This window comes from Vulpes lagopus, chromosome 2 (genome assembly GCF_018345385.1).
Source record: "Vulpes lagopus strain Blue_001 chromosome 2, ASM1834538v1, whole genome shotgun sequence".
Lineage (NCBI taxonomy): Eukaryota > Metazoa > Chordata > Mammalia > Carnivora > Canidae > Vulpes > Vulpes lagopus.
The window spans coordinates 48,369,599-48,500,234 of NC_054825.1; the positions used below are offsets into that span (position 1 = coordinate 48,369,599).

The following is a 130,636-nucleotide window of genomic DNA, read 5'->3' on the forward strand; positions in this document are numbered from 1 at the left end:
GATTTGACATATTTTATTTGAATTTGTAGCAATATTCCAAGTTGTTTTGTTGCATAAATATTTTGAATTCTTTCACTTTAATTAGAGTGTTTCTCTTTTCCAAAAGGTGGTTTTAGAATTTCATGTGTAGTTCTCTCATTTTTAGAAGAAAAAAAAAGTGTAACAGTTGACAGGAGCTTTGGATTTTTTTTTTTTTTATCCCATTGTGCAACATTTGGTGACAAAATGGATTGTTTTAAAAATCATTGTTCTTAGATGGTTTGTAGTGAGCAAGTCTGTTCCTAAAATTCTCCCCTACACCTAATCCTGGCTCCTTGCTGATGCAAGATTATAAAAAGGGATGGGTGAGCCAGCCATGGACCTGGGTATGCCCTCAGTGGCCAAAGGAGAGTTGAACCTTTGGAATCTTAGGAACAATGGAACTTTTTAAACAAAATAGCAAGTATGGGGCAGCCCCGTGGCTCAGCAGTTTAACGCTGCCTTCAGCCCAGGGCATGATCCTGGAGACCCAGGATCAAGTCTCACATGGAGCTCCCTACATGGAGCCTGCTTCTCCCTCTGCCTGTGTGTCTCTTGCCTCTCTGTAAATAAAATCTTTAAAAAAAAAAAAAAAAAAAAAAAAAGCAAGTATGTTTGGTGAACAATCAGTAGTGTGAAACCAGTCATGAGAAACCAAAGCTGCTGCCTGATTGCAAATGACTGGCAGGGAGGAGGTTTGAAGGGCACAGGCTTAGGCTTGCTGGACCATGGGATTCTGAGAACCAGGGATACCAGCTGTGTTTTTTGTACCTTACACAGAAGGGAAATAACATCTGCATACCAGCAAACATTGATGGGCAAATTCATCCCCCAGTTTAAACTAGGTATTATCCCCATTTTGCAAAGAGGAAATTAAGAGTCAGGGAAACTAAAAGGGGAGTATAACTGGGCGGACTTTCTATATATATAGATAGATAGAGAGAGAGGCAGAGACATAGGCAGAGGGAGAAGCAGGCTCCCTATGGGGAACCCGATGCAGGACTCGATCCCAGGACTCCAGGATCACAACCTCAGCCAAAGGCAGATGCTCAACGACTAGGCCACCCAGGGTCTCCTGGGCAGACTTTATAATTCAAAATCAAGTGAATATGTTAGCATCTCTACACATGTAAGTGGATCTCCTTGTTTGAATATCATTCTTTATAAAGGTATTTAGCTGTATTTAGATTTTTACATTAAAAGATTTCTTTTCAAAAGCTAGACCCACCCATGAGGCCATGTTACTACTTGAGTATTACAGAAAACATGTTCACTGTATAGTTTGGATAACTGAACTTGATACTTATATCCCAATTTACCACTTAATTTTCAGCCGTTCTAGATCCAGTTTTCCTTTATCTTAAGTGTTCTTTAATCCATTCAAAATATTTCCTTGGCTAAGTGTCCATATTCCCTTCTGACACTTCAGTGCTCACCAAGCGCAATTCCTGTCATCTCAGATCTCTAGAACCCAGTGAGGCAGGTGTTGTCCTTAGACTGACACAGGACAGGAGAAAGAAGCAGAGGCACGGGGAGAGTAGCAGTCGGAGCCTGTCTGAATCCTTCCACTCATTTACTAGCCTTTCCCTCAAGTTAACCTCTGACCCATGACATGGTCTTACCATGGGATTGTCGTGCAGAGGACAGGACATGCTTGAGATCAGCACAGCACTGTTAGCTGATGGAGGAAAATTAAGTACTTAAGCTCTTCACCCAACGTGGGGCTTAAAACTCTAACTCCAAGATCAGAGCTGCATGCTCTACCTAACCATCTGGGAACCCCCACAATCACTTTATGACCCATTCCTCACATGCTCAAAGGATCGTAATACATGAAAACTCCAAAACTTGAATACCAGTAACATCTAAACCTTAAGAATTCTTCTATATCCATAGCTCACTTTCACTGCTGATAATTTGAGATCACTTGTTTTCTGGTTGATGGATATTTGAGGTTTTTGCTATCTTTCAAGCACTGCTTTTAACATTCCCAGAGATGCACCCAGATGTCCATACTTCCTCTTGGGTAACTATAGGAACAGAACAGCTGGATTAGGTGTTCAATTTTATAAGGTACACCAGCTACTTACCCATGTGGTGGTGTAACTTAACGCTAATGGTCTTCTACATCTTTCACTGGAGGACAGTTGGGCCTACTAAGTCTTTTCATCAACTCCTGGTCTCTCTTAAAACTGGGAGACAGAGGAAAGGGTTAGATGTTCAGATGCCTGGCACTGAATAGGTGCTCTGAGGACTATTTTATAAATCCAAATAGGTGTCCTCTGACATTTCAAAGTGAACCAGTCTCCACACCAGTGCTCAGCCACCCCCTTCCCTAAACCCTACTTAAGTCAAAATACAGGTTTGAACTAGGGTTTTAGTCTCTATAAATGGGGACTCAAACCTGAATTTCCACTACTCCTTCACAGTATTGCTGAATTATAAACCCAGGGATATATCAGTATTCCACTTCAGATGGTTCAGCATAGCTCAAAAATTTGTAGCCAGAATTATACTTGGGATTTTTAAGATTTTATCTATTTATTCTGGAGACACACAGAGACAGACACAGGCAGAGGGAGAAGCAGGCTCCATGCAGGGAGCCCGATGTGGGACTCGATCCCAGGACTCCAGGATCACACCCTGGGCCGAAGGCAGATGCTCAACCGCTGAGCCACCCAGGGATCCCCTATACTTGGGAGTTTTTTAAGAGGCCTTGATTGTACCACCACTATCACTGACTCTTATTCCTGTCAAAAGGGACAGACCTGGTTATCATGAACTCAAGGTGACCCTGACAAGGCATCTGCCCTTCTCCTACCTCTCCATGCAGTTCTAGAGGCAGTATTAGGTACATTCTTGGTGCAGCACCTGGCTGGTGTACTGTTCCTCACCATGAGGTGGTGGCAGGGGGGAAAACCCAGTTGGTGTCATACCAATAAAGGCTAAAAACTAGTGTTGCAGAAATGAGATCATCCTTACGCAGAACATCCTCAAACAACTGAAAAACCGACAGCAACCAGGAGTTCAGCTTTTTATTGAGCAGCTTATAAAAATTTAGTCAAAGAGACCAAAGCCCATGTCATCATCAGACTCCTCAGATTCTTCTTTCTTGGCTTCCACTTTTTTCTCCTCAGCTAAAAAATAAAAACAGTAACACACCTTGTCAGTATTATAAACTCCAACGAGCTCCAGGCCTTCAATTTACATGGTCAAAAATACCCGAGGACTTCCAACTATGTCCCTAGTTTTAGGATTTCTATCGTCTACTCTTTTAGCAAACTAAGTATTATAGGCAGGATTGCTCTTAATCTCCACGCTCCTCCCTCCAATACCAAAAAAGTTTTCTACCTGGGGCAGCAGCGGTGGAAGGAGCAGGACCTCCCGCTGGCGCAGCGCCAGCTGCTGGGGCAGGTCCACCAGCTCCTACATTGCAGATGAGGCTCCCAATGTTCACGTTGGCCAGGGCCTGCAACACACGTGCAAACAGATCACACTCAGTTCTGGCCCTTTGTTGTTACAAACCTCCCACCTCCAAAGGAACCTCCCTTTTGAACTGACAGCAATCAATCCCCAACACTATATTGCCCATCCTTCTCCTTTGCTGCATCTGCCAGTGACATTTTGTCTGCTACTGAGATTTCCTAGGACTTAGGGACACAGAGCTATATTAAAAACTAATCACAAGAAAACCTACTCAAGCTTTAAATCTTACAGAATAACTGAATTCCTTCCTTTTATAGAGGAGAAAAACTGGCCGCAAAATGCTGGCTTCAGTTGTTGGCAAAAAACTCAAGCTTCCTTAAATACTCAAACCAAGATTCTTTCAGTTCCACATCTTAAGAGTGAATTCAATTTTTCAGACTGCGAAGTCCAGGGACTTTATTAAAGAGGAGTACCTTTATTGAAACTACAATGTTTTCAATCATTCAAAGCTCTTTGGAGGACACAACCTTAAGAGACAAAGCTAATTGCCTCCTGCCAGAGACTAAGTAACATATATAATAGAAAATAATACCAAGTTCCTTGTGTAGGAATCTTGTCTTCATTGATCTTTTTATATCCCAACAGTCAATGGTCAAAATAAGGGCCACTACATCCAATTTCCATGAAACCCGGTTCTGAGATCTAAATGTTCATGAGGTTAAAGAGTTTGACAATTTTATAAGGGACGGCTCTGCCCCTGGTTCACACCAATTCATGACCACGTCTCTGTAGGGCGGTTGGACACTCATCTCTGGGGCCTGTCACTGCTATTTTTACCATTTCATTGTTGCACAAATTAACCATGAACTAATGGAGTCATAGCTCTCACACAATATTCCTCTTCTTACATATGATACAGGACGCCGATCTCAATGGTTATCCTAATGCGAATGAAAAATGATGATTTAAAATCTTATCAGAGAAGGACAGTGTATGTTCTCATTCATTTGGGGAATATGAATAATAGTGAAGGGGAATATAAAGGAAGGGAGAAGAAATGTTGGGAAATGTCAGGAAGGGAGACAGAACATAAAGACTCCTAACTCTGGGAAACGAACTAGGGGTGGTGGAAGGGGAGGAGGGCAGGTGTTGGAGGGGAATGGGTGACGGGCACTGAGGCGGACACTTGACGGGATGAGCACTGGGTGTGTTTCTGTATGTTGGTAAATTGAACACCAATAAAAATTAATTTAAAAAAATAAAAAATAAAAAAAATAAAATAAAATCTTATTTCCAGGAGAAATCCTTGATTAAAAATTAACTTTGGACATTGAGAAGAACCAGCACTTAAGAATCATAATCTGTGCTTAAGGGCTAATTTAGCCCGAGTGGGGACGCAAGTTGGCACTGTAGCTTTTATTTTTTTCTGATGGATCAATAAAATTGTTATGTATTTAAAAAGAAAAATGGAAGGGCACGGGCAGTATTACCTCCTGGGTGACTCTTAAGGAGTCATCCGGTGGGTGTATAACATTTATGTATGCATGTACATACATGTGTGTGTGTCATGATTTCAGAACAGAAAGAAAAAGAAACCAGACTGCAAACAAGAAGGAAAAGAGGGGGACGTGTGGGGTAGCTCAGCGGTTTAGGCCCTGCCTTCGGCCCAGGGCGTGACCCTGGAGACTGGGGCCGAGTCCCACATTGGGCTCCCTGCATGGAGCCTGCTTCTCCCTCTGCCTGTTTCTGCCTCTCTCTCTCTCTCTGCATCTCTCATAAATAAATCTTAAAAAAAAAAAAAAAAGGAAGTTAAAGACAAATTTTAGACTCTAGATATGGAACTATGAGCCGCTCTCGTGTTACAAGGACACCTGACTTTGTAAATCCCTGATCTCCCCAAATCTGCTTCTCCAAATCACTCTGCTGCCATTTCCTTACCTTTGCAAACAAACCCGGCCAGAAAGGCTCAACATTCACACCCGCTGCTTTAATGAGGGCATTGATCTTATCCTCCTAAAAAAATAATTTAAAAAAATTAAAAAACAAAAACAAAAACAGAAAAACCCGCATTCCATGAGCAAGCAAAGCGCAGTTTTCGGAAACGTCTCCAAACCACTGCAACTGAAAGTAAATCACTCAAAACGTGTGTCCAGAAACCACGTTTAACCGCACCAAATACTGTGTCTGTATTTCGCGTATGTTTATTTAAAACGAAAAATTTCTCAGGACCCTTACGATCACCGGAGACGCGTGCCGGTCACCTCGCGGGGCGGCAGGTGCAGCAAGCTGACGTGCGCTCCATCCGCATCCCGCATCCCGGCCCTGGGATGCCGTCCGGACAAACCGGTCTGCCCGCCCGCACGTGGGCCCGCCCGCACGGCCCGCCCGCACGCACGTGGGCCCGCACGCACGTAAGCACGCACACACGCACGTGGGCACGCACGCACGTGGGCCCGCCCGCACCGCCGCCGGGACGCCGATGGCCGCGGCTTCGGCCGGAAGGGCCTAGCAGGGCGCCCCGACAGCGCACGGAAAGCGGCCGGCCACAGGCCGACGCCCGCCCGGGCCCGCACTCACCGTGACCGTCACCTCGTCGTCGTGCAGGATGAGGGCCGAGTAGATGCAGGCGAGCTCCGAGACGGAGGCCATGGCGAGGGCGCGTGCCGAGCGCGGTGCTAGTCGCCGGCTGAAGTGAGGGCCTCACCCCAACGCGGCCTTAGCTTCCTCGGAAGAACCGAGCACCTTAGCGGCAGCTGAGGAAAGGAGATCCCGCGCCTGCGCGCAGCGTCTTATACGAATCCCACGGACCAATCGACGCCCGCTACTGGCGGAAGAGGCGGGGCGAGAACGCGCCTGCGCACATAGCGTGACTCGTTGGTGAGTGGGGTCAAGAGGTTATCAGGCACCTGCGGCTGCGAATTCTCTTGGTTGGGGTAAAACTCGGGGCTCCTGAGACAGTAAAAATACTTTTAGGAAAAAGTGACCTGAGTAAATAGAGTTCACCCCAGGTAGTGTATCCGGGGTCACGCTATTTGGACGTTTGATGACGTCACCAGGCTTCCCCCGCGGGCTGTGAGCACCTGGAGCTCAGCAGCTGTCTGCCGGGAGGTCTCAGGTGCTTAGGACAACGTCTCAGAGAAAAAGCTGCAGGAGGAAAAGAGAAGCTTGCAGCAGCAGCAGCAGCAGCAGCAGCAGCCGAGCGCCTTCCGTGCCCAGGGCGCTGAGCCGCGGCCTGCCGGGATTCCCCGCATCCTTGCACAGCGCCGCGGGTGAGTACTGTTAGGGACCTACATATTAGGGATCTACTGGGAAGGAAGGGGAGCTTTCCGTGACAGTTGGTATAACGAAGGCACTCCGTGTTTGGGTGGAAATGCCTCGAAAGTGCCCTTAAGATACCAAAGATGAGTTGAAGCAACCTCTCTTGTCTAGGTGCTGCATTGCCACTTTGTATCTTTTGAAACTTAATAAAATCGGTGTTGGATTCGTATTGAGAGTTGCTGGGCTTTTTCTTTCTTTCTTTCTTTTTTTTTTTTCTTTGAGGTATGATTGACATGACATTTTTTATTTCCGGCGTATAGCATTATGATTGGATATTTGTGTGTATTGCAAAAATGGTAAGTCTTGGTTAACATACATCACTATACATAATCATTTTTAAGGTCTGCTTTCTTGGCAGCCTTTAAATATGACGCACAGTCCTATTAACTATAGTCACCGTGTCGTACGTTACACCCACAGTGACTTTTAACTGCAGGTTTGTAATTTTTGACCCCCTTCGCCCATCCCATCCCTCCCTCTGGCAACCACCAATCTGTTCCCTCTTTTTTTTTTTTTTTTTAATTTATTTATGATAGTCACAGAGAGAGAGAGAGAGAGAGGCAGAGACACAGGCAGAGGGAGAAGCAGGCTCCATGCACCGGGAGCCCGATGTGGGATTCGATCCCGGGTCTCCAGGATCGCGCCCTGGGCCAAAGGCAGGCGCCAAACCGCTGTGCCACCCAGGGATCCCTGTTCCCTCTTTTTTTTAAAGATTTTATTTAGTTATTCATGAGGGACACACAGAGAGAGGCAGACACACAGGCAGAGGGAGAAGCAGGCTCCCGGACGTGCAGGGAGCCGGACGTGGGACTCAGTCCTGGGCCTCTAGGATCACACCCTGGGCCGAAGGCAGCACTAAACTGCTGAGCCACCCGGGCTGCCCTCTTACAGGTTTTTGAGTTGTGATTACCACTGGATTCATGTATAACATCTTATATATATTGCAGTCTATATTAAGTTTGAACACATTCTAAAAGCTCTAAATTTTTACTCTCCCTTCACATTTTATGTATATAATATCATATTTTACATCTTTTTATTTTGCGTATGCTTTGGCTGATTTTGTAGATATAATTGATTTTACTACTTTTGTGTTTTAACTTCCATATGGGTTTTAAAAGGGATAAACCTACTACCTTTATTGTATGTTTGTTTTTAGTTGTGACATTTTTTCCTTTCATAATTGTCTTCTAGTTATGGCCTTTTTCCAATTAAAGAATCCCCCTTAACGTTTCTTATCAGGCCAGTTTAACTTTTGTTTGTCTGGGAAGCTTAATCTCTCCTTCATTTCTGAGCAATAACCTTGCTAAGTGAAGTATTCTTGTTTTTTTTCCTTTTAGCCCTTTGAATAATATATCATGCCACTTTCTTCTGGCCTGCATAGTTTCTTTTTTTTTTTTTTAAGATTTTATTTATTTATTTATTCATGAGAGACATAGGAAAAGAGAAAGGCAGAGACACAGGCAGAGGGAGAAGCAGGACCCATGCAGGGAGCCTGACATGGGACTTGATCCCAGGTCTCCAGGATCCCACCCTGGGCTGAAGGCGGTGCTAAACCGCTGAGCCACCCGGGCTGCCCAGGCCTGCATAGTTTCTGCTGAAAAATCAGCTCATAGCTTTATGGGATTTTCCGTGTAACTTGCTTTGTTTCTCTGCTTTTAAAATTGTATCTTTATCGGGATCCCTGGGTGGCTCAGCAGTTGAGCATCTGCCTTCAGCCCAGGGCATGATCTTGGAGTCCTGGGATCAAGTCCAACATCAGGCTCCCTGCATGGAGCCTGCTTCTCTCTCTGCCTGCCTCTCTCTCTCTCTCTCTCTCTTTCTGGCTCTCATGAATAAATAAATAAAATTTAAAAATAAAATAAAATAAAATTGTGTCTTTATCATCACTTTTTGCCATTTTAATTATCATGTGTTTCAGTGTGGACCTCCTTGTGTTCACCTTGTTGGGGGCTCTCTTTGCTTTCTGAACCTGGGTGTTTGTTTCCTTCCCCTAAGTGGTGAAGTCTTCAGCTGTTTTTTTCTTCAAATGAGTTTTCTGTCTTTTCTCTCTCTCTCTCTCTGGCACTCCATGATGTGAATACTATTATACTTGATGATGTCACAGCCGTGTTTTCTCAGGTCCAGTGAGAATCTTTATGACCATTACTTTGAATTGTTTATCAAGCGTATTATCTGTTTTATTTAGCTCTATTACTGTGATTTTGTCTTATTCTTTGATTTGGGACATATCCTTGTCTCCTCGTTGTCTGTGTTTTGTGTATTAGGTAAATCCACTATATCTCCTGGTCTTGAAAATAGTGGCCTTGTGTAGAAAAGGTCTTGTGGCCTGTAGTGCAGTCCCCCCACCCCCCACCATGGTAACCAGAACCAGGTGCTCAACAGGTGTCCCCTTTGTGGGCTGTGTTGTGGCTGAGCTGCCATTGCCTTCAGCTCCGCTAGCTTCCCTTAGCTGCACTGCCTGCTGTGGCATCCTCAGAGTTTACTGCCCGCTGTTGAGAGGCCTCTGCAGCAGTAGTGGGTTTCATTAGTGGACAGGACTGACAATCCAGCTGTCTACACTTAGCCTGTCTGCCTCACAAAGGTTATTTGTGATTTTTCTGACACCAACAGCCAAGGCTTGCTCCATGCAGTCAGCTGAGAGGCTCAGCTGCAGGAACTGTAGGCATGTTGGTGCATGAACTTATTTCCACCGTGCCTTAGGACAGGAGTCACTTTGAAGGGACACCTGGGAGGCTGGCAGTTGGATTGGACAGGTCTGCAGGAGAACACCGGGGTGTCAGATGGAGAAGCAGACTTCCCCCACGTGGGGCACGATCCCAGGACTCTGGGATCATGTCCTGAGCCACCCAGGTACCCCTATCTTTCATTGTATTAATGTGATATATTTGTTGATTGGCATATATTGAACCATCCTTGCATCCCAGAGATGAATCCCACCTGATGGTGTATAATATAATTCTTTTTGTGTTCTTGAATTCAGTTTGCTAATATTTTGTAGAGAATTTTTCCATTTATATTCATTAGGGATACTTCTGGTTTTCTTGCTGCCTCCTGGTCTCACTTTGGTATCTGACCTTATATAATGAGTTTGGAAGTATCCCAGCCTCATCATTTCTTTGCAGGAGTTTGAGAAGGACTGCTGTTAATTCTTCTTTGAAGGTCTGGTGAAGCCATCTGGTGCTGGGGTTTTCTGTGTTGGGAGGGTTTTGATTACTGATTCAATCTCTCTAGTCATTATTCATCCTTTCAGATATTTCATTTCTTCTTAGGCTTGGTGGATTGATGTTGTGTTTCTAGAAACATACCCATTTCTTCTAGGTGTCTAATTTGTTGATATGCAATTTTTTCATAGTAGTATGTCTATATGTCTGTAGTATCAGTTGTAATGTGTCCTTTTTCATTTCTTGAGTCTTTTTATCTTAATCTGGTTAAAGATCTGTTGATTTTGCTTACCTTTTTAAAGAACTTTTAGTTTTGTTGATCCTTTCTATTTCTCTGGTCTCTATTCCATTTATTTTTGCTCTGATTTTTTTAAAAAGATTTTATTAATTTATTCATGAGAGACAGAGAGAGAGAGAGAGAGAGGCAGAGACATAGAGGGAGAAGCAGGCTGCCCTCAAGGAGCCCAATGTGGGACTCGATCCCAGATCCCAGGATCACGCCCTGAGCCGAAGGCAGATGCTTAACTGCTGAGCCACCAGGCGTCCCTCTCTCTGGTATTTATAATTTCCTTCCTTCCACTAACTTTGAGCTGGTTTCTCCTAGTTCTTTGAGGGGAAAGGTTATTTGTGATTTTTCTGATTCCTTAACATATGCATTTATTCCTATAAGCTTTTCTTTCAGAACTTTCACTGCACTCAATGATTTGATATGCTGTATTTCCATTTTCATTTGTTTCAAGGTAATGTTTCCCTTTGATTTCTTGACACATTGGTTATTCAAAAGTATGTTGTGTCGTTTCCACATATTTTTAAATTTTCAATCTCCCTTCTGTTGTTGATTCCTAGTTTCATACCATTATGGTCAGAAAAGATAGTTGATACGTTTTGTTTTCTTAAATTTGCTGAGATTTGTTTTGTGCTCTATCATGTTCTGGAAAATACTTCATGTGCACTGAAAAAGAATGTGTGTTATGCCCCTGTTGGTTAGAATGCTCTAATATTAAGTTCTTCTGTTCTATAGTTCAGTTTCTTTGTTGATTTTCTACCTGGATGATTTATTCATTGCTGACAGAGGGGCACCTAGGTCCCCAACTGTTATTGTACTGTCTGTTTCTCCTTTGGGATGTTAGTATTTGCTTAATAAATTTTGGTGATGCAATGTTGGGTGCATATATCTTTATTACTGTTTTATCTTCCTGATGTATTTTCCCCTTTATCATTATACGATGACCTTATCTCTTTTTATTGTTTTTAGGCTTGACCTCTGTTTTGTCTGATAAAAAGCATAGCTACCCCTGCTTTCATTTGCTTTCCACTTGCCTGGAATATCCTCTGCCATTCCTTCACTTTGAGCCGGTGTTGGTCTTAAAAGTTGAAATGAGCTTCCTGTAGGCAGCATATGGTTGGGTCTTGTTTTGCTCTTATCACCAAGCTACTCTGTATCTTTTGATGGATGAATTCAGTCCATTTATATTGAATGATTATTGATCTTAAGGACTTACTACTGCCATCTCATATTTAGCCTTCTGGTAGTTTCTTTTTCCCCATGTTTCTGGTTGTCTTTCTTAGTGTGATGGTTTTCCACGATGATTTGCTCAGTCTCCCTTTTTTAATGTTTTGGTACTTTTCTCTAGATTTTTGCTTTGTGATTGCCATGTGGCTTATATAAAACATCTAGGTCCTTTTTGTGCTGATAACACTATCTTCATATACAGTTTCCATCCTTTTAATTCTCCCCTTTTATACTTTTGGTGTCAGTTTACCTTTTTTTGCTGTGAATTCATTGAATTATAGTGGTTATAGTTTGTTATTGTTGTTCCCCCTTTTTAAGCTTTTATAAGTAGTTAGCACATCATTCTAAGACAAGTTTTCTAATTCTGTTTTTTCACCTTTGTCTAGAGTATGGGTCATTTCATATGCTTTTATGTCACTAATTAGCATCTTTCCATTTCAGCTTGGAGAACTCCTTTCAGTATTTCTTGCAAAGCAGGTCTAATGGCGAACTACATATAGGGAAACCCCTTATTTCTCCTTCATATCTGAAGTATATCTTTGCCAGATAAAGTGTTCTGGACTAGCAGTTTTTATTTTTCAACATTTTGAATGAGTCATTCTACTCTCTACTGGTCTATAGAATTTGAGAAACCCACCAATAAGCTAATGGAGGTTCCTTTGTAGGTTACTTTCTTTGTTGCCTGGGTGCCCCTGCCTTTTAACAGATTCATTATAATGTGTCTTGGAGATGATATTTTCACATTGAGATAATAGCACCCAGGACTTACTTCTCTAGTTCCTTCCCCAGGTTTGAGAAGTTCTGTTACTGTTTCTCTAAATACTCTCTGCTCCCCTTTCCCTTTCTTCTCCTTCTGGTAGACTGTTATATTTGTTTTTCTCATCCTATATGATAGCTTTTGTAGGGTTTTTTTTTGTTTTGCTTTGTTTTGTTTTAAATCTTAGCTCTCCTCTCCTGAGTCATTTCTAAATTCCTGTCCTCTAAGTCACTAATTCCTTCTTCAATCTGATCTGCCCTACTTGCTAAGCTCTCTAATGCATTTCTTCATCTCATTCACTTGTCAGCTCCAGAATTTGTATGGTTCTTTTAAAAAGTTTAAAACTCCTTGGTAAAAAAACACCTCCTGTTCAATAATTTTGTTCCAAAACTGTATCACGTTTTCTTATAAGTTCACTTAATCTCTTTGATAGCTGTGAATTATTTGTCAGTTAAATCAGAATATTTTGCACCTTTGGGTTCAGTTGCTAGAGAATTTATTTTGTGATACCACACTACTGTGATTGTTTCCAAAGTATTTGATTATGTGTACCTCTGCCATTGCATTTGAAATAGCACTCTTCCTTAGTTGTTTCATTTGTTACAGTTCAACAGCTTGGCAATTACAGACTTTTGTTTCCCAGAAGGAGGTGCAATAGCTCAAGCTTTTGGCTTCTCACCTGAGTTGGTTCTGGGGCTGCACTCAGGACTGCATAAAAATTTTTTTAAAAAGCCAATTCAGAAGCTGGCAACAGAGGTAGTGGGTGATGGGAAGTTAAGTGTGGCACTGGGTTTTGTGGTTACCTGCAGGCTGGTAGGGGGATCCTAGAATGGGAGTACTTGTTTGAAATCCCAAAGCAGACAGCAGGGAACATCCCTTTAGTGTCCTTTGATGTTTTGTCTCTGTGTCTTTCCTCTCCCTCTCCCCAGTCAAGGTCCTCCTCCCTGCTCAAAGCTGTACTGCTGGGGGGATCCCTGGGTGGCTCAGTGGTTTAGCACCTGCCTTCAGCCCAGGGCATGATCCTGGAGTCCCAATATCGAGTACCACATTGGGCTTCCTGCATGGAGCCTGCTTCTCCCTCTGCCTGTCTCTCTCGTGGATAAATGAATAAAATCTTAAAAAAAAAAAAAAAAAAAACCTGTGCTTCTGGGGAGAAATGGGTCCCTGGGCAGAAGAAATACCCCATTTTGAAGCTGTTCCTTTCTATGCTTTAAAACAGGTAGCAGGCAGCCCCGTGGCCCAGCAGTTTAGTGCTGCCTTCAGCCCAGGGTGTGATCCTGGGGTCCCTGGATCGAGTTCCACATGGGGCTCCATGGAGCCTGCTTCTCCCTCTGCCTGTGTCTCTGCCTCTCTCTCCCTCTGTGTGTCTCATGAATAAGTAAATAAAAATCTTTTAAAAAATAATAAAATAAAACAGGTAGCTCCAACATGAGAGAAACCTCTAGTTCTTTCTTCTAAATCATTCCATAAATGAGTATCAGTTCAATGTGAGGTATGTGTTAATGACTGTCACACAACATATTTCTTAGTGTTTATTTTAATTCTTTTGGTATATCTAAAAGGTCAGAAAGTGTATATATACATACAGAATTCAAAACAACTTCCTAACATGGTTTTAGTATTGACGAGTCACTGACATTCTTATTTTGAAAGTTTGAATTGTCAAATATGTCTAAAGTGCATTCTTGCAAGCTAATCTATAGCAGCATTTGTTTTGTTTATAAAACCCTAAGTATTCAGACAAGAGCTGGAAAAGTCACAATAAAAAAGTGTGGTCTATATATATATTTCTTTAATCACCCAAGACAAAACAAAAACACTTGTGCGAATTAGTTATTAAGTACACAAGAAATATACAAAACAATAGCATTATAAAAGTTCATATAGCAAGGCATAGAATATAAAAAGTGTGCTGAATCCTAGGTATCTTTGGAACCATTGATCTGCACCAGTGTATAATGTATCTGAGGTCTGTGATATTCAACAAAGCTGCAGTTCTGCAAGATGATTCAGAAGACTCCTGGGATGGCTTTGGAGAAATCACCAACACAAATGAAAAGATGGTCGGGTCATGGTTTCTTGCGCCTAAAGTGTGAAAACCGGCATTTAGTATTGACACATTAATGTACTTGGATCTCCTAGGAATGCTGTCTTTACAAGGTTTTATCGTGGGAAAGTTCAAATCTTCAGAAAGCAATTAATGGTTGCTGCATATCCAGTATTAAATTTAAAAAGCAGGATTCTTGCCTTCATCCTATTGCAGTGATTTTCCAACTTGCCTAAGGAATATGTGTTAAAAATGGACTCACAGACTGAAAAGGTAGATATCTGAAAAGGGGTTTTACTAATGTGGAAAAAGAATGGACCAGACTCTTGGGTGTGCACTTAATAGAAGAAAAGGTATGATTCCTTCCCCTACCATAAATTCCACCACTCAGTTTTATTTTAGCAAACATTTACCACTATAACGAGACAAGGAGGTATGTTCAGAGACTGAATTACACGAAGCTGACTAAAGCCTCCAGCTTCCCTTCTTACAGGGTGATCTCAGTCTAGCCTTGGAGAGCTTTATGAGCATTAGCAAAGTATGAATAAGCATGGGTATCTTCTTCACCTGTCACCACTCTTACCAAGCCTTCTGAAGTTCTCAGCCCTGCTGCTGCAGTCTGCTAGAGGGCCCAGATAGTCTAGGGGGTAAACGGAAACCACATATGTCCTCTTACAGTGGGTGGTAGGGAGAAAGGGTGGTAGTAGAAATACCGTAGGAGGGAGAACACACACAGAAAGGCCTAATTAGTCAGAACTCACTTGGGTTGTGCATGATGCTGGTAGCCAGGTCCCAGCTGAGATCCTGCTCTCATCTCCACAGCCACCGAACACTGAGAGGAAAATCACAGGAGAGGAAAAGATCAGCTCCTCTCTGCAGTCTTTAAAACCCAGTTCTGCTCAGATGGGTTCAACCAAGGTGGAATCCCACATTGCTTTCTAGTGCAGCGCAGCCACCAATGTTAAACTACCAGATACCTGCAGTTTATTTGACACGGGCCACAAAGATGGTGAGCTGCAAGGGTCTCTAGAGATCATGAAGGTAATTTCCTTGAGGATGTTAGTGGCCAGGGCTTGGCCTCCTACCACCACCCACCGTTCCCATGCTCTTTCCAGAGGAGCCTCTCATCAAGATTAACAGTTCCACAAGGAAGCTGTGCTTCTGTGAAGGTTCCCACCATCATGCTAGAGTGATACGCTCTGAGTTGACTCTCGGGCTCTAACCCCACTATACAGAAGACAGGGACCTTGAAGCAGAGAGCTCCAGGAGGAGCAGATCTGAACACAAATGAGTCTCTTGGTAGGTTTGCTGGGAACATGTGAGATCAGACCTCGGCTGCCTCTGAGAGCAGGAAAAGCTGGAGCCAGGGGGTTAAGATAGGTTGCCTCTAATTTTTATTAAGCAGATGAATATTTCACTTTTACCCCTACCCTTGTTTCTACATCAGTCCATTCAGACTCTGTACCATCTGGTGGGGCAGGTGCTGCTGTGGGAGATCTTCGTTTTCGGCTGTGGAGAAAAGGGAAACATGATGCAACAATTAGTTTTGTATCAAAGAACAGGAAAAATATTAGGAATAGGGTAATATCACTACACTCCTTCAGATAATTAATGATACATCTTACAGGATATTATGTTCTACAAGAATGAGCAGCTAAGTAAACCACAGCCCTCTAAAGAGATACATCTGATGATCACTCACCCAGTTGGCGATTCTTGTTTTAAAGTCTCAATATCCGTAAACTGAACAGATTGTCCACCACCTCTTGTCTTGAAAACATCACCCTGAAACCAAGAGAAAAGGTCACCATTACACTTTGATATACCCAAATGATAAACATATATTTCATACTTGATCTTAGCCAAAGAGAAGTGATTGATAAACATATATTTCAAACTGAACTTAAGATTCTACATGAAACAGTAAAGCCCTAATCACAAACACAGATGGTGCTTCAGACTGCTGGGTATTTACTATTAAAATACTTTAGAAATTATCTCTCACTAAACAAAAGTCCAATGCAATATAATCCGGAACATTCTTAAATCGCAAAAACCAATATTCCTTTTTGTTCAATCTATAATTTAAAAACTATACCGAGGAACAAGAAATCTACCAGAAATTTCTAAACGTTCTAAGGCATATTTTCTACTGGGTATAACCGCTCCCCTCATATTACAGTCTTATTTGTAACTCTCATTATAATTAAGAACCATCCTCTAAATTAAATCTGAAATGAAAAGCGCTTTTTTTCCCAGTTACCTTTTACTTCCCTGATTATTCATTGACTCTTTGATCAGAGGAAAATTTTTCTACAGGCAGGGAAGGGAAAGGGCTCTGGGTAGCTCAGTAATAAGAAATTTTGAGAGGTCACATTTGAATGCGGCCTTTTTAATCTGGAGCTGACAAATGGTAGTTCTTTGGGTTTACTCTTAAAGTAGTGGTTAAAACTAACTCTACAAGTACATAGATCTGGAGTTCCTCCAACATAGAATCCTGAGAATCTGAGCCTCGTTTGGTAGAGAGCAGGTGATTTAGTCCTAGTTTAGCAGATTTACAGCCTGACCAGTTCCTTTAGTTTTCTAACGAAGAAACAAAAAGGTTGTATCAACACCCATTTATCTTCGTTAACACTGCCTGTGTGTCATCAAAGGAACAGAGGAGTAAGTAGTTTTTTTTGCAATGTTGACTTTCTGTATGTTTTTTGTCCTGTGTCAATTTTTTACCTTGATTAGTTTAGTTTCAATCTCCCCATCGGAGGCTAGTTCTTGGTGGGTCAGCATGTACTTCTCACACTTAGCTAGTGCCTTTTCATTTGCAACAGATACTGTGATGGCATGAGGGACATGTGGCTGCATGACTGTTTCAGTTTGCACGTTAGAGGCAGGCTTATGATCTACCCATCTGTCTCCTGCAGAGCGAGATCGTCTGTGGCGGAGACGAATTGGTGGTGCGTTCTGATCAGGTTGAAAGAGGAATCAAGAAACAAGCATAACCCAGAATTAATTGAAGGGTATTAGAAGTGCAGCAGGTTTGGCTATGTTAGTTGATGACATTATCAAAACAAGTGCAGAGACCTTTTCAAAAGCTAAATATATTATTCACATAATTTAAATGTTCTCTTTGTATTTAACCACAGAACCAACAAACATCTTTTAATACCAGCTTGTATATTATACATTCTCCCAAGGAGCTTCCCCTTTCAAAATAATGGAAAAGTTCTGGTTATGCCACCAGGCTTTCCTAAGTAGGTGGTATTCAAGAGACTTCTACATTATATCCTCTATCAAAGCCATTATTTGTGCCTGCTATTGTAAAATCATCTCTTAAGTCAACAACTATGTTAAAAGCTTCAAATAAGGACAGTAAGAGAGTGAAACATGTCACAGGCCTCTAAACTAAAGAGAAAACACTCCATATTCAAAGACAGTCAATTGATCAATGCTAATGGACTGTATGGTACAATATGCTAAAGAACATTAGGTATAATAAGATGTATAAAGAGAATATAAATGAAGTATTTCAAACTACTTGAGATCTTAAAATCTCAAATAGAATTTCAAACACAATAATGGCTAAATTTTTCCCCCAAACATTTCATAAAGATTCCAAGAATGAAACTAAAAATGTAGTATCAAATCAGCCTCTGTCAATCATACAATAAAAAACTAGTTGCTTCCAGTCAACTGTCATACGAATCTGGGAAAGTTAAATTTAGCACAGTCAGTCTAAGGCAAAGTATTTCACATACAGGACATAGTTCCAAAGATAACTCATTGCTTCAAACATCTCCTGTTTGTATAACTGAAAGCAAATGAAACAGTCTGTCACAGGCCAAGATCCTCCAAACTGGTCACGTATGAAGATCCCAACTTTAACGTGCCTGTCTGGAGAACTGAAGCATTTCCCCTATAGAATCAGAAGCAACAGTAGAAACGCTAATGTAAGTCATGCTACTACAGAACCTGGAAAATAGAGTTTGCCACAAAAGATGCCCAAGTCTCCAGCAACCAGGAAACTTCCTGTTTTTAAAGTGGCCTAACTGGGGAGCCTTGGTGGCTCTGTCACCTAAGTATCTGCCTTGGGCTCAGGTCACGATCTCAGAGTCCTGGGATGGAGCCCTACACCAGACTCCCTGCTCAACGGGGAATCTGCTGCTTCCTATCCCTCTGCCTCTCCCCACCCACTCATGTTCTCTTTCACTCTGCTCTTTCATATAAACAAATAATCTTAAAATAACTAAAATGGCCTGATGTTGAACAAGAAAGTCATGCTCTTGTGACCTACCAGTTAGCAAAGTTGATAGTTTTCCTGAATACCTTTAGCAATACATACATTATGAAGCAAGCTTCAGAAAGAGGATAGTTATTACAATCTACTGTCATTTATGGAATCAAAGATACAGTTTCTTCCTCACTGAAGTATAAATTCAGTATACTGGACATAATTTTTGGCCAACAAACCTTGATGTGTAGATACTAGCCTAAACTTTGCTGCACTTCTAAAGAGATTTGATTTCAAGTGAGAAGTTAAAGGATCTCTAGTAAATCCTCTTAAATATTTGAGAGCCGAATTAGGTACACCACATTAATGTTAGTCAGGCATAAACAGGCCTTGAATAGTGTTTGGCCTGTAAACTTTCATGAAAAGTCAAGGGGATTTATTAGAGTTGATCAGAAAGACCAGTCACCATAATTTGCTCCCTAAAAAGGTTTCAAGCAAAATCTGCAAAGAACTTAGAACTCAGGATCATCTGTTGTCTTCATAAATACCCTGCAGTTCATCGCTATCTCTTAATAATCAGGAGTGCAGGCCACTGAAATGAAGCTTATCTCTACCCTAAATTATAAGAAAACCTAAAGCAATATAGTATTAATTTGTTAAAAGACAAATTCTAAAAGAGCTATAGTAAGATTTTACTAAATATAGATTCATATTATTAACTTGGTCCATGCGTTCAAAGGAAAAACTTTATCTTAATCCTTAAGAAGAAAATTTAAACATGAATTTCTTTAAACACCCTTGACTGAGGCTGAGCCCTTTTGAGATAAAGGTCTTAACATTAAAAGCAATTTACTAGACATGCAAACCTTCAGTAGTTATAAAACAACAGGCTTGGACTATTCAGAAACAGTCAATGTTAGGAACATCAAAAAAAGTGTGTGGCGGGAATGAGGGACTATTTTATATTAAAAGAGATGGAAGACACATAACCACCTGTAAGGCATTCACTTTGTTGGGATTCTGGATTTAAAGTAGAGGATATTTATTCAATTAGTGTTAACTTTCTTAGGTTTGATAAAGACTGTGTTTATATAGGACAGTGTCCTTGTTAGGGAGGAAGTGTCACAAAATGTAGGATTCCTTCAAAAGTTCAAGGAAAAAAATCATATCTATATAATTGACAATTGGTACATCTAGTTAAGGGGAAAGGGGGATACTGTACCATTCTTTCAACTTTTTGAGTTTGAAATTTTTCAAAATAAGTTTGAAAAAGCAATTTTAAAAATAAAAGTCCAAAAGCAGCAAAAAATTTGAGGAAGGAAAACCAAAAAAAAAAAAAAAAAAAGTGCTCTGAGATACTCATTCACAGATCTTGTGGCTGCTCATTAGTTTATGCAAATGAAAAGCACGGATTACTGTGGGACTCGCCCTATTGACCTGTGTTCTCTGGTGGTCCTGCTGTGGCCAGATGTGTTATAGCTTTTTCAGATGGAAAGCTAGGCCTCAATTTCAGGCTGATTTTTCAAAGTAAATAAAAGAAAAATTAGACTTTCTTTATACTGGAGTCACCCATCTTTCCATTGAACTCTCTGAATCAAGTCACACACAAAACCCCCCCAAAACAAAACAACCAAACCCCAAGATTAGAATCTATGACTACAGTGCTTTAAGAGAATGCTGGCACTAACCCTGCAGCAATGGTCCTCTTCTAGCTCTACCTCATTTCTGAATGTGGGGACCACCTCCCTGCCTTCCGTCCAGTACATTCCTCGCCTTCTGTCTGACACGACACAAGTTTTACTTTGTCCTGGCTCCTGCTGCCTACGCCTTGCAATAGAGGTGACATTGACAGGTGTGTTGTACGGAGGAATTTTCTGCTCCCATTCCGAAATACAGGAAGCTACAGAAATGCTGCTGCAAGAGTTAGAGCGCCTATGGAGCTGCGGCTGGCTCAGGAGCTGCTGGCCGGTGGGAATCTGAGCAATATAGTTACTAGAAAGCTAAAAAAATGGAAGAGAAATTAGTGAGCAAGAACGAAACACTGAGAGAAACAATTCACTGTTTTTCCTATCATTTTAGTACGTTAGAATTATTTTTACTGAGTTAGTATGTATTTTATTCTGAATTTGCATTAAATCTGTGTTTATGCTAAACTTAGGAAAAGTTACATAGATAAGTTGGAGAAATGCACTAAGTAACATAAAACAACAAAGGAGGCATCCTAGAAAGTTACCTAATCTAAATAAATTTCCTCTACTGCAAGTGACTGCCCAGCCACAAAGTACTTACAGGTACTGGTGACGGAGAGACGGCTCTTTGAGTGACTTTTTCCCGGTCCCGCTCCCGAGAGGGTCTCTCCGGCTTTTCGGCTTTGGGTTCAGTAACAATGGCCTTCAGTTGTTTCAGTTTCTCATCTTTGACCCAGAGTTTATTTTGCATCTCCAGCTGCTTGGCTGCCACCCGGCGCTCCTAGGTTAGCCACAGGGACACACGTCTAATTCAGTCACACCAAACAAGCGAGGGCACCAGACCACCCAGTGGCTTTATTTCCTAAGTACATCCGTCCTCCTGGAGTCAGGCAAGCCTCACTGTACCCGCTCACTTGTCATGCGTTTTAAGGGCAGAGAAAGGAAAAGGAATGGACCAAACGGTTCCTGCCACTGCTGCCACCAAAACCCCAGCCCAGGAGCACAGATTCAGAACACAGAGTAGGAATAAAGCATTGTCCCGAAGGTCAATGCCACAGCAGCCCCACTCACACATTCTTTCTCCCACTTCATGGTTGTTTCCGTCACCATGCCCTGCAGCCTGGCTTCCAGTCTGCGTTTGTCAGAAAACTGCCGCTGAAGTTTCTGGTTCTGAGTCTCGAGTTCCTGTTGCAGAGTGCGCTTATCTTCTTCATAGATCGTAGTTGTCTTTTCTAAAATCTCAATCTGGGAAGGCAGACCATTCTGTTGAGGATCTGGCTCGTAAACACCACATGTAGCTGTGAAATAATCTCTTTCCAGTTTGCTTATGCAGCAGGCATAGTTGTGGAAAGAAAAATCATGGATAAAGCAATTCCCTTTTATAATTTCATCTGAATTCCTACCTCCATCCCTAGAAGTGAGAACTTCTAAACAAGTTCCTCAAGAAAAGATGGAACTTTGACTTCATGTGAAAATGATTTTCCCCCTAAAATTAGACCTGAATTTTGTATTTTAGGCTGTTTTCAGAATAGATAACACTGTAGTAGTTGAGATGAGCTTCTGTCTAGAATAAATGGGTAACCCCTAAATGATACTCCATAAATAAGAGAATAAAACTATTGTCATAAGTTGAAAAGCAAGCTATAACCAGAACTAAATTCCAGAAAGCCCTCTAGAAACTCACTTGTTTGGTCCAAGAACATTCTCTCCAATTGCTAAAGTCTAACTCATGAAACTAAGAGTATATTACTCCTCTAATGCTTTTCAATCACATTTCTTCTCTTCTGGGATGAGGTGGAGATTAGTAAAGAGATTAGTAAAGAGGTAGAGATTAGATTACTGGTGAGAGGCTGAGAAGGTGAACAGCTAAATCAGAGAACAGTGCTAACAGCCACCAGCCAGTGCTACACATCCACTAAACAATGCCAAAACAAACCTTATACTCTAAAGTTTTGTTTTTCTTCTCCAGTCGTTCTATTTCCAATTTCTGTCCTGTGATCACCTTTTCTTTCTCATTTAGTTTTCCTTGAATGTAGTTTTCTTTATTTAAAACAGCACTGTCGAATTCTTGTAACAACGCTTTAAACGTAATAGCTGAAACAAAACATGCAAGCCAAGTTTTTACTCCAATTCCAAAATAACAAGTGAAATCAACTTTTATTAACCGGTACTTTGTAAAATGTAGCTATTCGGCAAATAATGAGCCTTAGTCTGTAGCAGAAAACAAGAAGGAAATCCAGCATTTATCAGATCTACTTGAGATCTTCCTAGAAGCTGTTTTTTACTGAAAAACACAATCTTTAATTTTGCATTGTGGCATTGCCTTGTCACCCCTTACAGGTAAGTAGTCTGCTTCAAAACAAATGCAAAAACAATAGTAGATTTAGGATCATTTGGATCCGAATTGAAATCCCTGATACACCAGTTACTTGTTATGTGACTTGGGCAAGTTACTTAATTTTTCTGAACACATTTCCTCCTTTCAAAATGGGTATGTAGATATCACTTACCTCACATCTTTCCTATGAAAATGCAAATGGAACGATGATAAAAATTATAGATCTACTCACATGCACAAGCCTATTCACACTGCTCTACATGATTCTCACACATTATCTCATCCCCACCACACCCTCTGAGGTAGGAAGAGTTAAAATGCCCATTTGGCAGATAGGGAGACCAAGAAATGAAAGATGAAGTCATTTATTTGCCCAAAGGCAGTTACTGAAAGTAATTAGTATTTATGAAGTGCCTTGCAAAAAGGTAACTAATAAGAACTAAAAGCGAAGTATCTACTAATCCTTGGTAGATTTTAAAAAATCTACCCATCACTGTAGATTTAAAAAAAGGAGAGAGAAAAAAAAAAGGGGGAGAGAATACACACCTTACCTGTATCTTACATTTTACAAGATATGGGAAGGTTCCTTGTCAGTGTAATTGAACAAAGCCTTGAGCACTATCAAGTGCAGAAACAACCCTTTAAAGATCTGCCCCACCCAAGAACTCATTGCAAATTTCTGGAGTTGAAATGATCAAAGACCACTTTGGGCTCTTACATTGTTTGTGAAACTCCTCAATCATCATCTGCCGTAAATAGTGTCGTTTCTCTAATGCTTCGATCAGCCTGGGAAGAGTCTGCTCATCATTGATGTCCAGAAGTTCACAGGAAGGCAGAGGTGGAAAACTCTGTAAAACCACCTCTGTAACCAGTGGTTCTGTGTTGAATTATAAAGATTACAAGAAGTTACACAGGAGAGAAAGCTTATTTAAACAAGTTTAATACTTGTGATCAGAACCCCAGTTCAGTCAGCCATGTACTTTGAGTTGTCACAATCATACTTCCTTAAAAATAAGTTATTTTTATTTTTTATTATTATTATTTTTATTTTTATTTATTATAGTCATACAGAGAGAGAGAGAGAGGCAGAGACATAGGCAGAGGGAGAAGCAGGCTCCATGCACCGGGAGCCTGACGTGGGATTCAATCCCGGGTCTCCAGGATCGCGCCCTGGGCCAAAGGCAGGCACCAAACCGGTGCGCCACCCAGGGATCCCAAAAATAAGTTATAAAAAAGGAAAAGAGGGGGAAAATAATTCATTTGGACTTTGGTTCAATATTTTTTTGTTTTGGGCAGCCTAGGTGGCTCAGCACTGCCTTCAGCCCAGGGCGTGATTCTGGAGTCCTGGGATCGAGTCCCACGTCAGGCTCCCTGCATGGAGCCTGCTTCTCCCTCGGCCTGTGTCTCTGTCTCTCTGTTGCTCATGAATGAATAAATATTTTAAAATATATATATTCTTGTTTTGTTTTGCACTTGTTTCTTGAGTGCAAAGGAAGTAAATAGTTCCCTTATGTGAAATCGACCTTAAGGAGAGAGAGGCTGACAAATGTCAGGTGCACATGATGTAACACCGTATCATACCATCTCCAACTGGACCTCCTCGAGCCTGGTTTCTGTATCTTCTTCCAGGCGTTAAACCACATATTGCCTTGTCTACTGGTCTCGCTACTTCAACTTCTTGGGTCACTTCTGCGAATCTCATGACTTGCTAAGATACAAAACACATGGTAGGGTTTGTTTGTTTTTACAAATCAGCATATTTAAGTCTCCTTCAGAAATTCCTAATGAAACAATAATAGGTTGGTCATTAGTTCCCTTCTGTAACTAATGGTTCTGTGTCAGTTTTAAAAATATTTAAAATGTCATTCTTCACATCCAAATAGTTGTTTTCTCCTTAGAAACTCTGAGAATTTAAAGGATAAATATATCAAAATTACCAAGCTTTCTTCATAATCTTCAGCCTTTGGGTTCACACACACGATCATACGTACTTTACCTTCCCCGTCGAAGTAGTTCTTGAACAGATGGGTTAACTTTGAATCTCGGTACGGAACCATCTGTAAATACATTCAAACCCAAATATGTAAGACAAAACAATGCACACAAACAAGGCTATACAAATAACGAAAGGCTGTTGCTTACTTTGTTAGTTCCGTACATTTGGTTCTCTCTCAGGACCTCCATACATGTTCTTAGCGTCATTAATGACTGATTGATGTTTCCTGACAGAAAAATATAGACAGAAGATACTTGAAAACAGTAAGAGTAGCTAAAATGTAGTCCCCATCTGCCTATAAAATCCCTACTTCATAGAAATAGTATATGGAAATTACAAATGACAGGTTTTAATGGCTCAATATGAGAAGCTGTCCTCGCATGACCTGGCAGTATTCAGAAGTATTTTATTTATTTAATGTTTTTTTTTTTTAAGATTTTATTTATTTATTTGAGAGAGTGACAGAGCAAGCATGAACAAGGTGATGGGGGGATGGGCAGAGGGAGAGGGAGAAGCGGACTCCCCTCTGAGCAGGCAGCCTGATGCGGGGCTTTATCCCAGGACCCTGGGATTATGACCTGAGCTGAAGGCAGATGCTTAACCACCTGAGCCACCCAGGTAGACCCTCAGAATACACCCTCAGAAGTATTTTAATAGCTGTGTTTCAGGAGGAGTTGAACACCATCCTTCACAGATTCTATCAAAAGGACTGCCCATGGCATGCAACATTATATACTTCATGGCCCATAAAGTTTCTTCCAAATCTTAAATTCTATGAAGAGTATATTAGATGCAGATGTTCATTATCTTCATTATTAAAATATTATCTCTAAAGCATAACCATTTCAGGCTACAGTTGGCTTCATCAGCACTGAAGTCCCCCCAGCACCTGGAGGGGCTCCTGTTTCTAAGTCATGTGTCTCCGGATCCAGCTAACTCTGTCCCTTCTAACATTCAAACAAGAATTCCTTTTTTTTTTTTTTTTTTTTTTAAGATTTTATTATTTCTAAGTAATCTCTACACCCAGTGTAGGGCTCGAACTCACAACCCCCAGGTCAAGAGTCACACACTTCAAGTATCTGCCTTCAGCTTGGGTCATGGTCTCGGGGTTCTGGATTCAAACTCCACATCCCTGCTAAGTAAGGAATCTGCTTCTCCCTCTCCCTCTGCTCATTACTCAAGTAAATAAAATTTTAAGAGTATATACTTTTAAAAACACATTTCAACCTAATTGGTTTCCTTTATGGTTGTATGTTATTCTTTCAGAAATACTCTGTGAAGTGTCTATGGGCTTTACCCTGCAGCCATGGTACAAAGCCCTGCAAGGTTACCCTTTAGCTACCAGAAGGACAGTGGTCCCCCCTGCAGCCTAAGTGAAAGTTACTTGTTTTCTAAATTTTTTAAGGATGGTGAGCAGAGGAGGCCAGCAGCATTTTCCTAGTCCCCAGCCTGCTATCCTTCCATGTTCCCCTGCAGGCCTGCTCCTGCATCATTTTGGTATCTATGAGGACTACTCTAACAGGTCACCAGAGGGCCCCAACTCCCATAACTCCGGTCAGTCTCTCACTTTACCATGGGAGCCACACAGCTATGCCCACACCCTTACCACTCAGAACCGCACCACCTCTAGAAACCTGCACCCCAGCCACACTCTCCTCTCCTCCTCCTCATGCTTACACCTTAGTTTTTGTTCCACCTGTTCCACATCCATATTACCACTGCCTTTCTGGTTTTACTCCAAAGCATCAGAACCCTCAAGTTTCTACTTTCTTCCACTGAGATAAACCTCTTCCCATCAAGGTGAATCCTTCCTCTTGTGACCTGGGTTCCAGATGCTCTGTCTTATATACAGATACATAATGTCGAGGATTTTTTGTCATCTCACCCGGCTATCACCTTCTCTTCTCCTTGCCAGGTTCTTTAAATCCATCACCTCAAGCATCTGTTCCTCAAGGCTCTGCCCTCAGCCTGTTCCCATCTATCCCTCCATGAATAATTTCATCTCCTCTGTTGCTTCCATCATAGTGGCAAAACCTCAAGTCAAATCTCTCTCTTTCCACATGCATGTACATCCAGTGACTAGGCACTTGCACTGCAATATGCTGAACATATCTTACACAAACTCTCTAACTTCCTACACCTGTACCTCATACTGCTTTCTCCTCAACCAAGATCTTGGATCTGCCCCCTCCCCTCCTGCTTCCTCTCCACATCCAAGTGGACTTACTTCCTCACTATCTCTCCCTTTTCTCCCACCCTTGCCTCCAGAGGACATGACTGCTTATCTGAATTACTGCAAAAGGTTCCCAATTCTTACCATACCTCTAGACCTGCCTTGGTACATTAATTCTCTACACGGGAAAACAATCTTTCTAAAAGACTCATTCTTTATTGGCTTTAAGGGGAGGCTGTATAACAGTAGAAAGACACAAGCTTTGAGAATCCAACCAAACTGGGTTTAAACCCAGGCTCCAGTCTTGGGAAAATTAGGTTACCTCTTCCAACCCATTTCCGCATCTGAAAAATGGGTGTATGAAATAGTTCTAAAAGGTCAGAATCCAGAAATTAAGCCCATGCGTAGTAAATACTATGATACACACTAGTTCCTTAATAATTGGCAACCACCATTATTCCTTCAGGGCAAAGTTCAGGCTTTTTAATATGACAGAGAAGGCCTTGCCTTGCTCTGGCTCCTCAGTTGTCATGGGTCACCAGCCCACACCCTCCCACTTCAGTGACCTTGACTCTGCCATAGTCTAGTTTACAAGTGGCTGCCTCCTCTGTCAAGAATGACTTTAACCCTGTCCTTTGTATCCCACTCAATTTAAATGGGATTAGAATTAAGCTTCACAGATTTCCTCCGTAAACGTCTCCTCACACACATCCCCAGACTGGATGAGTGTTCAAATACTGGCACACAGTAAGTACTCCATAAATGCTATTACATAAAACATAACATGAATGGTTACACTAATGAAAGATTAAAAAAAAAAAAAATCCACATTTCCTTCCAAGTTGCTTTGTGTTCAAAGATTTTTTCCTACCTCCAGAAGCCAGTTTTCACGAGTATGAATGTTGGAATAACTGTTAAATCACTTAACTTTAAGGATCCAGTACTTTACTGGTAACACATACAATATAACTTGCTTTGTATTTATTTTAATCACTTATCCTCATTCCTCAAGAAGTCAGTATCAGTAATATACTGATACCAAACCAGCATAACTCAAGAAACAGCACTGACCACTACACCTAGCCTCTAAATTATCAAAATTGAAGACAGTTTTGCTTAACCACCTATCAATAAGCAGATGACTGGCATTACAAGTCTTTGAAAGTAGCAATAGATAAGTACTGTGCTTTGCTCACCAGCTTCACGTAATCTGTTCCCTTCTGCTTTTGTTCGGTTAGTTCTTTCACTTCCAGCAAGATCTACCAGGGACAACTGGCTTATAGTGATTTGTTCCTTTTCCTGAAGGGAAGATCGTAATGCAAATGTGAGGTATACCTGGTTCACAAAGTTCTTTAAACAAATTATTGAGTCTTAAGTATCACATTTGCACAATACAAAACAGTAGGACCAAAGGATACAAGTTTTGGGGGGAGAGTTTGCTAAAAGCATATGTTCAACATACACATGGTAGTGACGGTGACTAGCCCATTGTCTGGTCTTCCACAATGTACTCTAAGCTCCATGAAAGCAGAGACTGCCTCTCAACCAGTGTTCTTATCTCTAGTACAGTACCTCGCACTCAGGATCTGAATCTGTGCATGCTAAGTAGTGTGTCTAGAACAGGCCTATCCTAAATTTTTCCATAACCAGATAGGTAACAATTTTATAATCGAGCAATTTCAAAATACTCTGTTTAATAACAAATGAAAAGCAAGAGGTACTGATTTGTTATATTAAATGTGTTTAAAGGACAGCAAGTGTATGTGGAGGTGTGACTTAGTGTTTTCTAGCTAACATTTGTGAGTGCTGACTATATAAGCCAGACACTGGCCTCATAAGAACTGTACTTGCATTGCCTGCTTTAATCCTCACATTATAAAGAGTTTATCACAGGTCAGACAGCTAGCAAATTAATAGGACTGAGAATTCAAGTCCTGCTGGTCTTCAGTACCCTGCCATACCATGTCCTCAGGCCATGTGGAAACCTTCATGATAAGGTCAAATAGGATTATACTTTAATAGCTTAAAGCTTTTAAATGATTCCTATTCAGGATCAAATGCTTTTACTAATTGATGTAAGCCTTAGAGTGTGACAGGCCCAGCAGTAAAGGATGATCAGCAAATGGGAGGCCTACTGGCCTATCAGCCAAGGGAAGAACAATTTAGAATTGTTATCTCCTAAACTGTACCTACCCTGGAAAGTTAACCGCTGACATTTTAAAACCATTAACTGAATTCCCACATACAAAAGGAGTCTTCAGAGATAAAATAATGACTCATACATACTTATTTTATCTCCTCTATTCAAGAGATTTATAAAGATTTGTAAACCTTTTTCACAGGTTCTCAGGTTCAATAGCCAGTTTCCCAAAACCACACTCTATAACGCAATAGTTTTTAAATGTGATGAAGTCATCACCCACATACAATAATTCTAGAACAGTCTTCATTGCAAACTTCCCTGATTTAACTCTAGTTCCAAATACTAAAGTTCAGTTAAAACAAGAAAAACACTGCCCACTACTAATTTACCTGTAAGACATTGTCTCCATCTGCATCCAGGGGAGCCTGAACTAATTTAATGTTGAACACGCTATGGGAACGGCTGGACTCACGATTCAAATGTGTGTTAGCAATACGTCTCTTTTTCTGGCCTGTGATGACAGAGAATCATTGATCACACCTGAACTCAGTCATTACAGTATACATGCTTTCTACTAAAAAGTACTGCCATCAGATTATAGTAGCAACTCTCAGGATTATATTTCAGATTTTCCTAATTTTAGCTCAGTTTCTAACCTCTCCAGAAAACTTCAAAAGCCTCCTCAGTGGATTTCACTTCTACTTCTGTACATCCTGCAACGTACATGTTATGGTTCTTGTCTTCACGAAGCAATTTAGATTGTGGTGGTCTGTGAGAAAGAAAAAGACAGGAGTCTAAATAATGAGATCCTAATTATCTCCGTTTAAGACTACGACTAAAATGCCAGGCCACATGACATCAATTCGTACAGTGGGAATAAGCCTAGCCAAAAGCTCCAAAAAACAGTAAACATGGGTAAGTAAGTAGAAGAGTACATAGTCAGGATTAGTTACACAACAGGGTCACAGGAACCTATGTTGTTTTAGAAGCTTTGCTCTAATTTGTTCTAATAAAGCACACAACACTTACTAAACACAGAGATCAAAACATCATAGCGACATCACATGCACAGGTTAAACATCATTTCTAGCATTTCCCTAATTTCAAGGGATCAACAGAGAGAGCTGGTTCTGACATCAGTCAGCTGGTTCTGACATCAGAGTCAGCAAAAGACAAATTCAGGAAGAGTTTGGTATATACCAGGAATGGCAATCTTTTTAAAGTGGCTGGTCAAGTTCTGATCTGCACAGTAGGGTAAGGATGGAAAGGGTGCCGCCTGTTGGGCCTCCACATCATGAACGGTGGGAGAAGAAATGTGTACCAGCCACCATCCCTCAGTATATGCCCAGGTGGCAGGGAGGGAGGGGCCTAGAGGAAGCAGCCAGCCCAGGGCCAATGAAAAAGCACATACATGCAAACATGCCACAGATGCCAACCACTAGTATAACTGCACCCTTCTCCTGAAGAAAAAAGTCAACAGCCTCACATACACAAAATCTGTGTTCCTCATGGGCGTGCTGCAACTGTTCCACCTACCAAAGGAATAAGGGGTAAGTTACTGTTTCTACAGCAGCCAGGCTCAGTCTAGAGTAGTGAGAGTCACAGTGAGTCCGCTCTTTAAAAACCCTCTACTTGTAATATTTCTTCATCATATTTAAAAATATTTTGAAGTTAACCCAGCTCAAAAAAGCAGGTTAAACACCACCCTAACCAATTAAATCTGAATTCAGTGCCAAACATGCACCCAGTGAGTTCATTCAAGGAGTTATCAGAAAGGTTACAAAGGCATGCAGGGCACGTTTGTCAGTCTTCTTTTTGTAAACGAAAACCAAGATAGGCTTCTATGAAAATAATCTCATTTAGAACAAACCAAACAGAAACGTAGCATATGAACAAAAAATGAAACAGATTGGCAACAATGAATGACATCACAAAAAAAAAGCTGGTTATACAGAACTGATACTCTGAAACAGATGGGAAAGTAAGGAATCTATCAAATGCTTAATGTAATTTATTAAACCTGTTCTCAGTCTAATGGTTTTCTAAATATCCAGCTGTTTCACCAATAATGTTGAGTTAGTTTTCATATTATTTATGTTCTGAGGGGCCCTAACAAAGCACTGAAGATAACCATTTCACTTAGCAACAAAACCATCAACTCAAGAACAAGATAGTAATGTGAAATGAGACTCCAGAGTCTGCTCTGGCACAAATGCGGATTGTGATGCCAAGCTGTAATTGCTTGCTCTTCAGTCTGAACCGGCCAAGACCCAAGGAGATCTAAGGAGTTGTCTTTTAACTCTGGCAGAATGAGGATACAGATGTCACTTCATATTAATCAGTGATGAAAAGGTCTGTATTAGTTGTACAGACAACAGTTCTGGGCTCTGTTCTGTAGAGATCTCCAACTGCAGATGGTTAATGTGGCTACCAGCTCCCAACACTAAGCGTAAGGTTCTTGAAAGGTAACCCACACGCATAGCCCCAAGGCCAAGAGTTCTCAAGAGTAATGTCGAAAATGAATATTCAGGTCTCTCTGCTCCTTAGATGCCTCAACCCACTAGTTCCCGAATATAGGTGCATACCTGGTTAAGAATAAAATTATGCGTTGAACACCAAATGCATGATATACAAGTTATATTTCACTATGCAAACAAAAGTAAGCATTATCACCATTTATTACTGAGAAAGCTAAGGCTCCCTGAGGTAACGTGGCTTCCCCCAGGGTTAAAAGGCTAAGATGGGACTCTCTTCACTACTTACTTAGGCTTTATGGGATCAAACGGCACCTCTTCCAATAGATCATATATGTAATTATTATATATTTCAATATAAGAGACAAATACACCATAGACACTGTCTTCATCAACCTCTTCTGCTTTGCAAAATTCTTGAACATTTATCATATCTGCAAACTCTGGGTCTATTTGTCGTCTGAAAAAAGAAAAAAGCCAAGCATGCTCTTATATGTTGAGTCAGTATCAAAAGTTAACTGATCCCAAAGGGAAACTAAAAGATCGAAGTTAAATGACCTGTCAGTGCACAAAGCCATCTGTTTGTACTCATGGTCAGCCAACAGTACCCTCCCATGTCCTCCAGATACACAGCACTGGCTTTTATATCCTCTCCACCCAGACTGACACCTTCTCTGAATAGTAATTCAAGGACTGTGTGCTCAAAACCAAAGAGAACATCTGAGCAAACAAACTTAATTAAGAACATTTTGGGACACCTGGGTGGCTCAGCAGTTGAGCGTCTCATGGTGTGATCCCTGAGTACCAGATCGAATCCTACATCGGGATCCTTGCAGGGAGCCTGCTTCTCCCTCTGCCTGTGTTTCTGTCTCTCTCATGAATAAATAAATAAAATCTTAAAAAAAAAAAAAAATTCTTCAACTTTGATCTCACTAAAGTCAACTGTCAGACCAACTCTCCTTCATGTTCATCATTCCCTATGCCTAAAGACACCACCAGTCAGGGCTCCCTTTGGGCCAGTGTCACATACAGATATGAATACTCACTTGCTAGAGGGGGTCTTTGGATTGGGCATGGCTTCTCTTTTCTGCCGCTCTAACAAGGCATCAACTTCACACTGTATATCCATGCTATTCCTGTCATTAGACTTAAAAACCTGAAGTGGGGGTAAAAATCATACCAAGATTTTTTTAGAATTTGACTTAAATAGCAAGAAACACATTTAAGAAATGAGAAACATTTAATACTTCAGGTTTCAAAATGTATCCAGTGTATTGTTTTCCTTTAACACTACTGTATTTACAGGTATCTTGGTCCCTTTGTCCTCGAGTTAAAGAGTCACAACACAAAAAAATTATACTTACATATCGCTTAGCTTGAAATGACCCTATACTGTTAAAGATCATGTCCAAACAGCGAGGAAGCAAACCTCCTTCCCCTGGAGAACCAGTCATGGTGTGAGTTTTTCCACTTCCTGTCACACCATAGGTAAAAAGGAGACCTACAATGGAGCAAGTCACATTGAATATATATTAAAAGTCACGCTTGGTTATACCTTAAAAGTCCTCCACTTTTAATATTTACTCATTGAATTAAAAAAACTCTTAAAATTAACCACCTCAAAAAAACAGGCTTTAGGGGCACCTGGGTGGGTCAGTTGGTTAAGCATCTCTGACTCTTTATCTCAGGGTGGTGAGTTCAAGCCCCGAATTAGGCTCCACACCCAAGGTGAAGCGTACTTAAAAATTTAAAATTTTAAAAAGCAGGTTTTATACCACCCTAACAAATTAAACCTGAATTCAAGACCAAACATAACCAAATATATAAGTATCAAAAAAGCTTTATCAGAGGGGGATAAACAAGAAAATGTAACAAAAACTCCAATAAATCATACCATTTTTGCCATGAATGAGGTCATCTACCAAGGGATTAGCCACAACATCAAAAAGCTCCTTCTGGGTGGTATGAATCCCAAATACTTGTTTAAATGAATACTGAGTCTGTGAAGAAGGAAAAAATAAAAAGCATATGAATGGACTTTCACTCTATCCAAGCTAGAAATATATCTGTTTAAATGTATTCAGATGTTTCTTCATGAACATTTAAAATCTAGACACACAGAAAACATAAAGTCTTTGAACTTGAAACCCTTAAAAAAGTCATGACATGACTCAGTTATATCCCTTATAAAGAGAATGTGGGGGCAGCCCAGGTGGCTCAGTGGTTTAGCGTCACGGTCAGCCCAGGGCGTGATCCTGGAGACCCGGGATCGAGTCCCACGTCGGGCTCCCTGCATGGAGCCTGCTTCTCCCTCTGCCTCGCTCTCTCATTCTCTCTCTCTCTCTCTCTCTCTGTCTCTCTCATGAATAAATAAATAAAATCTAAAAAAATAAAAAATAAAAAAATAAAAGGGCATAGCAAAAAAAAAAAAGAAATAGCAAAAAATAAATAAATAAATAAATAAATAAATAAATAGGCATAGCAGCATAAAACCACGTGTTTTGGTGTACTGTCTTAAAGCCAGAAATGGGGTGGCTCAGTGGTTTAGTGTTGCCTTCAGCCCAGGGTGTGATCCTGGAGACCTGGGATCAAGTCCCACATCGGGCTCCCTGCATGGAGCCTGCTTCTCCCTCTCTCTCCCCCTCATGAATAAATAAATAAAATCTTAAATTAAAAAAAAAAAGAAATGAACTATAATCTCATTTGAATTCTTCTATGAAAGAAATGTTAATTGTGACCTTTAAAAAAAAACCAATACTTCAATTATCAAATTTCTATCAAAATATGATTATTATAAAGTTATAACCCTATTACCTAAAATATTACAAAACTCCTACTTGGAAAATTAGTTTGGGGGCTGGGGTATATAAATATATTTTCATGTAAATTGAATTGTCCTAATTGTACAGGGGCTGGAGTTCTGTTATTTCTGTTTTTGTTCTTTTTCTGTTTTCTTGTATTGTAGACACTGCAAGTGTTTCTGTGATCTTCCCAAATTTCACAGTTTTTACTTCACAAATGTCAGTGCTGAGCATTCACTAGAATCTATTATGGACTATAGCCTTTGTCAAGCAACACCCCTCTTTCCTACGTTAAATACACTTGTCCTTAAATTCAGCCTGTACAGATACGACTATCATGACCCTTATGTTTTTAAAATTAGCAGTCTCCAAAAGGAAACAAGTATAGATCAGTACTCAAATACACAATACAACAGGTGACTCTCAGCATGTGCCAAGCACATGGAGCATGTGCCAAGCACTGCCTTAGCCTAGCAGTGAGTCATTTAATTCTGACCTGTGATTAGATACTGCTAATTACCATGCTCATTTTAAAACTTGTTAAAGATCACACACCTACTTCAGCTAGGCTCTCATTTCTTGGAAGGTTTTATTGCAATCCTGTAAAAATAGCAGTAGAGTTCACAAGAAGAATAAGGAATCTTAGGATGGAAAGGATACACATAAAATAGTGCTGACAGCTCAGCCAGATGACCTCCAAGTCCTTGTGAACAAAGCCCTCCTTTCCAGTAAAGAAAACTGAGCCCAAGGGGAGGCACTTGCCCAAGCCTGCAGTGCTGACTGGTGTCACAGCCACTTCCAGTGCAGCTCTGCCTCCTGTCACAAGGCAGTGAGAAAGAACTGTTAATCCCCACCAAGCTTGCTGTCTACTTTACATACTTGAAATTAATCTAACAGAGAAGTGAAGTTCTTCACAGCAAGTCAGTTCTCAGTTATTTGACATCTTTGAAGGCCCACTCCTCATGAAGCTGTCCCAGAATGTTCATCCTTCGTCCACTGAATATTCATTGAACGGGGAACAGGACAGAGAAGGCACACATCCCCCTGAAGCTTACACTATAGCAGAGGAGAGAGAAAATAAAACTCTTGATGTGCTAAGTGCTATCAAGGAAGCACATAAAGGGCAGACTGGGACAGAAGCAGGGAAGGAGGGGATCCCTGGGTGGTGCAGCAGTTTGGCGCCTGCCTTTGGCCCAGGGCGTGATCCTGGAGACCCGGGATCGAATCCCACATCGGGCTCCCAGTGCATGGAGCCTGCTTCTCCCTCTGCCTGTGTCTCTGCCTCTCTCTCTCTCTCTCTGTGTGACTATCATAAATAAATTTTTAAAAAATTAAAAAAAAAAAAAAAAAAAGAAGCAGGGAAGGATGCCACTTCTGATAAGGTGGTCTGGACATTCTCTCTGAGGAGGTGATGTTTAAGCTGAAATCCACAGATGAGGAGCCATTCATGCTAAGAGCCAAAAGAAAGAAAAAGTCCATGGCAAGAGGACCGCACTGAAACAGGATTCGGGCTTATCCAAGGAACTCAGGACTGGATGATTAGGACGAGTTGACAGTGGAGAAATAGAGCAAATTAAGCAGGATTTTGCTCATTTAACAACTATGCCTCGAAAAATTTTAAACAGGAAAAGGGTCAGATCAGATTTATACTTTATTTATTTATTAAGATTTATTTATTTATTTATTCAGAGACAGAGAGAGAGGCAGAGACACAGGCAGAGGGAGAAGCAGGCTCCATGCAGGGCGCCCGACGTGGGACTCGATCCCAGGTCTCCAGGATCACAGCCCGGGCTGCAGGCAGCGCTAAACCGCTATGCCACCGGGGCTGCCCAGATTTATACTTTAAAAGCTCCCTCTGGTGGCTTTGTGGAAAATGGATTGGAGAATAGATTCAGAGTGGAAGCAGGCAGTCCAGTTATATTTCAAAGTATGGTCAGCAAATCAGTGCCCCTCTGAGAACTGGTTTGTTTCCTGTCTAGGAGGAGAGAATTAAAGAAATTGAAGTTTAGAAACTTTTCTAGCCATTTGACATGGCTGCAACATCCTAGCATGTGATCAACAGGTTCATCTCATTGAACAGATCTCCATGGTCTAATTCAGATGGCAAAGCTGCACAAAAGTATCCAATCACAATGCACTGAAAAATTTAAAAAGCTGTTCCTTCACCACAGATCCTTTGAGAAGCACCAGTCTAGGTGATTAACAGCAGGGCTAAGACAGGGACAAGGGCAGTGAAGATAGAAACAGAAGGACAGTTTCACATTGGAGAACTTATAGAATGTACTGGTCAATGGATACAAGCAGGAAACGCACGGTACTACCATTTATTGAGAGGAAATGAGGAAATGATTTAGAGGGGAAAAAAAATCAAGAGTTCTTGTGGACACATAAAATTTGAGATGCTTACATGACATGCAAACAGTGGATGTTCCAGCTTAGAGCGGACATGAGGTTTAGGTTGGAGATTAAAATTAAAAAAAAAAAAAAAAAAAACCTCCAGAACTATAAGCAACATTTAAAGCCATGGGAAAGTGTAGAGAAGAGAGCCCTAGGTGTAGCCAACCCCAGCACTGAGAGGTTAGAAAAGGAAGAAGAACCTGAAGAGGGTGGCCAGTTACAGCTGAGAACATGGAGACCTGGATGGGGAGACGGAAGAGGGCTTCAGGAAGGATGGTCCTGCTGACAAATGGATTATGACAAGAGGTGTCCATCCAATGTGAGCAATCCAGAGGCCACTGTGGGCTTCTGACAGTCTCACAGGAGCAGGGTGCATGAGGGTGAAAGGCAGCTCAACAGAGAGACAACAGCCTGAATCCATGCTTCCTTCTGCACTCCCATAGTCCATCTCTTTCAGCACACTGATTTATCTATATAAAGGTTACCCTTTTCTATCTGGTTCCCCCAGCTCAGCTGAAAGCCCCATAAAGGCAAGGATTGTGTCCTACTCGTTTTTGAAAATCTCCTTCTGCCCTGCAGCTTTAGTGCAATGTTTGAACTGAACTAAACTCACTTTGCTCAAGATTTTATTAAACAACACTTCAAAGGAGGTCAAAACAAATACAAAACACCTATTGCTATTTTAATCTGCACATGAAATTGTGTGTCTGTATGTATAGCGACCTAGCACAATCATTCAAGATCCCAAACCTATGCTCTAAAAAACAATAAATATCCAGTACAAGAAACTGCCTCATATAAGCAATCCCCTAACTCAAAGAATACCAAACATAAGCCTATCCACACTTTATATATAGAGGTTAGAGGGAAGTAAACAAATTTTTCAAAAAAAAGTAGAAATGTGAATTGTGTTAAATGTTAAAAAAAAAAAATGGAAAAGCCATTTCAGGAGAGAACATCTCAAGTAAAAACAGCTTGGTTCCAATGGGAATTACCTCCTTATAATCTCCATTTCGGTTGAGCCTGTAACCCTCAGGAGTATGAAGTTGAACGGTTGTATTATTGATCACTTCTATGCAGCACTCTTGATCAGGAAGGCTCAGTGGGCGCACCCTACAGTACACCTGAAATTACAGGAATGTGCTCCAGAATGAAGGTTGACTACTTTTCATTTAAGCTTCTCATTCATTCATCCAACATTTGGTCTCTCAGCATAAGAGATTTATATGAACTTAGAGCTATGAAAACCAAAACTTGCTACCAGACATTGTCAGCTATAAACAGATCTATCAGGTACGAGGAGTTTTAAATACACATACAATGAAAATAAATTTGGATGACAAAAGCATCGAATCACTATTATACTGGCACAAATTGAGTAAATTTATATTACCACTAATATAAAAATCTCTAAAATCGATAACATATCACACAATGGGGATCCCTGGGTGGCGCAGCGGTTTAGCGCCTGCCTTTGGCCCAGGGCGCGATCCTGGAGACCCAGGATCGAATCCCACGTCGGGCCCCTGGCGCATGGAGCCTGCTTCTCCCTCTGCCTGTGTCTCTGCCTCTCTCTCTCTCTCTCTGTGACTATCATAAATAAATAAAAATTAAAAAAAAAACATATCACACAATGAGAATTATCTGAAAAGCTGTTAGAATTTGTTGATATTGGATATCAAATAAAACTTGACAGCTTAACACTATATACCAACAAATGTAACATATATACAAATAAGTATAATATACAAATGAGTAAGCACATCATCTGAAATACATCTTCTTAATCAGTGATAGGGTCGAGGAAGAACTATTCAGCTGAAAATTCAAAGCATCTGTTTCCCCCCACCTAGAACAAGAGACACATTCCGGTGCCAGTGAAGGAGAGAGAACCAACCTTCTTTTATTTGCCATTTGTCTTTAAAAGAAAGTCCCAAATCCTGAAACTCATGAAGTACATGCAGTTATGATGAGTTACTAGACTGAATTAAGCTGTTCTACACCAGTGTCTTTACGGAGCATACTATCAGTTACTATTTAAAAGCCCCGAAGATGGGAGAGGATGCTCATCCAAGCAGAAATTTCCCTGCCTTCCAAAAGAGAGTAGAAGAATTCTCCGGGACAGCTGACGAATATCTTTCATTATCTAACTTTTCAAGTTATAGTTAGAGGAGTTATGCAACTGACATACCCAAACACTTCATTTTACTAATGAATCCTACATAGAAACAAAACTTTGAAGCTGGGACCAGACTTACCCATTTAACTAATGTTCTCTGACTCTGCTTCCATAGCTCCATCCCTTCCAAGCATACACAGAAGACAGAAGAGGACGGAAGAAAACACACACACACACACACACACACACAAAGTCACAGGGAGACCTTACCCCCACTGGGTCTTTAAGACTTGTTTGGGATCCTTTCTTCACTAGAAGTTTCCTGGGCGTCTTAGTCCTCCTGGTCACAAGTTAAAAAAAAAAAAAAAAAAAAAAAAAAAATCAGTTCAAAATAACATACAAAAACCTCACCTATAATTCACAGAGACAGTCTTCCTCGGGTTTATAAAGTTATCCCTGAGCAGTTCTAAAACATGACACCCCAAATAATGTTAAGAATAAGCTGCATTAGAAGAAGAATGTTTGTGGGGGGAAAAAAAAAAAAAAGAATGTTTGTGGCTCACCTAATGCAAAAGTACGGCAAATTGGGTTCAGGAGACGTCTTCAGTACTAGATAATTTTCTATATTTAAACTAGCTTGCATATTTTCTTGGACGACAATTTTACAGAAGCACTACAGATTCGAAAAATCCATAGATAACTGAGACCTGGTTTATCCTCAAGACCTACATGCACACCAGCGCACACACTGCCCCAACCTCCATCGCCAAGGCAGGCTGACAGGTGATCAACTTCACGAAATGATAAAAAAAAAAAAAAAAAAGCAGATGGGGAAATCCATTCTTTCAGCAAGATGTACGTCTACACATTCAAGGAACAAATTATCGGAGTTCTCTAAGCCGTCATCCTTTGTCCTCGAACACAACTGGGTCTTCCCACTGCCATTTTTTGCCCTCTTACAATCAGAAGCTATTTTGGGGCTTCATCAATCAAGCTGTGGGCTTTCCTCCACACTGCCAGCCCCCACAGTTATCAAATCAATAGCACAGCTGAACATTTAACAGTAAAATTAAGCGCGGCAGAGACTGCATAGAAAAATCAAATATTTTCATGACACGTTTCGAGAGGAAACAAGGAAGCCAATTAGCGTTTCCAATACAAAATATTATAGTGGGTCTCCTAAACTCAATATATATATATATATGCACATACACATATATACATATCCCATATATATATACATATATAGGATATATACATATACATACATATTTACATATATATGCATATACATATCCCATATATACATATATGTATTATACATAAGCTCGATATATATAAACTCAATATATATACGCATACACATATATATGTATATCCACATATATATGCATATATATCCCATATATGCATATATATGTATATATACATATATAATACATATATATACTCTATATAAACTCAATATATACACACATACATACATATATGTACATATATATTATACATATGTAAACTCAATATATAAGTACACACACATATATGTATACATACATTATCCCATATATATACATACATATGCATGTACATATCCCATATATACATATATATTTACTCTATATAAACTCAATATTATACACATACACATACATATATAAATTCTATATACACACACATATATGTATACATACCTATCCCATATATATACATATATACATGTATACATATACGTGTGTGTATATATACATATGTGTGTGTCGTTGTTGTTTTAGGATAGGTCTTTACTCCGGCCCCTAGGATAACCAGCTGCTCTGCCGCTGCGGGCGCTGCTTCCCGGGCGCTGGGGCCGCGGCCTGCGGGCCTGCGGGGCGGGGCTGTCACGCGGCCCGGCGCCCGGCGCGCTCCCGGGGCTCGGCCTGCCTCGACCTCGAGGGCCCCCCGCGCCCCCGCCCCCGCCCCCGCGCCCGCACCCCCGCGGCGCCCCCGTCGCGGGACCCCACCCGGCACAGAGCCCCCGGGGAGGGGCCGCCGCGGCCCGGGCGCCGCGCCCACGCGGGGGGCTCCCCCTCCGGGGCCGGCGGCCGGTGCAGACCGAGGGGACGCGGCCGGTACTCACGCTGGCTTCATGGCGGCGGGCGCCGGGCTCTGCGGGGCGGGCCGGGGAGGGCGGCGAGGGCGGCGGGGGCGGCGGACCGCGGGAAGCGGGACCCGGCAGCCCAGGCGCGGCGCTCCGGGAGCCCAGGTGAGCTCGCGCGCGGCGCATTTCAAACGGGCCAATCAGCGCCCGCCCGCGGGGAAAGGGGCGGGGCCTCGGAGGAAAGGGGCGGGGCCTCGGCGGACGTGCCGGCTCTGCCGGAAGCGGGGCTGGTCTCCTAGGCGACCGCCGGGCGCGGGCGGGAGCTGCTGCTGCGGGGCGGGGCTGCGGGGCGGGGCTGCAGGGCGGGGCTGCAGGGCGGACCTCGGAGGCGCTGAGACCCCGCCCCCCTCCCACGTTCCCCGCCGAGCGGCTGCGGGGTTTTTCCCTGCGGTACAGGAAGCCGGCTGGAAGGGCAGGGCCTCAGGGGACCCCCCCAGCCCGCAGCGTTCCCGCCCGGGAGCTGTGCCTGCACCTCGGGCCCCCTCCCTGGCCTCCACCCCACCCCGCAGCACGCGGGCTCCCCCTGTGCCCTCCACCCTCCCCGGACCTCCCTCGCCGCTGCCCCCGCCCTTCCGCAGACACGCGCTGTTCCATCCAATGCCTGATCCCCGGCGCTGTGATATATATATATATATATATATATATATATGTTTTTTTTTTTTTTTATGATAGTCACAGAGAGAGAGAGAGAGAGGCAGAGACACAGGAGGAGGGAGAAGCAGGCTCCATGCACCGGGAGCCCGACGTGGGATTCGATCCCGGGTCTCCAGGATCGCGCCCTGGGCCAAAGGCAGGCGCCAAACCGCTGCGCCACCCAGGGATCCCCCAGAAGCGTGGTCAGAACGGGTCAGCCAGGGCACCCATGAGGGCACCTGTCACGACAACCCCTCATCTCCCTGCCCGCACAAAGGAAGAGGAAGAGGAGATGATGCCCAGAGTAGGACCCCCCCACACACCGCCTTCCACCCCAGGTCCTTTCTCTTGTGTCACTGACCCCTCCCTGGCCCCACCCTCCCTCCTATGAAGACCCTTCCACTTAGGGTCCTGGGAGCACCTCTCTGCTTGCTGGATGGGATGCTCCCTGATTCGCTAGTCAAGCCAAGTTGATCTTTTCAATGACCCCGCTGAATTTTTGTGTGGCCACATACAGAGATGAACGGATGGAGTTTGGGCCTTGCCCTTGAAGAGCAATGGCCAGAGCAGCTCTTTCCTAAAATGGACAGGTTCTACCCCACTTTGGCCCATCACTCTCAAATCTGTGTCTACATCTGTGTTCTCACGGGGCTCTAGGCCCATCTCCTCACTGGACACCGGTGAAATGGACATAATTTAATATCCCTGGCCCATATTGTTCCACACAAGGATGGTCTTTCCTGATGCTTTTATGGTTTTTTTGCGTGTGTTTGTTTGTTCGTTTGTTTTTTGTTGTTGTTGTTTTTTATGTATAGGCCTTTGAACCATCAGAAGTTTGTTGTTAAATGGCAGGTTGGGATTTGTGTTATTTAGGAAATGGGTGTGGCTGCTGGCTACTTACCTCTTTTACCCTGCAGGCGGCCTTGGTCTCTCCTTTGGAACTCTTCTCACCAAGACCATCACCCCCCATCCCTACCTTACTTGACCTCTCAACAGCACTAAAAATATTGATTCCTCTTTTCCTATGCCTTCATCTTTTTTTCCTCCTAGGCTCCCTAAGCCCCTCTTTCTCAGAACTCATTTGTGAGGTGTTTTGTTTGGGTTTTTTTTTTGTGGGGGGGGTGTTGTTTTGTATTATGTCCCTTAAATGTTGTAGCTTAGGGTTTTGACCTGGTCACTAGCTAAGGCCTCTCCTCAGGCACCCCCAGTCACTCTCGTGGCGTTACATACCATTCAAATTTGTCCTTGTCCACTTCAGACCTATATGTCCAATTGCCTTCTGGATTCTCCGTGTGGGTGTCCCATAGGCACCTCATACCTACCGCACCCTAATTGCTTCCCCTGAACCTGCTACCCCACAGTGGATGGTATCACCATCTACCCAAACCACCCAAGCCAAGGGTCCCAGGTACCATCTTGGACTTTTGCCTCTCTTTCTTTTCCAACCATCCACTCACCACATCTTGAAAGTTCTACCTATTAAATAGCCTTCAAACCTCTCAATCCATCTCTCTCCATCCCCTTGGCTACTCACCATCTTGCAGTGTGGATGACTGCAACAGGAATCCAACAGGCTTCCCTGCTGCTACCCTCTGAACCTACTCATAAACCACAGATCCGGTCATGTCACTCCCCTGCTTCTAACACTGCAGTAGCTCCCCATGGCTAGACACCCCCCACAGGGCTCTGAGGCTTTTCCTCTCCAAGCCCATCACTTGTCATGGCCCCCCACACCCCCCCAACCACATTACCTCTCCATGCCCCAGGCTCATGGAGCAGTCCCTCTGCTGGCAAGCTCTCCTCCCTGCCTTCCTCTGACAATGCCTCCTTACTCTCAGTTCTCAGCAGATCTGTCAATGACCTGGCACTGGATGCTGGGCCCCTACTCTATACCACCCTCCTCGTCCCCCCATCCACCCCGGTCCCCTGCACCTTCCCAGCACCTGTTGCTTTTGTTCAGATTGGTCACCACTGTTCTTTTCTGTGCCCGCTACCAGCTTATCACCACAGCCTCACTAGGTGGTGCTGTTGCACCCTGGCACCCAGCAACGGAGGCTCTTGTCAATGTTTGGAAGGAATCGATGCATCCAACCCAGTTGAGGATCCAGTTACATGGAGCCCCCAGCTCTTCTGGCCAGTTTTTTCTTCCTTGCTTCTAATCATACTAAAGCTCTCTGGCTTATTCTCTTTATTTTATTTTTATTTATTTGAGAGCGAGAGAGCACGTGCAAGCAGGGGGAGCGGCAGGCAGAGGGAGAGGGAGAAGCAGGCTCCCCGGCAAGCAAGGACCCTGATGTGGGGCTCCATCTCAAGACCCCAGGATCATGACCTGAGGCAAAGACTGACTGAGCCAGCTAGGTGCCCCGCTGGCATATTCTCTTAAAAAATAAAATTAAATTAAAAAAATAATAATAATAAATAAAAAAGGGAAAAGAAAAGAAACAGGCATTTCATACCTAACACATTATCTCTTCCTCCAAAGGGTTCCCCAAAGCCAGTAAAAGATTTGCACTTTCGGGGATCCCTGGGTGGTTCAGCAGTTTGGTGCCTGTCTTTGGCCCAGGGCCTGATCCTGGAGTCCGGGGATCGAGTCCCACATCAGGCTCCCTGCATGGAGCCTGCTTCTCCCTCTGCCTGTGTCTCTGCCTCTCTCTCTCTCTGTGTGTGTGTGTGTGTGTGTGTGTGTGTGTGTGTCTCTCATGAATAAATAAAATCTTAAACAAAGAAAAAAAGATTTGCACTTTCCTCTAGAATTAGATATCCAGACCACGGATAATGGTAGGAGACAGAAAGGTAGTATAACTGAGAGGCTTCTATTAAAGTCAGGCTATGGAGGTATAATTTATGTCCAGTAAAATCCACCCTTTTCGGTTGTACCGTGTTAGTATTTGACAAACACAGCAGCCTGTAACCACTGCCACTATCAGATATATAATCCTCCTACCACTCCAAAGCTTTCTCTGTGCTGCCCCTTTGGGGTCAATCACTTTCCTCTATCCCCAGCCTGTGGCAACCACTTTTCTGACTTCCTTAGAGTTTTAACTTTTCCAGAAGGTCTCTTCTTTCGCTGAGCAAGATACTTTTGAGATTTAAGTGTGTGTTGCACATATCAGTAACATGGTCCCTTCTTACTGCTGAGTGGTAATCCTTTGTATAATGCATGACAGTTTATCCACACTAGCTGATGGACATTTAAGTTGTTTCCACCTTTTGGCAATTATGGTATACTTTTTTTAAAAGATTTTATTTATTTATTCATGAGAGAGACAGAGAGAGGCAGAGACATAGGCAGAGGGAGATGCAGGACTGGATCCCAGGACCCTGGGATCACGACCTGAGCCAAAGGCAGAGCTCAACAACTGAACCACCCAGGTACCCCAATTATAATTCTTTGCATAAAGGTCTTTAAGTAGATAGGGATTTTCATTTCTCTTGGGTGGGATTGCCGGTCTTTATTGTAAGTATGAATTTGACTTTATAAGAAACTGCCAAACTGGACTGGGAGGGTCCTATGCAAATCACAGGGGAGAGGCTGACACATCAGGGGATGCAAACCATAATTAACTCAGAACACTCAGCTATGCAAGTCCAGCTGTGGGACTCATAACCACGAGTGACCAGAAAGCTGCCAAAGCCCAGAGCATTTGAGGGAAGGTGGTAAAATGAAGACAGGATGCCTGTGGCACTTCAAACACACTTAACACTCACCACTCTGGGAGCTCTGTCCCTGGCCCTGCTGTTCACTCGCTGGCAGTGGCAGCACTGTCTCACATCTACAGGCCATGTGACTCTCCCCAGGCCATTTGAAAATGAATGACTGGATGTTAATGTTTTACATACTCAAAAAACAATAAAATCAGCAAGCTTGGGGGGGGGGGAGAGGCTGTAAAATTGATACAAAAAGAAACAAATGATCTGAACCATATTTCAAATGAATAACCCACATAAAAGGGCCATAACTAACCCAAGTAATTTAGACTATTGAGACCATATGCCCTCAAGGCTCAAGACAAAAAGAACTTGAAACATTTATTGAATTCTGATTAGTAAGCCTTTTTGCAGACATGGGTTGGGAATTCTGAAATGACATTCTGTACGTTCTAAGATTGAGAGAATAGTACATTGTGGATAATGGGAGCCACCTTTCTGGTGGCTCACTGTTGGAGAAGAGAGTTATGGAAACATCAAAAGGGGGAAGGATGAAAAGTGCTCCAGCCAGACACCCCAGTACCTGGGAATACTTCATACTATTTGGCAACGTTTTCCCAAATATGAAAAAAAAAATAGGTTGGACTAGACTCATGTTTCTTAAACTCCATTAAAAGTCACTTGGGACTTTTGATGAAAATTTAAAACTCCAGGACCTTTTCCTCCCAAGGTATGCCGCATCTGTCCATTTGGGTCTGACAATGTACATTTTGCATCATCAAACACATTTTTGAAAGGCTGGATTAAATTCCTTGTTCCATGCTCTAAAGGAGGCAAGAATTAAGCCAATTTTAGAAATCTGTTGCCCCGAGTGAAGATAAGGGCTGTGGCAATTCTCTCTTTGCCTGAAATACATATATTACATGTACCCATACAAGTACCACGAGGTCAGAGGAAAGACAGCTCTTGCACAATCTCCCAGAAAGCACTCTCGGGAGAAATTCCAGAATTCTCAAAAGTCAAGTGATCCATACATTTTCTAGAGTTATATACATTCCAGGAATTAGTGGCTTGATTTCCATCCTTCCAACAGGACAACTGCCTACTGGTCAAGGGGCCTTTGCACATATGCCATCTCAACCTGAAACACCCGCCCAGCAACATGCTCGCCAAGCGGGCCCTTTTTTGCCTATCAAGGCTCTCCTCAAATGTCAGCTTCTCAGAGTGGCTGTCCAATCTCACCTGCCGTGTCCTTCCCATTTCCATTTCTCCACTAGGCCTATTTGCTTTATAGGACTCACCACTATCTGAATTGATCTGTCTTTTCCTACTGACAATCAGCACATTGGTTCCACGCAGGAGGACAGGGTGGGTTTTCCTCACTTCTCTTATCCCCAGTTCCTAAAACGGTGTTCATTCTATACATATCGGGTACAAAATAAATATTCACAGAATGATTTAGCAACACACTCGTGTACAGGAATCTATTTCTTATGATAATGAACATGTCTGCAGTGTGATGGGGGGAACATGACCAAATCAAGTGGGAAACAGGCCTTTATTATAATACATTTTATTTTTTTTTCTCCCACACAGTTCAAGAAAACCAGACATTAGTTAGATTGGAAGAACATCTGAGTTTGGAAATGGGTCTTTGCTTTTTCGTCCATGATGGATTGTTGGCTAGAAAATCAGAGACTGGCATTATCAACTAATATGTTATAAAGTGCTGTCATACTGGGTTAACAGGTGTTTCATATAGTGCCATGGCCAAAACACATCTGGGACACAATAGAGCCAAATGAAGCGTCTCGCCAACACTTGTGACCACACCGGTCTCCTCCACCTCACCTTACCTCTCAGGTAAGCTGGGTTCCACATCAAGCACTCTGAGAAAGACTGCTGCAGACCAGCTATTTAGATCACTTTGTACTCAGGTGGTTTCTAAAGCCTCCCACCTCTCATTCTAATCCACAGGGACAAATTCGTTTCTCTCTAAAAACTGACCAGTGGAAAGTGAAATTCTAAGATGAGCAGAGGACGAGGAAGTGGACACACAGCCTCATCCAAACATTCAAGTGTCACCACAACTGTGGCGTCTGGGAAATCTTGGAGCAGTGCTTCTCAAGCAAGGAGAGGAAGAAGAGGGACATCCCATGGGGAGTTTGTGGTCTCCCCACCCCCGACAATCCTTTCTGAGGCAGTGCCATGGTGAGCAGTTGCTACTAATGGGAATATGACACATCTCCAGGTTGTATTGAGACACGCAAAAAACGCTGAGAGCTGCTACATGAAAAGACTTCCTGGTGAGGTCTTCAGTTCACCCACTGCCAGCTTTTTTGACTTTCTGGGATGGCTTAACCAAAACTATACCCATATTACACTTAATACCTAATGGTGATTAATATATTTGAACCCATTCTCAGTCAAACATCTAGAAGCTTCCAATCTGTACACTGGAAACTGTTATCAAATTTTAACTTGTAACACTGCCCAAAAAGTATACAATGGGACTAAATTTGCCAAACATATAAAAACAGTATGAAACTCCGGTCCTACTTTGTTACCATTTCTTTTCCATCATTAAGTATGATGAAAAAGCCACATAACCAAAAATTAAATAATCTAAAGGTCCTTCAAGTTAATCACCTATTATCTTTCAACTATTTCTGAGCCAAAGAACATTAATGCACTCTCTCTAAATAAGAGATATTTAAAAGCTTCGTGTCTTTGGCATTACTGGAAGAGGGTATTTAAACTTTGTACTTTTCAGCATAAAACTGCCGTTACAGCAAGATGAAATGGAAGCCCACAGACCCTGCTGGGGTAAAATTCCACTAACAATGTCAGATTGTTGCCAAAAACTAAATTTTGTCATGCAGCTGGCAATTAATGTACCAAAAATTTACCAGGCCATATAATTTTATCAGTCTACCTTCCCCAGAGGAAATAAACAGATAATAAAACTAATGAAATCATATTTCTTGACCACTCTCATCCAATATAAATTTTTACTTATCCTCAGAGGATTGGACGATGAGCTGTTCACAAGGCCATTCAAGTTTCTGGGCCAGTTAACTATAGAGGCGGCATTCTAAGATATGGGGGTGTTCCTGAGTCAGCAAAGAAGATCCTGCTTTGTGATGGACAACCCCTTAAGTCATTAGCAAATGCAGATCAGGGGTTAATGGGCCTCTGTTAAAAACTGTTTTGCATCAGCATTTCTGGACTCTCCGAAGAAAACACCACGAAACACTAAACTTTAACTCCCAATGCAACAGATGAGAAAACGTTCAGTTTTGTGCAGAGTAGAAAGCAGGGGATACATCCTTAGGTTGGTAAGGTGTGGAAAATTAGTAGGTCAATCACAGCAAAGCCCATAGGCCCAGTGCCTCATGGAATTCATCACAAAGCATCTCTTCAAGTTTGGTCTGGGGCCCTTCTGCATTAGAATAACCTGGGGACTTGCTCAGATATAGGGCAAATCTCTAAAGACCTACATTTTAAACTACGAATGCAGAATCTCCAGATTTGGCCTGGAAATCTGCTTTTGTCACAAACCCACCAAGTTCTTCTGATTCACAGTAAAGCTTGAGAATCACTACAGTTGACCAACCCGTTAGGAAGGCTTTTAGCACACTCTGCACATGAACACTAAATTTTGCAGCATATTTGAAATGCTGAAGCAACATCAAATGTATAACAGCCCCAAATATGGTAATGTCATTGATTTAGAAGGTGACAGATAAACATGGCTGACTGGGATTAACTCAGCCAGTTCCCACACATAACATATTTGACCTGCACTACACAATACTGTGCAGCATCAAACTAGCAACAAGAAAACAGAACAAAACAGAACATGGACACCCAGCCATGTGGACTTTTAAGAAGATCCAAATCCATATGACAGGGGAATTGGCACTTTGAGGCAGAATGGATTTGTGGGAAAGAGGACTTTCACTTTCACTTCACTTTCATTCCCTTCACTAGGTGGAGAAAGGAAGAAGACTCCTCCCCAAATCAGGTATCTTCATTCTGGGTGCCTCCCCAGTCTCTAGGGTTCCCATAGACCCAACTTCCTCCTATTCATGTTCTCTATGCTGATCTTTCTGGCTTATTCCCCTCCCACTGTGGACCTCTTGGGCAGAGATTGTGCTGTGTGGAATTCATCAAATGAAGAAAGTTCCATCTTCAAAGGGTAATACTACAAGGTAGTAAAGCTTCATTCAACTGTTTAATAGCAAAGCCACAAGGGTGGTAGGCTTAATCCAACTGATTAAAGAAAACTGCAAAACCCATTTTAAATAAATTTAAAACTTAATGAAATGTGAAGGATTTGCCCAAAAAGGACTTAATTGAACCCATCTTCCCCTTTTAAAATCATAATACAGAATTAATGCACATCCAGAGAAATTTCCCCAGTTAAATACCTTATTGACATGAACCTACTCAAAAATTCCAAGACACCCACCATTGTGAATATTTTAGACTTTGGCAAACTGGTACCATGCCACTGCCTTATAGTGGTTGGGATGTTGTAGCTTAATGTTGACATCTGGCATGAAAAGCTTATGGTCTAAATCATGTTTCTTTTTTATGTAATTCTGGCTCGGGAATCCGATACACAGCAGCTGAGAAATAAATTATGTTGCTGAGGCTGAAGATGAGGCACAGAAGTATGGCTCCAGCTATCTGAGGGAAAGACAGGGGCCGGGAGTTGACCAGGAGCCAATCCTTCCTCAAAGTCTTGTCCAGAAGTATGGCTTCCATCTGCATGTAAGTGGCCAGGATCACACACACATGGAATAGCTGGTGACTGTGACCTAGGCAAACACAGAAAAGGCCACCAAGGTCAGCAATACAGAAATGGACTGTTGATACTCTACTATGGCATGTAGGCTACACACATCATGCTGGATGCAAGAAGCCAAGCACAAGAGACCACTTGTCTGATGTCAGATTCCATCTATATCAAGTAGTGGAGAGAGAGAGAGGTCAGCGTCATACCCCCAGGACTTATCCCAGAGTAAGTGTTCAAAAGTGTCCCGGGAAGGGACCAGCCTGACCACCTGCACTCCTGAGCAGAAACAGAGTCGGGAATGGGAGTGTGAGAGAGAGAGTCCTGTTGGGTGGGTGGCCAGTGAGTTCCCTACAGCAGGGAGCTGCCTGCAACCCAGGCTGCATCCCCAGGGAAGAAGGTGTGCCTGGACATGCTGCCCCTGCCTCACTCAGGCCAGACTCGGGGCCTATGTAGGATTGCCACATCTACTTGTGATGCAGCCAAGTGGCTTCTTGTCCAGCAGAGAGCCCTGCTGGCTCTCTGAGCCCCGAGGCTCAAACCTGTCTCCATTAGGGCAGGAGATAAAGACAGAAAGCGCCAGGAGCATGAGATGTATCTGCAGTGTGGCTACAGCAAGAAGAGTGATTTCAGCACTATGGCCCGATAGGAATGTGGAGGAGCTTCCTGTGGGCCAACGCTCACCAGTCAGCATGTGGGCTGGAGGCGTGGGGAGGGGTAGGCCCATGTCTGGCAGACTCCATTGCTGTAGGGCGGAGAAGTTTCCTAACCCCTTGTTGATGATCTGTCATTAACAAAGTCTGGCGAACATTCCCCCATACAGGTGTCTTTCTACTCTGGGACCCCCAGGCCCAAGAGGATGGGACTAAAGGTCAATGAATGAGACACTATTAAGAAACCAGGGGGGAGCACCCAGGTGGCTCAGTCTCGTAAGCCTCTGCCTTCGGCTCAGGTCATGATCCCCAGGTCCTGGGATCGAGCCTGGCATTGGCATCGGACACCCTGCTCAGCAGGGTGCCCGCTTCTCCCTCTGCTCCTAACCCCTCTTGTACTCTCTCTCACTCTCTCAAATAAATAAATAAAACCTTTAAAAAAAAGAAAGAGGGATGCCTGGGTGGCTCACCCAGTTGAGCGCCTGCCTTCCGCTTAGGGCAGGATCCTGGAATTTCAGGATCGAGTCCCACCTCAGGCTCCCTGTATGGAGCCTGCTTCTCCCTCTGACTGTGTCTCTGCCTCTCTCTCTCTCTCTCTCTCTCTCTCTCTTCTCTCTCTCTCTCTCTGTCTATCATGAATAAATAAATAAAATCTTTTTTAAAAGATTAGGAAGGAAGGGAGGGAGGGAGAGAGAAAGGCCAGGAAGTTGGCAAAACAAGGCCCAAGCTACCTTTCCCGCAGCCCCAGCCTTTGTCTACAATCACCTCTAGCTCATCCGGGCGGGGCCAGGGAGGTGGGTGCGGTTCCTGCAGGCAGCTTCCAGTTCCTCCGCCCTGTCTCCCTCCCTGTTTTGGAAACTGCCCTATAAGCATGTTGGTCTTTGTAATCTCTTCCGGTAAGAGAGAGTAAGTGAAGGAGATACAGCTCTTATTAGAGCCAAGAAAGCAAGTCTGGCCACCTCTTAGGTGGGAGGAGATGGAAAATCACTGGGCCAAATGGGATTGGGGAGAACCAAGGTCCCTGCCCACCACACAGGCACAAGGACTGACCCCTGGATGCCCAGGATAGCTTGCTTATCTAGGGCCCACTTGTCCCCAGGACCCATCAGGCTCACCCAAAGTGGCCCAGGGCTACCTCCTCCAGCCAATGCCCACCCCACTTCCCTAGTGGGGGTGGGGGTGGATCTCTCCCAGCAGGTAGAAGTCCCTGGGTTCTGATGGCCCCTCCCCGCCACATCACTTCTCTACCTGCAGTGGGGCTCAGCTTCCCCTGGAGCCTCACACAGCCTGGGTAAGGCTGGGCCCCATGCCCCAAGCTTCTGCTTTGGGATGTCTGGGGCGGGGCCTGAGAATCTGCATGTTCCCAGATGATGCTGAAACTGGCAGTCTCGGGGCCACACCTGAGAACCATCACTCTCCTAAGACTCTGGTCCCATTGCACCTACCTGAACAAGGCAAGACACTCTCCCCCCTCCTTAGCATGGCCCTGCCATCTGGTGGCCTCAGAGCCAATTGTACTTTGTCTATCCCGTTCCCTCCAGGGCTGCCTTCAATGTCCATTTAATAATGGGATTTCATGTTCTGGCTAACAATGGGGTCCCCAGTCCCTGTAACCCACAGGAATTGCTTAGAATCCTAGATGCACCTGCTCTCCATCCTCACCGCCCCCCCCCATCCTCCGCTGCCATTTGCTGGCTACAGACATCCCGCCTCCACTTGCACTGTGCCTCAACAGGCTCCTGTGGAAGAGCTCCTCTCCTTGCCCCTGCATCCCCTTCACACTGCACACACTGGTGTCAGGGACGGGGTCGGGGGTGGGCCTCTCTGGGTTGAAGGATGACAGGGTACAGGGCCACCACACACTCACCGATGTAGTCGAAGCGTCCAGGGGCCAGGCGCTCTGGCAGGTGCGCAGAGTAGAGGAAAGAGGCCAAGAGGGTCATGGCCGTGTGCTTCTGGTGGTACAAGACAGCTTCATTCTGTGCGCTCTCCCCGGGCACCAGGAACAGCTGCAGGCATTTAGAGAAACATCGGGTCTTGAGGGGAGGCCCTGTCCCCTCCTATCACCAGGAGACGTCTCTGAGCACGTGTATGGATACCACAGGCCAAGGCCCTCACCTCCTCGGGTTTGTGGCTTAGAAAGGGAGTTCTCGGGGACGGTGTGAGCAGAATTCCCATTCTGACTGCGATCATTTGAGACCCAAGGCAACTGTATTTTAATCCTCCAAATGCTCATAAAGCCTTTTGGGCTATTTAGTTACCAAAACAAAGGAAGGAAAAGAAAAACCCTATTAGATCTACTGGTACTCTATTGTCTAGGGGTAAAATAGAAGTATAGTAAGAAGTGGTCTATTCACCCTTGAAGTCACTGCTGACCAGAGCATCACCGAGTCTCATGTTTCTAATTAGGGCTTTAAGGCCTAGAAATCCCTGGAAGGCCTTCTGAGTCATCAAAATGTATTAATTACGGCCATTATGCTGTTTGTGAGTTAAGTATGGTTTTTGTATTGTTGTTATGAATAGCAACAGCCGGTGTCACTTACCTAGGGCACTGGGCCAGCCCCTACCCTTGCGTGATTTCATCAGAGCCTCAACAATTACCTGGGGCAGACTCTAGTTCCCCGTTTTGCAGATGAGGAAGCCGGGCCAGAGGGTGATGTGCAAACCACTAATGAGCAGCGAAGTTAGGATCTGGGTCCAGGCAGGCTGATTCCAGAACCTGGGTGCTCATCAGCATGGCCCTTCAGGATCAGACCGCCCCTCCCCACTGCCCACCGTCCGCTGCAGCGAGTGCCAGGAGCACACCCCGTTTGTGAGAACCCAGACCTCTGCTCTGCGATCTGGTGGCGCGTGGGACGGGCTCTGCTCTCTGCTCTGGTGTCCTCTGTGTGTTGTGTCCTCGAGGAAGGAGTCCAGGGACTCTCCCCAGGCCCACACAGGTGGAGCCAGCTCTGGCCCTCCTCTTCCATCCCTGCCTCGTGCATCGAACCTCAGGCTGGGAGGGCAACTCTACTCAGTGGTACAGGCTCTATGCCAGGCATTGCTGAGACTTCAGATCTGCGGGTTTGATGAGCCCCCCCTCCATCCCCCGGTGCAGGAGGGGATGTCAGCCTCATTTACAGATGAGGAAACTGAGGCTCAGAGAGGTTATGTGCATTGTATAAGGTCACATAGCCAGTGAGCAGTGGGACTGGGATTTAAACTCAGGTCCATCTGATTTGAGAGCGCCTGGACTCTCCCCCTTCTTGTGTCCCTCCTATACCCTCTTCTTTCGTGTTCTCTAATCCCCATCTATCCTTAAGACCTTCATTGATACTTTTTTCTTTGCTACTAGTATGTTAATTAATGAGAACACATAACAATGCATTTACTGGACACTTACCAGCAGCTGGCATTTTCTATGTTCCCCTCATGTAATCCTCCCCACAGCCTGAGAGAGGAAGGCTTTATTACTGTGCCCATTGTACAGATGAGGGAAAACAAGGCACAGAGATTGCACCTAACTTGGCCAAAGTCCTGCTGTGAGTACGTATTAGAGATCTGCCTCCAGAGCCTACTCTCCTGGCGCCTCCACTAAACCCCAGGCTGCCTCCCCTGCCCAGCCCTCCAGGATTCCTTCTGAGCCCCCAGTCGGTGCTGGCCATTGAGGCATCTCCTATGGTTTGTCAGGGCTTCTGTGTTCCTACTGTCTCCTAACTACTCTGCACGTGCTATTAAGGGAGCCCCCAGGTCTCGACTCCATGACTTGCAGTGATCTAAAGAAAAACAACTTTTTCAAAACAAAAAAGCAATGAGTGACCTTATTTTACATTTTTGCAAATAGCTTTAATGTATGGCTTAGTGGAAACTAGTTTGTAATATCTGCTTTCTACATTCAGTCTGTTTTAATACATTAATACATTATTTTGGTGCTCTGACCCCCAGCAGCTCAGGACACAACAGATTCCCTGGTGTTGCCAGCAGGCAGAGAAAAGCCAGAGCCGGGCCCTTACCCTGTAGAAGATGGGGAGGGAGTCCCACGTGTAGGGATAAGCAAAGGCGAGGACGCGAAGCACCTTACAGAGCCCGGGTTTCTGGATTTCAAGAAACCTAAATCAGGAAGGGCAAGGGGAGAAGTGGGAATGGAGACAGTGTCAGTAAATTACATACATGCGCGGACGTTACGAAGAGCAGAGGGCAGGTCAACGGAAGGCAAGTGTTTTGTGCAACCTCCTCCTGAGGCCGGCGGCTTGTCCACCGGCCCGTGCATCACTCCCACCCCGACAGCAGCAGGCGGAAAGGTCTCGGGGGTGGCCATCTCCTGGGGCCGCAGCACAAGAAGCAGTGGTGTCCAACGAAGCCAAGCCCCAACCGGGCTGGAAAAGCCCTTCGAGAAGCAAGTTCTGAACTGCCAAAGAGCCTTTCGAAGTCCAGTAACAACAGGATGGGGAGACACATGGTGCGTGTGGGGAGTGTGGGGCGTGTGGGGCATGGGTGCCTCCCCCCACCTCCCATGTAGGCTCCTGGGCCCAGCACGTCTGTGAAGGACGAGATGTCTAACTAGTCGGAGCTGCCCAGGTGGTTGCTGTGCAGAAGCCCTTGCTTCCAGTAAGCGTTAAACTACTTGGAGAGCTTTCTGGAATCCTTGGGACCACACACAGGGACACCGGCCTGGGGAAACCTAGTAAATGTGGCCTTTCTCCCCTTCTTCCTCCTCAACACCCTGACCTGCCTCTGGTCCAAAGACGGAGCCAACATTAAACTGAGTGGTGCCGGGGATCCCTGGGTGGTCCAGTGGTTTGGTGCCTGCCTTCGGCCCAGGGCGCGATCCTGGAGTCCCGGGAACGAGTCCCGCGTCGGGCTCCCGGCATGGAGCCTGCCTCTCCTTCTGCCTGTGACTCTGCCTCTCTCTCTAGGTCTATCATAAATAAATAAAATCTTTAATAAAATAAAATAAAATAAAATAAACTCAGTGGTGCCGACTGTGGCAGAGACAGTAGGGCCTCCCGGACAGAGCGCGATGGGCCTCGGCTGGCTGGGGCTTCTGGCCAGGGTGGGCCTGGCAGCCTGGGGTGTGGGCAGCACAGATGGCACAGGCGGGGTACCAGGAGGACATGAGAGGTGCAGAGAGAGTCTCCACAGTCCCTGAGCCGGGTTCAGTGGCGGAGGCTCAGGCCCCCAGAGGCCATCCAGGCAGGGGGGCAGGGCAGGCCCCGCTCCACTACCAGGGGGTACTGTGGGAGGGCCAGGTCCTCCCTTGGTGCCCACAGGGCTGCAGCGCGAGGTATAGTAAAAGGGTGGCGAGCAGAGTCAGGGCTCCAAGGCTGGTGGGGGGGCCATTCTGGGGCAGGCAGCGGAGGCACCTGGGCCCTCTCAGCCCTGATGGTCCCCCACCCCTCAGCTTGCTCTCCCACGGGGATGGGTCTGTGTCCCACCACTGCTCCAACCCCAACCCAGTTGCCCAGACTCCCTGTCCCAGCCCACAGCCCACCCTTTCCTCCACCAACCACCACCCGTGGCTCCACAGCCCAGGCCCTTTGCCCTTGGCCGCATCACTCCTGTCCCCATAGCCGGGGCAGTCACCTGACTACCAAGCCCTCTGCTCCATGTACCCTTTGGTGTGGAACATGGCAGACGTTCCCACATCGGCCCCTGAGCAGTCAGGGGACCCCAAGACCCCCTAGCCTGGTGTGTCGTGCCCAGCCCTCAGCACAGCCAAGTGGAGGGTCCCTGCTCCAGAGTAAGAGGCACCCGCTGTGGGCCCTGAGAAGCCCCCCTCAGCCTCCAGTGATAAGCTCAACTTCTCTCAAGGCCCATGTCCGCATGTGTCTCCTTTCCTGACCCTGTCCTAAGTCAGACAAGCACATGGCAGGCACTGGGTAGAGAAGGAAGAGAAGCTCAAGGAAAAGGAGGAAGAGAAATAAGGGACCTCAATGTATCATCCCCCTGAATGAGACCCCCCCCTCCCCGGCCTGGGAGTAAACCACCAACCCAGGGAGAGGTGAGGCAGCACCGTGCCACGATGCCCACACCGTGTCTGGCCTGGACAGCCTGGGTTTGAATCCTGCCTCCGCCCTTCGTGAACGTGTGGCCCCCACAGGTTATATAACCCCTGTGCACCTCCAAGGCCTCACATGGGACACCAGGACGATGGCTGTACCCCCTCACGGGTCTGGTGCAAGGATCTGATGAAACAAGACTTGCCAGGAGCTTACTCACATCACAGAGGCACACTCGCTACGTGGCAGCTTTTAGTAAAATGTGTGCAGCGGGATTTGTTCTGTCCCCTTCCCCACCTTACAGCTATGCTGTGCCGGAAAACAGGAATAGGAGGGAACGGACAGGTTCTGGGTGACTTGCCCCAAGTCCGATGAGCCGAGAAGAGGCAAAGCTAGGATTTACACTCAGGGCCGTCTGGCTTCCAAGTTTCAGACCCCGACCCCTTCAGCAGGCTGAGCAGGCCTTCATCCTTGCCCGTACCTCCTCTGCCCCGGGGAGCAAATGGGACACACTCCCGCTGCCCCCACAGCCAGAGCCTGTCTCAACACCTTCACAGCCTACCCTGGCCAACCCAGTCCAACCACAGCCCGCTCCCTCCTTCCCCATGCACTGCCGCCGCCTATCCTTCCTGGGTTAGGAGAGGCTCTCCATGAAAACACGCTCTTTCTGTGACCACTTACACAGGAGGAAAGCTGGCTCTGGCTGGCGAGGGCCATCCCCCAAACCATGGATTTCCTGTGACTTGAGACAACATTTCGCCCGGCCTGATAAAGTGCTTCCCCAGGGGCAAACGAACCAGCCTCTCCATCTGCAAAGCCGAGTCTACAGGGAAAAAAAGGAGAAACAGCAGAACAGAAGAGAGACAGCAACAGAGAAATAAAAGGCAGAAGGAGCAGCAGCCACAGAGAGGGGCCTCCCCCTACCGAGGTGCAATTCCACAGGTAGCCACAGGATGTCGCCCCAGCCAGAGAGTCCGGGTAGGAGGGGTGGGAGCCCCGGAATCCTCCAAAGCACGGATGCCCCCGTCTCCAAAGCCCCACTTGGTAAGACAGTCCCTGCACCGCACGACCAGTTTACAGGGAGTCAAGCCTCGTCTGCCTAGAACCAGGTCGGCAGGAAACACCGGATTTGGGCAGAAGCGCGAGGAGAGGGTCCACCAGGAGAGGGTCGATGCGGTACCAGTCTGTTCAAAAATCTGATAAATCGTGTTGCAACAAAGCCGGCAGGATTTGCAAGCAAATTCTGGAACCAGTGCTTGAAACTAGTGAGCCTTTGGAAACATTCTACTGCAGAGAGGCGTGTGTGTGTGTGTGTGGTGTGCAGAGAGGTGTGGGTGTGGTGTGCGTGTGTGGTTATGGTTGTTCTATTGTGTGGGTGACACTGCAGGAATGTGGGCATTTCCACATGCTGGTCCCTGGCCCTACCCAGTAGCACCGTCAGGTGGCTGAGCCCTGCAGCCCCTAGAAGTGTCAGGGCCACTGCGAGCCTCCAGCTATGTCCAGCTCTGACCTCCAAACCCTGTCCCGGGGCCTGGTCCTGCCACTCTGAATTGCCACAGCACCCCTGCCACAGCATGGCTCTCGCGGTGTAGCTTGCTTTCCACCTAGGATGGAAATTCACCTCTCTCCCTCACAGCACTGACCACAGGGCATTTCACTGAGCAAGTATTTGTAAAAAAACAAAAAAAACAAAAAAAAACAGCAAAAAAAAACCCCAACCAAAAAACAAAAATCCCTCTGCAAAACAAAAAACAAACACAAAAAACTGTTGGCTGCCTTGCATGGGTGAATAAAGAGCCTACGTGACTTGCGATGTATAGGAAACTCTAAGTGACTAATGTCCCTAAGGGATTGAGGACCCCACCCCTCTGGGTGGCCAGCAGGAGGAGCAGGCCAGGTCTCCGTCATCCCACCTTGCTCCAGGAGCCACAGAAAGGTCACGCATTCTCTCATCTCCCTTCTCAAATGCTACACAAGGAGAAAGCAGTTTTCTGGAACATTCATTTGAACTAGATTCTACAATAATAAGGACCAAAAAACCAGTCAAGGGAGACCATGGTTCTCTATGTAGAGATTCACCTTAAGGACACGTACAGTAATGGAATGAATGCCACTTAGATCATGGGGTTTGTGGGCTGCTTCTTGCTCTGGGCAGGAGGTGGCGGTTCTCTGTCGCTCCCAGCTACGCCATGGACTGATGGAGCAGGAGGCAGGGGCAGGGGGAGACTTGGGGGAGGAGGAAGGCAAGGAGAGAAATCGTGGGAAAGATTCTGAAGCCCTGGCATCGTAGAACAACCAAACCAGAGACAATCCAGAGATCTCTTCTCAGATACCCTAAGATGTGGACACTGAAGCCAGAGGCCACACAGCAAGCCCCTGAAATCCGGGACTCCGGGGGGCCTGGCCCTCCTCTCCACCTGCTTCTCCTGCAGTGAATCGAGGCCAAATCCCTCGCTGTGCAGGAACCATCTTTCTCGCTCTTCAGACACTGAAGATGAAGAAGGGAATGAAAACATGAAGGGGAAGAGGACCAGGCGAGATGGGAACCCGGAGAGCCCTCAGATGGGACACCCTACTCTGCCACCTCTGGCCCTGTTCCTCCAGCCCCCGCGCCAGCAGCCGTTAACACACCTGGAAGCCCCTCAGCTCAGAAGCGGAGCCCATGGAATGTCCTCCCACAGAGACCACTGGCCTTCAGGAGCCAGTGGGGACAGGTCCGCAGTAGGACACACGAGCACTGCTGGAGATCCTCTCTCCTCCTCCCGCGGTGCACACTCTGAAGCGCCTTGCTGCCTCCCAGGGCCATCTGCTCCAGCTCCCTCACCCTGTCCAGGCTGTTTGCTCTGTCCAAAAGGCCCTTCCCTCCTCCCAGCTAAAATACTCAGTCCTAGCACCACTTTGCAGAACTCTGTGTATCCAAGCAGGTGTCATTTTACATTATCATTATTTGTATAGGTTACATTCTGTAATGCTATACTCTAAATGCCATCTCCTCTGGCCTTGAGAGGAAACGATTGACTCCACCTGGGCTTTTACGAGGTCTGCCGGCTGCTTCGACTACTGCCCTGGGTGCTCTCTTGGGACAAGGGCTGTGCCTTTCTCCTCCTGGTATTCCCAGATCTTAACATAACGCCTGGAGTATGATGGGCATTTAAGGAATGCTGAGTGATTGGTTGGTTGGTTGGTTGGTTGGTTGGTTGGTTGGTTAGTTAGTTGGTTGGATGAATGGATGAGTGAGTGGGTGGGTACCTAAATGGATGGGAAGGCAGATGTGTGGGAGGATGGATGGATGGGTGGATGGGTGGGTGGATGAGTGAATGAGTAGATGGGTGAATGGTTGGGTAGGTAGATGGGTGAATGGGTAGGTAGATGGATAGATGGGTAGGGGGATGGTGGATGGATGGATAGATGGATGGGTGGATGGGTGAATGAGTAGATGGGTGAATGGTTGGGTAGGTAGATGGGTGAATGGGTGGGGAGATGGATAGATGGGTAGGGGGATGGTGGATGGATGGATAGATGGATGGGTGGATGGGTGAATGAGTAGATGGGTGAATGGTTGGGTAGGTAGATGGGTGAATGGGTGGGGAGATGGATAGATGGGTAGGGGGATGGTGGATGGATGGGTGGATGGATGGATGGATGGGTGGATGAGTGAATGAGTAGATGGGTGAATGGTTGGGTAGGTAGATGGGTGAATGGGTAGGTAGATGGATAAATGGGTAGGGGGGATGGTGGATGGGTGGATGGATGGATGGATGGATGGGTGGTGGGTGGGCAGGGACATGGTGAATGAGGAGATAGATGGATGAGTGGTTGGATAGATGGACAGATGTGCCCCAGAAGTAAACAGAAATAATCCATTTCACTGACAAGGGAGTAGCCTCCAAACGCAGGCATCAAGAGATTCCTGGCCAGCCTGCTCTGCCAAGCAAGTCTGTCCAAAGGTAACAGGCATGCCACATCCAGAAGACCTATTGATTATTAACCAAGGATAGATTTCTGGCTAGAAGAAAACAGTCTACCCTGGTAGCTTATAGGTGACTCAGGAAGTTCTAAGAAAAAAAAAGAAAAGGCAGCAGATTTGCATTGAGGGTTCCTGGATCATGAACCGAGGCCATTTCTTCAACCCTGAGGGAGCCTTCAATGCCGCCTCAGCCCACAGTGCTCACCTCTCTCCAATCCTAAATTCCAAACAGCACAGCTACACAGCCCAGCAGGAGCTAAGCAACAGGATCATGACTCATGCAGGGGCCAGAGCTAGGTGTGTCCACACAGCTGGGCCCCGTGCCTCTAGGGCATGCCTCATCTCTCCTGGGCTGTTGCTGGCATCCTGACTACTTTTCTGTGTGGGTTACACCTTGTCTCACCCCCTCCTCTCCTTCACCCATGCAGCCCTTGAAGCTCCAGAAAGTTTCCAATCGACGGAGTCCTTGAGGAAGCAGGGAGGGGACAAGAATAAGCCTGTGACATCTGATTCTATCCCAACAGGCAGATCCTATGTTTTTTGGGGGGCTTTTGGAGGGCTCTGCATTTCCACGGAGAGGGAAGAGAGTTCACCCTCCACTTCCACCCCCAGGCTTGTTTTCGTTGGATGAACAAGCCCTAGTGTTGACACTGAGCCTAGAAATGAGACTCTCCCACGCAAAGCATCTCCACGCTTCCAACCTGTCTCAAGACAGGCAAGTGGAAGACGAGTTGGGGCAAATATTCTGGATGCTCTTTAAGAATCTATCCTTCCATTTTTTAAAGAGAACCGGTTTGTCAAGTTTGTGAAACTTGCCTATATTCGGTCCCACGGCACCCAAGCATCACCCTAGGGAAAGGTGGAGCCATGGTCACCTCAGAGAAGTTACAGAAGCTCCCCTTCCACTCCCTTTCTTCCCAGGGAGGGGACAGTGGACAGCTGCCAGGAATGGTAATTCTCTGAGTTCAGTGGGGTTCAGTGGGGAGATTCCAACTGGCTCCCTGGAATGGAGACGGGGGCACAGGATTGGGTGCAACCTGCCAGCTTCCCCATGGGCCCTTTCCTAAGCCACCCCGAGAGCTCCCAGCCCCAGGGAGCACCCAGCACCCAGGCACCAACCAGACGGGGATGTCACCCCAATACCACCATTTGAGAGGTTTCCTAAATCATTTAGGGAAGCAGAAATGTGGGCGGTTTGTTTTTACAAAGAGCTGAGTCAACTAGAGTCATTAGCCCCAAAACAATGTCTCTTGTGTTAACACTCCAATGAGCTTTCTTGAGTGAAAGGGGGACACCAGAGTGACTCAGAGCTGGTGACGTGGGTGAGACTCACAGCCATGGAGGCTCCCCGGAGGACACGGCAGCCACCCGAGTATCATCCACCAGTGAGAGCTCGAGTGTCTAAGAGGCAGGCCCACGCAGTCACTGTTAGCAGGTTGCCCGTTGACCGCCTCTGGGCCAGGTGTTCCAGGCATGTTACCTGCAACCCTTGCCTCCCTCTCTCAAGGCAGGTAGATGTGTTGGCCCCATTTCACAGATGAGCAAACTGAGGTTCAAGAAGGATGAATAAGTGACCTGCCCAGCTGCATCATTTGTAGGACCCAGTACAGAACGAAATCATGCCCCCCCACCCCCTTGTTCCAAACTCACTAAGAACTTCAAGACAGTGACAGCAGAGTGTTAAGGCAAGTGTGAAGTCCCCTCAAACGCCCAGGACTGGTCCCATGAAGCAGGTCTGGGCCTGAGCTCCAGGCCCCCGAGCACCCCTTCCACGGAGCGTCCTCTCCCACCCTGCTGAGGCACAGCGGCCAGGTACCTGGAGTAGCAGGAGAGGCCGGTGCTGACGATGGTGTTCAGCACGGCCAGGGTCACGTAGTAGTCGTGGAAGGTGGTGTGCACCATCACGTCTGGGATCGAATAGGCCGAGTAGGCGATGGCTGAGCCTGCGGAGGCAAAACCAGCTTTGGGCCAGAAGGCAGGACGCAGCAGAGCCCGGCCCAAGAGCATCCTTGCTGGTGCCACAGCCTCTCCCAGAACGCACGCCCTTTCTTCTCCTCCTACCCTGATCCTACCCCGAGAATTCAGTTTGAGCCCGGCCCTGCTCCCAGAGCTTTACACACTCACATAATCTTAAGAATCACCCTCTAACATAAACCCGCGCACTTCTCCTCCTTTACAGATGACGACAAAGAGGCACAGAGGTTTAGCAACCCACCTGGCGGGCACACAGCTAGAAAGCGGCGAAGCAAAGCTTCCGCCCGAGGCAGTTCAGAGACAGTCCCCCCCACTTTTAACCCCAAGTTCTAGTCCATGATGACACCTCAGGGTGTTCAGCTTTTCTGAGCGTGCACATGTCACCTGCCACTGACACGGGGTGCCCCTTGGGGAAAGACGGACACGGCAGGGAGGGAGGGCCCTTGCCAAGGCCAGGAGGTGGATGGTTACTGGGGGGCTCGAGGGACTGGCCAGTTGAGAGTCAGGTGTAAGAGGCTAGCCTTGGTGTTTCACTGTGTCAGGTCTGGAAGTCTGTGACAGGAGGGCCACCTAAGGGCCCCTGGGAGACCCGTCTGCTGCAGCTTTTATATGAAAGAATAGGGGAGATCCCGGTCCTTTTCAAAGCAGCCAGGTGTGTCCAGGGGCCTGGACCAGAAGGCCTCTCCAGCTACCCTCACCAGGTCTCCACTGGGAGAGGGAGCCACAGGCCTGTCAACCCAAGGCCTCAGGGGTCAGCCCTACAGTCACCTGTTATTCCAAAGATATAAAGAAAGCTGGAATCCTAGCTCAAGGCTGAGGCAGGCCTCAGCCATGCAAGTTCAAGCTCTGCCTCTGACCTCACTTGACAGATGGAGCCTGGTGCAGCCAAGTGGCATTCCCAAGGTCACACAGGCAGAAAGAGCCAAAGGTCAGCAGGCTGCCTGTGGGATTTCAGCTGGGAAATCCCCCCCTCCTGGGGGACCGACTCTTCCTCAGCCTGGTAGGAGTGGGAGGTTCTCAGTCTGGACCAGGATGCGTCCTCTCTGTGTACGCTGGCTGCGGCCAAGGTGCACACCCCGCTCGGCAGGCCATGCAAGAGCAGAGGGAGCCTCAGACCCTGCCCGAAACTGCCCGAAACTGCAGTGGGAAGCGAAATGACTTCTAGTAAGAAATACACACTTGGTCTTCTGCACGGTTTCTGGCACAGAGCTCCAAAACCCCTGGAATTTCCTAAGCCTGAGAGCCAGGAAGGTGTCTTTTGTTATGTTAACAAGGTGACTTTTGGGAAGCACTTAAGGATGGGGGCCCGGTTGTCAGGAGAACCAGGGGGTTGCTAAAGGGTTGGGACTTTTTTCTTTTTTAAAAAAGATTTTATTTATTTATTCATGAGAGAGACAGAGTCTCCCTGCAGGGAGCCCCATGCAGGACTCCATCCCAGGACCCCGGGATCATGATCTGAGCCAAAGGCAGACGCTCAACCACTGAGCCACTCAGGTGCCCCAAGAGTTGAAACTTTCAATCCCACCCCCCTGACCTCTGGGAGGGGAGAGGGCCAGAGGCTGAATCAACTGCCAATAGCCAATGACTTCATCAATCACCACTAATGAAGTCTCCATAAAAACCCAAAAAGAGAGGTACAGAGAGCTTCTGGGTTGGAGGCCACATGGTGTTTTGGGGAGGGCATGGTCTGTGGGACTGAGCCCTTAACCTGTGGGAAGTGATGCCATCCCCAGGTGGACGGTGTCAGAAATGAGCGGAACTGTAGGGCACCCAGCTGGTGCCGGGGAACTGCTCGGTGGTGTGGGGAACTGTCCCCCACCCACACACATGTCATAATTGGTGCTCAGACCCCTGTAGAGGGCTTTCCAGTGAGCAGGAATAGAGGCAGCTTTGGATTCCAGGCTAGGGAAAGCTAACAGCCTCTCTGAGGCAATAGGGAGCCATGGAAGGTTTTTGAGTGAATGATGAAGATGGCCAAAACCTAGTGAAAATGCACAGGATGGCCCAGAGGGGGGAACAGCTGGCAACGAGGGAGGAAGTGGGAGCTGATGCCACCTGCAGGGAACCGCGGGTTTCCACAGGGTACAAGTGAGAACAGGAAGGAGGGGTGGCTGCAGACGGAGGGGCGGGGGTCCGGGCTGAAACCCTGAACACCCCCATGCCAGGCACTAGGCCACCGGCTGGAAAACCCAACATGAAGGACCAGGGTCCCGTCCTCAGGAAGCCATTCTGAGCAAGGAGCAGAAATGAAGGGATGATGGGCAAGCCTGGGGCCCAAAGCTTCGTGGAAGGGGTCCCGGTCTAGGGGCCCCACCCGTGGGAGGGAAAAAGTAAGTTCCCAGGTAAGGGCATGTGGGAGGGTACCAGACACTGAGGAGCTCTGACAGGCGGAGAGCCAGGGATGGGAAAGGACACAGTTCAGGGCGGCAGCTGACCCCTGGGACTTTGGTTCGAACCCCGGCTCTGCCGTTTACAAGCTGTGAGGCCTGGGTAGCTTACCTTCATGCTGCCTCATTATTCCCACCTGCAGTGCAGGGATAACGACTGCCCCCATCCCAGGGGCTGATGTCAGGGTTGAGGACGATCATGGTCAAGAGCTACCCTCTGAGGCTTACCAAGTGCCGGGCACTGGGCTGCGTGCTCCACACGCAAAACGCACTCCAACTTCACGTCCTCCTATGAGGCGGCTATGATGCCGATTTTGTGGATGAGAGGACTGAGCTTAGGGAGGTTAAGGAACTTGCCCAAGGTTCAGGTGGTCTTGGCAGCTGAGGAGCACTGCATTATGCCACCCCTCGTGATGTGCATCAGGTGCTGCCGGGTGGTGACTCCCAAATCCCTGCTCTTACCATGAGTCTGGGCAAGTGATGTAAGACTGAGGAAGCCTCTAGACTAAGGAGTTTGAGTTCACCTGGGGTAACTGAGAATCCCGAAAGGTCTTACGTGGTAGGGGAGCCATGGTTAGAAGATGCTGGAGAAGCCTCCCCAGGGAGTGGGGGGGGGGGAGTGGGAGGGGCAGGAGGTGGGGAGGAGGCTGTTGTAATGGTGCAGGGGAGTGGCAGGAGGGTCTGAGTGAAGCCCACACAGGGGAGCGATCTGAAGAATACAGGGAAGAGAGCCACCCGAATGCGTGGACAGGACGGTAGGGGCATGAGAGGGAGGGGAACCCGAGGGCTACTTATAGATTCTGACTTGAGAGACCAGGTAGGGGTGGCACACTAGCTGGGGAGACACTGCAGGAGGCGGAGTGGATGTGCGCGGTGGGGGTAGGAGGATGGGATGTGGACTGTCTTGGTCCCAGGGCTGGATGCAGCATGGACCTCAGGCTAGAGGTAAGCTAGAGACGGGTCTGGGAGTGCCTGGTCCAGGGGTGTCAGGGGATGGCGTGGGATCACCCCGAGGCTGGACCACACAAAAGCAGTGGCTGGAGGGCTGATTCTGAGCTTGCCGGCTGCCAGGAGAGCAGAGGAGGGGAGCCAGCAGGAGAAAATGAGAACCCGGACGGGCAGGAGGTGAACCGGGAGTGACGTGACAGGGACCAGAGAAAGGGAGGCGGTCTGGGGAGCACCGAGGGACCCCTGCATCAGAGGCTGGCGAGAGTGCCCAGAAGAGAAGCCCTTATGGCTGCATGGGTCGCGCAGGCTGGGCCCCAACAGCCACGCTGTAGTCAGTGGTGAGGACTGGACAGCAGAGCACTGAGCAGTGGGAGGTGACACGGTAAAGCCTGCGTGTGTGTGTGTGTGTGTGTGTGTGAGTGTGTGTGTGGCCTGCAAAGGGAGGGAGGGGAGGAAATGAGGGAGGCAGGCTCCGCACAGACACACTCTTGGACCAGGGGAGACAGGGCCTCTGCTTTCATACCTGCAGCAGGAGTGGGAGGCAGAGGAGGCCAGAGCCAGGATACTTGCGGACAAACAGATGCCCACGAGATGGGGCCACAAGGAGGGGACCCCATAGTTGGAGGGAAAACCCCGAGGAGGCTCAGGTGTCAACCCTCAGCCTCGCCTGCTTTGGGCTCACCCCTCTGTTCCATGGCACTTGGAGCAAACGAACTCTAAGCCTCTCGACAAGTGGGGTTTGGGGCCCCCTTCTCTGCCCAGCAGGACAGAGACCAGCACTGATGTGCAGGGCTGGCTCACCCCGGCCTGTGACGGTAGATTGTTAAGTTCTCCGAGATCTCGCAGGCAGATCGCAGGGGTCTCAGGTCCCCATCCAGAGGCGGCGGCGTCCCCCTGGTGGCTGGCACCTGGTCGTGGTAGCAGCCTGCACGCCGCACGGGCCGGCCCAGCCCACAGATCAGGGCCTTTGCCCCCCCCCGCCCACCGCTCCCCAGAATCTGTTAACATCTGCCAGCACCCCAGGGGACAGGTTGGTCACAAAACGCTCATCAGGAGCCTGGATGGGGCACAGGCAGTGACTCTTCTAAGCCCATCAAAGCGTCCTGGGGGACGGGGGCGGACGCAGGGCCCCACGTACCCAGGCTGAAGAGGTTGACGGCCCCGTAGTCCAGGAAGTAGCAGATGTGCCGGGCGTTCCTGGACATGGAGCTGAAGGTGTGTGCACAGCTGGATGCAAGGGGGTACACACAGCTGGTGCCCATGTACACGAACAGCGGCCAGGAGTAGCTGTCGTTCTGGATGTCTGTCACGTACAAGGCGGTCACAAACCTCCACACGAAGAACCTGGAACACAATGCAGCCCGCTCGACCTCCGTGGCTGGGGGCTCCTCTTGTACACCTCACGGGACCATCTGCTGCCTTCCACTCCCCTGGGATGACTGACCCCGTGTGTTCTCACTTTGCTGAAATGCTACGAGCGAGGGAGGGTGACGGGGATCCCTTCTCGCTTGGAAATGGGCAGAAGGAGAAGAGGAGAGCCTTTGGACTTAGCCAGTGCCGTCCGCTCCCCACCTTGCAACGACAGGATCTCCCTCACAGCCTCCTGCCTAAGGGATCCTCCAGGCTCAGCTTGCATGAGTCCCGGGATGGGGAGCTCACCACCTCTCAAGGCAGCTCTGCATGTGGAAAGTTCTTCACTGAGCTGATACCTGGTCTCCCGGGGACATATCTCCATGTGATGGGCCCCAGCTCTCCTCGACAGGACCATAGGAAACTAGCCCATCAAATACCTAAGGCAGTCTTCATAACGCCTCCCACCTCTTTGAACCTTACACCAAATAACGCCATTGCATTCAACCACTCCCCAGAACATCCATATGTGGCCTGGTCACCATCCCTGTGGTTCGTCTATGTCCCCTTGCAGGAAGGTTCCTCAAACAGATGCAACCTTCCGGGGCCGGGGCTGGGGTGCCTGAGGGTGGGTGCCTGAGTCTAGAAGACAACAGGATGTTTTCTCTCTCCTCTCCACGCTATTCCTCCCGACGCTGCAATCGCCTTTCTGATTGGCCTGGTCCCAGGCTGCATCTCCACCGAGCCTTGGTCTCTGGGTCCACCCCCACGCAGAGCCACAGGACCATTCTGCACCACATCTGCCTCACCCATGACCCAGGCAAGGTGGGCCTGGCTGCAGAGCTGCTCACTCCCACAAACCAACTGCTCCTAGAAACCCAGCCCCTCTGTCCACGGGCTTTCCCGGGGAAGGAGACTGCAAAGCTTTTCCCACAGGAACCCAAGGAGCATCCCTCCATCTTCTGGCTACACTTATGATCTTTCTCCTCCTGTCTCAGCAAAAACAGAGCTGAAGCTATTTTCTCTTCTTAAAACCTAGCATCTCTAGATGATTCCCTGGCCCCACTTCCTTAGGGCATCTTACTCCAGGCTCCCCCTAGCCTTCCTCACTCAGTGTTGCTCGGCGGTGACCATCTCTCAGGGCCTGGCAGGGTCAGGGGGTTGTATGCAGCAGTGTGCCTCAGCCAGAGCGGCTCAGCTTCAGGACAGCTAAGAAGTCACCCCACAGGGGTCTGGGCACAGGAGCTCAAGACCCATAAACAAGCATGGTCAGGCCAGCGCACTCCTGGCAACAGCACAAACTTTAGAACCATTGGAATCACCTGCGGCTCATCCATAAAATGGAACACCACCTGAGAGGCTCGTGGGCCAGGGAAGAGCAGCAGGAAGCGAGAACACTGGGCCGGGGGTGTGCACACCACAGGTGCTCACATCTCCAGAGGAGCTCTGGGAGGACCAGCAAGAAGCAGGTGACCCGGAAGCTCCGGGGAGAACAGGGGCCAGGGGAAGACACTGACTCTAGCCCCATCTGCAAGTTACACTTCGTAAGCATGTAGACTTTTTACTTAGGTTTACTTAATTTAAAATCACACACACACACGATGACAAATGACCTCCTGGAGCAGGGTCTTGAGGCCAGCCTGAGCGGTCTGCAGGCCGAGAGCTTCCTTACAATCACCCTATTGCACCCCAGGCCTGCTCTCTCTTCTCTGGGGAGGCCTCTGGCACCAGCCTTCCCCTGCAGTTTGGCCCTGGATCTGTCTTCTGACTTCTAATCAAGCACTGCCTGCGTTGAGCCCTCTCTGTGTGCAGCTCCCTCTGGCTATTCTCTTGGCTTCTGGACTGGGGACAGGACTTCCCATGCGATGTAAGCAAGCCACCCCTCTTCCCTGGGCCACAATGATGTCAGCCAACAGTGGTCTTAGCGGGCCTCTGAGCTCAAAGCTGCTCCATTAAAGTGCTGCCTGACCAAGTGCCTCCAGCCACTGTGGCCCTAGAATGATCCCAGGGCTCCCACAGTTCCATGCCCGATGCCCTTTCCAATGTTTTCCCCCATAATCCTCATGGCAACCCTGAGTAAAGTGTAGACAATCACTCTGCTTTACAGATGGGAAAATGTGAAGCTCGGAGAGGTTAGGTGACTTGCTCCAGCTCGTGACACTTTAACCATGGTTTCTGAGAGACTCAGAAAGCCTCCAAACTGAAGGGGATAAGATCAAATCAAGTCCCAGAGCAGGGCAAGATCGGGGAACCACCAAGAACTCCTTCAATTCTACTAGAATCTATATGCTAAAGCTCACTCCAGCTGCAGGCCCCAACATCCCCCAGTTCCACGCTCATGGACCATGAGGGAATCCCCAAAATCCCACCATGGAATCTCAGCCTTCTCAACCCCCCTGGGTTTTAAAGAAGCCCCAGTCCCCAGGGCTCCTGAATGGCATGGCCGGTCAAGAGGGCTGGAAGGTACCAGAAGGGCAGCAGGTGAGTCCAGATGTTGAGGGTCTCATTGGTCATTTGGAAAAGGACTGAGGACACAGGCAGTGGCGGAGCTCTGTGGATGTCGGTAGCCGAAGAGGATGCCCTGCTCATGGAACACCTGCAGGGGGAAGAGGAAGGAGAACCAGCATGAGGCCAAGAGGGGTGAGAAGGTTTCATGAGGAGCAGCTCTGGTGGCGCTGAGTGTTCTCCCAAGCTGTGCGCTTGAACACGTGACCCCAAGTCCCTGAGCTGTCCAACTGCCTCCCTCCCTTCCTTCTCTCATCCTGCCCGTAGGTTCTACAACCCCATGTGCTTCAAGAAGCCTGTAGCTGGAGGAGGGAGCTGGAGACCCGGGCTCCCTTTGGGAATCCCGCCAATCTTCGCATTTGCAGACACACTTACTCTTGTCATGAATAGTGCCTAAGAATCTGGTGTGGCGCCCTCTGCCTGGGGCCTACAGCCCGGTCATTGGGTGTCTTCACGGTTGGATGACATATACCGTATCTGGCCCTGCCAACATGCTCCAGATGTCAGGAGCTGGTGGGCAGATCCCTGCAGAAGATGCCCCCCCGCCCCCCACCCCGTGGCCAGGATATATTCACCAGGGTGCTTCATAAAGGCCTTTTGATGATGAAGACAGTGATGGTAGGCCTGGGATGCAGGCGGAGCAGGGGCTGCCACAGCTGGGCCCGCACAAGCCACCCCCTCCTCCATGCAGCCCACCCGGTGCATCCCTTGGTCACCACCCCGAGAAGAAGGGTGGACTGGTCAGCTGACCTCTGGGTGTCAACCTGCCCGGAGGACTCCATTAGACTCCCCCGAACACATAATTGTGAAAATGAGGCCGGAGGGACAAAGCTCAGCGTGCTCGACGAAGTGAAAACGAGTAGAATGTAAATTGTATTCCTGCCACCATTACAAGGATCATGGAAGTTTAAGGACACAGGCTGGGCAGAGGCTGTGAGGAACACAGCAAAGTGGAAACTTTGAATCGTTGAGACTTTCCTTCCCGTTCTGTGTTGATTTGAGCCAGGGTTTCTCAATCTTAACACCATGGACATCTCTGGGCAGATAATTTTGTGTTGTGGGGGAGGGGGTGGCTGTCCTAGGCAACAGGTGAGCAGCACCCACGGCCTCTCCCTAATGATACCAGCAGCACATGCCCTCCCAAGCTATGACAACAAAAAATGTCTCCAGATAGCGCCAATGTCCCCTGGGGGCCAAGTGACCTCAGTTAAGGACCACTGACTTAGGGGAGGTGGGTGGGGGGAGGGATAACTGGGTGACGGGCAGTAAGGAGGGCACGTGATGTGATGAGCACTAAGTTTTAGACTCTATATTGGCAAACTGAATTTAAATTTTTTTTTTAAAAAAGAACCACTGATTTAGGGGAATGTTGTCATAAGCTTTGAAAGGTAAATTAAAAATAAGTAGATTAATTGAGCAATATGATGACAATGATCACACTAGTAATCACAATAAAAATCGAGTCACAAGTACATTTTACGGTTTTCTCTGTGGTTTTCGGGGGCTGAGGGAGAAAGGGAAGACGGAGAATACCAACCTAGGCACCTGGCTCTCATCTGGATTATAACTCCATTCAAAAGTACACAAGAGGGGGCGCCCCGGGTGGCACAGTCTACTAAGCACCGGACTCTTGGTTTCGGCTCAGGTCACGATCTCAGAGTCATGAGATAGAGCCCTCTGTTGGGCTCTGCCCTGCGGGTGGAGTCTATTCGAGATTCTCTACCCCTCTAATCTCCCCTCCCCTCTTTCTCAAATAAATAAATCTTAAAAAAAAAAAAAAAAAAAGTACACTATAGGTAACATGTACTATGTCTTGAGGTTCTGAGTCAAGTGGGAGAGTGAGGGGTTACCAGGGTAAAGAGTCATATCTGGGCCACTGAGGTACCATGTGACCTTGAGCAGCCACGACTCTCAGGGCCTCAGTGTCCTCACCTATAAAACCATGAGTATGTTCCCTTCTTAGTTCAGTTCTGGGTTCAACTGGTCAACGAGGGGGAGGGGGACCCATGAAGCTGGTTCACGGTCCAGTGAAAAAATACTATTTGAATTAGGTTTGGGTCTTAGTTGATTAAAGCGATTTGTTCCAGTTTTTGATTCACAGTTCAATCCTGCTGACATCCCCACTTTACAGTGGACGGGCTCCTGTCTCAGGCAGCAGGAATCCTGGCTTGCAGCTGCCCACCCCACCAGGGATGCTGACAGGCCCATGGCCTTCAGCCTTCAATCCATGTGAAGGGGGGTGGGTTGTGCTCGGTGGGCAAGCAAAGGCTCTGCGGCCGAAACTGGGGATCACTCCATCTCACATTTCTGTCTTCCTTTTATTAAAAAAATTTTTTATTAAGGCATTGGCCTCTAATTAAAACACAAAGGCTCCAGAAAGGAGCCACTGTTACTGATGATTCACGCCCTCACATGAATGAGTTTAGCAAATCCTGTGTAGGAGGAGATCTCATGACAAGAGGCCTGCAGAGTGCTGGACGCATGGGGGGTGATGGCACACAGGGCGGGGCTGTGGGACAGCTTAGACATGGGGCTCACAGAGGGGCAGTGGGTGGACGGGAGCTGGAGGGGGAGACTGCCTACATTTTGCCCAGGGTGACGCAGGGTATGACTACTGTTCTCTTTGGATCCTGAATTTTGGGAAGCAAGAGAAGATGCCAACACAGTCGAGAACCAGAGGAGAATAGAAGGGCTGGGAAATTCGCAAACTGGACAACTTGACCACACTTAGGAACCTTGCCCTAGACCTAGGGAGGCTAGCTGACAACCAACATCAGGACTAGGCCTATATTAAAAGAATCTTCTCTGATCTGCTATCCTGCACCCAGACCTGGATGGGAAGCCCGCTAGCCATGCCATAGATGCAGGATTTCAAGCAGCTCCTCCAAAAAATAAAAATAAAAAAGGACAGATAAAGAATGGAAAAAAGAAAGGTGTCTTGGGGCACCTGGGTGGCTCAGCAGTTGAGCGTCTGCCTTTGGCTCAAGTCATGATCCCAGGGTCCTGGGATCAAATTCCGCAATGGGCTCCCTGCATGGAGCCTGCTTCTCCCTCTGCCTGTGTCTCTGCCTCTCTCTGTGTGTCTCTCATGGGTAAATAAATAAAATCAAAGAAAGAAAGAAAAGAAAGAAAAGAGAGGAAGGAAGGAAGGAAGGAAGGAAGGAAGGAAGGAAGGAAGGAAGAAAAGAAAGAAAGAAAGAAAGAAAGAAAGAAAGAAAGAAAGAAGAAAAAAAAGAAAGAAAGAAAGAAAAAGAAAGAAAAGAAAAAGAAGAAAGAAAGAGAAGGAAAGAGAGGGAAGGAGGGAGGGAGGGAGGAAGGAAGGAACGAAGGAAGGAAGTTAGTTAGTTAGTTAGAAAGGGAGTCCTTTAGTCCCAGAAGAGCAATGTTCTGACTTTCCCCTACCTCTCCAACTTGAACCTCAGTTTATTAAGCCAAAATGCTAGATGGACTCTTGCTCTAAGCCCCTCCGAGCACGGGAAAGGAGCGGCATTCTCTCCATCTTCCTCTCTGACCTTGCCAAAGCGCTCTGCATAGGGTCGATCTTAAAAAGAAGGTAACTCTCTAAATCTAAACAAATGAAACACTGAAACAATTTTGCATTCACACCCAGTCCAGCCCCAAAAGGCAAATAGCAATCACTGCCTCAGTGCTCCATAGCTGGGTCTCATTCCTAAGCACCCCCAGGTTAGCAGGTGCTGGCTAATTTGCGCAGTGGAATTGATTTGTAGGATTCCACCTCGCATCCCTGGTTGCAGGCTAGGCAGTTTAATGTGAAATGAAGTCAAATTATGTGCAGCCTATTATTCAGAAGTGAGAACCCCCAGGTACCTGGAGTGGAGGGGTATAGCAGTGGGTTTTCCTTTTAGTGCCTGCCAAGGCTTGGCTTCCAGGAAAGATGCTGCGCATCTGCCAGCTGACGCCTGGAATTCCACTGTGCCCATTTTAAAACCTTGGTTTCTAGCTATTATGCTGCAAATCACCTGGGGAAAGTCATGGAGCATTCTGGCTAGCAATAAAGAGCAGATTCTAACAGCAGGCAGAGTGGGGGGTCAGGTGGCAATCTGCACTTCCCATCCAGATCTCAAGCCGTCCTCATGACCTGGTGAGGGACATGTCCCCATTTCACAGAGAAGGAAACTAAGGTCCAGGGAGGTTAAGACATTTTTCCAAGCTCCCGGGAGGAGGAGCAGCCAATCTGAAAGCTGCATGTATACAAACCTCAGTCTTAGTTTGCTCAGTCTCTTGATACTATCATGCTGCCTCTCGGAAGGGCTCTTAGCCTACAGTGTGATTGTGGACTGTCAGGGATTCCTCTGAGCTTCCGTTTCTTCTTCAAAATGTGTCACAGGGCAGTCTGGGTAGCTCAGAGGTTTAGCGTCGTCTTCAGCCCAGGGCTTGATCCTGGGGGCCCGGGACCAAGTCCTGCATCGGACTCCCTGCATGGAGCCTGCTTTTCCCTCTGCCTGTGCCTGTGCCTGTGCCTCTCTGTGTGTGTGTGTGTCTCTCATGAATAAATAAATAAAATCTAAAAAAAAAAAAAAAAACAGTCTTAAAAAAAGTCTGTCACAGGCTGAATCATGCCCCCACAAAACTCATATGTTGAGGCCTGAAACCCCAGTACCGTCAGAATGTGACTCTATTTGGAGACAGGGTCTTTAAAGAGGAGACTGTGTTAAAATGAGGCTGTTAGACTGGGTTCTGGTCTTATGTGACTGGCATCCCTCAGAAGCAGGGAAGACCCAAGGGGTGTGCGGGCACAGGGGAAGGACCATGAGAGAGGGCTGCATGGAAGCAGCATCCACAAGCCATGGGAGAGGCCTCGAGAGAACCAACCCCACCAGCACTTTGATCTTGGACTTCCAGCCTCTGGAACTGTGAGAAGTCAAAATTAATATTGTTCAATTCCCAGGCTGTAGCATGCCGTGATGGCCACCCGAGCTGGCTAAGACACACGGGGTGTGTGTAATGATGTCTCTACATCGGCGTCTCTCAAACATGCTTCCACAGGCATGGGCAGATCACCTGGGAATCTTGCTGCTATTTGTTGGGACTTAGGATCTCAGTTAAAATACTGTAAAACCACTTGTGCACAACTCACACGCAATGACTAGAACTACACAGATAGGTTGATGTAACAGCCAACCACTGCAGCCAACCACTGTCAGTATTCAGCAACGACAGGTGAATGTCATTTAGAACACCAGTGTCCTGTTTTTAAAAAAATAAGTGTCCGACGTTCAGTCAAGCATGAGGATGGCTCTTTGTGCATGTGCCACAACATTTACAGAAAATGAAGCTAAATTTCTTCTAGCTGAACATAAAAGATGGATAAGAATTAGCTAGCCAAATTACATCTCCCTATCCAGGATGGAGGATCCAACGGATATTAGTAATTTTTTTTAAATTTTTTTATTTATTTATGATAGTCACAGAGAGAGAGAGAGAGAGAGAGGCAGAGACACAGGCAGAGGGAGAAGCAGGCTCCATGCACCGGGAGCCCGATGTGGGATTCGATCCCGGGTCTCCAGGATCGCGCCCTGGGCCAAAGGCAGGCACCAAACTGCTGCGCCACCCAGGGATCCCGGATATTAGTAATTTAACAGACAATATAGTGAGGGGAAAAAAGACACATAGAATGTCTTTAAAAAATTAATATTGCTCAATTCAGGTAGGGTGTGCCAGGGTGAAAAGTCCCGTTGAATGACAAGCACTATACCCAGCACAGACCTACAGATGAAGCAAGAAGTTGAAACAATGGCACGTTCCCTTGGTTTTACATCGGTTGTAAAAATGCAGTCTTTGATTTAAGAACTAGGAAAGCAATTTTCAATTTTAGGCCCGGATTTAAAAATCTGCCATGAGTTAGGTTGTGGTAACAGTATAACATGATCAGAAAGTCCATGGCAGGATGAATAATGGCCTCCCCCCCACCCAAAGATGTCCATGCCCTAATCCCAGAAACCATGAACATGTAAAGTTAATGTGGCAAAGGGGAACTAAGGTCGGAGATGCAATTAAAGCTGCTCATCAACTAGCCTTAAAACAGGGAGATGATCCAGATTATCAGGTGAGCCTGGTGTAATCTCGGGGTCCTTTAAAAGTAGGAGGAGGCAGAAAAAGAGGGGGCAGAGGGAGATGTAGCCATAGAAAAAGGGTCAGAGATGCCCCACTGTTGGCTCGGAAGTGCAGGCAGGGCCCAGGGGCCAAGGACGCAGGTGGTCTCTGGAAGCCAAAACAGGCCAGAAAACAGTCTCCTCTAGAGCCTTCACCAACACTGTGATTTTAGCCTAGTGAGACCCATGTCAGACTTCTAACCTACACAACTGTAAAATAATAAATTTACCTTCTTTTTAAAGCCACCAGATCTGTGGTAATTTCTTCTGGCAACAATAGGAAACTAATACAAGGTCAGAATTTGACCAAAAATCCAAAAGCAATCCGAGAGCTGGAAATAAATAGCAACATGTGGTGTTAGTTTCTTACTAGGAGGACTTCCTTTGGGACAATTCAAAGATGATGTGTAACATTCTCTGAATCTTCTCCACAATGGGACATCTTGCTGCAACTTGATCATAAACTACTCTGCTTCACACAACGGGAATGCCAAATAAGTTCCATTAAATTCTTAGATTTCATCTAGATGAGATGCAAGGTGGTGGAAAGAAATCAGTGAAATAGGATCCTCAAATACAGAGCAAACCCCAACTTGGGGAGGAAATGACATAAATTCTGAGTCTAAGCACTTCACAAATATTTGTTATGGGATGTTGTTAGCAAAAAGCTTACAAAAATATCAAGGTCTGGCTATTTCACTTTTTATTTTACTTTTAAAGGGAGTCAAATACACATTTATTATCTTAGATACATACAAGATTTTTCTAAACCAAAGGAGCCACATGTGAAATATGTAACAAAAATGATGTTTAAATAAAACAAAACTCAAAAAAAAGAAACAATAACATCTGTGAACAATGGAAGAGAAGATTCATGTACAATTAATCCTGAAATTAACTTCCATACAGATTACTTTTCTGAGCATTACAGATTATAGGATAGTTTTGATTAAGCAAAATACTGCCATTTTCAGTCTTCTTTATGGTATCTTTTTTCTTGAAAAAAGAAAAATCAAATTTAAGTACTTTATGGATCTAGGTATTATTTTAAGGGTAAAAAGAGTCATATAAAAGATGGTAATGTCTATGAAATTAAAATATTTAGGGATCCCTGGGGTGGCGCAGCGGTTTGGCGCCTGCCTTTGGCCCAGGGCGCGATCCTGGAGACCCGGGATCGAATCCCACGTCGGGCTCCCGGTGCATGGAGCCTGCTTCTCCCTCTGCTTGTGTCTCTGCCTCTCTCTCTCTCTGTCTATCATAAATAAATAAAAAAAAATTTTTTTTAATTTTTTAAAAATAAAATATTTAATAATTTTTCTTCTTAATTGTAATTATACGCAACCTCATTATGTCTGAACTTGATCAAATGTAAAATTTAGGGACACCTGGGTGGCTCAACGGTTTAGTGCCTGCCTTTGGCCCAGGGTGAGTTCCTGGGGTCCCGGGATCGAGTCCCACGTCGGGCTCCCTGCATGGAGCAGAAACTGTGTCTTATTCATGAGAGACACAGAGAGAGAGGCAGAGACACAGGCAGAGACACAGGCTTATTAAAGATAAGACACAGGCTTATTAAAGACACAGGCAGAGACACAGGCAGAGACACAGGCTTATTAAAGATAAGCCCAATGTGAGACTCCATCCCAGGACCCCAGGACCACACCCTGAGCCAAAGGCAGATGCTCAACCCTGAGCCACCCAGGCATCCCTAAGAATATTTTTTGATAATTCCACTTGCCTCACCTTAACAGAACTGAGCAGAATCTCAGAAGTTTCTCCCAAATGAAATTAATTTTAAAACAAAACAAAACTACGATTCAGTGACTTAAGAATAGTGGTCTAATTTTGAATCACTGTTAATAGAACACAAATTATGTGATAATGTTGATTACAGCAATATAACCCATAATTTTGCTGAAATAAAGACAAAAAATAAATTTAATGAAACATATACTAACTTATAAATTATGTGTTTTTTATTACTTATCCAAATACCACTAATCCATCAACATAACATCCAGATCTGTACAACAATTAGTAAATTTAGTTGTCTCTGACATTTGCTTTTGCTATATAAAAATTAGAGCTTTACATATACTCTTTTGTGGTTATGAAGGGAAATTTGTCAAGGGAGAACAGAACCATTCTATATAACTGTTTCTAGCTCCGTACGTGACTTTTACACATTCAGACATAGAGTCTGTGGTCTCCCTGGTTCTCCTGATTCAGACCCAGGGCATGTTAGGAGCAGACCCTCTCTCATCAGATCATCATGAGAGGACTGCAGGATCAAGATTGCCAACCCCATTTTACAGATAAGGAAACTTAAATTCAATGGGAGAAGTTTGCAAGGTCATAATTAATAGCAGAACCAAGATGCAACCACTAGTCCGTTGGCTTGCAAAAGCCCATCACATCCACTGCACCTATGCTAGTGAAACAAGTGATTGCTATAGTTGACAAAAATGCTAAGTGTTAAGCAGAGTTCTCAGAAGGGAGAGATCACTGGACCCAGAATGATGGAAGAAGAACCAAGAAGAATGGCTGGGGGCCTTCTGGCTTGGGAAAGAATGATGGTCATTTTTTTTTTAATTTTTTTTTAAAGATTTTATTCATCCATTCATGAGAGACAGAGACAGAGAGAGAGAGAGAGGCAGAGACACAGGCAGAGGGAGAAGCAGGCTCCACGCAGGGAGCCTGACATGGGACTCGATCCCGGGTCTCCAGGATCAGGCCCTGGGCTAAAGGCAGCGCTAAACCACTGAACCACTGGGGCTGCCCATGATGGTCAATTAGATGTCACAAAGGATCCTTCTAACTAAAACAAAATGCTGGATGAAGTCTGCATCGCATGCTGGATAAATGTATCAGCAAGATGGCATAAAAGCAAGGAAGTCACCAAGTTCCCTAACAAAAAGGTAACCAGGAGCCCCATGTGGGAAGCTGCCTTCAGCATCAGCATTTCTGCTGCCAGGCTCTGCAAATAAGAGATGAACCCCAAGGCCCATCAAAGACAGACCTTGCTGGGGTCCTTGGGTAGCTCAGCTGGTTAAGCATCTGCCTTTGGCTCAGGTCACGATCCTGGGGTCCTGGAATCGAGTTCCACATCGGGCTCCGTGCTCAGCTGTGAGCCTGCTTTTCCCTCTGCCCCTGCTTGTGCTCTCTCTCTCTCTCTCTTTCTCTGTCTCAAATAAGTAAATAAGTCTTAAAACACACACACACACACACACACACACACACACACACACACAAACGGCAGATCTTGCCAACGAGGCTAGGACTCTAAAGATGAGAGAATGTGAAATAAATCCCACCAGGCAGAAGGAGAATAAGGAAAGCTGTCTTTCAGAAACAATCTCTCCCCAGAATTCAGAACCGTCAGCTAGATTTCATATGGGTTTCTGATCCAAACCCACATTACCTCTACGGTCCAAGAAATCTCAAGTGGTAAAATTAAAGTGGCTACAAACAGATAAAAGTCAAAGTTTTGTGGCTCCCTCCGGTAACAAAAGCAAATGCAAATCCTTTCTGGAGGTTTTTTTTTTTTTTTTTTTTTTTTTTAAAGATTTCTTTATTTATTCATGACAGAGAGAGAGAGAGAGGCACAGACACAGGCAGAGGTAGAAGCAGGCTCCAGGCAGAGAGCCCGATGTGGGACTTGATCCCGGGTCTCCAGGATCACACCCCCGGCCGAAGACGGCGCTAAACCACTGGGCCACCCGGGCTGCCTAGGATTTCTGTTTTAATGCAAGCATACACACACCTGTAAACAAGGCCAGGCATCAGAAATGGCAAAAACCATAGATGGCAGAAAGAGAGATTGAGGAACAGGTACTGAAATATAAAGCCAGTATGTTCAATATGTTTTAAAAAATAGCTTAAAAATAAGAATAAAAAGTAAACAGACTGGGGCACCTGGGTGATTCAGTCAGTTAAGTGTCTGCCTTTGGCTCAGGTCATGATCCCAGAGTCCTGGGATTGAGCCCTGCTTAGGGCTCCTTGCTCACTGGGGAGCCTGCTTCTCCCTCTCCTTCTGTGTGTGTGTGTGTCTCTCTCTCTCAAATAAGTAAACTCTTTAAAGGTAAAACAAAGAAAGAAAGGCAAACAAACTTACAAAGAACCTAATATAACTTGGAAGTTAAGAAACATTGAAATAAAGTCATTGAAGGGATAAATAGCAGACCGGATCTAATTGAACAGAAAATCAGTGAACCGAAAGCAGATTCAAAGAAAGCAGCCCAGAGAGATTAAGAGGTAGATCTGAAAAATCAAATAAGAGACAGGGAACATTTCTCCAGAAAGAGAAAAATATATAATGCTTTTGTTGGGATATTTGAAAACAAACTGATAAGCTTCTAGGATTTGAAAGTTGCTGGTCTGCAGATCCAGTAAGTTAGGTGTGGCAGGAACAACTGGTGCTCACCACATATTCCATTTACTTTCCTACATTTCTCAGACTTTTTGCAGTTGTTTTGGGGCCATGTGACTATTTCTGGTTAATGTCACATCTCGGCCACGGCAGTTCAAAGCAGGGTATCTTCTTGTAGTAGATACCACGATGCACTTAGGAGGGAACCCTTCCCTCAGAACTGGGTCACCCATTCCTCTCTGGGAACTGCCACTACATTGACCATGTTATACTCCCTGCCCAGAGGCGGCAGACATATCCATTGATGATGGATATGAAGTCCCGACTTCCTCTTCTCATTTGGGACAAGTATGAAGGACAAACCCCATTCCAGAACATTCTGTGTGATCAGCTGGGGCCTCACATTCCTGCCTAATACAATTTTTCTTGTTATAATAGCTGGAGCAATCACTAAACTAATAAATACAGAGCATATTTCTAGATATTAAGTATAAAACAAGTGGAGGAGAAAATCAAATGTTAAAAGGAAAAAAGAAATAAGGATGTAAAACTCAATCCAAAGAAAGCAAGAAAAAAAGAAAGAAAGAAAGAAAAGGACAGAGAAAATAATAGAAACCACATAAGATGATCAAAGTAAATGTAAATATATCAATAATCTTTATAAATATAAACAGACTAAACTGTTCAGTTAAATGACAAATATTGTCAAACTAGATAAAACCCAACCGTGTGCCATTTACACAAGATACAGTTAAAATCTAAGGACAAGGAGGGGTTAAAAGTCAAAGGAAGGAAAAAAATAAACTAGACAAATAAAAACAATAAAGTTGGACTCACTATATGACTGCAAGACAGATTCTAAGTTGAAAGCATTACTAGATAGCAAGAAAATCACTCCAAATAATAAGAAATTTACTGCACTGGGAAGATATTACATAAATCTGCAGTACCTAAAATATACAGTTCAAAATACATAAAGCAAAAATTGACTTATATACAAGGAGCAATCCACAAATCTGCCATCAGGGAGGAAGATTTTAACATATCTCAATGACGGATACATCAAGCAGAATACAATTAGTAATAATATAAAAAAATATTTGGTCTGGAATGCCTGGGTGGCTCAGTGGTTGAGCGTCTGCCTTTGGCTCAAGGCACGATCCTGGGGTGCTGGAATCAAGTCATGCATCAGGCTCCCCACCCTGCTTCTCCCTTTGCCTATGTTTCTGCCCCTCTCTCTCTCTCTCTCTCTCTGTATCTCTCATGAATAAATGAATAAAATCTTTAAAAAAAACAATTTTACAGGACCCATATGCAATACTGCCCCCACAACTGAAGATTATATATTATTTTCAGGCACACTTAGAAGATTTATGCACATTGATCATGTGCTAAACCATAAAGCTAGTCTAAACAAATTTCCATGATGGGAATGATACAGAGGACACTGTCAGGCTGCAATCAATTACGTTAAATCAATAACAAAAACTCCAGACTTTTGGGAATTAAAAAAAATTCACACACACTTCTGAGCAATCGTAAGTTACATAAGAAATCAAAATGGAAATTAGAAATGAATTCAAACAGCACATGTAGTCTGCAGTTAAAGCAATACTTGAGGGAAATATATGTACTCAGTTGCTTACATTAGAAGGCAGAGTGATTAACTTAAGAAGTTAGAGCAGGAATAGCAAAAGGAACCCAAAGCAGAAAGAAAATAATAAAAAAATAACAGACATTAGAGATATAAAATACATAACAGAAAGGCTCCACTGAGCCACAAATCCACCTCTTTTCAAATATTTAAAAAAAAAAAAAAAGGCAAGCTGGCAAGATTAAGAGGAGAAAAAAACCAAAACCACACGATTATGTCAATAGACACAGAAAAAGCATTTCATCCTTTTAAACTTCTTCAACCCAGTAAAAGCCACAGCTAACACTCTAGTGGTAGAAAATAGAATGCTTTCCCCCTAAGATCAGGAACAACACAAGGATGTCTGCTCTCACCACTTCTATGCTTTATCGTGGCAGAAGTTCCAGCTAGGTCAACTGGATAAGGAAAAGAAATAAAAGGCATCTAGATAGGAAATGAAGATGCAAAACTGTATTTGCAGGTGATACAGCCTTACATATAGGAAATCCTAAGGATCTAATAAACCAAGAACTAAGAAACTTTTAGAACTAATAAATAAGTTCAGCAAGGTTGCAGAAAGTAAGATCGATCCACAAAACTTAGTTTTCTTTTTATATACTAGCAATGAACAATATGAAAGTGAACTTAAGGGAATAATTCCATGTACAGCAATATCAAAAACAATAAAATGCTTAGGAATAAATTCAACAAATTCTTTTCATGGTGTCAACCCGTGCACTGAAAACTACAAAATATCACTGAAAGAAATTCAGGATCTAAATAAATGCAAAGACATCCCATGTTCATAGATTAAAAGACTTAATATTGTTAAGATGGTAATGGTCCCCAAGTTGATCAACAGATTCAATGAGATCCCTAAAATAAATCCCAGCTGCCTTTTGGTTTGTTTTGCAGCAATTGACAAGCTGATCCTTAAATTCATATGGAAATGAGACAGCCCCATGGCTCAGCAGTTAAGTGGTTTAATGCCACCTTCAGCCCGGGGTGTGATCCTGGAGACCTGGAATCGAGTCCCATGTCAGGCTCCCTGCATGGACCCTGCTTCTCCCTCTGCCTGTGTCTCTGCCTCTCTCTCTCTCTCTCTCTCTCTCTCTGTGTGTGTGTCTCTCATGAGTAAATAAATAAAATATTTTTTAAAATAAAAAAAAATAAATCCATATGAAAATGCAAGAGACCTTAAACAGTCACAACAATCTGGAAAAGAAAAAAACAAAGTTGAAAGATTCACATTTCTCAAGTCTTACTACAACACTACAGTAATGAAGACAGTGTGGTACTGGCATAAAAACAAATCAACAGAATAGAAGTTAGAGTCCAGAAGTAAACCCTCACATTTATACTCAACTGATTTTCAGTAAAGAAGCTAAGGCAATTTACTGAAGGAATAGTCTTACCAAGAAATGATGTTGGAACTACTTGATACCAACATATATATACATTAAAAAAAAGAAAGTTGGACTCCTGTCTCACACCACATGCAATAATTAGCTCAAAAATGGATCACAGATCTATATGTAAGAGATAAGATTCTTAGAAGAAAATATAGGAGCAAATCTTCATGACCTTGAATTAACCAAGGTTTCTTAAATATGACACCAAAATCACAAGCAAGAAAATGATTTAAAAAAAATAGATTAATAGCAAAATTTAAGAAGTGCTTCAATATTTGCAAATGACATATCAGATAAAGGGCTAGTATCCAAGATCTATAAAGAACTTACTAAACTCAACAGCAAAGAAACAATCCAGTCATGAAATGGGCAAAAGACATGAACAGAAATCTCACAGAGGAAGACACAGACATGGCCAACAAGCACATGAGAAAATGCTCCGAATCACTGGCCATCAGGGAAATACAAATCAAAACCACAATGAGATCCCACCTCCCACTAGTGAGAAATGTGAAAATTAACAAGACAGGAAACAACAAATATTGGCGAGGATGTGGTGAAAGGGGAACCCTCTTGCACTGTTGGTGGGAATGTGAACTGGCGCAGCCACTCTGGAAAACCGTGTGGAGGTTCCTCAAAGAGTTAAAAATAGATCTGCCCTACGACCCAGCAGTTGCACTGTTGGGGATTTACCCCAAAGATACAGATGCAGTGAAGAGCCAAGACACCTGCACCCCGACGTTTATAGCAGCAATGTCCACAATAGCCAAACTGTGGAAGGAGCCTCAGCGCCCATCGACAGATGAATGGATAAAGAAGATGTGCTCTATATTTACAATGGAATATTCCTCAGCCATTAGAAACGACAAATACCCACCATTTGCTTCAACATGGATGGAACTGGAGGGTATGATGTTGAGTGAAGTCAATCGGAGAAGGACAAACATTATATGGTTTCACTCATACAGGGAATATAAAAAAGAGTGAAAGGGAATAAAGGGGAAAGGAGAGAAAATTAGTGGGAAAAATCAATGAGGATGACAGCACATGAGAGACACCTAACTCTGGGAAACGAACAAGGGGAAGTGGAAAGAGAGGTGGGCGGGGGGATGGGGTGACTGGGTGACAGGCACTGAGGGGGGCACTTGACGGGATGAGCACTGGGTGTTATGCTATATGTTGACAAATCGAACTCCAATAAAAAAAATACACACATACACACACAAAAAAGACTTGTGTTTCAAAGGATACCATCAATAAAGTGAAAAGTGACACCTTGCACATTGCAGGCTGTCAAGAAAAATGTCGTGACTGAACGATCAAAGGATCAGCCCATGCTCTCACTAGGTGCTGCCACTAGTGCTCTGTGGGTAGAAGCCAGCGGAGAAAATCGCAGGAGGCGACACAGCCCTGGGAGCATATGCAGGGCTTCCTGCGAGGCCAGCCTCGTTTCTGTCTGTCACCTGCCGTGTCCATTGTCGCTTCCCACTAGACAGCTCTGCCTGGTGTCCAACCGTCCCCTCGGTGCCACCTAGCTGCAGCCACCCAGCCACACACTGGCCACCTGCCCGCTTCTGAACTCCGCGCACAGGGCTGAGGGCGCCCAGGACTAGTGTTCCCGAGTGGAGAGGTCCCCCTTCATCTGGTCTCCTCCAGATGAAACATCCCACTGTGAAATAACACTTGTTCATCTTCCGTGAAAGAGGAAGGGACTCTGACAGTGGCAACAATGGTGTGGAGGAAATGATGCCTTCTCTGCCGGGGACAGGTGCGCCGGCCTGCTGAGGCTCACCAGCAGCCTGGCCTCACCGCAGACCCATTACCAATGCAGGTGGCCGATGCGTACAGGGGTCTCAGGATGGCTGCATGGGAGCTCAGGGGCCCAGCAGTCCACAAGGGGGCCCGGGCCCAGGCCCGCGAGACCACCTCCTCCTCGCCCCCAGCTGCACCTGGCCTGAGCCTCCTGCAAATGATAAGGACAAGGGCGAAGCCACACCCGAGGTGCTTCACCCCTGGCCTGCTTCCCAGCACCCAAGGGAGGGTCCCAAAGAAAACTCCGACCCAGCTGGGCGCTGCTGGCTACATCCCTTTGGCTAGAGCGTGGAATCTCCATAAAGACTTCGCTTTGGGATAAAATACAGATGTCACAGGGAAGGGTTACAACATCAGCAGTTTCGGGATCGTTCCCATTTCCAGGTTCAGCGTCGGCGGGGGGCGCAGGAGACTGTCCTTCCCTGGGGTGGGGTGTCTATACAGAGCAGGCTGGCTGGAGCAAAGCCAGGAACTGCACCCCCGCCCCGCCCCCCTCCCTGGGTGCAGAGACTGCACCCGTGTCACTGCCCCGACCTTAAACACTGGACGACCCCACATACCTGGGGTATCTGATCGATGCTGAAGAGCCGGGGAAGCTTGAGGCTCAGCATCTCGAAGTTAGGTCAGGAAGGCCACTGGCTGACAGCTGCTCCCCGTCACCCACTCAAAAGTTCTGACATGGCCTGGGGTGCCTGCGGCCCGCCGGTGCCCGAGCTTCTTCCCTAAAAGAGGACGGCAAGAAGAAGTGCAGTCAATCCAATCCAATCCAATCCAGCCGGATCAAGGCTGTCAGGTTGTTTGACCATGGAACAAACACTTGCTTGTGATGGCAAAATAATCAGGCTTCCTTAAAAACAGCAGCAAAACTATCAGACTGCTGAGTCATATATTCCAAGAGTGCGGGCGGGAGGTCATTAAATCATAATATGGGTAATCATGAAAGTGTGGGGCTGGAAGGGCGGCAGAGGCCACCTGGTCCCCTCCCGTCCCGAACCAAGGCCAGAGGGGTGAAGGAGGTCTCTGAGGTCGCATGGCTAGGGGAGGGCTGGAGCTGCTGGCTCTCCGCTGTGTCGTGTGCTGCCCCTGGGCAGACTGTGTGATCCCGGGTCTGTGGCCACTCGGTGGGCAGAGGAGGATGAGGGCTACGCCCCAGATCGCCCAAAGAAAAGCAGCTCTTCCAGAAGGCCGACGGGAGCATGGCTGCCCTGAGACCCACTCAAGAACCAGACAGGCAGATCCGAGGCACTTGCTGGAGACACAGCAACTCCAAGTAACCAGGCTGTTTAAATGCGGGATTAGGACTGCTTAACAGCTGTGAGTAATGTGAGCTAGAGGACCCCAACCCCTCAGGACGGGCCTAGGAAACAAAAACATCCAAGCTCGGTCTAGCAAAGAAAGAGCAGGGCTAGGAATTTACCCTGGTTCACACCTGTACCCCTCGTGTCACACCGACCACACCTGCCTGCAAGCAAAGCTACCTGCCCAGGTGCCTGGAGAGGACCCCTCCTGCTGGGATGGCTAGAAACTCAAGAGTGTACGCCTGGCTCCTCCCAGGCCTTTGGCAAATACTAGTTTAACACCATTCATGAAAGCCATGATGCTCGTCCTCTGAACTTGAAGTGTGTTTTGGTTTTTGTGGTTTGTTTAGACTTTTTGATGCTTATTATAGTTCTTTATGCTCTATGTGTTATTATCTGGAAGTCTGTAGCAAAATACAATGTATTTGTGTTTCGCCGCTATAAATTTGCTTCTTTCTCAAAACCACTGATGTATTATTCACAACAGTCAAAAGAGGGAAACAATCCAAACGTCTGCCAGCAGATGAATGGATGAATAAAATAACCAAATATGGTCCAGGCACACAATGGAATATTACGCAGTCTCAAACAGGAATGCCACGGCGATCGATGCTTCAACATCAGTGAAACTTGGAAACATCCCGCTAAAGGAAATAAGCCAGTCACAGAAAGGACAAATGTAGGATGCCTGCGTGGCTCAGTGGTTGAGCATCTGCCTTCAGCCCAGGGTGTGATCCTGGGATCCTGTGATCAAGTTCTGCACTGAGTTCCCCGCAGGGAACCTGCTTCACCCTCTATGTCTCTGCCTCTCTCTGTGTCTCTCGTGAATAAATAAATAAAATCTTTTTAAAAAATGGACAAATGTTGCATGATTCCACAATTACAAGGCACCTAGGGCAGGCAAATTCACAGACAAAAAACAGATCAGAACCTGGGCTGGGGGAAGAATGGGGTGTTGCTGTTTAATGGCACTGGGTTTCTGTTTGGAATGATAAAAAGTTTTGGAAACAGCTGGTGGTGATGGTTGTGCAGCATTCTGAATGTGATATTGCTGAACTATACACTTAAAAATGGTTAAAACTGTTGATTTTATGTTGTGCATATTCCACCCCACAATGAAAGCTTGTGTAATATTTCCAAACTACGGAATAATAAAGAAAAGGCTTTTTCTAGAAAATAATTTTTTTTAAAGCACAGGTACGTTTCACCCAGGTTAAAGAAAATAAAAGTTAATACTGTGTAAACAACAGCGATGTGAGTGGGCCCCGGCACACCTCGGTTCTCTCGGTTTTGCAGACCTAATCACCAAGACCCCCATACTCTCGGAAGCACCATGAATCCACCTGGTGGCAGAACACGAGGCGAATGAAGGTCCCGTACTGTGGGGAACTCAGGCACACCAGGAAATCCTCAAACAATAATGGGACCAAGTCTGGTCTCCACAGTCCTGTCCACCTTGGTCCTCTGGTTCTCCCCCGAGTAGCCTCAATGTCACAGGCAGGACAAAGACAAGAAATGGTCGCCTACTCTCCCAGCACACGTCATCCAGACAGGATGACCACCAAACGCAAACATAAGGGGTGATGAGAGTAGCCTATGAATCACTCGTGTCTTCCTTCAGCCACTGAAGGCAAGTAAGTGAAAGGCTAAATGCATAGTTGAGGATTCTCTGCAGCTTGAAAGACAAGGCACGAATTTAACAGATCTAAAAATTGTATGGGTTTGGGGCACCTGGGGTGGCTCAGTCGGTTAAGCAGCCCACTCTTGGTTTCAGCTCAGGTCGTGATGTCAGGGTGGTGGGATCAGGCTCTGCACTCAGCAGGGAGTCTGCTCTCTCTCCCTCTCCCTCTGCTCCTCTCCCTGCTCCTGCACACTCTGACACTCTCTCTCTAAAATAAATAAATAAATCTTTCAAAAACTTGCATAGGTTTGTGACACATAGAATAGAGGGAAGAAGGCATCTGCTATACCATTCTTGTCTTTCACTGCATAGGAAAAAAAAAAAAAGATGAGTAAGACAGGCACTGTCTCCAAGAAATGTATAAAGAAAAAGATGCAACACCCAACCAGATAGCACAAGTTACCATAAGAAAAAGGCCAACTCTCACCCACTCTGGACCAAGCCTGTGTTGGTCACCTTGCCCCTCTGGACCATCTCATTCACCCCCACCATGGCCATCTCAGGAGACAAGGTAGGGCGGGTAAGGACCTGGGTGCTAGATTCAAGCCACTTGCATTCAGAGACTGGTTCATCATTTCCCGTGCAACCCTGGGGCAAGGAACATAACTCCTGTGCCTCAGTTCCCCTATTGGTAAAATAGAAATAACGATAATACTTTTTCATGGGGGTATCGTTATGATTAAAAGAACTCATGTCAAGGGCCTGCCATAGAGTAAGGGTCCAACACACTTGCTATTATTAATTTTCAGATAGGAAAATTCATTTTTCTATTTTACAGGCAGGAAAATGGAAGCTGTGGGACTTGGCCAAGACCCCACAGTTAGTGGACAGTAGGATTAGGATCTGATTTCTGGTTTCATAGGTTTCCTTTTCAGAAGAGAAGGAACTTTGAATAAAGGGTTATGAAGTTCTTAGTACTAGGTCTTAATTTCCCTTTGCTCCTGAGACATGATGGACAATGCAGAGTGTTTACAATGATGTTTATAACCCAGAGGCTAAAGGACGGCCTTCCTTGTCTGATAATCAGATTGAGACAAACTCAGGTAAGACTTGACCTTGGCTCTTTCAAAAGCCAGAGATTTCTTAAGTCACATCCTTCTGCTAAGGAAGTAAGAACTCTCCCATTAAACCACCATCAGGTTGCATCTGAAACAGAAACCTTTCTGTCTGTCAAAATTGTGAAACACCCCTGGATGATCATGGAAATTCAGAAAGCGTGGCTGATGATTCATAGGTTGTGTTGTTAATCATGGCCAATATAATTGAACATAAAATGAACTCGCTGGTCTTTCTAGTTCCCATCACACACCAGGCTCTGAATGGTCACCAACACTATAAGCACCAGAGTATAATCTCCAGTATTTCCAACAGCCGCTTGGTTTGCTGTTTCTTTCTACAGAGGCCTAGAAACAAGAGCGAATAAAACAAAAAGGCTTCGGACAGTTCAAAGCACAATGTGAAGCTTTGCCAAGATTTCAACAGCATGTTGGTGTTCCATGTGAGATTTCATTTAAATGGGGGTTCCACAGCTTAAACATGTTTTAAAACAGCTAAAAGAGGGGAAAGGGGCTATAAACACACTCTCAAAGACCTGCCAAGTTCTCCTGAAATAGCTGTAAAAAAAAAAAAGAAAAGAAAAGAAAAGAAAACCCTTTAAAAAAAGGGGGGGGGGGCAAATCATAGCAACAAAATCACCATCAAGGTGAAATTTGCACCTGACTACCTCCTCCCTCTTTGGCTGGTGCTCCATTCATATTCCTGGAGGTCCCCCACCCCCCAAACTTCATCCTACGTACTCGTGGACTTGGCAGACAAACCTTGTAACCTCCCAAATATGTCTACATATAAGGTAACTGAATATAAGTTGATGGGCTATTTTCCCAATGAGAGGGTCCAAAATATGTATAATTTCTAGGGATGCAAATGAACTAGTACACAGTCTCTAACATTAACTTACTAATGCGGTTAGGCATATTAGAATCCCTTACTATATCAAACCTATTACTTTTAAAATGTTGCTTTTCCCACTCACGTCGCACAGAAATAAGTGTATTCAAAATCTTCTTATGCATCTTCGGTAACAGTTATCTTCATAACTACACAGCCAGGTTTTGGAATTACTAATATAGCTTAAGTGAAAAATATTCTCATTTCCCTATAAATTATTTGAAGTCTGTACTTTTTTTTTAAAAGAGAGACAGAGAAAGCGGGGTGGAGGGGCAAGGGGGGAGGGGCAGAGGGATTGGGAGAGAGAATCTTAAGGTTCCAAGCCCAGTGGCTGAGCCCAGCACTGAGGCCGACGTGGAGCTCAATCTCACAACACTGAGATCATGACCCTGAGATCATGACCAGGGCTGAAATGAAGAGTTGGAATCCTTAACCCACCCAGGCGCCTCTGTGTTTAATGCTGCTGCTACAAAATGTATCTTAGGACAGAAGTATTCATTTACTATTATTATACTGACCGTGATTTGCTTGCAAACACCTCACACAGTGTGATAAGAAATTGCTAGTTTTAACCCACACCCCTGGGGTGGTGGCTAATTAGCATTTGAAAGATTAACCATAAACTCAAACTCCAGAGGCCACACACCTCTGGTTCAGCTGGGGTTATTTCAGATCCACACCAGAGGGCTTTTACGAATTAGTGCAGTGTATGCTGCTTAACTGGAGGACTGAGTCCAACGAAGACATGGGAGTTGAGGAGAAGGATCGCCAGGTACCCTTCCCCTTGCATGAGCGAGGCTGGCGACAGGATGCCCCAGAGTGGCTCCTCTCTGAATGAGCCCAGGTGGGAGGATTTAGGAGCCTACAAGGAGGGAGAAGTCCAACTGATGCAAATCTATCAATCTCACAGGCGCTTTCAGGAAAGTGCCTAAGTGTCCCTAAAAGGGCAGAGGGCTGGGACTTCACCTGCTTTTGCCCTTTCGGAAAAACATGTGGATGGCTGGGGGAACTCAGCCTGAGACTCTCCCTGTGCAGTGCCCCGAGCCACCCAGCTGTGAGGGTGTGGGGGTCCCCCCCACACACCGTTCGCAGGTACCTCTAAACACGGACAGCGCCCAAGACTGTAACTCAATGCACTCAGACACTCTCAGCTGGAGCTCACACCACTGTTTTGTGTGCCAGTAGGATGGGGAAGAAATGCTGCCAACCATAATCAGGAGATGACATCACTGATTGGAAATGAATCCTGATTTCAGAGCTTGTAAAACAACAACATGCAGGAATTGATGAAATACAGAAATTGTAAATGAGCGACTGGCTTGGGTTAATTTGCAACAGCTACTCTTCTCATCTTCCTACTCTGCTCTTTAAAGGGATCATTGAAGTCTCCTTTATAACAAAACCAGTTCTTGCAATGGGAGACCATATATACCTGGGAATAAGTCTCAACCTGTGTTACACTTTTGCGCCTAAATTTCAGTCTGTATTACATTTTCTATCTCTTTGATTGTGTGTGTCAGGTGCCTTCTGGATGGATCCCAAACAAGCATGAATGGGGACAGTTTCAGGTTATAGTGTCTCCCCTCAAACCGCCCATACAGCCAGCTAATTGTTAAAAAATAAAGGAATGCAGTGGCCCCGAATATGAAAAACTCTAGATGGACCCAATCATTATGCCACTTCCTCTTTTCTGAAAAAAATTATGCTGGAAAACAAAAAACTCATAGTCGGGCATATGTAGCAAAAACAAAGAAGGCTGTTTGGTAGGGAATTTTTCCCATGCTTGCTTTAGAAAACTAGAAACACGAGATCAGGAAACTCCTGAGAGGTCTCTAATCCAAGTTACCACTGGATGCATGAATTTCATCAATGGCATTTCAGACAAGACATCATACATTTGACCCGAAGAAGCAACGTTAACATAGGGAGTTTAGGTTTCATGAGAAGACAGTGGGGAAAGCTGGAGAAAGGACAGGAGCCACATTTCTGCCCATACAGGTGTGTTCTGAATGCTGATGGCCAGGTCCCAGCTTTCTGGGCATGTCAGGAGGCTGCTGGCTACAGAACAGCTGCTGGAGAGGCTTGCTCTGAGCCAGCTGAGAAGCAAAGACAGGATGGGTGCTGGCATCTGGGGCCCACCTCTGATTCCCTTCTTCCTCCTGCGGCTCCTGTCTAGGTCTCCTTCGTGTTAACCAGAAAACAGCACAGAGCCCAGGAGGTGACCCATTCCACCACTCTGCCAGGAGGCCCCTCCCAGAGAACCACCAAATAGTCCTCGCCAGCACAGAGAGTTGAACCTGCACTAGGGAAGGTGAGGAATGGGGTGGGCAGAGTCTAAGAGCAGCCTCAAGCTGCCTTCAGACTTCTGCTTTACCTTAAAAAAATGCAATGAAAATTAAAATTTTCTGTGCATCAAAGGGTATTATCAAGAGACTGAAAAACAAAATGGGAGAAAATACTGCAAACCATATACATATACCCAGAATATATAAAGAACTCTTACAACCCAACAACTCAATTCAAAAATGGGCAAAGGACTGGAATGGACATTTCTCCAAAGAACACATACACGTGGCCAATAAGCACATGAGAACATGTCAGCATCAGGGGTACCTGGGAGGCTCAGTGGTTGAGTATCTGCCTTTGGCTCAGGTCGTCATCCCAGGGTCCTGGGATTGAGTCCCACATCGGGCTCCCCACAGGGAGCCTGCTTCTCCCTCTGCCTGTGTCTCTGCCTCTCTGTGTGTCTCTCATGAATAAATAAATAAAATCTTAAAAAAAAAAAAAAAAAAGAAAAGAAAAACAAATGCGAGCCAACATCAAAAAAAAAGAAAGAAAGAAAAACCTGGACTCCAGTTTCTCTTGACAAATCTGAAGGTCAAGTTCACATATAGTGACAACTTGCTGTTCCTTCTCTCCGAGTAAGTGGGGTAGGTGCAGTCGGATTCTCAGCAGACCCCCGACTCCTGCCGGGCTCGGCCCAGAGCTCTGCTGATCAACATCCCTGTGTCTGAGCACAGGGCGCCAGGGGCTCAAGGTACCCATGTCCCACAGGCTGGGAAATGATGACACCCAGGAAGGGAGTGGGATCAAGGAGATTCCGGTCGAGTTGAGTTTGATTTGCACAAATTTGCAGTTTAAAAATATGTGACCACATCTTGAAGCAGAGATCAAGGGTAAAGATGGATTTAGGAAGCAGAGAGAGGTGACTTTCAAAGGTGCTCCAGAGGGAGAAGAGCAGATGAAGATCCAACGGATGAGAAAAAGTCAGGTTCGTGGCACTGATGGAGCAAAACTGACAGACTGGAGGGTGAGCAGCAGGAGCAGTGATTGAGAGGATTCGCCCGGTACCTCAGTTTCCCTGGCAGGGCAAGGGTAGGAACCATGAGAGAAAGGGGTTAGCTGGTCTGGAGGACGGTAGCCAGTATTGAGGGGCAATGTTGGGGAACCAGCCAGGCGAGAGGTGGGGAAGTTGGGCGCAGCTGCTGGTAGACAGGATGCTCCTCCAATACACCTGGGTTAAAGTCACCCATTCCCCTGCCCCCCTGGGGAGAGCTTCCCAGGGCAGGGAGCGGAAATGGAGAGCCAATAGGAACATGCTTGGCCACCTACTTATTCACTCAGCACCCATTTACGCAACACCCACTATGTGTCCAAGAGACCACGTAGGCAATGGGGACGGACCCTTCCATCCTGTAAGAGCTCACATTCTAGTGCAGACGATCAGCATTGACAAGTGACACAAAACACATCTGATGGTTAGGACCATGAGATGCTTCTGGGGGGTGGGGGGGGGACACAGAGGTGGGGCGTCACATCAGAGAGTCAGGAAAGACTTCTTGAGACATGAAGCTTGAGCTAAGTGTTGCAGAATAAGCAGGAGTGCAGCTGCCATGGAGGACAGAGACCGCCCTAAGCTGAGGGTGCAGCAGGGGCCAAGGCGCCGAGGAGGGAGGCACAGCACACATTCGGGGAGCTGTCCACCGTTCAGCTGGAGGTGGCGCAGGGGTTGGAGTGACAGGTGCCCAGCACGGAGCCAGGAGAAGAGCCCAGATGAAGGCTCAGGGTGCACCATCTGAAGGCCTTGAGAATAAATGCACCGGGGCTGGGGAGTCGGGACTGGAGGTCTCAGGATGGTGATGGGGGAGAGGCTGGCAACCTAAGGCACGGTAAGGAGAAATCTGAGTGGCGGACGCAAGACAATTTCAAATCCCAGCTCCATCATTTCATGTGTGCCCTTGGACCCATCACCTAGTCACTTCAACTTGAATTTTCTTATCAGTTAAATGAGGATAATGAAAGTATCAATGACTCTTGTGAGTCTGAAAAACCATAATATCTACTAGATAACAAGCACTCAATAAAAAGTGGCTATTAATGCCACTGCAACCTAAGCCACCTCCGTTCTGCGTTAACACTCACTCCCTCATGCTCCTTCTGCCCTGGGTTTTGTAATTTTGCTTGAAAACCGACTGTTTCCTCTCAGGCCCTGACCCACCTCCCAGGCTGGAGGTGTAGCTAATGGGCGCTCCACGTGCGGGGAGGGGTTGCCATGGTGACCTCCCAGGGTGGCTTTAGGACTCAGTGAGAGAACCGAGCCCTTCCTTTGTTCCAGCTAGCCCAGCTATCCTACTTACTGCTAGGCGATTATTGCACATCTGAAAAAGCTGAATGATATTCTTTAGCACATTGTGAGAGGTTGGAGACAATCCAAATTTCTGGCAATAGAGAGCTGGCCGGCTAAGTTATGGTACAGCCATGCAAAATTGCACTGCTCGGCTATTAAAAAATGTTACAGATCTGTGGCTACTGACAGGAAACGGTGTCATGACATGTTGTTAAATGAAAAAAGCAGGTTATGGAGCAGCATAAATCTCGTAACACCATCCATATAAAACTGTGTTACATTTAACTGCTTGTATTTATGGACAGAAAAGCGTTTGGGAGGATGCCCCCTATGTGTTCACAGTGGCTCCTTCTAGATGGTAGTGGTTAGCCCTAGGGATTTGCTTTACTCTTTTCCTCCTTTTCTATGACACCAGAGTTTGCCCACTATGAGCATGTGCATTTTTTTTCCCCCACCAAAGCAAGAATGCTATTAAAAAGAAATAAGTGAATGAGTCCCCTCCAACCCTTGGAAAGTCTTGGAGAAATTAGTATTGTGAGCCAATCCATGGCTTGCAATGACGAGCCTTTCGTCATACACCCACCTGAGAATCTTGTATCTGAGCCTCCCTCCATGTGCCCCAACCTGACTGCTGCCCCAGGGGCAACCCTGGCCTTGCAGCCCCCATTCATAATAAGTGGGGCACAGGTCCATAAAACCAAATAGCTCCTCCATTTTGGGAAAGCCAACACATACCCCGAGCTGCAGCTTAAGGGGGCTCCCTCTGTTATGACCATGGTGAAGGTGGAGGTGGGCGAGGGTGTCCTGCATCGGGAGCACTAGGAGGTCATCAGTTAATGGACGCATAGTGAGCACTTTGTCCGTGCCAGCCCCGGAGATCCACGGAGTTGAAGACAGACCTAGGCCTGCCCCCCACGTGCGGGACTCCTGGTCTAGTGGAAGGCTCTAGGAAGGGCTTGCAAATCCAAAGGACTCCTCATGGTTCCTACAAGGCTCTGCTCTCCTGACTCATGGTCTGAACTTTATGTTCCTACAACAAAGTCATGGGATCTCCGCAGGAGGGTTCTAGAAGACCCCGCTCCTTAGCATATCCTCAAATCCTCTGCCCACCCAGCCTCAGCATCACCTCCCATCAGTCTCACCACATGCCCCACACCTCATCACATCCCATCACTCCTCCCTGTCCTTGAACGTTCCATACTTTTGCACTTGCTGTTTACTAGGAGAGGAACACCTCTTCCTCCACTTTCTCTTCTTGAGGAAACTGTACCCATTCTTCAAGGCTAAACTCAAGTACCACTTGCAAGTCTCTATCATCCCATCTGCACACTTCACAGTGAAATGCCAGTGCGCTGGCCGCCCCACAGTCAAGACTGGGTGAGTCAGCCTGGTTCCTGCTATGTCCACGGTGCCCAGCCAGGGGAGTATCACTGTTGACTGAATGCATGCTTGCTGAACAACTCATGACTTCTGCTGTCTATCACACTCTGAACCCCAAAAGCAGGATCTGGCCCATTTGCCTGGAACCTTCGGCCCAGCAGTTGTCAGGCTCTATTGGTAAATCCTGTACCTCAGTGCCAAAACAGTGTCTTTTCGCGTGGTCCAAAATGTTCACTTCAGAATTTTTAAGATCTGAAATCTCATACCAACTGTTAAAAAAAAAAATGTATGAGACAACTGGGGAAATCTGAATGCTGGATATTTTATGACAGTGAGAAATGATCAATTCTTAAGGTGTAATAATAGAACTACAGCTGTGTTTTTTAAAGAGCCTTTTTCATTGAGAGATGTATAGGGAAGGAATTACAGATGAAATGATGTCTTAGATCATCTTCAAGAGAATCCAGCTGGGAGCAGGGGTGGGGGGTGAGGGTAGAGAGGAAGGAAGATTGGCCATGTGTCGCTCAATGTTGGGGTCAGGTATGGAATTTTTTTATATGTCTCACTTTTTGTATATGTTTTTAAAAGGAGACACTCACAATGTCCAAAAAACAACCCACTCTGAAATGTGAAATACGTCTTGAGTCCTTCTCAGGATTGCATGGCAGTAAACCAAGCAAAACTCTGTTGCAAGAATAATTACTAGCCTGTTTGCTGAATTTCCTAACATGTGGAATACCAACACACAGTTCTAAAACTGATACAGGAAATGCTGCATCAGACTATTCATCTGAACAAGATAAAACCAAAGAACTTGAGGGCAAACCGGAAATGCTTCAGGAACAAGAACTATGGCTCCTTATAAATAAAAGACAGCAGTCCCTGAAAAAAAGCCAAAAGGCCTTGTCAGCGGAAAATATTTGAAGATATCTCACAAATCTATCTTCTCACCATTCCCCAGCTAGGGTAGAGCCAGGAAAAGTTTTTTTCTAGAAAGTTTTGTAGGGGAAAAAAAAAAACATACTTGAGACATAATGATATCACTAATATACTTTCTTAAGATTCTGCTTTAGGGCAGCCCGGGTGGCTCAGCAGTTTAGCACCACCTTCAGCCCAGGGCGTGATCCTGGAGACCCGGGATCAAGTCCCACGTCGGGCTCCCCGCATGGAGCCTGCTTCTCCCTCTGCCTGTGTCTCTGCCTCTCTCTCTGTGTGTCTGTCATGAATAAATAAATAAAATCTTAAAAAAAAAAAAAGATTCTGCTTTAAAAAGGGATCAAACAGGGGCACCACGGTGGCTCAGTCGGTTAGGCATCTGCCTTTGGCTCAGGTCATGATCCCCGGGTCCTGGGATCGAGTCCTACATTGGGCTCCCTGCTCAGTCTGCTTCTCTCTCTCCTGCTCCTCCTGCTTGTGCTTTCTCTCTGTCAAATAAATACAATCTTAAAGAAATCAATAAAAATTAAAAGCGATCAAATAATATTTCATCTTCAATTTTTCTTGATTGGATTTGGTGTTTTTGAAGTGTGTAAGCTTTTAATGTTTTCATTACTTCATTTTTGTTTATCTGAATTCAGGCTAGAACTATAATGTCTATTTTTATAAATTTTACATTCGTCTTAAGGCATTATATATTTATATATTACACATTTACATATTTTTAATTATTAAATATTTGGTTTTACTGACTTAAAAATATTTTTAAAGACTTACTTATTTGAGAGAGAGCGAGCATGTAAGTGGCGGGGGACGGGGGCGGGGGGCAGAGGGAGAGGATCTCAAGCAGACTCCATGCCCAGCAAGGAGCCCTCCACGGGGCTCCATCCCAGGACCCATGGGATCATGACCTGAACTGAAACCAAGAGTCAGACACTCAACCAACTGAGCTACTAAAGGGGTGTGCCCATCTTAAATTTTTAAATACCTGCTTGTAAAATGTATAAAATACATGTAATGTAAAATAACATTTTGGTATTATGGGATGCACAGAGTAAGAGGGCTCTGGCTCTTTCACTCCAGTAACTATCTCCACACATAGTCAAAGCTGGACTGATGGGTTCCGGGCATGTAGTATAGAGTTCCTCAACTCAAGATGCACCTTAGAACCACCTGGAAAGCTGTAAAACACACTCCTTCCCTGGGCCCACCACAGCTCAATTAAGGTAAGTTCTCCAGAGGTCAGGGAGGGAAGGTGAAGCCCAGTGACCACAAGCACAGCCCGAGTTGAGACTGCTGAGATTTTAGTCCAAGGTGAGAGCAGAGCCCACCCAGAGCTGGTCTGTCCTGAGCTCTGCAGGGTGAAGACCAGGGTGTCCGCACCTCAAAACTCATTGGCCTCCAAAATGGGTGCATAGACGGGTTCCTCCCCCACCCTCTTGGGAAAGCCTAAGTCTCTGCGAGGTCAATGGAAGGTGAATGCAGGCCCTAACTGTCGGGGTCAAATATCAGGCTGCTAGAGGATGCACGATCCCATCTTCACGCTCTTCCCAAGCCTCTAATCTGATCAGAAACTTAAAGTCTGAGATAAGGCTGTCAGCCTGCAAGAGAGCCCAGACCACAGGAGGAAGGAAAGGGGAGGGACCCGGTGAGAATGAGGCACCCAGCACCTTCCCACATCCTGGGAAAGCAGGTCTGGAACCCCAGAGGAGGCCTTGCAGCCCCTGAGGTCAGAACTAAGACCCCCAGAGGGGTCCTTCTGGGAGGCGGACTTCAGCTCATGCCACAGATGCAGTGCCCCCCCCCACCAAGGGGAGGAAGGCCCGCTCCACGGACAGTGACTCCCCACCTGGAAATGTCCACGTGGGGCCTGGGGCACCTACCATGGGGAAGTGGGTGAAGCCAGAGATCGAGACAGGGGCCTGCAAACCTTTCATATTAAGTCCCAAACCCAACTGTGCATCCAAAGAACCCAGAGCTTAAGGCTAAAAACATAGAACAGACCAGGTGAGCCCACCTGAGGCTTCTGGAGTCGGAACCCTCGGGGGCGGGGGGGGCCTGGAAACCAGCCTGGTTATCAGGCTCCCACGCTGACTCCCAGGCAAGGCCCAGTCCTGGGATGACTGTCCTGAGCCTCTGGGACTGTCCACCTCCACGCAGCCTTGGTCCACATGGGTGACAAGGCACTCCAAGCCCAAAGTGAGCAGAAGCATGGGGAGCTGGGGACCAGGGGCAGCAGGGAAAGGTGGCAAACGTGTGCCCAGAGGAGAGAGGCCAAGTGGGAGAGGGTTCAGCGATGGGCACCAAGGGAGGTGAGTTTTGGATTCAATTCCCCATTTCCTCCGGGTGTAGGTGCCCACAACTCGGTCCTTGCTGAGCAGGTTTAAGAATCCACGGCTGCCCTCAAGGAGATCCCTGCTTTCTGTGGAGACAGACACAGTGATGAAGTATGAGGGCAAGAAAGGAGACCGACTTCTTGGAGGGGCCACCGGCCTCTGGGACACGCTCAGCTTGGTGATTCACAGGTGCCTCGACGGCCACACGTCCACCCCTGAATCATTACCTGTCCACCCAGTCATCCCTCCGGATGCACTGCTCGCTCCCCTGCCAGACGCTGTCCGTCTGCAAGGTCCCCGATGCCTCCCAGGAACCCCGCGCAGTGCCCGACACGATGGGGAGAGCTCAGGGGAGAGTGTGCTCCATGGTGCAGGGTTGTTCAGAGAAGGGGCCCCGAGTAGTCAGGGAGGGCTCCCCGAGGGAGGAAGCGGAGCTTGGGAGGGCAAGGACCAGCTTGGGCAGAGGAGAGAAGGTGCCCCCCAGAGAAAGGGAGTGTAAAGCAGAGAGGCCAGGGCAGGAAAGCAGGCGGGGGGCAAAGCGGTGGTGCTGAATCCAGAGGGAGAAGAGTGGGGGAACAGGAAGGGGCAGGGGGGGCACGGGGAGCTGCCAGGTGAGCTTGGAGCCGCCTCCCTCCCCAACTTCCTTTTCACATGAGTTCAGGAGCCACTTTCCTCAGCAATCATTAACCCTGTGCTTCCCACCTGGGTCTGGGGGGGCTGTCAGCTGATCAAACTGGGGGAGAACCAGCGGGTGGAACCAGCGCCCAAAGGGCACAGCCTGCAGGTGCCAGCGCAGTGGTGGGTGGCAGCGAGGAGCCAGGGAAGGGTGAATGGGCAGGAGGAAGAGGTCTGCATGGGGGGGGGGGGGGCTGGCATGCGCCCCACACCCTCAGCTGACCAGAGGACTCTGAAGGTCAGAGAAGGACAGAGGGCCCAGACGGGAAAGGGTGTGACTCCTAAGTGGCCCCACAGCCAACAGGAGCTCAGCTAGGCAGGGGTCTCCAGTGCACAGGACACACACCATGGTTCCCACTGGTGACAGGGGAGTCGGGGCTCTAGAGTCAGGTCGACCCGGCTTTGAGTCCCAGGGCCTCTTTCGGCCTCAACTTTTCTCCTCTGTGAAATGGGTACAATGGTGATTTGAAGCCCCATTTATTGAGCACTTGGTCTATTCCAAGCCCTTCCGGGTACTGTACAGTCCACGGAATTTTCATAGTATATGGCCCTGGGGGGTGGGGGGGGGCACTTTTATAATCCCCCAGAGTGACTACCTCTCTGGTCTGTTTTGGGCACGACCAGGAGCCAGTGTGTAAGCATGCGGCATGCGGGGGTGTGCAGGGGTCCCGTGCCATCGCCATGTCCTGACGGAGGCCGTCCCCTGTCGGGCGGCCACGGCTACAGGGCAGCTCGCAAAGCTGACCCTTTCCTCGCCGGAATGACATTTGTCCTGCTAACCCAATGTCAGAGGCCATACATCCCTCGCTATCTGAATGCAGAAGTGGATTAAGAGCCCCAGTGGCTGACATGTGACACAGGTCATTATTCTAGCATCATGAGGCACAGGCTTCTTTCAAGGACTGAGGCAAAATGCATTATTCAAAAACCTCTGAAAAATGGGAAGAACAGGTCCTTCCAGATCAAGCCCCCAGACCCCGCAGAGCTCGGGAGGGCAAATACCTGCTGCCCCCAGATTGCCTCCGGGGCTCCAGCTGGCCTGGGCTCCTGCCCTGGGATCCACCCAGAACCCACCAGAACCCACCAGAACCCGCAGCATGGAGCTGGCAAGCAGGTGGCCGTGGGAAGGGGGGTCTGACCTGGCCTTGAGCTCTGGGCCTCCCTTCCCGGCTGGTGTGCAAACAGATTCCCTTTGCCCTGCGAGGGACACCAAGCCCCTACATGAAAAGTGAGAAGGAAAAAAAAAAAAAAAAAGATCATTTTCATGCTTAAACCCCCTCTCCCGAACCCACATCCCCACGGCGTCCCACAGGGCACTGCCAAGGTGGAAACACGCTTGGAATAAGGGTCTCTGGCGCCTTGGCCCCGGGCCACCACCTGCTTCGGCGCCTGTGTGAGGAGGTAGGAGCGTGATCCCCTGAACACTGTGAACTTCACCATTACAGATTCATTTGTTTGGGTCTTAGGAGGGAGGGCCTGAGGTACATTCTGGAATACTGGGGCCAGGGGAGGTGTCACGGGGATCAGCTGAAATTATTCGAGGCAATTCTTTTCCTCTTACTTTTTGTACCGAGGCCCACATCTTCCTCCCTGAGCCAAGTGAAGGGACCTCCACAACCACTGGCAGCCACGGCGCTCCAGGGGGGTAAATCGAAGCGGGGACCCCAGCCTCGATGGGCCCGTCACGCACAGCCAGTGGGAAGGAGCCCCAAGACCCGGCTCACGTCGGACCGAGCTGTCCCTGGGAGGCCCAGGGGACTCGGAAGCAGCCGTGTGACCTGCCCGGGCCTCCGTTTCCTACGGCAGCGTGAGCATGTGAGAGGTGACACGCCTGCCCGCGGCAGCAGGCCCTCGGGGAGTGGTGCCCAGGGCAGGCCTGGCCACCACCAGTTCACCCACAGAGGCCCCGGCCCCGCGTCCTCACGCTGGGGCCCCAACAAGGCTGGCTTTAATGGAACGAGGCCCACCTTATCAGGTGAGGGCCTTTCCTTTGAAAGGCAAACCTGGGCCCTGAGACAACGCAGGGTGGGTGTCCCCACGCCCTGCTCCCTCCCATCTGGCCCGGGCTGGGCCCAACAGCCCCCTTCGCCCCAGGAATTCCCTTCCTCAGACCCCTCGTCTGCTCTTTTCAGACCCTCAAGGAAATCGTAAGGAGGTAAGTAAAGGCACCTCAAAGGCAAAACTTCTCTTCTCCAAGGAGAGACGCCAGGTGTGAGACCCAGACCCAGGAAGTCCAGCCGCAAGCAGGTGGCGGTGGGATCACACAGCAAGCTGGTCCCAGGAAAATCCAGAAGCCCCCAGGCTTGTTAAGCAACATTCCAACATTGAAGCGTCTGTTGGACTTGGAGGAACTGTTCAGGACATTAAAGATTAAGCCAAACCGGACTGGGGGGGCGGGGGGAGGAAGGATGGAGGAGGAAGGGGGACGAAGGAGGGCAGAGCTGTCACTTTCTCCCTCCCACATCCTCTCTCCAGCCTCGATGTTGAGCCAAGCATTTCATCCCCCTTCACACAATTTCCTTTTTTTTTTTTTTTTTGGTCGCTTACATTTTTCTTTCTTTTGGAGCCATCAGTCAGGTTCTAGAGAGGATATGTACCCCAAACGTCCAAGAACTGAATTACTGACATCCCACATTTCAGAAACCGATGCCCTCCCCCTGCCAGCACCCTCACTTTCTCCCAGCTGCAGCTCCCCACCTCTGCTTTCGGAAGGATGTCTGCCACCCCCCCGCCCCCCAAAAGCTTCACGGAGCCCAGATCTGGGGAAACACTGGTTTCCTGCCCTGGGGGCAAGCAAAGGGTACTGGGGAGGCAACAGACCCACACTGGATGTTTCAAGGCCTCCCAGAAGGGCAGGGTCAGAGTCCATGCCCAGTCCACTGAGCTGGAGGGTCCCCAGAGCTCCCCTGCAAGCAGAGACGGAGCACCATGCACAGCACGCCCGCCCCCCCAACACACACACATGCTGACGGAGTCCCTGGGGCTCCGCTGCCTCCTGTCCTTCCCATCCCAGCTCACCTGTCGACCCCAGGGTAGCCATCACCATCCTCCTGCCCCCCCAGAGGACTGACCCTCAACCTCCCGGCACTGACGGCTGCCTGGTAGACTGCCAGAAACATGTGGGCCTCCTCGCCAGACCTCCTGTCCCCTCCTTTCCCCTCTGCCACCTTTTCCACACCCACTGTCTGCTTGAGCTCTTCCTCTTTCTAGAAGTCTGTTCTGCCCACCACAGCCCAGCTGGCTTCCCTTTATTCTGTGCACTCACAGCTGGGCCTACATAACACGTTGGTGAATAATTACACGGTGTCTTTCCTAGGGGGGCAAAGCAAATACAACACGATTCTAAGCCCCACGGTACACGGCCCAGTTCAGAGTTCATCAGAACCAGATAGGCACCTGCCGAATATGAGATTATTGCCCCACAAATTCCACCCTCAAAAAGGTAAATAACTCTCCAGGCAACAATAAAGAAACCACAAGGTAGCATGAGTAATTGCCAATTGTGTGCACGGGTTTATGAACTCCCTTTGGACTCGGTGTCTTGGGGCACAAAGGACCAGGATCCAGGCCAACATTATTAGAAGAGGCAATTTCTGGGGATCCCTCGGTGGCTCAGCGGTTTAGTGCCCGCCTTCAGCCCAGGACATGATCCTGGAGTCCTGGGATCGAGTCCCACATCGGGCTCCCTGCATGGAGCCTGCTTCTCCCTCTGCCTGTGTCTCTGCCTCTCTCTCTCTCTCTCTCTCTCTCTCATGAATAAATAAATAAAATCTTAAAAAAAAAAAAAAGAGGCAATTTCTGCCCCTGATCCCCAAAACCAGGTTCTGGGTGACCTGCGGCAGCATGGGCCGGGTCCCCAGCAAACAACGGGGCAGTGGCACTGCCAGCCAGTCCACGTCTGCTGCTCTGCTGGCCGTGTTTCGAAGGCTGTTTGGTCCTCAAGGATTCTCTCCTCACTTCAAATGCCACTTGAAACTCAGAACCAGTTGGCGAGTGTGGCATCTGGCCCTGAGGGAGAGAAGAGAAGCTCTGGAAGACAGGAGGGGGTGTCGTGGAGGAGGATGGGGGGGGCACCCGGCCGCCTTGCCACCAGCAGAAAGGTGGGAGCAGGGTGCTGGTGGCGGCCCGGGAAGGGAGTGAAGGCAAAGAGCTGAGTTCACCCAGGACGGGTGGTGTTAGTGGACATCCAAAGGGAAGGGGCGGGCGGGTCTGCTGTCTTAGCAACAGTGGGGCTGGACCACCTGGCACCGTTGAGACCCTTTATCAGCAGCAGCCCCGCCCTGAACACCCAGAGGGAGTTAACACAGAGTCAAATCATTTCTGAGAATTAAAAAACTGCAAACAGTACCCCCAGGCCCCGCCCTGCATCGTGGACCCAACTGCTTCTCCCTGCACCCCCCGCCACATGCTCATCCCTGCCTCCTCTCCTATCTTTCTCTCCAGCCTCAGTTCTCACCACTGCCCACGCTGAGGGGCACACACTCCTCCACAGACACTCCCCTGTGCCTCCTAATGTGCCACCCCTGCCATCCCCACCTTGAGGCCTCTCTTCGTCTCCAGGCCACCTCCTCCAGGAAGCCCGCCCTGAGAGCCTGCTTATTTAACCACTCACCCATAAGCCTGCAGTCTGTGGACCCTTGTACTCTGTCCCTGCCCTAGGGCACTGCTGTCTCACCTGTACACACGGGATTTTAGTTTATGGAGGTGACCAAGTGATGCACAGAGAGGCTAATGCCATTGAAAGAAGATTTTCCTTACTTCCATTTCCTGAGAGGGTGTGTGTTACACCACACGGGGCCACATGGAGAGGCACCAGCGCTGCTCAGGAGGCAGAGAGGACAGAGGGGAATCACAGGCCACGGCCTTTATTAGGGGCTCCGTGGGGAAGGCGAGGCAGGGCAAGGTGATTAGCTTAGGGCTGGCTAATTTGCGCGGTTCGGGTGGGCTTCGGGGCAGAGGGGTTGTTCCTAGAGGTCTGGTCGTTGGGCCCGGGTGGCTCAGGGCAGGAGACGTTGGTGTGGTGTCAGAGCAAGATAAAGAAAACTCCAGATCACAGGCAAGATCTAAGCAACTGCCGCCGTTAGGCTGGCCCCGCGACAACAGACAGACACAGAGCCCGGGAAAGCACCCCGCACCATCACCCGCTGCCCCCCCTCTAGCTGTTTCCAGAGCTTGCTAAGCCAATTGCTCTCCCCTAATACCACCATTCTCCTGCCCCTCTAACTTTCTGACACCTGTCACACAACCCCATCCCTGGAGGCACTCAGCCATCTGCCCGGCAGCTTCCTCCCTCCCCGTCAGCAGAGAGGAGTTTCCCAATCTGGAACCCACCCCAAGGCTTCCTCAGGGACCTCCACACCGGGGACCGGCCACTCGAGTGACTCACTCCGTCAGCATCCATAATTCTTTTTTAAAAAAGATTTTATCTATTTATTCACGAGAGACAGAGAGAGAGAGGCAGAGACAGAGGCAGAGGGAGAAACAGGCTCCAGAGGGAGCCCGATGTGGGACTCAATCCCGGGACCTGGAGATCACCCCCTGAGCCAAAGGCAGATGCTCAACCGCTGAGCCACCCAGGCATCCCAGCATCCACGATTCTCAAGAAAATAGCAACAACAGCAAAAAACTTGATCAAACACTTGTAATTGACATTCTAGACAAAAATACTAGTCTCCTTAATATGTAAAGATCACCTGCGATTCAATAAGGCAAAGACCAACAACCTGACAGAAAGTAGGCAAAGCAGGGGCACCTGGGTGGTGCACTCAGTTGGGCATCTGGCTCTTGGCTTTGGCTCAGGTCATGACCTCAGAGTCATGGGATCAAGCCCCACATCGGGCTCTACACTCAGCACAGAGCCTGCCTGAGATTCTCTCTCCTCCCCCTGTTCTTCCCCCACCTACCCCCTGCCCTGCCTCAAAAATAAATAAATAAATCTTTTTAAAAAAAAGAAGAAAAGAAAGAAAGCAGGCAAAACATATGAAGGGACAGTTCCCAGAAAACACAAATGGCTCTCACGTGTATTTGAACATGAAAACACGTTCAACTTCATTCACAGCCAAAGAAATGCAAATTAAAACTCTACTGAGAGACTATTTTGTCTTCCAGATTGGCAAATATCAACAAGTTCAGTGACACTTCATGTCCAAGGGCGTGGGAAACAAGCAGCCTCGTACACTGCTGCGGGGAGAGTATCTTTCTAAAAATTCGATGGAAAAATAAATAAATAAAAAAATAAAAAATCGATGGAGGGCAGCCCCGGGTGGCCCCGCGGTTTAGCGCCGCCTTCAGACCAGGGCCTGATCCTGGAGACCCAGGATCGAGTCCCACGTCGGGCTCCCTGCAGGGAGCCTGCTTCTCCCTCTGCCTGTGTCTCTGCCTCTCTCTCTCTCTATGCCTCTCATGAATAAATAAATAAAATCTTTAAAACTAACTAAATAAATAAATAATAAAAAAATAAAAATTCGATGGAGAGCACTTTGTTGATGTCTTTCAAAACACAAATGCACACACCTCTGGCCTTTTCATTCTGCTTCGGAGACTTTATCCCACGTGGAGCCTCCTACGCTGCAAAATGACTAGAGCACAAGGTGACTCAGTGGGACACTGGGTGTGAAGTCCAAAAGACAGGAGATCCGTTAAATTAATGCTGTGGCATCCATATGCTGGAATATTCTATAGCCCGAAACATGAAGCAGCACTGTACGTACCCTTCTAGAAGCAGGCCAAGACCCTATGTGGGAAAAGAACACAAGGGGGGCTGCGGAGTGCGTATACCGCGCTACCTACCACTCGGGGAGAGCGAATCTATACACCTACGTTCTGACTGACGCAGGGAACATCCCTGGAAGAGCACGCACGCAATGGGTTGAGTTGCTTCCAGGAAGCGAGAGCTCCAGGAGGCCAAGGGAGATGGGGGATGGAGACCTCGCACAGCGAAATCTTTGCGATTTTTGAAATTCTAAGCCGTGCACATTTATTTTCTGAGAAAGAAAGGTGGGAGGTGGCAACAAGCAGGCTAAATCAACAAAACAAAACCTCCCCCCCCAAACCCACTTCCCTTTCTGGCTCCCACATTCTCCTCTCACCTCTCCAGACGGGCTTTTGGTGAAGCTGCCAGCGGCTTCCCTCTGGCCCTACTCCCCAAGCGCCTGGGCCTGACCTGCTGGGCCGCCCCAGCCTCCTGGATCGCTGGCCTCCTGACTCCAGGGGGGCCACCTGGCATTTCGGGCTCAAAATGCCCCCACCCACTTTGCAGCAGCTATGCCCCCAAAACCCGCCTCCCCGGGTTTCCATAGACCACCCAATGCTTCTGTGCCCCTCTGGGAAGTCCTCCCCGGTCTCTCTAAATGGTGGGGCTCACTCCTAGGTCCTCCTCTCTGCTCCTCTCCTCTTGGCCCATATGGTCCCCCTCTGCTACCTCGTCCACCCCAAGGGTTCGCACATCACCAGTATACACGTTACTCTCAAATGTGTATCTCCAGCCAGGCCTGTCTTCTGAGCTCAGGGCCCCACGTGGGTCCCCGGGGATCTCCAACCCAATATGCTCAAATGTCACTCACCAGCTTCCAGCCAGTTCCATCCTCCACGTCAGAAAGGCTTCCTCGCCTTTGTTCCCTTCCCAGTATCTCTAGAATCCAGCCACCCTCTTCACCTCCACCATGGCTCCTCTCCCCAACTACCCCCCATGCTCTCTCCCACCCTCAGGGGCCTTTGCACATATTGTCACCCGTGCCCTGAACACTCTCCCCTCTGCTCCCCACACCTGCTCCAGCCTTATCTTAATTAATTCTTCATATCTTCTAGAACTTGGATGAATATTCCTTTCGGCGGCCTTTCCTAGCCTCCAGACCAACGGATGTCAACTAAAGATAATTTCTGTCCCCCCTGGGGGAAATGTCTAGAAGACATTTTTGGTTGCCACAAATGGGTTGAGGGCATATGTGGCTACTGGCATCTAATGGGTAGAGGCCAGGGAGGCGGCTAAACATCCTACAATGTACAAGACAGCCCCCACGACCGAGAATGATCTCGTCTGAAATGTCAGTAGTGCTAAGGTGAGAAACCCTGTCCTAGACCCAATCATGTCCCCATGACACACTTTCAAAACACACTCCACTTGTCCTGCCGATCACCTATCTCCAGTGTCGTTAAATGTTTAACTGCCAAGGTACTGGCCAAGTTCCATTTTCTAAGCTTTACAGCATGAATAAATGAATTCAAGTCACTGGCTCCTGTTTATCTTGAGATCTCCACTCCCAGTGCCTCGCCTCCAGCGCAGAGATTGATTGTCTGGATTGATACGTAGTAGACAGGGCCGGACTTGTTTCAGGCAGAGGCCGCTCCATGTCCTGGGTCCCCTGTGCCATCCCATGGCAGTCCTTTCCCTGGCCCCTTAACCAGCTTCCCTCCTTGTACCACAGCTCTGCCCACACCCCCCACAAACACACACACAGACCTTCCGTCCCACCCGGGTGGTCCTAAGGGAGCTTTGAGGTCAACCGGCCCTTGCTTACCCTTTCAGCATCTTGCCAAACTGGCCACCCCTGCCCCCGAAAGCTGACCCAGGCAGTGGCACCACCATTCACCCAGCCACCGAAGCACAAACCCAGGCACTGCTGTGCAGCACATCCCCCCGCAGACCCGCTCCCTCCACGTGCCCCAGTGCGGGTCAACCAGACTGGGTGACCAGTTTTGTCCCACTCGCTCGGTTCCTGCTCAAGTCTCTTTCACTCCTGGTACACCTGTGACACCACTCCCTGCGACAATCATCTAAGACACCACTGGCCTGTGTCACCTCCCGATTAAAAACCCCTTCCAAAGGGGCACCTGGCTCGCTCAGTCCGCTAAGCATCCAGCTCTTGATTTTGGCTCAGGTTGTGATCTCGTGGTGGTGGGATCGAGCCCCCGGATGGACTCTGCTCAGTGCAGAGTCTGCTGCAGATTCTCCTTCCCTCTCCCTCTCGCTCTCGAGTGCACTCTCTCTCTCTCTCTCTCTCCCTCTCAAATAAATAAATAAACCTTTATTTTTTATTTTTATTTTTTATTTTTTTATTTTTTTTAAATAAATAAATCTTTAAAACAAAACCAAACCAAAAACCCTTCCATGCATCTCACAGCCCATAGGTCAGAGCCCAAGATCCCCAGCCCGGTCTGAGACCCTTGGTCCTCTTACCCTGTCCAGGGCCTCCTCGCCAGCCGCACCCTGCTTCAGCCCCAAGCACACGCACCACACTGTGTTCTGTGGCACCAGTTAGGCTTTCACCTCCCTTCCCCTCCCCTCCCCTCCTCTTTCCTCCCTTCCCCTCCCCTGCCCTCCCCTGCCCTCCCCACCCTTCCTCTTCCCTCCTCTCCTCTCCCTAGATGCTTGGATATCTCATGTTCGTCCTTCAAATCTAGCTCTTCCACACCAGCACAGTGATTCCTCAGAAAGTCAGACACAATTTCCATATGATCCAGCAATTCTGCTTCTGGGAATATCCACAGAAGAACTGAAAGCAGGGACTCAAACACATACCTGCACACCCATGCTCACATGCAGCACTGCTGACGACAGCCACAGGTAGAGGCCACCCAGAGGTCGGGTGGAGGAATAAAGGTGAATGGATAAAAATATGGGATATTCACACAGTGGAATGTTACCCATCTTCAAAAGGAAAGAAAATCTGGGGCGCCTGGGGGGCTTGGTCGGTTAAGCATCTGACTCTTGGTTTTGGCTCAGGTTGTGATCTCAGGGTGATGAGATCGAGCCCATGGTGGGATCTGCCTTCAGCGGGGCATCTACTTGAGATTCTCTCTCTCTCTCTCTCTCTCTCTCTCTCTCCCACTCTTCCTCTGTTCCTCCCCCCATGTGCTTGCTCTCTCACTCTCATTCTCTCTCTCTAAAATAAATAGGGACGCCTCGGGGCTCAGCAGTTGAGCATCCGCTTTTGGCTCAGGTCATGATCCTGGGATCCTGGGATCAGGTTCTGCATCGGGCTCCCTGTAGGAAGCCTGCTTTTCTCTTTGCCTGTGTCTCTGGCTCTCTCTGTGTCTCTCACAAACCAATAAATAAAATCTTTAAAAAAAAAAAAATAGGGCAGCCTGGGTGGCTCAGCGGTTTAGCACTGCCTTCAGCCCAGGGCCTAATCCTGGAGACCAGGGATCGAGTCCGGACTCCCTGCACGGGGCCTGCTTCTCCCTCTGCCTGTGTCTCTGCCTCTCTCTGTCTCTCATGCATAAATAAATAAAATCTTTAAAAAAAAAAAAGAAAAAAAAACTAAGCTAAGTGAAACGAGCCAGACACACGAGTTCATGGGGTACCTAGGATAGTCAGATTTTCAGAGACAAAAGCATGAATGGTAGTTACCAGGGGCTGGGGGATGGATGAGATGGGGAGTTAGTGTTTAACAGCTATAGAGTTTTAGTTAGTGTTCAGTGGATGCAGGGTACCAGGGTATAGTTGTAGCTGCAATTATAGGCTGAATCTTTGTCCTCCCAGACAGAAGGCTTCTGCAGGCAGGGACTGCCTTTAATTCATTCACTGCCCCAGCCCACCACTCAGAGCCACCTACAGGCCATCAGTGAGGACGGTAAGAAAAGGGGGTCAAGAGATTCACACTTTGGGGGCCCCAGGGTGGCTCAGTGGTTGAACCCTGCCTTCTGCTTAGGGCATGATCCTGGAGACCAGGGATCAAGTCCCACATCAGGCTCCCTGCCTGGAGCCTCCTTCTCCCTCTGCCTGTGTCTCTGCCTCTCTCTGTGTCTCTCATGAATAAATAAATAAAATCTTTAAAAAAAAAAAAAAAAGAGGCACACACTTTGCAAACACAAAGGAAAGAAGTCATGGGGACATAAATACAGCATGGTGACTACACTCAATAATATCGTTGTGCGTACTGGAAGGCTGTCAAGAGTAGATCCTTTTTTTTAAGCTTTTTTAAAATTTATTCATGAGAGACACAGAGAGAGAGGCAGAGACACAGGCAGAGGGAGAAGCAGGCTCCATGCAGGGAGCCCGATGGGGAACTCGATCGCGGATCCTGGGACATGACCCGAGCAGAAGGCAGACGCTCAACCGCTGAGCCATCCAGGCGTCCTTCAAGAGTAGATCCTAAAAGTCAGCTTGGTATGGGGACAGATGGCAACCAGATTTACCGTGGTGATCCCCTTGCAGCGCCCACAGACACCAAATCATGACCACATACACGTAAAACCACTATGATGTTACGGGCCAATATACTCAATCAAAAAAACTTAAAGGAAAAAGAAGTAACAACCCAGTCATTTGGGTTAACAGTATCCCAAACCTCACAGCCCGTTGCTGACAAAGATTTACTTCCAGGATTCATTAACAAACCCCTCCGGCTCCTGGAGAAGAAACATCTTTCCCCTCCGGTCAAGCAATGAGGTCACAGAAGGGGCCTCTGTGGACAAAGTTAATAAACAGCTAAGTCAGGAGAATAAACAAAACCAAATCAGGGCCGGGGGTGGGGGGGGGGGGGGGGGGGGGAGATGGGGGGGCAGGCTGCATAGCCCTGCAGTCTAACACCACTGGGCTCCTCCTCTCCCCATCTGCCCAGCGGGTGGGCTGATTCACTTCCTGTGTCGTGTCCAGGGGCAGGAGGCGGGAGAGGGGACAGGGGCCTGTGGAGGAGGAGGAGGACGAGGAGGAGGACGGGCTGGGTCCTGAGGGCGCACACAAACCATTAGTCACTGGCCGGAAGGCTGCTGACCTTAATGGTGTGCTGACCACAGGCCTGTCCCCCCCCACCCCCACCCCACCTTCTTATGTAACCCAAGGTCTGGAAGGCAAAGTGGACTTGGCCTTGGTGCTCAGCAAGACGCAGCAGCCCAGAGCCTCCCTTCCTCTCATAGCTCACGTCTTGCCCTACAAGCCCCTGGAACCCTACCCCCAGGCTCCTGGTGCATGCACAGCCCATACTTCTAAAACAGGCGCTAGCAAAAGGAAATGTGTGTCCCCCCTACTCTGCCGCCCTGAGGGTAATCGCATGGGGGTCTTGAGGGATCATCCAACCCAGGGGTTCTCAACCAGAGATGATTTTGCCTCCGGGGGACATTCAGCAACATCTGGCGACATCTTTGGTTGTCAAGACGGAAGAGAGAGGTGGTGCATCTGGGGTCCTGTGGGTAGGAGCCAAGGATGCTGCTGAGCATCCCATCACGCACAGGACAGCCCCCATGACATAGAACCCTCCAGAAGAACTATCCCAGACATCAGCCGTGCTGAGGCGAGGAACCCTGATCTAGGCTGAGCTGTCCTTCACAGATGAGGAAACTGAGGCCCAGGAATCGACTGGGCCAAAGTTGCACTGTGACGAGATAGTACCAGAACCAGAACCCAGTTCTTTGGAACTCCCGGGTGGCTCAGTGGTTGAGCGTCTGCCTCTAGCTCAGGGCGTGATCCTGGGGTCCTGGGATCGAGTCCCACATCGGGCTCTTTGCAGGGAGCCTGCTTCTCCCTCTGCCTGTGTCTCTGCCTCTCTCTGTGTGTCTCATGAATAGATAAATAAAATCTTAAAAAAAAAAAAAAAAAAAAGGAAAGAATCCAGTTCTCGTCAGCCACACCAGCCTTCAGCTACCAGGAGTGCAGTGACCAACCCAGAGGCTGGCAGCAAGCTGGTCGAGGGGCCGAATGTGGGAGTGAGAGATCGAGAAGCCCGTGATGGCTGGGCTCTGTGCCTCCGACAGGTTCTCAATCATCCCACCAAGGCCAGCGTGGCCACAGGGCTCCCGAATAATCAAAGGGGAAGAATGTCTCACGGGCTGTGGCGTGCCCAGGCATCATGCCCGTCCGACACCTAAGCGGCATTCACTAGCCCCATGCCCACAGAGCACGCTGGGGGTGGCCCTGGCCTGCTTCAAGGCCAGGAGCGAGGACAGCTCTGTAAAATAAACCCTGCCTCTGAGGACACGGCACCGCTGTGCAGGCATTACACCTCGGATCACTGCTTTGGGGGACCCCACCTCTTCTCCTAGATCCTACAAACGATTATGTCGCACCTGTTGGCTTCTCAATGCCGCCTACGTAATTCTAATATAATGTCTAGAGTCACCCTCGTCCTCTCCCCCAAGGAACCAGTACCGTGTCCCCACCCGTGAGCCAGGCACCAAGCGTCAGAGCTGAGAGGGCAACCCCATCATTGAAGAAGGACTGACTCACATTATGTCACAACAGGAGTACTTTTCCATCCCCTGTTGCTGAAAGCCACCAGACTTGTGGCGATGGCAGTGATAAAGAGAAGGCCAGGGGTCAGAAATGCATGAACTCCGTCTCAGGTCTGGGCCTCCTCCACTCCAGGGCAACGGAGCCCACAGGGAGCAGCTGGGGAGCAAGGACGGGGGGAGCTACAGTGGCTGGGGACACAGGAGTCACCCCTACACATTCATGGCTTCCGACAAATGTTACACGTGTTCCCTCCGCCTCCCTGTCCCTCCCTCCCCAATTTTTCCAAGCAGCCGGTAAACTCCTATACATCCTTAGAGGCACAACTTCTGGGTGTCTCCCCCCAACACCAAGGCCCAGGGGCATTCCCACTCTTAACTTGGCAAACCGCAAAGACAACGGGCAAGGATTTGGGGGTCAGGAGAGGGGGAAGTAGCCAAAGCTCCCCACGAATCCACTGCGTGGGCCTGTACAAGGGGAGCTTCCTCTGTGAGTGGCCAGTGGCCCGCCATCCTGGCCTCGGGACTCTCCGTCCGTCCGTCTGTGTGGCCTGCTGGGTGGTCGCGCCTGGCCACCAGCTAACGATTATGGAGTGCTCATCCTCAGTATTACCATCCCCTCCATCCATCCCCCTCCGAGCAATCAGGAAAGAGGGCAGCAGCTACATTTCCCCCGAGTGTGAGGAAATGTCCCACCTCCCCCCTACACCCTTGCCAGCTGCCTTGGAGAATCTTCATGCCACACCTCTTCTCCAGATGACCCCATAGGGTCCCAGACTTTTGCCTTAAAACACAGATAAAATTCCTTTGCTGAAAAGACAGCAGCTGGATGAAAGATTGGGGGGGGGGGGGCTGAAGCCGTTTGGTGCGTGCCTAGGCGTGTCCCATGTTTTTGATCGCATGGAAAGTTCCAGCTTCTATGGCAGACCATCCCTGGACCTCTACTCTACCCCCACCGTCGAGAGTTTCTCCACCCTGCGTATCCTTACACCTGTGGGTCCTGCAAGGAAACCACTCTTATCAGATTCCTAAGTGAGGCCTCAGAGCCCCAAGCTTCCGCCAGGACCTTGGGCGGAATAATGTCCTCACTCTTCCGGGCCCACACAGCTGGTCACACCTTCTCAGCCTGGTTTGTTATCCCTGGCCCAGTGATCTGGAGCTCCGTCCTTTCCCCCAGGGCTGCCAGGGGGCCCGGCGTTGGTTCTCCAGTGTCCTGGGAAAGGGGCACCGTGTTCACCACTAACCAAGGAACTGCCCACCTCTGGAGAGCAGCACTGCGAGTTCTCTTTTAGCGATGGGGTCTAATGGGGAGCACTCCTCCTTGGTTCTCTCAAATCATCCTATGTTGGTGGCCGTGTGCTCAGCCGAGGAGCTGCCCTTCTATGTGACCTGAACATTCCTCCCAAGGCAGCTCTTAAGCACCTCGAACAGCCAGGCGTAGGAGACAGAAACCAGGCTAAAACAGCAGGATATTAGACGGCGATAAATAGTATGGAAAATAGAAGGACATGACCTCTAGTGCTCTTCCAGCTGAGATGTTCTGAGTCTAAAGCTCTTCCTCTACTGGGTTCTTGTTAAGACTCGGGAACTGGCAGTAGGAAGCTGGGCAGGGACGTACTACGTATGTGCAGGGACAGCTGGTAGTAGGACTACCTACGCTCTCACTGGCCCCTGCCAGGGAACAGAACTGACCAACTCTGAGGGCCTGGTCTGTCCTGAGGCCAAAGCAGCCACCTGGGTCTGCTGAGGAGTTCAGGGGTACGGGGTTCCGGGCAGGACCTCAAAAGGCTTCAGGGCGCTGCCATGGAAAGTCCTATACCCCTTGCTGGGCTTCCCCCCACTAGATCGTGGCCTTGAATGAGCCAGACACTAACCATCTCCACCTCTAGGGACACTCAGACCCCTCTGGTCTCCCCCTCCTGGAGCCTCCCCCATATGATAGAAGGATTATAAACGCCCATTTTCCACCAACTTTAGCAATTTCTCTTCCTGTAGAGACTGTTTTTGATCAGTGAACACTTCCTGTGAACCTACTGTATGCTCAGGATAGGGCCAGCTCTCTGAGGGAGACCAAGATGCGTGCATGGTCACTTCCCGGGCTGAAGGCACAGCCCACGTGGGGAGGTCAGGTCAACACACATGCACAGAAGCCTACAGAGGGCCCTATGGATCACTCACTCATGAAATCACGCAGACTCTCTTGTGCCTATGCTACAGATGAGGAAACTGAGGCCCAGAAAAGCAAGTTCTCTGCTCTCAATCCATGGTTGCCCCCATGAACGGGTAAGGAGAGGGACGAGCGAAGCAGAGTCACGGTTCCAATAAGATTTCCTGGAGAGCTGGGTAGGATGCTGGTGCACATGGGACAGGGCCCTCTGGCTCCCTGGACAGGGCCACGCTGGGCATGTAACCATCTCCCTCTGCTTCTCCTTGGCCTGATGGGAAGCGGGTCTGGGGTAAAGGGAAAGCCTACCTGTCTGGAAAAGCACCTGGGATTATGGATGTGCTCGCTGATTTAGAAAGCATCGAACTGCCGCAAGTGGGTAAGGATGTCAAGACCCCTCGGTGGTGGTGGGCACCTTTCCAGTCCAACCGTTCAGAGTACTTTCTTTCACTGCCAAGGCCACAGATGTGTCAACTGGAAAAGAATCCCTGTCCTTGAAGGTGATTCATTCAGTTCTGTGCGCACCTCCCGCGAGCCAGGTGAGCCAGGTAAGCCAGGTACCGGGCTAGATGGGTGAGGCCCCCAAATGGGCGCCTGGTCCTCCTGCGTCCTACAGCTCACCAGGCAGGAGCGCGCTGAGCACTTGTACTTCTCCGCGGAGGTGCTCTCTCCTGAACCACCTCTTCCAGGAGAAGAACCTCAAGGGGAGAGGGGAGAAGACATGAACCCCAGCAGAAAAATGGAGAACCAACCATCCGGCTCTCGGAGGCTGAAGTTCAGATCTACCTTTTTTTCCCCCCCCAGCATATTACCTAACCTCTCTGAGCTCCCCCACCCCCCACCCCCCTTTTTTTTTTCATTTGCAAATGGAACAAGACCCAACTGCCTCACCGGTTTATTGTGGGGAGGAGATGAAATCAGGGAGGCGCCCCCTGGGCGGGGGCATCCTTCGCCCCCAGGCGCGCTCGGAGCCGGGCCCTCCTGGCAGCCAAGGCTGCGGGCTGCGCGCTCGGCTCACCCTGGCCGCGGGGCGGGGGCTGCGGGGCTCTGGGGGTCCAGGGGGTCCAGGCCCGCCGTCCCTCCCGCGCTCCTCTGCCTGCGGCTCGGGGGCCTCGAGGGGAGCCCCCGCGGGGGGCGGGCGGACGCGCCGGGGTGTCCCCGCGGCTGGGCCCCCCCGCCAGCACCCGGGAGACCCGCCCCGGCAGGCGCAGCCCTCCCGGCGCCGCGGGTCCCCCATCTCCTCGGGCGCCCCGGGGCGGCGGGGGGCGCGAAGGTAAAGGTCGCTCCCGGCCCGGCCCGCGGTCCCCATCGCGGGTCTCCGCGCAGGGCCTGCGGGAGGGCGAGACGCGCATCCCCCGAGTCCGCGGCCCCCGCGCGCCGCCCCGTCTGCGCACCTGCGCACCTGCGCGCCCCGGACCCCGGCGCCCGCTCCCCGACGGCGGCCCCCGGGAGTCCCGCGCTCGGTTACCTGGGCTCCGGGGGTCGCCCGCGGCCGGGACAGTCCTCCGGGGCCGCCGCGGCCCCCAGCCACGCGGGCGCTGCACCTGGCCCGGCCGGTCGGCGCGCCTCCCCGCGGGTCCCGCCCCCGGGGCCCTCCGGCGCAGGGCGGGGCGGGGCGCGCCGGGCCTGGGGGGCGGGGCCGAGGGCAGGGGGCACCCCCGCACCCCACACCCCACACCCCACACCCCCCGCGCCCGCCCGCGTGCCCCCGACGCCCGCCCCGCGCCCCGCCCGCCGCCGGAGGCGCCGCAGCATCCGCGCGGCAGGTGCAGTCGCAGGGGGCGCACGGGCCCTCCAGCCCCTGGACCCCTGGGCGCGCCCCACGGCCCCCACCCCCGCTCCGGCCCGAGGGCGGGCAGCCTGCCCTTCGGAAGAATGCGCGGGGTGGAGCCCAGGGAAGGGAAAGAAACAACAGGGTACCCGCAGCCCCACCCCGCCCCGCCTCCCCGCGGCGCCCGGCTCTCTCCGGAATGCCCCTGCCCTGCCCAGCTCTGCCAACCTCAGCCTTGCCCAGGGCTCCGCTTGCTTCCCGGCGCTGGAAGGCGCTGGGCCTGGCTGTCTGCCACTCAGTGGACACAGCGAAAGAGTTGAAGGGACACAAGGGACAAAAAAAAAAAAAAAAGCAACAGCCACGCAGCCTGTGTGGTGGCTACTCCCAGGTGCTGAAGGGACAGGTTGCAGCTACTTCCTGCCTGCCCCCTGCCCACCCCACACACACACGGGAATTCTGGAAAATGCACCCTTTGGATAAAACTTCCAGACTGAAATGGGGGTTGTCCTTCCTCCCCCTCGCCCAGGCATCCTGAGTCCTCTCTGCTTCCCGCCTTGCGGGACACAGTGAAAGGGGCACAGGCCTGGGAGCCCAGAGGCCTCCACTTAGCTCTGTGACCTTGGACCAGTCTCTATCCCTTTCTGAGCCTCAGTGTCCCCATTTGCTGCAGCTGATTATCTCTGAGGCCCTTTTTATGGATCCCGAATTGTGCTATTGGCATCTTGTGTAGGTTTTCCTGTAGCTTCGCCTCATAAAGGAGTGAGTGTATGTGCGCGGGTCTCTGTCTAGACTGTCCTTTCAGGTGTAAGTTCTCGAAGGGAAGGGACGGGGCCACGCAATCAGGCAGCCAGCCCGTGCAAAGTGGAGCTTGACAAGACTGATCAGCGTAGGGAGAGCGGATCCTAGCCCCAGCTTTGGCTGAACGCAGAGTGGCCTCGGACAAGTCCCTCGTTAATAACCCAAGGGTTTGGGGGACTAAATGACATAGGAGATGTGAAGCCCTTTGAAGGAAGGGGAAGGCAAGGCAAGGGGCTGTGTGCTTTCTGATGTCATCTCTTGATGCCTGTGACAGTGATGGGCTCCGGAGGCAGAACAGGGTGTGAGGTGTTCTGTGTTCCCCACCCTGCAGAAGCTGTGCACACTGGGAACAGAGACAGCCTCTGCACCGCCCCCTCCCCAGGCTCCTGCCTGCTGCAGGGCTCTCAGGGACTGAAGAGGGAAGATTAAGAGTCTCCCAAAACCTGAAGGACGGTGGTTTGTGGATTGCTCCTTAATTCAGCAGCATGTCTTGGCCAAACACCTGGTTGGCAGGTGCCGCAGCCCACCACGTCTGCTGCAGGGAGAGCCTAGCTGAATGGCAGAACAGGACCCCCTGGAGAAGGATGTGGAGCGAAGAGGGCTGCTGTGGAGGCATACAGGGAGGGCTTTCGACCACGTGGAGAAGAATTTAGGGAGTATTGGGCTCAACACCCCTCCAGAGGGGAGGAATGATGTGCCCAAGATCACACGGTCAGCAAAGGTTGCGGAGCTAGGACTTGAACCAGGACATCAGGACTCTGTACAGGGTTGGGGACCCAACCTGTGCGGCCCGAAAGGACTGGAAGCATGGGAAGGACTGGGAATGTTCCAGTGACTGAGAAGAATATTCTAGCCCAGGAGGAGGAGCTGAGCCAAGGTACAAAGATGGGGAGAGAGGGGAGAGTCCCAGAGTCCCAGGGAGGTTGTGCAAAGCCAGGCTGGGAACTGCAGACCTTGGAGGATTTTGAGGCCACACCAGTTGGGAGGTACAGGCACAGGACATTTCCTAGAGAGACACAGACCCCAAATTACCCCATGAGGCAGCAGATGCCACGTCAGGAAGGCAGTGAGGTGACATGGAAAGAGCACCAGGCGTCAGGCAGCCTGTATTCAAACGGCCTTGAGCAGCCGTTTCTCCTCGCTGACCCTCAGTTTTCTTACCTGTAGGGTGGGGGTGGGGGAGTCAGAATCTTGTCCCCTGCAGGGTTATTGTGGTGACCACAGATTGTATCTGGAAGTGCGCTGTGCACTACAGAATGCTGAGCGGATTAAAGGTTTTGTTGTTTTCTCTTCAAGGACCTCAGTGAACATTTGTGGAACTGACCCACGCTGGGCTGGGCACTGCCTCTCTTCTTGGCCAGGAGAAGATGGGCCACAAAACGGGGTGCATCTGCAAGTGATCAGAGGGACCGTGGGAGGGGAAAGACAAGGGCTTGTCACTCAAGTGTCAGTTCTCCCTGGGACACTTTCACAACACGATGCAAATACCCTTTTGGGGAAGATGGTTCTTCTCCATCCATATGTCTTGGAGTCTCTCACCGCTCCCCTTGCCCTCCCTGGCACCTGGGTGTGCAGGGTGCCTGGTGGCGTCAGAAGTCCTTCTCCCAGCCAGGAGCCTATTCCGCACGGGGCTGGCCAGCTCCTCCTGGAGGGGCCCAGATCGTCTGTCCTTTTTGTCCCAAAGGCCTCATCAGACAGCAGGAACCGTGCACCTGCCTTTCACAGCAGGACTCAGGTGCCTCGTGCATTCTCCCTCCTCTCACAGCCGACCCTCGCTCAGCTCCCAGGTTGTCCTTCCCCTCGGGTCCCCCAAGATGGAATCTTCAGGCCAGGCTTACGGCTCCACTTTGCAGATGAGAAAACTGAGGCCGCAGTCAGGGAGAGGGGCCAGCACTGCCCAACAGCACCTCTGGCAAAGCTCTTTCCTTGCCTGTCAGGACTGGAAGTATTAGGCTCGTCCCATGGGAGAAGAAGTGGCCGCTCAGGGGTGCTGCGTGATCGAGGAGGACTCCAAGAGCTTCCCTTTGGGCCACTGCGATCTGCACCTTGGCCTCCTAAGGCGGCCGAACAGATCACCACAGATGCAGTGGCCTAAAGTCGCAGAAATGTACTCTCCCTCTATCCCGGAGGCTAGAAGTCTCAAATCCAGGTGTCAGCAGGGCCACACACCCTTCGAAATTTCCATAGGACAGTGAGTCCTTGTCTCTTCCAGTTTCTCGGGGCTCCAGGGGGTTCCGGGCTTGTGGTGGCACGACTCCAGTCACACAGCCTTCTCCCCTGTGTCTCCCTGTGTCCTCTCTTATTTGTATAAGGACTCACCACTGGCTTCAGGAGGAGCTCATCTCAAGATCCTTAACTACATCCGCAAAGACATTTTTCCCCAAATAAATTCACAGTCACAGGAACTGGAAGTTAGGACACGGTGTTGTCTTTTTAGGGGACGCCGTTCAGCCCAATACGATGTCTTTCCTCCTACTGGGGACCTTGCACGGTCCCTCAATTTCTCACCACCTTTCAGCTGCCTGGCGGAGGGACTCCTAAGGCATGTTGCCCCACTAGGTTGTTTAGGGAGGAGATAGGAGGCTATAGCCACGTGGGGACCTTGCTGGGGGGGTGAGTTGGGGGACTCACCTCCTTTTGATTCCTGTCCCAGCACCTCCCAGTCTGCCTATGGCTGTTTCAACAGCACCCTTTGTGCCTCTTTCTCTAACGCCTCTCCATTATGGGGTACTTATGGGAGAGATGCCCTCTAGGAGGACGTGCTCACCACCTCCCTGCCCCAGCCCTTCTGCTAATGCCCGGGGCCTGACAGTCACAAGCTGTGAGGAGTGACAAAGCTTTGCATTCCTTACAGAGATCTCAGAACCCCAGGCAACCCCTCCCCAGGTGTGGATGCGTCCTCAGAGCAGGATCAAGGGAGCTGGTGCCTGTGGAGGGGAAGATGCTGAGAGGGGAGGAGGGTGACTGCCCCCTTCCCTCGCCCGGGCCAGGGCCAGGCCACAGGACCATGCTTAGGGCCCTCACTCCTGCCTCCCCAGGGGAAGACCACAAGGACTGTCATCTCGGGTACCTGGAGGGAGCCCCAGGCTGCCCTGCCGGGTGGGGTTCTCAGGGCCAGGATCCATCAAGAACCAGAGAGTCTGGAAAGGCCTTTGGGTCATTTGACCTAAGGAGTAAAGATGCTCAGGGAGAAGCAGCAGAGACACCGTGAGGGAGCCCCACAGACCACTGGTGCCTCACACGCGAGCGTCCTAGGCCAGAACAGATCTGTGCGGCCGCCGGGGGCCCGCGATCCTCTATACAAGGGGCTTGGGCCGCCCCAGTATGCAAAGGGAGGGCGCCCCAGTATGCAAAGGGAGGGCGCCCCAGTATGCAAAGGGAGGGCGACAGGACTGCAGCAGCAGAGAAGTGCAAGGATCTGTTAGGGTGGAGGGTGTCTTTGGGTGGTGGTAGGGAGGGCACACATGGAGATGATAAAGGGGATTAGCCCCCTGCCCCCCAAACACCATCATAACCTACAGTAACCTCTGTCTTCTCCTCGTGGCCTCAGAGGGCCTCTGTCCCCGCATCCAAAAAAGCCCTACCAAGAAAATGTAAGATCTAATCCAGTGGTTCTCAGTCCTGCCAGATGTCAGGTCAGCACGAGCCCCTAGTTGAATCCAAATCTCTGGAGGCGGGGCCTGGGGCTTCTTGAAGGTTCCCCAGGTGGTTCTGAGGAGCAGCCAGTGTGGAGAAATGTTAGTCCACCCCCTGGGACTGCCTGACACGCAGTGCGTCTAGAGTGTGTCCTCAGCAACCTGCCTGCAGTGCCCTGGGTTGGGCCCAGCGCGTGGCAAATACCCACCCAGATATGGGGGGGCCTGCCCTGCCGGCTCCAGCGTGCAGCATGCTGGTGTGCTTGCCCCAGCAGAGACTGAGCTGCACTTCCTACCTGAGTGGGGGGCCATCTGTGCACATGGCCAGCGCTTCCCTGGGTTTCTCCTTCTGCTGTCCCCCTGAGCTCCATGCACCAGGTGTGGACGCAGCACCTGCTGGAGGTGAGTCAAGCTCTCCAGGAGGAGTGCACGGGGATGGGGGGCCTTCTCCACGCAGCCCGGGGTTATCTGCTCTCAGTCCAAGGCTGCAGCCTCTCCTCCAGGACTAACTGCCTTTAAGGATTGCCCTCCCCACCCCAGCAAAGGCCCATTGCCCCGCTGAACCCGGAGACCCCTCCTCCCCGACCCCCAGCTCTTTCTCAGCCCCCAGGTCCCAGCTGTCTGCAAGCTCCAGGCAAAACCTGGACTCTCTTTCCAGAGCCACATGCCGACGCATCACCTTTGACACAGCAGTGCCCCACCTGAGAGTCTACCCTAAGGGAATAACCCTCAAAAACTGAAAAAGCTGGGCGGCCCTGGTGGCTCAGTGGTTTAAGTGCCACCTTCAGCCTGGGGTATGCTCCTGGAGACCCGGGATCAAGTCCCACGTCGGGCTCCCTGCGAGGAGCCTGCTTCTCCCTCTGCCTGTGTCTCTGCCTCTCTCTCTCTCTCTCTCTCTCTCTGTCTCTCATGAATAAATAAATAAAATCTTAAAACAAAAACTGAAAAAGCTCTTGGAACAAACTTGCGGCGTTATTTCTGAAAGCAGGGAACTGGAAGCAGCTTCGGAGTGCAGCCCCAGCGCGCTGGGGAGCAGCAGCACGCCCATTGTAAAAGCTAATTGTGAGCACGATTGCAACACGGGGAATCGCTAAAGCTACAGCGTTGAGTGCAAAATTGCATTGGGCGGGAGTTCAGCGGTGGAAAAGTTGTATATTTGCCCCTACAAGGGCCAGACAGGGAAAAAAAAAAAAAAGAAAAGAAAACCAGTATGCCCTTTATTTAAAAAGGTTTGTGATTGGGGGTGATTCCTTTTTCTGATTTCTGAACTTGTTGTAATATTGTTTGTGCAATAAATATTTGAATGAATATTTAATAATAGTGATTTTAGTAGTGCCTTGTTCAGGGAAGGCTGTTGAAGATGCCCATTCAAGCTCAGGTGTAAATGAGCACAGGTCCCGGTGTGGGCTGCCTCTGTGGACTATTTGCATTTGAAAGAAGCTAAAGTTTCAGACAAACAGTAGCAATCGGGGCCTCCACAGACCTCCTGGTTTAGGGTCGCCACTTTGTGGGGCAGCCCAAGAAGGGACAGCTTACAGGTAACAGCCTCTGAGCCTCCCCTGCCCTGCACATTATGTTGTACAATAATAAGGACACCTGTGGGGTCACACGGGGACACTGAGCTGCGGGAAAGGTGTCACGGGTCCGCAGCTAGGAAAGGGCAGGGCTGGGATCTGAACCCAGGTAGGGCTTAGCTAAGGGCAAGAGCGTCCTCCCCCCTCTGAGATGGAGAGGTGGCAGGTGCTCTCCGGAGCCTTCTCAGAGGCAGCCTGGATGGACAAGGACACTTGTCCGACAGGGACGAGGTGCTGCCTCCAGGGAGGAGGGGGGCTGAGCCTGAGGCTTTCTTAAAATCTGAGAGTGAACCTTTTGAAGTTGTGCTCTCAGGAAAGGCAGCAGGAAACCTGCTGTGTTCTCTCTCCCCACCCAGCTCCGGAGCTGTTGGGTGGGGGGAGCGGAAGGGCCCCCCTGCTGGCCTCCTGGGGCCCGGCTACAGCCGCTGAGCCCTATAGGATACACACCCAGCCAGCGTGGGCGTGGCAGGACAGACTCACACAAACCCTTCTTGGGAAGGAAAGCTTCACTTGGACAAGGAGATTGAAAGTGACAATCACGACCCGTGTTTACCATGTTCTCACGACAGGCGGGGTCTGTAAGCTCGAGGGACACCAGATCCCACTTAATGCCTGCTGAGCCCCACGTCATTGTCCCTGTTCCAGAGACTAGAAAGTTGAGGCAGTGACTTAAAATGAGGCCACCCGGCAGGGACCCAGCTCAGGACCGGTGCAAAGTTTTGCTCTCAAGGGCTGTGCCGTTCTGGCTTCCTTAATAGTCAGAGGCTACATTTCGATTTCCAAAACTTAAACACATACGTGGTTTCTCCTGGAACGTGCCTGCTCTGAAGTTCACCACAACGTCTATCCTACAGGTAACGTCCAAAATATGACTCCCGGGACGCCCGGGGGCTCAGCGGTTGGGCATCTGCCTTCAGATCAGGTCATGATCCTGGGGTCCCGGGATCGAGTCCCACGTCGGGCTCCCTGCGTGGAGCCTGCTTCTCCCTCTGCCTGTGTCTCTGCCTCTCTCTTCTCTGTGTCTCTCGTGAATAAATAAATAACCTCTTTAAAAAACCAAAATGTGACTCCCGTTCACATGAACCGGCCCATCTCAAGGCTTTCCCAGGATCAAGCCTTTGAGGAACAGTCCACGTTAGAATCCAAGGACCGGAGGGATCTATTAGCCATCCTAGGAGCAGGGAGGGACTTAAAGGGCAAATGGCCTGAGTGGTTCCATGAAGTCAAGGCCGAATTTGTATTAGATGATTGCCATCTGCCCTGCTGGGATTTCTTCCTCCTCAAAAATTGTTGTGCAACTCTCTCCGGTATGGCTTCTGACCTATATTCTAGAAAGTCCCTTTGGCTCCAGCCTGTGTCATACCTAGCCTACATGGTTTATTTTGTTTGCCTTTTAAAGATCCAAGTGCAATGTCTTTCGTCCAAGATGCAGATCTGGCCGAGCCAAGTGGAGTCTCCTGGCTTCCGATGAAAGCGCCCAGCGCTGGGAATGGGCTGAAGCCTGTGGTCACGTCCTCCTCACTATCAGATGACTCTGAACCACAGTTGGGTTTGAGAATAGTCTTGAAATCCCTGCTAAATATTTTAGCGCGGGGAGGATGCTGCTAAGAGAGGGAGAAGATCATCGAGGGCTGTGTAAATATTTAATTTAGCTCCAAGCTGGTATCCTCCATTACGGCACGCTAATGTCTTCATCGGAATATTCCTGAATCTAACTGAGGACAAACAGCCCTCTCTCAGGCACAATTCAAATCCCCCGGGGCTGACGACGCCAAGCAGAGCCTCTTGCTATCACTCCCCAAATCCGCATTCCCCTCCACCTCCCTGGCAGGTCCCGGGCCCCCAAGGGCCAAGGAGGAGTGGGGACAGATTGCATCGTCCCTGCTTACAGAGGGGGACACTGAGACTTACAGATGCTTCCCCGAGGAAGCTGGTAAGGGGATTGCTCAGACTGCCCGTGCCCAGATCTTGAGCATTTCCTGCTCTACCTTGGAGTCCACAGGGAGGCCCCGTGACTCCTCCCCTCTCTGAGTTTCCAGTTCTGCTGCAGTGATGGCCAAGGGGTGTCAGCCAATTGCCCGAGAGAGAGGGCCAGGGAAGGCCCCGGAGGCTGGTCCCCAGAGAACCCAGGGTCAGGGTCAGTGCCTGCCCCTCCCCGGGTGCCCAGGGCTCTGGCTCCCTCTCTGCCCTCCTCCCCAGGGGTGCAACCCCACCGTCCTCCACCACGCCAGGCCTGGAACTTCATGTCTCCTATGCGGCTCTCACCCCCCCCCCCCCCCCCCGAGACTGCTGGTATCATTCGGAGTTGCACATGGAGAAACCAAGGAGGGACTCCTCTGTGAGCGGCACATGGCTGAGTCAAGACTGCAGCCCAAAGTGCATGTTCTTTTGGTGACCCCAGGCACCAAACCCACCAGCAGGGCCCCCATATTCCCTTCGCAGCTTGCCAGCCCCAAGTTTGCTGAGTGCCGCCCCCTGGCCCCATCCTGGCTGGTGGAGGCTCACTTTTGAGCCTCACCTGCCCAGCACATGTGCACTTGAATTGAAGGAGCAAGGTGCCCAGAGGTATGGATAGGTCTCATCACTTCTGGACCTGGTTGGATGCTGGAAGGAGGGCCAGGGCTCATAGGATGGGGAGGAGGGAGGCTTCATCCTCTTCCTTGTTTCTTTCTTCATTCACTCACTCATTCTTTTTTTTCTTTTCTTTTTTTTTTTTTTTTTTTTTAAGATTTTATTTTTTGGGGCAGCCCAGGTGGCTCAGCGATTTAGCGCCACCTTCAGCCCAGGGCCTGATCCTGGAGACCCGGGATCGAGTCCCACGTCGGGCTCTCTGCATGGAGCCTGCTTCTCCCTCTGCCTGTGTCTCTGCCTCTCTGTGTGTGTGTGTGTGTGTGTCTGTCATGAATAAATAAATAAAATCTAAAAAAAAAAGAATTCTTAAAATTAAAAAAAAAAAGATTTTATTTATTTGAGAGAGTGAGCACAAGCTGGGGAAGAGGCAGAAGCAGACACCCCGCTGAGCAGGAGCCCAACAGACTCCAACCCAGGACCACCTGAGCCTAAGGCAGACCCTTAACCAACTGAGCCACCCAGGCGCCCCTTCACTCATTCAGATCCTTGCTGAGCACCTGTTCTGGGACAGAGATTGAATAATGGTCCCTCAGAGATGCTCACAGATCCTATGACTATGGAACCTACATGGTGAAAATAACTTAGCAGATGTGACACAGTTAAAGATCTTGAGATGGGCAGATGGTCCTGGATTTTCAGGGTGGGTCCCTTGTAATCACTAAGGTTCTTAGAAGAGGGAGGTGGGAGGGTCAGACGTCAAAGTGTGACAATGGGAGTAGAGGTCAGAGTGCTGCAGCAATGAGCCAAGGAATGCAGGCAGCCTCTATAAGCAGGGAAAGGCAAAGAAATGGATTCCCCACTGGAGTGTCCAGGAAGCACACATCCATTTACCCCGGGGAAACTGATTTCAGACTTCTGCTCTCCAGAACCATAAGATAATAAATTTGGGCTGTTTTAAACCACTGTGTTTGTGGTCATTTGTTACAGCTGCAATAGGAAACTAATACAGATGCCAAGATAAACGAGCTGTGGTCCCTAACCTTGAGGAGCCCTTTATGGGGCTACGGAGTCCCTCAGAGGGCCTATTAAACACACGTGCTGGGTGCCACCCACAGAGTTTCTGATACTGCAGTAGGTCTGGGTGGAGGCTGAGAATTTGCATTCTAACAAGCTCCCAGGAGATGCTGAGGCCACTGGCTGGGACCTTTCTCTAAGAACTGCTTGCACAGAGGAGTGGTTCTCAAATTTTAACGTCCATTCAACTGTCCCAGGGGTCTTGGAACAAGCGGGTTCTAAAGATAATTTTTTCGTGTTTATTACCTGAACCCTCTGCTAGAATGGCAGGTCTGGGAAAGCAGCTCCTCTGCTGCTGCCGCTGGAGCTGCTGCGTCTGGCAAGAGGCCCGCAATCCACAGCTGCTGCATGGCTGCGCGAATGAGCAGGGGTTGGAGCTTGCCTCAAAGGTTAGGTCAGACACCGCCGTGTGCGTGTCCTGGGCGCCCTTGCTAATGGCACAGACTGACCGAAATCCCATAGGGACAGAATGGGGGATCAGGAATCAAAAGGGTTGGAAGGGTCCCTAAAGACCCCACCGTAGGAGAGGGGCAGTGGGAGTATCCAGCAAGGGGGTGGGCAGGAAGAACACCGGGAAGAGAGGGGAGAGCCAGGGTAGCCCAGAAGGAGGGGTACCCCAGAGGGAAGGGAAGTCAGCAGCCTCCAGAGCAGACAATGGAAAGGGCCTTCTGGATAAGGCTGTAGGGAGGGAGAAGCTAAGCATAAAACTCCCATTTTATGGGTCCTAGGGTGGCATCCTCTATGGGAAGGCTTAGGGCCTCGGTTATGCATCCATTTTTTCCTCTCTTATTAGACAACTTTATTTTTTTATTTTTTTAAAGATTTTATTTATTTATGATAGAGAGAGAGAGAGAGGCAGAGACACAGGCAGAGGGAGAGGCAGGCTCCATGCCGGGAGCCCGACATGGGACTCGATCCCAGGACTCCAGGATCGCGCCCTGGGCCGAAGGCAGGCGCTAAACCGCTGAGCCACCTAGGGATCCCCATTATTAGACAATTTTAAAAAGCAATATGTGCATGCTGAGAATATTTTGGAGAATTCTGAGAGGTATAGAAAAAACCCGAAATCACTCATAATTGCCACACCCAGAAATGAGCCTTATTTACGTGTTTATGTATTTCAGTTTTTATTTAATACATGTACGGGGGCACCTGGGTGGCTCAGTCGGTTAAGCAGCCGACTCTTGATTTCTGCTCAGGTCATGATCTCATGGGTCATGAGGTTGAACCCCGAGTCTGGCTCCACATTCAGCGGGGAGCCTGCTTGAGATTCTCTCTCTGCCTGCCCGCCCCCCATGGCGCACATGCTTTCTCTCTTTAAAATAAATAAATAAATCTTTAAAAAATACATGTACATGACACACACAAATTTCCTTCATAAAACTGTTTGTATCTTTAAATACTGTTTCTTTTACTTAATGTATTGTTCCATAGGCATTTTTATGCTATTCTGAAAAGCAAAATATAAATTTTGAAGGTGGATAATATGCTTTTGCACAAATGCACCATAATTTAGCTATACCCTTATTTTTGAATATTTAAGTCATTTCATTTGGTTTTAATTTACATTACCCTAAGACTAATGATGTTCGGCATCTTTTATGTGTTTATTTGCCATCCTTATTTCCTCTCTAGTGAAATAGCTGTTGAGATCGTTTGCCTGTTTTTTAATTGGGTTATTTCTTTTCTTATATATTCTGAATATAAGTCCTTTGTCAGGGATATGATTTGTAAGTTTTTTTCACCCAGTCTGTGTTTACATTTTCAGTGTGTCTTTTGCAGAGCAGAAGTTTTTAATAGTGATGAAGGCCACTTTATTATCAACGGTGGTCTTTTACAGATTTTGGTTTTGATATCTGAACAGTCTTTGCTTAACTCAAAGTCACAAATATTTTCTCTTGTATCTTCTAGAAGTTTATAGGTTTGCATTTCACATTTAAGACTATGATCCATTTTGGAATGAGGTTTTTTTTTTTTTTCTTTTTTAAATAAGATGTTGGGGTAGGTGAAGTTTTTTTTTTCTTCTTTTTTCTTTTTGGTCTTGCAAAGGGATGCCCAGTTATCTCAGTGACCCTGGCTCTGCACATCTTCACTTGTACAGAGAAGGGACACAGGAATTCACCACTGCGCCTGCACTGCACTCCTTTCCCACAAGCAGAGTCGGTGCCTGGCAGGAAGTGCCCCGGGCTTGTGTTCAGATCCCCATTGTTTCCAGAGTGCCCTCCTCTGTGGACCAAGTCACACCACCTCCCTAGGTCTCGGTTTGAAGACCAGCAACAGCCGTGCTGATTTCAGCAGGTTGTTGTGAGATTAGAACAGATTTCCAGGGATCCCTGGGTGGCTCAGCGGTTTAGCGCCTGCCTTTGGCCCGGGGCGTGATCCTGGAGTCCTGGGATTGAGTCCCACATCAGGCTCCCTACATAGAGCCTGCTTCTCCCTCTGCCTCTCTCTCTCTGTCTCTCATAAATAAATAAATTTTTTTTTAAAAAAGGGGAGAAGTGAAAGGGGTCAGTGAGTGACCAGTCAGGAGAACAGCGCGAGTCTTTCCTGACTACAGTTGTCCTGACTTTCTTCTCTCCAGGGTGACCTGCCCCGTCCCCCCCACCCACCCCGGGGCTCGCTGCCTCTCTCTGTGTCTCTCATGAATAAATAAATACAATCTTTAAAAAATTATTTGTATTGGCTGCATACTGAAATGACAGTTTTAAAAACCTTGTAATGAAGTTTTATGTTACTTTGTAGTGAATATAGTCTGATGCATCTATTCATGAAATGATATGTCTGAGATAGCACCCTCTCCCTCTCTCTGTGTCTCTCATGAACAAATAAATAAAATCTTAAAACAAAACAAAACAAAACAAAAGAGTAATCCCTCCCACTTCGTAGGGCCCTCAGAACACCTAACAAGCACTTAATGGGTCAGCGATCATTGCCACTCAGCACACACGAGATGTCCCAGACTCAGGAAAGGCTACCTTTCCCACTAGATGGACTCGGCTGAATGCTAAGAATCACAGTGGTTTTATTTTTATAAAGTATTTTAACAAGATTCAGTTACAATTTTAAAGACTTAAGAATTCCAGGTTAAGTTACTTTTATTTCAAGTTTTGGTATTCATTACTTAGGATTTGTATTTGGCCTTTAAGGTGTAATAGGTAACTTTTTAAATATTTTAGAAAAAATATGATTATTTTTCACATCTTTTTTTTTAAAAAAAAGATTCTATTTATTTATTCATGACAGAGGGAGAGGCAGAGACACAGGCAGAGGGAGAAGCAGGTGCCCCCTGGGGAACCCGATGTGGGACTCGATCCCAGGACCCTGAGATCACACCCTGAGCAGAAGGCAGGCGCTCAGCCATTGAGCCACCCAGGCATCCAAATTCAACTATTATATATGATATTTTCTGGGTCTGTCCCAAGACTGAACATCTTGATGAAACACTTATCAAAACTGACCTTACAATCAGTCATACACTTGATGGGAATGCCAGCAAAATGCTGCTAAAGGAATCAAGATGTCATTTGGACGAGATACCACATAACTAGAAGAGCTCAGGTAAACAGCACATCCTCCAGTAAAGAGCAAAGCATGGTCTTTGACGGAAAATGAAGGATATTCTTTAAATTTGTGCTATCTGTAATTACACGGTGTGAACTGTTGCTTGCTGGGCCGTTAACAACATAGACAAAAGGTTATTTTTCAAAAATAAACAGAGCTTAATTGGCTGTGTCACTTTTTAAGATGCTGAAAATATTTTTAAATGTTTAGAGAAAATGGATTTTTTAAATGTGTAGTAAGGGCCTTCATAGAAATTATGCAATAAATGTGACATTCCAGTAAAATATAATTAGAAAACAGAAGTAAAATGCTCATAAGACAATAAAGGAGGAGGTTCACATTCTGATAGTCCAGGTTTTAGTGACTATGTTCAGGGCACTCTAGATTAAGGCAAAGTCTCAATTAAAGAGATTGTAACAGGGACGCCTGGGTGGCTCAGTGGTTGAGCGTCTGCCTTTGGCTCAGGTCGTGATCCCGGGGTCCTGGGATGGGGTCCTGGGATCAAGACCCACGTCGGGCTCCTTGCATGG

At 48.0% G+C, this 130,636-nt stretch overlaps 3 protein-coding genes and 1 long non-coding RNA gene across 11 annotated transcripts; all 4 read right to left on the reverse strand.

Annotated features, from left to right (window-relative positions):
* Nucleotides 1-3,039: 3,039 nt before the first annotated feature.
* Nucleotides 3,040-6,212, reverse strand: RPLP1 (ribosomal protein lateral stalk subunit P1). Its single transcript, XM_041746610.1, has 4 exons — nt 6,022-6,212; nt 5,383-5,457; nt 3,370-3,487; nt 3,040-3,155 (listed from the first exon to the last, which is right to left on the reverse strand). The coding sequence occupies exons 1-4, from the start codon at nt 6,091-6,093 to the stop codon at nt 3,076-3,078; spliced, it is 345 nt and encodes a 114-aa protein (XP_041602544.1). The 5' UTR covers nt 6,094-6,212; the 3' UTR covers nt 3,040-3,075.
* Nucleotides 6,213-13,715: 7,503 nt separating this feature from the next.
* On the reverse strand, nt 13,716-40,928 carry KIF23 (kinesin family member 23). 8 transcript variants are annotated; one of them, XM_041735342.1, is made up of 24 exons: nt 40,714-40,928; nt 38,868-38,937; nt 37,474-37,602; nt 33,175-33,280; nt 32,645-32,781; nt 32,327-32,436; nt 31,570-31,740; nt 30,297-30,338; nt 29,463-29,575; nt 29,196-29,317; nt 27,860-27,962; nt 24,637-24,716; nt 24,432-24,551; nt 24,076-24,202; nt 23,213-23,371; nt 22,093-22,250; nt 21,228-21,401; nt 20,758-20,937; nt 20,157-20,468; nt 16,971-17,201; nt 15,946-16,028; nt 15,668-15,752; nt 15,005-15,075; nt 13,716-14,281 (listed from the first exon to the last, which is right to left on the reverse strand). In XM_041735342.1, exons 1-24 carry the CDS (start codon nt 40,722-40,724, stop codon nt 14,266-14,268), a joined length of 2,910 nt encoding a protein of 969 aa, XP_041591276.1. In that variant the 5' UTR covers nt 40,725-40,928; the 3' UTR covers nt 13,716-14,265. The 8 variants fall into 8 exon arrangements, with proteins under 8 accessions (XP_041591276.1, XP_041591251.1, XP_041591244.1 ...); XM_041735317.1 differs by lacking the exon at nt 40,714-40,928 and adding an exon at nt 39,161-39,284 and having other exon boundaries at nt 15,674-15,752; XM_041735310.1 differs by lacking the exon at nt 40,714-40,928 and adding an exon at nt 39,161-39,284.
* A 5,644-nt stretch (nt 40,929-46,572) lies between these two features.
* Nucleotides 46,573-72,107, reverse strand: PAQR5 (progestin and adipoQ receptor family member 5). The gene is given in 8 exon segments (XM_041731384.1): nt 46,573-49,841; nt 52,337-52,478; nt 54,462-54,558; nt 62,231-62,357; nt 66,862-67,067; nt 69,541-69,593; nt 69,595-69,669; nt 71,991-72,107. Coding segments are annotated over 8 exon segments (1,059 nt in total). The 3' UTR covers nt 46,573-49,599.
* Nucleotides 72,108-76,883: 4,776 nt separating this feature from the next.
* On the reverse strand, nt 76,884-116,742 carry LOC121481297. Its single transcript, XR_005985253.1, has 6 exons — nt 116,591-116,742; nt 115,432-115,820; nt 101,964-102,145; nt 100,934-101,011; nt 85,475-85,636; nt 76,884-76,943 (listed from the first exon to the last, which is right to left on the reverse strand). It is a non-coding gene; the product is annotated as an uncharacterized LOC121481297 (long non-coding RNA).
* Between the last annotated feature and the right edge of the window lie 13,894 nt (nt 116,743-130,636).

Excerpts from the sequence above, each read along its gene's own strand:
- KIF23 (XM_041735310.1), bottom strand. The coding sequence starts at position 39,240 with ATGCAAGCTAGTTTAAATATAGAAAATTATCTAGTACTGAAGACGTCT. Across the intron at positions 37,603-38,867 it reads GTCTTAAAGACCCAGTGGGG|GTGTACTGTAGGGTGCGCCC; the intron begins GTAAGGTCTCCC and ends CTGTAATTTCAG. Across the intron at positions 24,203-24,431 it reads AAGATTATGAAGAAAGCTTG|CAAGTCATGAGATTCGCAGA; the intron begins GTAATTTTGATA and ends TTTGTATCTTAG.
- RPLP1 (XM_041746610.1), bottom strand. The coding sequence starts at position 6,093 with ATGGCCTCCGTCTCGGAGCTCGCCTGCATCTACTCGGCCCTCATCCTG. Across the intron at positions 5,458-6,021 it reads ACGACGAGGTGACGGTCACG|GAGGATAAGATCAATGCCCT; the intron begins GTGAGTGCGGGC and ends TTATTTTTTTAG. Across the intron at positions 3,156-3,369 it reads TTCCACCGCTGCTGCCCCAG|CTGAGGAGAAAAAAGTGGAA; the intron begins GTAGAAAACTTT and ends TTTATTTTTTAG.